The 128,492-nt window shown below is 48.1% G+C and overlaps 4 protein-coding genes and 2 long non-coding RNA genes across 10 annotated transcripts; 3 read left to right on the top strand and 3 right to left on the bottom strand.

Annotated features, from left to right (window-relative positions):
* Positions 1-7,722: 7,722 nt before the first annotated feature.
* LOC148645951 (uncharacterized) lies at positions 7,723-12,761 on the bottom strand. Its single transcript, XR_015927949.1, has 3 exons — positions 12,662-12,761; positions 10,432-11,201; positions 7,723-9,521 (listed from the first exon to the last, which is right to left on the bottom strand). It is a non-coding gene; the product is annotated as an uncharacterized LOC148645951 (long non-coding RNA).
* Positions 12,762-28,071: 15,310 nt separating this feature from the next.
* On the bottom strand, positions 28,072-57,205 carry xpo5 (exportin 5). The gene is made up of 32 exons (XM_088609737.1): positions 56,926-57,205; positions 55,127-55,248; positions 54,741-54,813; positions 54,358-54,495; positions 53,633-53,815; positions 52,419-52,445; positions 51,456-51,641; positions 50,908-50,984; positions 50,335-50,434; positions 49,703-49,786; positions 48,805-48,930; positions 48,463-48,553; positions 48,111-48,239; positions 46,681-46,796; positions 45,741-45,896; positions 44,240-44,281; positions 43,718-43,807; positions 43,150-43,349; positions 42,688-42,787; positions 41,327-41,508; positions 37,037-37,137; positions 36,383-36,479; positions 34,746-34,881; positions 34,360-34,458; positions 33,649-33,695; positions 33,285-33,388; positions 32,790-32,849; positions 32,587-32,687; positions 32,386-32,493; positions 31,735-31,872; positions 30,730-30,894; positions 28,072-29,721 (listed from the first exon to the last, which is right to left on the bottom strand). The coding sequence occupies exons 1-32, from the start codon at positions 57,028-57,030 to the stop codon at positions 29,569-29,571; spliced, it is 3,636 nt and encodes a 1,211-aa protein (XP_088465863.1). The 5' UTR covers positions 57,031-57,205; the 3' UTR covers positions 28,072-29,568.
* Positions 42,707-50,705, top strand: LOC148645950 (uncharacterized). The gene is made up of 4 exons (XR_015927888.1): positions 42,707-42,844; positions 49,608-49,711; positions 50,158-50,456; positions 50,620-50,705. It is a non-coding gene; the product is annotated as an uncharacterized LOC148645950 (long non-coding RNA).
* Positions 57,206-61,751: 4,546 nt separating the features above from the next.
* tp53bp2a (tumor protein p53 binding protein, 2a) lies at positions 61,752-100,983 on the top strand. 3 transcript variants are annotated; one of them, XM_088610191.1, is made up of 19 exons: positions 61,755-62,278; positions 76,182-76,329; positions 79,294-79,407; positions 79,988-80,049; positions 81,233-81,334; positions 81,841-82,012; positions 83,169-83,350; positions 83,861-84,025; positions 86,527-86,574; positions 87,933-88,140; positions 91,233-91,349; positions 91,640-91,785; positions 92,884-93,289; positions 94,971-95,791; positions 97,252-97,389; positions 97,782-97,915; positions 98,363-98,529; positions 98,893-99,092; positions 99,351-100,983. In XM_088610191.1, the coding sequence occupies exons 1-19, from the start codon at positions 62,252-62,254 to the stop codon at positions 99,390-99,392; spliced, it is 3,399 nt and encodes a 1,132-aa protein (XP_088466317.1). In that variant the 5' UTR covers positions 61,755-62,251; the 3' UTR covers positions 99,393-100,983. The 3 variants fall into 3 exon arrangements, with proteins under 3 accessions (XP_088466319.1, XP_088466317.1, XP_088466318.1); XM_088610192.1 differs by lacking the exon at positions 61,755-62,278 and adding an exon at positions 64,183-64,403; XM_088610193.1 differs by lacking the exon at positions 86,527-86,574 and having other exon boundaries at positions 61,752-62,278.
* Positions 100,984-103,926: 2,943 nt separating this feature from the next.
* On the top strand, positions 103,927-111,852 carry polh (polymerase (DNA directed), eta). 3 transcript variants are annotated; one of them, XM_088610195.1, is made up of 12 exons: positions 103,937-104,016; positions 104,386-104,513; positions 105,119-105,269; positions 105,416-105,550; positions 105,792-106,027; positions 106,243-106,415; positions 107,519-107,622; positions 107,921-108,040; positions 108,365-108,488; positions 108,689-108,754; positions 109,433-109,605; positions 110,313-111,852. In XM_088610195.1, exons 3-12 carry the CDS (start codon positions 105,133-105,135, stop codon positions 111,283-111,285), a joined length of 2,241 nt encoding a protein of 746 aa, XP_088466321.1. In that variant the 5' UTR covers positions 103,937-104,016; positions 104,386-104,513; positions 105,119-105,132; the 3' UTR covers positions 111,286-111,852. The 3 variants fall into 3 exon arrangements, with proteins under 3 accessions (XP_088466320.1, XP_088466321.1, XP_088466322.1); XM_088610196.1 differs by having other exon boundaries at positions 103,976-104,016; positions 104,428-104,513; XM_088610194.1 differs by lacking the exon at positions 104,386-104,513 and having other exon boundaries at positions 103,927-104,016.
* Positions 111,853-114,513: 2,661 nt separating this feature from the next.
* Positions 114,514-128,251, bottom strand: LOC148645946 (GTP-binding protein 2-like). Its single transcript, XM_088610197.1, has 12 exons — positions 127,860-128,251; positions 124,801-124,827; positions 124,130-124,314; positions 123,734-123,842; positions 123,270-123,467; positions 122,221-122,395; positions 120,237-120,456; positions 119,660-119,795; positions 119,086-119,144; positions 118,825-118,996; positions 117,942-118,106; positions 114,514-117,553 (listed from the first exon to the last, which is right to left on the bottom strand). The coding sequence occupies exons 1-12, from the start codon at positions 128,052-128,054 to the stop codon at positions 117,389-117,391; spliced, it is 1,806 nt and encodes a 601-aa protein (XP_088466323.1). The 5' UTR covers positions 128,055-128,251; the 3' UTR covers positions 114,514-117,388.
* Positions 128,252-128,492: the final 241 nt, after the last annotated feature.

Below are 128,492 nucleotides of genomic sequence, written 5' to 3'. Positions count from 1 at the left end.
ATATATACACACACAGGCACACACACCCCACACACTTATATACACACGCACATACCCCCCACAAACGTATATACACACATACATAGGCACACGCACCTCACACACATATATACACACACACAGCCACACACACTTATATACACACATACACAGGCACACACACCCCACACACTTATATACACACATACACAGGCACACACACCCCACACACTTATATATACACACACAGGCACACACACCCCACACACTTATATACACACGCACATACCCCCCACAAACGTATATACACACATACACAGGCACACACACATATATACACACATACACAGGCACACACCCCCCCACACACTTCTATACACAGATACACACACTTATATACAGATGCACAGGCACACACCCCTAACACACTTATATACACGCATACACACATACCCCCCACAAACTTATATACACACATACACAAGCACACAAACCCCACACACTTATATACACACATACACAGGCACACAAACCCCACACACACTTATATACACACATACACAGGCACACAAACCCCACACACTTATATACCCACATACACAGGCACACAAACCCCACACACACTTATATACACACATACACAGGCACACAAACCCCACACACTTCTATACACACATACACAGGCACACACACCCCACACACTTATACACACACATACACAGCCACACACACTTATATACCCTCATACACAGGCACACACACCCCTCACAATTATATACACAGGCACACATACCCCACACACTTATATACACACATACACAGGCACACACACCCCTCACAATTATATACACAGGCACACATACCCCACACACTTATATACACACATACACAGGCACACACCCCACACGTCGTATACATGCACCCTCCACATATCTGCATGCACACCAGTACAAATTCAAGCCACTGACTAACCCAGTCAGCATGTCCCAGGGAGGCGAGAGGAAATCTATATGGGCTCGAGGATTTAACCTGTTTTTCAGTAAGAAAAAGTTTGACGTTTGTGCCATAGAACAATTCACTGAAATGGCAAAAAAGAAAGTCGTAATTCAGTTCATAGTAGAGAAATATATGCTGAATTGTTATGTTTCACTAATAATGTAAAGGAGCATTAAAATTCTAAAGTTTGGCACAGTAAGTACAGTGTTATGTTTTTGCTGGTCTTGTAACAAAATTTCCTTCATAATACCTGAGATTAATGCAATCAGTTGAAGACAAGACCTGTTTCAGCTCTTGGGGCAGAGATCAGAGAGTGGGAGGTCATACACAAAGTTAAATACAGCTGTTTTGGGAGGTGTAAAAATAAAATGGTCTCTTCCTCTTTTTGATGGATATTTATAACATCAATTTCACCTTAAAAAACAAAAGGAAAGAAAAGCAATTGGAAGAAAAAGAAATTGTACAAATAATATGAATAATCTGGATGAACAAATGTAAACGTTTAACTATGCAATTTTCTAACTTTCTTGTTCTGTAATCTATGTTTACAATACACAGAAATAAAATGTCCATATACATAACCCTTAACTTAAATCATCTTATGTGTATTATTGCTATTAATACTGGATTATTAATGATTGTGCATTTCAAACTCTTTCTGATGAATAAGACAAAACTGTTGAGAAACAGTCACGGCCTTCCAGTCTGCATTACTTTCCAGTGCTGCCTAAATGATCAATATATTGGTATATCGTGACAAAGATAAACCGATCAGTTTATTTGTGCAGGGATATTGCACAAATAAACAAATAAATTATACTGCTGAATCAGAAATAGCTTAAGAACCAGAAATGATTTTATTTCTTCTATCTTGTTTCTTCTCATACCAAATAAAAATGTATTTTCTTTCCAGTACTGCATCTTTATTTTGGTGACACGCGCTAGACTTTGTGCTGAATAGTCCCAGCATGCTGTGGTGCTTCATTCGATGCTGAAGGCAATGCATCAAGAACTGATGGCCCCTCTACATCATCCAATCAGTTCCTGATGCAGTATCTGCCACATCAGAAAGCTCAGGGTTCCCCCAGCGCGCACGCTGGCTCAGCATCTGGTCCGCATCTGGAATCAGCAGAGGTGAGGCCAGCAACTGAGGAAGGCGCACTGGATTTAAATGAAAACATCAGAAAGGTGAGGATGAGGATGAGAAGGAAGGAAGAAAATGAAAAACAAAAGAAACAAAGGACATAAAAAGGCCAAGAGAAGAGGCAGCAGGCGGTACTTTCGACCGGGGCAGTTGAACTCGTTAAGACACGCTTGCTTAATTGCAGTGACATCCCTTTTCAGAGCCTCCTGCCCCCAGCCTCTGAGCGGTGGCCGTGGGGGCCGATCGATCCTGGGGCGCGGTAAAATCGCTGCGTTTAGCATAATCCCAGCGGCCACCATGAGAGGAGCTATTAACTGCTCACAGTTGCCAGCTGAGATTACGCCAGACCGCAGCCGCCACGGCGGGTGGCAGGAGGGCGCGCGTGGGCACACACCCGCAGGTCAGAGCTGGCGCATGGCGCCCCTGTGGCACAGCCTGTGGGGGCTGCGGAGCCAGATCCTCGCAGGCCAAGAGGCAGGAATATCCGGGATCACCCCTCAGTGCAGTCTGGAGACGCCCGAGCTGGGCTCTGTCGGCACAGACTGAGCCACAGCTACTTCCTTCCTCCGAACTCCAGGAGGGACAGACAGCGATGGGAGCTGGAGGAGAACGATCAAAGGATCTCTGACATATAGGAAGATGTTTGAAACATATTAAAGGTTCCGAAAGAGAGCGTTCAATCCGACTTGCTGGGGTTTGTCAGCTAGTAGCTTATTGATCTGAAATCTTATCCCAGAGAGAATCCGTCTCATCAGTATGTCAGGGTGGATACATTTGCCCAATGTGAAACAGACAGAGGACTTCTTTTAAAAAAAACAATCTAACCTTAACTTTTATTTGAATAACCCGTGATTTCATGTTCTGTATTTGTAGTTCCTAGGATCTGAGAGTTAAATTGATTTTATTCCATATTGCTCAGAAATAAAATCATATCTAACCAGCTGATGTAAAGTGGGTAACTGTGAACAGGCTAATCTGTTTTTTAAAGACTCGCTTGAGGAAATAGCACAGTGGGATAGTGGTTGGCTCTACTTGTCCCACAGTTCCAGGGTTATGGGTTTGATTCCAGATTGGGGTATCTGTGTGGAGTTTGCATGTTGTGTCTTACTTGAAGCTGTGTTCAAATAAGCTTTGCTAGGTGCTTCAGGATCCCAGCCGTGTGCAAGTTAGGAGCGGCTGCTTATTTTAAAGTCATTTTCTAAATGGTCCCTATCCAGGAGGGAGATCAAAGGGATTTGACACTTCATTCCCAGCACAACCAGTCCTGACAATGAGGCTCCAGAGAAACAGAACCAAACGAGCTTGATGGAGTGAGCGGCCTCGTCTCACCTGTGATCGTGTTCTGACACTGTGGGGGCGCGGGAGGTCCGCAGCAAAGGACCCAAGCAGGCCGGTCCCAGTCCCGGCACGGAGCGGACGGACTGCCGAATCTCTCCAGGTGATTGTGAGACACGGAAACACGTCACAGTTGCCTGCAGAGATTACACAGTCAGGCCCCAGGCCGGCTTCCCTTCCGCTCCGGGAGGAGGCCGCAGTCTGGACAAAAGTCAGAACATAATCGCTGAGAAACGAACTGGGCGAATTTACAGCCTTCAGGTTTAAGTATCCTACCTGTCAAATAACTGAACGTGTGTTAATGTTCCTGCTGTGCCTCTGGAGTGGCATGGTCTTTTCTGCTTCCAAAGTTCCCTGTGCATTAACCCACAGGGCTGGAGGGATACTGGAGCAATCAGCTCCACATTTACTGGCAAATAAATACCGCTTTCATGTTTTTAAGAGGGAAAAAATAAAAATCGCTCTGTCGGATGTGCCTCTTTTTTAAAAAAGACCCTTTAAAATAAAGGTCTGTTCTGGATTCAGCATGCTGATTTTCTCCCTGAACTTGTACGGCTGTTATACAGATGTTTTTAGCTGCAGCAACAACAGTCACATAAATGAAACCACAGCCGGAGGTTTATGTTTTACTCTTCAGCTCTGTTTGCTCCTGTAGAAATGAAACGGCAGTCACTTGCACATGCAGCTGGGCTTGTGAGCTCCAGTACTTCCCAGAGAGCTTCCTGGCCTGTCCCTGGAGCTGCAGCAAGGTCTCCTTTCGGGATGTGAATAAACGTGATGCAATGGTGTTCGGGGAGAAGTAAACAACAGCTTAACCTGCTGCCCAGCCTGGCGAGTGGCAGAGTGCCCGCTGACGGTTAATCCCCCGCTGGCGAGCAGCGCAACAGCTGCCACACGTCTTGTCCTCAGTGAGCCCCCCGCAGCTCGGACACCTCTGCCATTGGTAGAGTCCGGTGGTTACCGTGGCGACGGCGGAGGCCGCACGTGCCCCATTGTTGGCGCCCCCTCCTCCGGGGTGAGCCGCGGGCCCCGGGGACGAGGCGCCTTTAAAGTGAGGTCACGACCTTTTGACCCCCCTCCCAGATTCGGCAACAAATTGAGAGGCAGTAAAGGCAGGAGACGTGGGGGGAGAAAGATGGATGGGGGAGAAAAACAAACACTTCATTGCTGTTGCCTACAAAAACAAAATGCTGCACATGCTAAAGTGTTACATTGAATCTGATTTTTTAATGTGGTAAACTAATCTACGCATATGGTTACCAAGGATACTTCTCATTTTCCATTCCTAAACCTTCCACTCAGAGCAACACCAGACGTCTGGGAAGGATTCATACGGATACCGCTCGCAACCTCGTTTCAGCAAAAGGCACAAAATATCATACAAGTTTCTTTAAATTCTTTAAATCTAAATTAGAACTATTCAAATAGAACAGTTTTTTCTTACATTCACAAATGATTAAACGTTCGCGTTTTGTTTTACTCCACAACACGGAGAAAAGTAAATGTTTCTGAGTTGCAACTGGTATTCGTGCTGTTGCTTAAGCTGTGGGCTCCCTCTTCTGGTTTACTAATATGTCGGTACAGAGGAAACACTGCTTAAATGTCCTAAGGTGAGGAGTAATTTCTCACTTTGTAAACTTGGGTCCTGCGGCCGCTCCTTCACAAAAACAACGCAGAGTCTGACGTGATCCAGAAATCAGTGTCTGTGTTATTCGTGCCATTCTGTGCGAGTATTGTTTTTGCTATTCAGAATAACACCATTATGCCTTTAAATATCACATTTCAAGCTACAGTGAAATAATACGGGTTATGTATTTTTCAACTGAAACACCGGGCTGTAATGGTCATAAACCATAGGTTTCGGTAAAAAAAAATATCGCACAGAATTGAAACTAACAGAATGTGTAGTTTCCTATAAACCCAGAAAACAGAAATCGGAACACGACTGCTGCTTCTATCAAGATGATTCCAGCCTGCGGTAGCTGGGCTCCTGTGCAGTCTGACAGCAGAAGAGTCCTGCGATTCAGCTCCCAGGAAGTTGCTACTTGTAAGCTGTCAGACTGCCATTCAGAGAAGTACAATTATTAACATACCAAGAGAAGGGGCATGTTTAAAAATCTCCTAAAAGATAACAGAAATCGAAATCATAATTAAAAACGTACAAATAGTAATTTAAATTGCGAAAACCTAATGCAATGGTGATGACCTAACATGCCGTAATTTCAATCTCCTTTCTTAAACTCTGTCATTCTGTTCAGAGAACATCCGAACAGAATAAGACACGAGCATGTTTATTTTTTTATTTTAATATACTGTTTGCGAATCAGCATTAAAATAGCCAATATTTCCCGACCGATTAAACTGAACCATACCTAAATCACGTTAGCTAAAACGTGTATTAAAAATAGTATTGGAATTAAAACATATCGGTATAAAATATTTGATGACATTTCTGTAAAAAAATATCGAATAAAATATCTCAGTATACCCCAGTAGCAACATTTGTTAAGGAAAGCTCCGTTTCCAGACCTGAGAAATTCGGCTGGTTGCTTGTGTGACAGAACTAGTAACTCGCTAGTGAAGGGACTCAAAATATCTCTAACTTGATTCAGAATCCGTACTGTAACAGACGCCGTCGATATTATATCGGGCATATAGGCCAGATGAAAACAAATGACTGTCTGGTCCAAAACGTAAATAAATTGTGAAGAGAAACTAAATCTTAAAAATTAAAAGTGTTACGTTGAATCTGATTTTTTAATGTGGTAAACTAAACAGAACTAAGTTCGAAGTGTGCACCTAGTAAGAACTAAGACATAACCACATGCACCCTCTTGTTAAATCGTCAACTCTTTCATTCTTCTAATGAGCTTAAGTTTACACGGAGTATTTTCTCTACTGCATTACAGGTAACCGCGTTAGCAAGAAAAGGCTTCGAGAAACGGCCTACCTGATTCTAAGCTTGTGATAACTGCGCCTCCAAGATGAAAGGAAGAATAAAACGTGTACTAGTCATTCTTACAAAGCTGCGGGTCTCCCAGCCCTGACACAGGCCAGTGCTTAGTAACTCTGGAGTGCTCTTTTCTGTCCGACAACAGAGATATGTAAAGTTTATTGGACGGAGCAGGCTGGCGGTGCTGGCTGCGTTATTCAGTCAATGGGCAGAGTCTTTCTGACAGTCCTGACCCTCCGAGCCGCGGCCCCGCTGCGCGCAGCAGGGTCGATCGCTGGACGCCATCTGTCAGGGCACCGGTCTGCTGCAGCTTTACAGCTGAAAAAAGTGTACAAAAGCAGAACAATTTGTCCGACATAGCTAAACGACGATTCAGCCATTAGCCATTTAAAAAAAAAAAGACCAGAACAAAGGTCTTAAAAAACACTGGCGCATTTCAACAAACACGTGCCCAGTCGTATTTGTTCTACAAGCAGGCTACGCGACAGAGAAGTTGAGAAAGTCAGGGATCGGGCCGCTGTTGATACAGCTGAGACAGGACGAGCACCGTTAGTCCACCTGTCCAGGCGTCAGTTCCTTCTCAATAATGGTTTGCGCACCTAAAAAAACAAAACATTTCAGTACTTGTTGCCATTTTGCAAAGATAATGTTGTGAACTCATGGTCAATAAACGTAATCACTGATTACAATTATTAGTACAAGACAGTGTATACTAGCAGTGATTAAAAGGCTTTCGCAAACAGAAATATCTGACTGGGAAGAGTAGCAGCTCTCTAGCCTCACCGGACCGAGTGGTCCGCAGTGCCTTGTCTCAGCACCTGCTGCCTTTCTGCTGCCCTCTGCTACTCTTCTGGTGGGTATTGGTTATGTGTGTCGCACCAGCTGCCGGCCCGGCGTCGGAGCCCGCAGTGACGCAGGGCGGGGCGCGTCCTCGCCGTGGCCGTGGTCCGCGAGCCAGTTCACCGTCCCTCCGCCACACCGGAGCTGCTGAATTTGAGAAAATGCTCCCGGAACTTAACTGTCGCGAAAACGCCTGCTGTTACACAGTGTAGTTTTCCTATGTCATTACTTCAAAGCTAAACTAATTTTACAATACACATTCAACAGTAACATTATTTTTTCCTTTTACCTCAAACATATAATTAGGCTAAATTGATACAAAATAAGGACTTTAAAACAGGATGCACACCAGAACAGATCTCAACATCTTTTTTCTAACTCCAAACTAAATCAAATCTTATTTTTGTCAACCTTTTTAACTAGATGCAGGGGTAGTTTAACTATGTTGAGGTTCAATAAAAAAAAAACAGTAACCTTTGAGCGTAAATCCTTATTTATTACAACCACACTGGAAAGCATCCTCCTCACCATTCAAAACAACATGAAGAGCCCATGCAACAGCTCTCATTATCTGGTCCTCCTCCTTAGTGTTGTGATAACAGTTATACCACATTTTCCTAAAACTGCAGGTTTTAATCAATACGTTCCAAAATGTAACTTCTTACAGATAACACCGACTGGACAATTCTCACCAGCAACACGGGAAAAGCGTTAGATGTAGAATCCAGTGGGATCACACTAATGTAACCCCTGTGCGTAATATTATCTTATTTGGGATTCATCCTTAAAATCTTCACCACCTGTATGCTACTTCAAGAAATTCCAGCCCCTGGATTAGATTTCTCCAAACATAAAAGATTTAAAGTGACTGCAGAGGCCACTTAACAAAAAGCTCTGCTGCTTCCAGATCCCACTGAAACATGAAGTTATGTGACCAGTCCTACCACAGCATTTTGGAAAAGTACAGCAGCTGTCAAGTTTTGGAATAATCCTGGAGTTTTTTTTCCTCAACTAGCAGACTCTGTTTGGCAGCTACAGTTTTCTCCCAAGAAAAAACAAGATGGAATTTGTCAGTTGGAGGCAGTTTTCAAAGGCCCGCTGTACAATAGCCCTGCCGCCTGAAGTCTGAAGGAGTCGGGGCAGCGGTGACCTCCTGCAGAGGTTAATTGTACTGCAGGTCTTTAGGCCCGGAGGACACAGCACTGTGCAGAATGACACTGAGGGAGGGGCAAGGAGGCAGGCAAGCACTGCAGGAGAACCGGCCTCTTGCGGATTATCCCAGACCTGGTCCTGGAGGGCCACATTGCCTGTAAGCCTTCCGTCCGACCTCTTAACGAGCTGAACCACCTCGTTACTGGTTTAACTGGACCTGTTGAACAGCTACTGTGCTTTAAACAGAGCTGGAAAGCCTGCTGACAGCCCCCTGCCAGGAGCAGGACTGGACACCCCTGTGTGAATTATTAAGCAGTGGGTTACATTATAAAAGCAGACCTGGCTGCTTTTTCATCAACCAATTAATTTCATATAAGGGCATCACAGATTACAGGAACCTTTTCAAATTACCAATTCATCTACTACATTCCTCCTTGTCATTGCTGTTAGCAATGAAATAGGCTGGTGACACATCGTGCTCTGATTCCCATCTAACAATATTTATTTCAGGTCTTCTTTATTGGACACATAATTTCTCAACACCCCATTGTGTCAGATGACATAGAAAGCTGACAGAGGAGGAGTGCGATTACATTTTACAGGTTTGCATATATCACCCCGGCGATTTGCAGTGGTTTAAATTTGCATTTATGCTGCATGCAAATGAAAGGAAAGCAATTTAGAGCTTGTGAAATCAGTGACCTTTCTGTTGCGTTCTCTGTTTGGGTGATCACAGCGATCAATACAAAACACGCATATGAGGGGTTTATAGCTGGATTTTCATTATGCTTTTTGGCATTTCATTCTTTCCACTAATTCCACTGCCTTTTGCTGTAACACAGATCTTCGGGCAAGAAGAGTTCACAGAGGCCCTGCACTGGCATGTCTACCTCCAGTGCAGTAACTTGAGCAAACTGAGACCTGATAACAGGGTGTAGGCAGCAGTGTGGAGCAGGAGTCAGGGGCTACACACTCTGAACCAGATGGTTCAAATCCCATGCAGGGCTGTACAGTTGTGACCTTCACTAAGACTACTCAAGTAAAAGCCCAGCTGTATACAGTAAATGGGTCTCCAGGTTATCACTGTAAATGAGTGTGAATTGTACTCTGTTCATCCATGTGCTAAAGAAAAGAATACAAAAATTACTAAAACAATCAAAGCTCAGGAAGACCTGACACATTTTTAGCTACTCCTCAGGTTTATCAGTGTCAATCTTGTAAAGCCCTGATATAGTTTTCTGTTGTGAAAACCTGGCGGACCGTGACCAAAAACAATTCTCTCCTAATTTTTCGAATGAAAATGAAGCATCAAATATGGTCCAAATCATGTTCCTTTTACCTTAATATTGCCATTATAGACAATATTATTAATCACATTGTTCTGATTGGAATAGGTTTTTCAATCAACATTTATGATACTATTATAAATGGATCTTGCAGGAATATTCAGTATTCAGTCAGAAAAACTGACACCCAGCATCTTATCGTGTAATCATGAAGTTGCAGCAAATAAGTGAACAATGAAATACACGATGATTCCAATACTTATTTCTGCAATTCAAAAGACCTTTATAATGCACCGGAACCTTTACTCTTTCAAGGTACCAGATGACTTATTGGAATACCTTTCATACCTCTTGCAAGGATCAAGAGGTGTTCGGTACACTTGAAACTAGATCATTTTAAAATAAATGCCCCTTGACAAGCAATATGATCTAAACTGAATAATGTAAGAAAAACACATGTTTCAGATGCAGGTAAATACTCTGGCAAAACCAGACTCCAAAGGTTCAATGTTTGTTTATGCCACAACCTGTGCTTGTGCAGATCCTAGCTTTATTAAGGCCACACTTACAACAGCCACAAAAGCCACACATGCTGCCTTTGAAGGTCTTTTCCAGAGTTCTGCATTAAGACTGGTGGCATTGTATTGAGTAGATCCTTGGAGAGTCTGGTTTGGAGACAGCAGATCACCAGCATCTCTTCAAGGCAAAATGAAACGATGTGAAACACATGCCACACGTCTCCTTACCTTCCTCAGGAGAGGCTCCCAGCTGGCTCCCGGGGCTGGTCTTGCAGATGAAATGGCCGCGGGACTGGGGAACCTCGTGCCCCTGTGGCAGCGTGTGGGGGTCAGCAGTGAGACGCCCCTCTGTGCAGCCGGTCCAGCAGCCTCGCTCCTCGTGTGATGAACGGCCAGATTACATCGCCGTTGTACCGTTCCTCATCCAATTACCAGCTCGTTCAGATGAAGAACAGCCACAAAAGGTTGTGCATTCTAATAAGTGACCTTTTAAAATGATTTTATGACGGCACTACACGAAAGGAAGACACAAGCGTATCTCCGTATAAATCTGCACAATTCAGTCTCCGGAGCCAGACTGAGGGTAAGGCGTCTGTCACAGCAGGCAGGCTGTCTGTCCACCGAGGCCAAACTGCTGCTATCAGAAGGACCCCTCTGGCAGTTCTGTGGTGGAGGTTATTCATTAATGTGCTGATGAAGGACACTAGACTCCAGCTAGCTTCTCCAGTCTCAACAGACTGGCGCTGTAGTTCACTGTTAACATCACAGAATCGCAGAAAGTAGATGTTACAGGTTGACAGATGAAAAGTATCCCAATAATAGTAATATCGCCTTTATAAAATCTGTTCAGCTCTTGCAATGCAATGCCATCCTACATCCTACATCCTAGAGATTATTATCGAAGCTAAATTTAGGATGGACACTGCTCTTCAGATATTCTGAAGGGGGCTTTCTTCCACTCCCTGGTGAGATGGGCGATGACGTGCAGTTCTCCATCGCTGGAATGAAGAAATCAAGGGACGTCAACGCCAAGAAGTAAAAAAAAAGCTTTCTGAGGAGTCAGGAACTTTGCAGAACTGACCTGATTAGAAAAGGCTATTTTTATCAACACAACCGAAACTGCCCACTCTGAACAGGAGAGAGAGTTGGGTGCTATGCCTGTCCATAAGCACCCTCGCAGAGGAAGCAAGGCTGGGCCTCAGCGGGGCAGTGTCACTCAACAGCTGGGCCCAGGCGTCCTGCCTCACTTATCAGAACCTATGGACACCCGCTCAGTATGTGACCTGACACCATGACCTGCTCAGTATCAGTGCTCAAGGGGTTGAAATAATAATAACAATTTATAATTGCTTACACTTATATAGTGCTTTTCTGGACACTCCACTCAAAGCGTTTTACAGGTAATGGGGATCCCCTCCACCACCACCACCAATGTGCAGCCCCACCTGGATGATGCGATGGCAGCCATAGTGCGCCAGAACGCTCACCACACACCAGCTATCAGTGGGGAGGAGAGCAGAGTAATGAAGCCAGTTCAGAGATGGGGATTATTAGGAGGCCATGATTGGTAAGGGCCAATGGGAAATTTGGCCAGGAAGCCAGGGTTACACCCCTACTCTTTTCGAGAAACACGCTGGGATTTTTTAATGACCACAGAGAGTCAGGACCTCGGTTTTACATCTCATCCAAAGGACGGCACCTGTTTACAGTATAGTGTCCCCATCGCTATACTGGGGTATTAGGACCCACACAGACTGCAGGGTGAGCGCCCCCTACTGGCCCCCACTAACACCTCTTCCAGCAGCAACCTTAGTTTTTCCCAGGAGGTCTCTCATCCAGGTACTAGCCAGGCTCACACCTGCTGAGCTTCAGTGGGCTGCCAGTGGTGAGTTGCAGGGTGACATGGATATGGCTGCTGGCATATAAGTCACAGTTCCTGAAATGGCACACTGGTGTCCGGGGTATTAAAGTTAGGAGCGTTCTGCTGGGCCGCACTTTGCCCCCTCACTGCTGATGGGGTGTCTTATCGGTCCCCAGCGCCAGCTGGCTTCTTCTCGCTGTGCGCTCCCACCTGTCCGCGCGCCAGTATCGGCGGGGCTCAAGGCCTCCCGCGCGAGAGGGAAGCCCGCAGCGCGCGGGCACAGGTGAGCCTCCGTCCTGCTTTCCCAGCGCTGCAAGTCAGACCTCAGTACAGTCAGACACGTCTGTTTAAATATCATACGTTTAAAAATGATCACAATCTCTGCTGCCCCATATCCAGTTGCACCCAAAGCTTTCAGGGAGAAACGAAGCTCTTCCTCCGGTCTTGTCAGTTCGTGCTGGTTTTCGAGTTTGTGAAGCTTGAGCATACCCCTTAATCCCGGCTGCGGATTCCGGGACGGCCTTTCAGCCTCTCCGTGAGATGACTGATAGTTGTATTAGCAGCAACACTGTAAAAACAGCGAATGCCCAGACCCACCTGCCCGGTTTCTTGCCTTTTATCACCGCAATGAAAATCCACACCTGTGGGCAGCTGTTCCGCCTCCCTGCAGCAGCACCGCCCTGCTGGTCGGTCATCTGTGGGAATGACGAGTTCACATGATTCAAAAATAAAAATTCCACATCTGTAAAACTGAGACATACTGGTTATGCTTCCAGGCCATGCACAAATTCTGTGGCGGCTGTAAATTGTATGTGAGACCTGACAGTTTCTGTCACTGTGCGAAAGCTATACCCACTGCTCGGATTGTACTACTGAAGATCTGCTACAGTATATACAGTATGGCAAAATAAAATCGAGCCTCTTTTTTTCGCAGTAGTGCTTGTTAACATGTTAATTTTTAGTTAACCCAGAAGATATTGTAACGCATATGAGTGTAACGCATATGGCCATCAGAGCGGGGACGTCACCGCCGTTCCCTGTAATAGCAGGACCACAGCCCCTGGGCTCTCTCTTTGGCTCTTTGTGACGCGGGAGTCCCGGGTTCGAGGGGCCGACCTAACGCTGCAAGGGCGCCCACCTGAACTCCCGTTGCGTTACAATATGATTCTTTAAGGAAATTGCTTTCCCATCATGAAACTAAGACCTGCGATGATTTTATACACGTGGAATGCGGTAATTCTGCGAAACTCTATCAGTAATTTGAGTGAAACTCATTCTTTAGTTTTTCAAGACGGTATTTCAGCTGGCGGGATGTTCTGTAATGGACAGTGGACACAGCTCTCAAGACTGCGAGCGGCGCGTTTCCGGCCGTGTTTGTGTCGGAGCAAAGACCCAAGAGCCCGGGCGCCTGGGCAACAGCACGAGCCGGGAGCGAAACCGGTTCAGAAAGCGTTAACAAGTCGTGCGAGCGCCACGCGCCACGTTCCGACGCGCAAGTACTCGCGCGGACAACCACAAGAGACGTCAGGCTGCCTGGCTAGTAACAGAAAATAAATAACTGCACGTCAGTCTAAAACTTCTCTGTAGTCCTTCCCTGTGTGGGCAAGCATTTAGTGGATATCGCTGGAGGTTGTCAATATTCAAACATGTTCCCGTTCAAAAAGTCTAAATTTTAAAAGTAAGGAATTTCATCTTGCAGTTAGACATACAAGTAGCTTTCCTTCTAAACAGATACTGGACGTAAAAAATGCACAAAGTGTGAATATTTGGAAATCCCCAAAATTGAGATATATCTTTTTTGTTAGTTCGGGTTAGATTTTCATGTTTCGTACAGAATGTCCACTACCGTTGAGCCTCAGTCCTGTTTCCAGATCAATCACTCCCAGTGTGTTGTTCACCCTGACACACTGGTGCCACGGTGCTGTGGACACTGTGGACATTCCTGTTGGCTGAGGCTCACTTGCACTCATTTTGCAGAACTGTAATGATTATGACTTTCAGGAGAAGCAGCACACCTCCCTAGTTGGTGCAGGAGCCCTGATTCAGACAGCTCATACAGTGGTGCAGACAGGCCATCAGCACCAAAAGCATCTTATTTTCAACTCATCTGACTAGGGCCAGAGGGTCATCAGGTTGTCCTGCCAACTGAGCTTGTAATTGGTTAATTGAACTTAATTAATCCAATTGAACACCATTACCTGTCTAATAACCAGGAACTGATAAGCAGGATGCTGCTCCTGTGTTCTGAGAGGAGTATCTCTAAACTTTAGGAGCCCTGAGTTTGAAATGAAATCAGGGCAAAGATATTGGGCACAAAGACTTTTCCAATAACCCGACACAGGGATCCATTAAGGAGAGAGCAGTGTTGCTCACAGTCCGAGATCTCAATCCAGCTCACCCTTTGGCATTTCCATGGTAAAAGGAGGAAGAAGGCTGTCTGATAATACAAGGTTATCAGATGCCTGGTAAACAGAACTGCAGTGTGTGAAGACCATTGGCTCTCTGATGCTTTTACCCAAAGCAGCTCACATCTGCAGCCATTTCTGCAGCTGGGTGTTCCACTGCAACAGTGCAGGTGCAGACACACCTCCCCGAGCACCTCCCTGAGCAGCCCTGTCTCACCTGGCAGGTGGGAGGTGTGTTAATGAGCGCTGACGTCTTACGTTCCTGCACATTTGCAAATGTAACTTTCTTCTGTAAAATGTAGAGAAAGTTTTTTATAAATGAAAACATATACTGCATAAAAATCAACTACAATAAAGAGGGCATTAAATGCAGTAGCTTCTACATTCTATATTGATAACATACAAAAACACTTTTACTGTGATCTGTGCAAGGTACCAAATGCCTAAAATGTCTTGCAAACCAGGATTATGGCAGCTTCAAAATCTTTTACAACAATGTGTTTGTTTCTGCACATAAAAGACCAAAAATGACTCTCAAAAGCAAGTGAATTCTGAACACCTGGAGCAGGAAAGGAGATACAGTCTGGATGCCCTCCTGTGACCATCCCATAATATCCCATGACAGATGCTTATGTCACAGTCTTAAATTTCAAAACACTGCAAACATTTTGACAAGAGTTGTTTTAACAGGGCTGATTGTGGCTTTGCAGTGGTGATTCTATAATAGTGGCTGCTGTACCTTTTCCTCACATATCAAACTGTCGCTCCTTCACAAGGTTTTCCCTGCTGCTCGTCAGCAGGGTGGTGATTCACTGCGGGTGCCTCCTGTCCAGCAGTAATCTCACGGCACAAGCATGACTCACAGACAGGGCCTGTGCTTGCTGCTGCCTGTCCTGCCGGGGGTGGGAACAAGCAGTCTGCTCCACGCTGGCGCAGTGCGGGCCGGCTGCGGAGTGTTTCAAACCAGGACTCAGCGATCCGGACCCAGGCGGCCTGGTGTGTCTGCAGGCCCTCAGGCCAGCTGCGCGCAGCTGATCATGGACTCAATGGGACCAGTCTGATAGCTCCTCCCAGCTGCTCTGAGGAGACCGGGAATACCTGCAGTCACAGCGCCCCCCGCAGGACTGGGGCTGCCCTTCCCTGCTGGATCTGATTCATCGGGATCCTTCAACGAGGGCTTAGAATAGATTTGAGGCGTTATGTCCTTACGGTTATGAGACAGAGTTCTGAATTCAAATGTGCCTGAATTATTCAACTCCAAAATGATGTGCAATTTTTTAAAATTGTTTTCCTTTCCTTAGCCATCCCATTTTAAAAGTGAAAGAACCATGTTGCTTCAGGTTAAACTGAGACCAAAAAGGGAGAAACTTGCAGAAAGTCCAGCCCGGAGAGGGAGGAGACAGGGAGATAACGACCCAGAGACAGGAGCAGAGAGGCCCCGATGCTCTGGAGTGGGGTTTGCTGGGGCAGCAGATGGTGGCAATGTGCTGGTCAGATGATCAAAGCTTAAGCCACAGGTAAAGCCAGCTGTCCAGTTTAATTGGATGGTGACCCGCCCCCTTTTCCAGAGGCCCAAGATTATCCCAGGCAATCACAGGCAACATAAATTGGATTCAGCTATCTCTATAACATGTTATATACAGTATACTTCAACCACTTCAGTATAATCAACTGTTACTCTTGCATCTAATCACTGTTCCTTCTTATCAACACAGAGTGTTTTATTGAAACTACCAGTGAGTTCACCTGGCCTGCATCAGCCTTGATCACAATGTTTTGGTGTAGAATGGGAACAGACAAACTGATGATTTACTGTCATGAATTCAAGCTGTTTTATTTAGTGGGGTCAGGTCTTACAATTAGTCCAGATTTAAAAGTGTTTTTCTAAGACATAGGAAATAAGAACAGATTATCCCGCTCTTTCTGTACTCCCTATAGCTGCATTGTTTTGTAAACAAAATGTCCACTGGATATGAATTACAAGCCTTATTTGTGTCTCACAAATCCATAATCTTAAACTATTATATTTTCTAAAATTATTAGATATTGTAAATAATTTAAAAAGTCAAACATGAACCTTTAAGATGTACACTACGTCTACTGGTTATGTGCTTTCCTCACACCTCCCAGAGATGTGCTGGCAAGAGTGCTTGGTGTCTCTATAGTGTCCCTGTGTATTTGCAATGAGTGAGTGTGTGATGTAATGGGCTCTCTGTGATAGACTGTCCCATCACATGTCCAACCACAGACTCTGTGATGGACTGGTGTCCCACTTCATGCTCTGTGCTTCTGGGATGATCTCTGGGTTGCTGTGGCCTTTACCTGCAATAAGCATCTTTCTGACAATAGAAAGATGGATGTTTTTGCCATACAAACTGGATTAAAAGAATATTTTAACCCATCCCCCAGTCACCAAAGACAAACGCAGCACTCAGTAGTGACTTTGTTTGACAGGGTCTCCATCCTCCACAGTTTCCAATGTTTGCTATTGGAGTAAACAGGTTCTGTTTTTACAATGTGTGATAACTGTGACTTCTGAGCAGTGTGTTACAAACACATTAGTACTTGTCTTAAAATGAACTTTTTATTTAAAAGAATAGTATTTCAAGCTACTACAGGTCTAAAATCATTTTAGATGGCCTGCTGTTCAAATAATTGACCTGTCAAACAATAATTTATGAGCATTCAAATGAAAAATTGTTTACATGTGCAATCTTCAGCACACAATAATTTAAAAATGAGATCTTCAAAGGCTCTTGATTTAAAATTATCTTTATATTCTGCTAAAACAAAACCAACAACCCAATAAGAGAGGTGACTCACAAAATAACTTATGCAGAATTGTTACATGATTAAATCATATTGATTACGTAAAGGGGCCATAAATATTTACAATTTAGGAAATAAATTAGCTAAAGTGCAATATCCCTGGAAAAGAGTCTGGGTTGAGGGCTATTTTGTTTGGAATGGTATCTTATAAGCTGCAACCCATATCAATAAATATGGCTGGTGTATTCACCAGAGGGGGTGAAGAATTGAGCACTAAGGTGATTGATTGGGGACCCTATTCCAATAGCAATCTGGGTGACCTTGCCCTCTCTGGGGTTAAACTAATTAGCCTCTGCCTCAGAATGACCTCCGCTGACCCCTGCCAAGAAAGGAGTGAAATTGAAAGATGACCACAAGCCAGTCCTCACTGGCCTTCTGTTAACCTGCTTCCCGGCCTGAAGAAAGTGACCGTTAGGGCCACACAGGGAAGCTCCCCGGCTCAGCTGCATGCCCAGGGCTAATGCCATTAAGAGCGCAAAGCATGCAAATGGAACAGAAGAAAGGACTCATCCCTTTGTGTTCCGTTCCGGGAGATGACCTAGAGTGGCCTCTGTTCGCCTGCCTCGGCCACATGCAGGACCCATACTAACCAAGCAGTAATGAAAGCCAAGGCTCACGTTAATACGTACAGAGGAAAGGACAGAGAGCTGCCCTCAAGTTATGCTAGGAACACACGGGATACAAAAAAATAAAAGGGTGAAAAACATTTAGCTGAGATTTCATAAAAGAAAAAAATAATAACCATAAATATAATGATATTAAATATATATGAATAAATGAAAAGCTACATTTTGAGAAGCACAAACATTGTATCAGAGGAAGCAGAACTCTTCAGCAGTTTCAGTGCTCAGGTTGCCCTTAAAAGCCAGGGGACAGTCTAGCAAAATAAGTCACCCTCCCCGCCAAGTGCCAGCGATTCCTAAATGCCTTGTGTCACCTCTGGACGAGCCACATCGCTGACCACATCGTCCACATGCTTCGTCACGCCGGCAGCCCTGGCTGCAGCGGTCAGCCTGTACCCTGGCCATGTCTGGCTGGGGCCAGCACCGCCTGCACGGACGTTCCCACCTCCTTCCCAGATAACAAGTGCACGGGCTGAGAAAACTGTATTTGTGTGCTACAATGCAAAAAGCTGTCTATGTTATCTACTGTACTAATTCTGTTCTTAATTTTTTTTTAAATAGATTGGATTCTGTGTCGGCACACACACCTGTTTATTGTAAAATGCCGTGAGCTCAGGGCTAATTTCTCTTCTAAAGCGAGTGGAGGCTGAACGCTGAATGTGTGTTGAGGGCCTGGTGTTGCCAGTCTCTCTTCGTCCATCAATAGGTAGCTCTGTCGCAATGGAAATGGAGCTGCTCTTGTCGTGAAAGGGGAACATAGGGTTCACTGCTGTCCTGCTACAGGAAAGGACAATAATTCTATCTCATATTATTTAAACCTAAAATAACACCAAATATCTCTCCATGCACTTCAAAATGTTTATGTGCTACAGTATCACTGGCACACCTAACATGTCTCAAATTGTAACCTGCTTGTTTTATGCATACTAGAAGCATCAAATATATATACTCTTCAAAGTTTAGCACTATATCTGACAAGCATAGCTGTTCTCATTTAATGGTTTTCTAATCTGTATCAAGGCTTCAGATTTGTCTGACATATGCATACAAACATACAAACATACCAACACGAATACAAGTACAGTGCATCTATCTGTAAGAATTGAAATACTACTTGTACCAGGGATTTAATCATAGTTAAAAAGCACCATTTAATAAAATTAGGAAATGCCTGTAAATCTCACTGGCTTCATTAGTATAATTTAATACAGTATGTTCATGAAATGCAAATACAATCACCTTCCTTTAAACTGTGGAAACTGATGCCGTGCTACAACAAATCACTGAGCGTGTTATCAGCATGTATCAATAAGCATAGAGTCCCAGTCATGTTTAAGAACTGTCTGTATCTATTCTGTTGAATATGCCCTAGCGTTCATCTCTCTGCACACGATCATATCATAGACAAGAGGCTGGCGTCTCAAAAAGTCTAGTTTTGCAGAAAGTCTGTGCAGTTTGACAAACAAGGTGGGCACGAAAAGGACCATCACAACAAGAACTGCCAACTACTGTCTACAAGTGCAAAAACACTGCCAGCTGCTGCCAACTGCCAACTGATCAAGTCTGTTTTTGTGTCCTAATTCCACAAAGTTGTGAAAACTCAGCATTTGCAATTTTGATCACAGAAAAAGTACATTCGCCAGGAATGAAGAGCTTACCAGCAGGTACTACTTCAAGGCAATGTGTAAAAACCAGGAAAGAAATTACCTCTTGAAACTAGTCGCCTTTTGTCTTACAGGAGAGCCACAACTGTCAGCTGCACAGCAGGTGTGCCAGTCCGTGGCGAGGTGCTCGGTGAGAGCAGCCGGCTCCTGGGGCGTCTCGGCTCCGCGCGCTGCAGCCTGCGAGCTGTCCCTCGGACTGACCTGAACTGGGGCCGAGACGCTGGGGGAGGGAGGGTGAGTGACCGCAGCCCATAGATCAAGCTCCAGCTCTGTCCGCGCTTCAGCCCCAGCACCCTCCTTGTTAATATTAATACAGAGCCATTCATCTGTAGGAGACGCAGGCCGGGCCAGCTGATGGTCCACAAACTGCCGCTCTGCCCTTTGGTGTGCGTCGTTTTTCGTGGCCTCACTCAGTCTCATTATACTACAGCCGGGATTAAAGCTGAAGAATAAGGAAAATCTGGTCCCTGGAATAATCGCTGCAGTCCAGCTCTCGCGCCCTGCACACACACACACCTCTCCCTCTCTCGCTCTCTGCACGAAGCCCCAGCTGATTCAGGCTGTATCCATCCATACATAAATCATTCCCTTATTCCATTGGCTACATGCTACATGGCAAGTATTGATTTTTCTCCTCTCTCCTTATTGCTAGGGAACCCATGGTTTTAGCAAGACTGGAAGCGAAATACAAAGGAAAAGAAAGAGAGAAGGAAAGAAAAAAAATAGCTTGTGCACCAGGTTACATTTCTGAAAGACGTCACAGCGGCTGTAATATTTGAATCCCAGCAGCTCTGGGGTTCTCCTGTACTTGTTTCCTGCACTGCACTGAAAGCCAGAGGGGGTGAGTTTCACCTTCGGGAAGTGGGATGAAACACAGTGCACACCCAAGACACAGGTCCAAAAACGAGCAGGCTTGGATGAAAGCACATTTGTGCAAAGACCTGAACTTTAAAAGACCAGAGACCGGCAAGCACTGCAGCTCATCCAAAGGACAGAAGACCTGGTGCAAAAATAGACTTTTTCATCACATTACGCTGCAGTAGCAAGGAATAAAATGGATTAGCTGTGAAAGTGAATGAAAAGCTCTGCTCAAATCGAATTTATTCGCTGAATTCAAGGATCTTTAATTAGATTCGTACTCCTGCACAATTTATTCCAAAAATATGCATTAGCTAGAAAAACAGACGACCTGTTTATGCTGTAAATGGAATAATTCAGATTTCCCGTCTCATACCAATCACACTTCTGATCAGGCCAGTGGTGCTTGCTATGGAAGTGAAGATTAAATGCATCTTTACCAATGACTGTCCTAAGTAAAGAAGGAATAAGAGGAATTGAATGAACATAATTCGTATTTTAAGTCAGCGCTGAAAAACCAGTACTGCAGTTTGGGTCTTTTTGCTGAGAAGCCATGGTGGCGAGTATTACTCATTGTGTTTCCTGAACTGATCTACCTACGAGATACCACTGCTGTTAAAAACCACAAGAACAGCCAAGAGCAAATCCATTCAATGTAGCCTTTTCTCAGAGCTGGGAAGTGAGGAGTCCAGCTGTACTTTGCATCTTCTGAGAAACAGTTGTGCTGATGGACCTGAGATCACTTTGATACATCCTGCCTGTTCAGGTCGGAAGGTCTGGGCGCCTCTCTCGAGGTCCGATCTAGGGCTGTTGGTTTCTCTGCAGGTCAGCAGGACCCCTCGACATGTCTTGTTCAGTCTCCCGGAGTTTTACAGCGGGACACCATACGACAGCCACAAGCACTGACCCAGAAAGAAGACCGCTGCAGATGTATCCCTGTGGTTTGGGGTGAATGGGTGGCAGTGGCTGCTCAGGGTCTGGAGCTGAGCCCTGGGCTCAGGTAAACTGGAAGAGTAAAGCAGGAAGAGGCGGCAGAGACAGACACCTTCCGATGCCCCTCTGCTGCAGGGGAATGTGGACAGTGTCACTCGGAGAACTGCCAGCGGTGGGCCAGCACCCAGTCCCATGTGATACACTGGAACTGCACTTAAACTCTACACTGTCTGATTGAAAACTTTTCTAGCAAAAAAATGAAAAGAACACAAAGCATTTGTATAATTGCTGTACCTTTATCCAGGACAGACTTATTTATTTGTTTTTAATGGTTTAATTCTTCCTGTGTTCTTGAATGTGTGCCTCATGAGTGGTGCACCACAATTAAGCACTGACAGAAACCTTCCTTTCGCTAACAGACACAGCTGAGCTTGGTGAGAAGTGTACTGGCCTTCTGATGTCTGATTGCAGGTTTAAAGGCAGCTTCACTGTCTAGAAACAAACTCTAGACACACTGAGCACAATGATTAAGTCAAGTCAATGGCCCTGCAGAGGAAACACCTGGCTGCAGTATTAGGCATCAATCCATTTACTGACCCACTAGAGCAGCACAGCTCTGAGTCACTACCCATCCAGCTAGAGCAGAACCAAACACTGAAGATAACTGTCCACACAAGAGTTTTTTATAAAAATATTTCAAATATCTGCAAAATCATAGGAGTTTCTCTAGGATGCAGTTGGGTTACCAAATGGTTGCTTTAACAATATACAGTACCAAACAAATGTTTGCTAAATAATTAGTGTCCTGGAAGTTAATATATTATAAAATAGTAGTGCAGAGCCTGAAGATCTGAAACATTGATTTAGAACTTTCTTGTGAGGTGACAGTAAATATGTTTATAATGAATCAAGGCATTTTTGTGTGCAAAGCTCAGTAACTGACAAAGTCTGTGATTTTAATGGGAACAGTCATGGACTCAGGCTGTGGGGAACTCAGTCTCACTCCCTTGATGGAGATACGCCTTGGAAAACTCAGCTGGGATGACTGGGGGAATCACAGAGGAGCTCCAGAATCCCAGGAATACCAGACAGGATGAAAGGTCATCTACAAGAACAGCACGTGGGTCGTCTCTGGAGGAGTGACCCACTGTTGCTGCACAAGTGGTTCACAACAAAATCTTTTCTTTGGGTCCTCTAGAAAGCGGAATGCGGACTTTGTAGACGAATAAGAGATAGTGCTTCACTTGCCGCCAGAGGGAAGAAAGACAAGCGTGAGGCGGTTCAGGGGTCAAGCTGTCAGCAGCACTGACTGACACTGACCTCTGACCTCTGACCCGAGCTGTCATCGGGGGAGTTCACTGCGCAGGCTGCACGGGTGCGAGGGAGGGCGTTTCCCTCATCCGTTTTTTTTCTTTAGAATGGGCCTGTCAGAAAATCAAAGGAATAAAATTGTTTTGATTCTGAGGGTTTGCCAAAAAAACGTCATTTTCACACAAATAGTCTAGATGAACAAACGCACACGTGGGGACAAATCTCTCAGCAGGAGACAAACCCCACACCTGTTAGGACAGGTCACTGCACGGGCCGGGTGGCAGAGGGGAGCCTGGGCGTGGCACCTTACTGGGCACAGTAGAGGGGGGCACCAGCCTCGCCATCTGCTACAGAGCCGAGGGCTTGTGTACAGCTCAAGCTGAAATGTACTAATGGAAACGATTGTCTAAATCACTGAAATTAGACCAGACCCCTGCAGGCTAAGCTGTAGGAGCCGGCCAACTCTTTCTTATTTTCTCATGTTTGATTAGCGCCGCAGTAATTAGAGAAATTACTGTCTGGCTAAGATGAAGCAGCATATGTAGCATGCTTCTCTCTCTGGAGTCCACCCCTACACCCCTGCTTAGCGTTTAAAAAAACCTCTCTTATTCCATTGCTCAGACCCCCTCTCATTATCACAGCTCTTCGTCTTCAAAGTTGGGTTAACTGCAGATAAGCGTGGAATCATTTTCATATGCAACACCTGTCTATTAAGAAATTGTGGTGGTAAATACTCAGTATCGGGGTAACTCGGTGTTGGGGTGCCACCAGGAATTTACATTTGTTTTGATCCTTCTATACAAGATTGACAGCCACCACCTTGGGCCTGATGTCTTCAGGAGCTCCGCAGGACTGGGGCGGGGACACAGCCTGATGATGCATTCAGTGTTGAACCAGGAGGTGGCGCTCTTCCCCCAGAACCAGAATTTCCATTCCAACATCCCAGTATGATGGAAGGGGCACCGTGTTGGAAGAAAAGCCATCTTTCAAATGAGACATTATATAGAGGTTCTGACTAATTGGTCATTAAAGTTCCTTCAGAACTGTTGGTGAGAGTTGAGGTGACCAAGCATCCTGGTGAAATTCCTCTCTGGGCTGGTACAGTCCGGCCTCCCTGCAGTTGCCCTTTGACTCAGCTGGAGCAGCAGTTTCTCTCTCCTGGCTCTGGCCTGCAGTGCATGGGGTTGCACTTCAGTGGGGGATGAAGTGTATCTTCACTGTATTTGTATATATCCGGCTTTTAAAGCACTTTTGGACGAAGTGCCATATAAATGCAAAGAAATATGATGTATTATTATGTATTATGTATATAATATTATTGTTTTCTGACATGACTCTTAGTATTGGAATATTTGTCCATCTCACCCTGGAGCTGAGGAGGGGAGAGGCGCTACCTCAGCTGGAGCAGTGCTGCAGTGCACCCAGCAGGGGGTGAATGCTTCGGCTGGGACGCCCCTCGCCAGAGCAGCAGAAAGAACCTCATTCGAGGTTTTAATGAACAGCGTGACACTGCAGCTGAAGTAAGGGTGAAGTAAATTGATTTTTTCTCCCCTGCATTTGAGAAACTGTGTTTGAGTCCTTTACTTGTTCATCATCTGCTTTTACCTGACTGAACTAGGCAGAAGCAGGAGACCAAGAATTCAGCTGTGCCCTCTGAAAGCACGTCCTGGCAAGACAGCCGTGTTGAACTAGAAATCTTCAAACAAACAACAAGGATAGTAGATAAATTAACAACACAACCTGATACAGTCCGACTTTCAGAAAACTATTAATAAGGTTCCTCATATAAGGCTGATTCACAAATTAATGAGCAATAGGAATCCACACTAACAGGAGACTGCACCTTGTCTGACTGAGCAGACGTAAGCTGTGGTGTACCTATGGGATCCGTTTTACATCCATTGAGCTTCTGATCAACACCAACAAGTTGGATTTCAACAGTTAGTAAACAAAGTGTTCGCTCTAGGAATTGGCAAACAGGGCAACAAAGGTTTACAAAAGACTTCTTTGTAGAATGGGCAGACACGAGGCAGTGAAATTGAACATGGACAGGTCCGAAGTGATTCACACTGGGTATAGGAAAACATGCTGTACAGATCATGTGGGTGATTAACACTGCAGGGGGCATTTCGACACCTTGCAATGTAGCCGGATAGACGGCTCTGTGTGACATAACAACATTCAGTGACAGGCTCAGGGCAGGTAAGGACAGTGTATCAGGTAACAGAGACTGCCTATAGTGCCTCACACACAAGTTTGCGCTTCACAGATCTGTACTGCAGTTAACAATGTGATAACAGGAGACCATGTGGGCACAGAAAAGAGAACAAACTCCTGTTGGGAGAAAGCAACACTTTGGGGCCTCAGACCCCTCTGTTCCCTCCCCAGTCAATCCCTTAGTGGTGCATAAATGATCTGTTATCCTGATCAGTTTATGGAAAGAACAGGGCTGGTATTCTGCCCTCCTGGGTCTAATTTGAAGCCTACAGAAGTGGAGATGGACAGAATCACCGAGTGTCTCATTCAAGGTCTTCGATTTGCACTTAATGATTCACCAGCTGTGGAAGGAAGCAGATGCATTGAACTCCTGGGTCCTTCTGTCCCAGGAGATGAGCTACGGACAATGATGCAACAAAAATGCTCAGCATCCCTCCTAAGCTGAAGCAAATTCCCAGTTCCAAAGGCCACATCCAACAAAATCCGGCGCCCTCCCGCATTCAACAGACCCTACAGAGCCTGAACTATGAACAAAAAAGAAGCCAAGAGCCTCAGAGGAGCCAAATGCTGCGTGATTTCAAAAGATCCTCTATAATTTACCTGTCAGCATGATCACAGTCTTGTTTAACAATCAGCACACCAACAAAGGGACAGGATCCAGAGTTGGGCTCCATGTGATTCACAGCGCTGTTGGACGTTTGAGAAACCAGGCTGTCTTGTATATGCTGTTATCCACCAGCACAGTGTCACATTCCTTTCTGCAGCCCATCAGAAATTCTCTTTGAACATTTAAACTCTACCACTATTTATATTAACATTCTGCATCCTATTGATTACAATGACTATCAAAGACTGATTCTATATAAATCCAGACTACTAGTATTGCCACTGTATTTTCACGGTTGTTGCTCTGAGCTTGAGAAATGTGGACACAGAATAACTGAACAGATCAGTTTTGGTCTTAACCTGGAGACCAACGCACTCAAGTACTTGCGCTCTTTCCTGAGTGGAATTTCAGCAGCGGAGAGAGCAGGCTCAGCCTGGCCTGGCTCTGACGCAGCAGGCAGAGAGATGCACGGGACACAGGCACAGCAATGGGAAGCCAGGCTTTAGGAAGATCAGACTGGGCCTGCCATGCAAACAATGTGCTTGGAGGTCATTACTCTCATTCTGAGCATTTGTTGCCGGTAAATCTATTAGAGACGTAACCAAAGGGAGAAAAAGGGGGTCACAGACAACGACAGATATTAAGACATAATCTGAAAATGCCTGTAATCCTTGAGGAAAAGCTTGAGCAAAACAAGGCAGCTTACATTGGGGACAGAAGTAATTGAAAATCTGTCTCTTCAGCAATAATGAATTCACAGGGTACTAATTTATGGACAGCTATCACCCTCTCTAAGGTCCCACATTACAAAAATTCAGCACGTTTCTTACCAACTGCCTGCCATGTGGACAAGGAGATAATACTGTTAAGCCTCAGCAGAAACTGCAATATATTCCACATTCTTCAGGTCAAAGGGGAAATTAGTCCAGGCAAAGGAGTTGATCACTAGAAGGGATGCAGCTCTCCATCTTAATGGCTTGAAAAACAGATTTATATCAGCCACAACATCTCTCCCATGCACAGACAGTGGTGTCCCAAATCCCCTCATCTAATAGGATTGACTGTGGTTGGTTATTTTTCATCCAAACATACATAAAACATGATTATTGCAACTAAAATGTATGAATCACTTTGGAAAAAGTCCAGTCTTTAAAGGGACAGTCAATATGTAACCCACCTAGAAGAACATAATTTGAAAAAGAAAAATCGATTTCTAAGAAATATTGTAAATATGAATCATGGTTAATAAAGTGAAGATGTCTTTCAGTTATAATTCTTGACGTGCTTTTGCACATTTCCAAATCATTCTCAATTGTGCTCAAAAAGCACAGTATTTCCAGTATAAGCACAGGCCCAAAGTATAAGCACAAATTTCGTTCCGCTTCCCAGTTTAACTTCTCACCTGCTCGAGGGCATCTGCCACGGCAGTCCTCTCCCTGGGCTGTGGTCCCGAGAGAGGAGTGCCATCTGCTAGTACACCACCCCCTGACCCCGATCCTGACCAGACCCACTCAGCTCCTGGGGTCCTGACCACGCTTGCACAACCACATCAGTTCTCGTTCTCTGTGGACTGATCCTGAGTGGCACCAAACCTTCCTTTTCAAGATCCTGCCCACTAACCTTCACCACCTCGAGTTGAGTAGCGGTTCCCAATCCAGAGTACCCTGTGTCTTCTGGTTTTTGTTCCAGCTCATTTCTTAACTACAGGGTGACTATTTCAGTCGTCCATTTTGTAAAAAGCAGGGCAGTTTTTCTTATCCGTGACACAAACATCTGAGTGAGCAAACCCCAAAAATTAACTAACTGGACCGCTGCAGAAGGAAAAACCATTCTTTGTGGGGGTGTTTGAGACACTGTCTTTCTCCCTTGTGTCCATTCATCAGAAATTGTATTTAGACAAAAATTGAGCAAACCTGATACAGAGGTTGAGGAGAGACTGCATGAAGTTCTGTGGACTGCAGTGTCTTTTAAACAAGACTCTCGATTGAGACTGGGAGCTCAGGTACAAAATTCTACTGCACATCCCTATGATAAAACCTGACAGCCTGCTGTGTTTTCCACCTGGTAAAGCAGAACAAGGACCTGCTCAGCTGTAGCGAAGGATGTCCAGTAGGTGGCACAGTTTGCCATCGCTGAATACGATGAGGTCGGCCGGCACAGCTCACCATCTCCCCTGCCGAGAGCGATGCCAAGAACTCCCCCTGGCACCTTCCCCTGCTCCAGCCAGGGCTCAGACATGCTGCAAGGACAGGTGGTTTACTACCCCCTGCCCGTGTCCTGTCAGCATGACAGCAAGGGATAACTCCAGATAAAAACCACAGTGCTCCTCGTCTGGGAACTAAATCAAGTCTGAGACCGTTGATGTGACGAAGATCACTAGCTAGCTTTAACTAGTGGTTACAAGTTAGAACAAACTGCAATTCTCTGTGGCACAATGATGCCCTGCAAGCAGACCCATCCGAGTGGCTCAGTTTATCTGTTCTCCACTGCCGGCTGCTTGTTTCTCACAGGAGCTCCAAGAGTTTCTGCAGCAACTTCACAGAAGACAGGAGAAAGGACAGGACGTCGTCGTCTACATTTATTGAAAATGCTAAAATAATATCAACAGCACAACATACTTGCTGATACTGGTTTGATTCCTGTACAAATCTGTTTCAGTTAGTGTTCTACAACCAGTAAAAAATAAAACGAACAGAAGGCAACTCTGAAAAATGTACAGGAAAGGGGGGAAAAAATTGGAACTTTAGTGGAATGTAGTCCTTGCCAACCAAAATCCATCAATAAAAAGGAAAAACAGACTTTGGCAGAGATATTTCTCAAGAGTGGCTGGAGAAATGCATTCAATTTTAAAGGCCTTTAGCTGGCTGCACTTAAGATGTGAGGCTCCTGTGCAGAAAACTGGGAGCCCTGTCCACACCTAACACAGAACATCAAATCAGCCACTTTTTAACTGCACTCGCTTACTTAGAGTATCTACTACCAAGTGCAAGGTTTTTCTGAAGGGCTCATCATTTACTGCCAGGCTTATCCACAAACTATAGTGACCTAAGTGGCATTACTTGTCACACAAGCCTGATCATTAAAATTAACATTACTAACGAGTACCATCCGATGAGTGTAGTGCAAGATCACACATTTTGAAATGTGTTCAAAAACTGCTGCCAAACGAGGCTGAAAGGAGGAAGAAATGCAGTCAGGCAGCAGAGAGCTTCTGAAAGAGAGACTCTCTCAGCCACTCTCCTGTCTGTATTAGAACAGATGTCCAAGGACTGACACTGCATGAACAACTTGCACCTAAAATCTACCCCAGTCTCATCTGTATCACACATAAATAGTTTTAAAAAATATATAAAATACTGAACATCAAAATAAAGAGGTTTTGTATACTTAGGTTTCAAAGACCATACCAGACTGAAAAGAGAAAAGGATTTTAACTGTCCTGTTCTCTGCACTATTCAGATGTACTGTATGAGGTCCTTTAAATGTAAATACCCATCCCTACTGATGCCTTCTAGTTAGGTTGTTTTTACCTGCAACTTTTAACAAGACTGTCAGCTTAAACAGTCATCCTGTTTTAGTCATTACCTCATCCTCATCTTGGTGGGAGTAAAGGAATCTTTAAAAAAAGAACTGAACATTTAAAATTATTTGCTTTCACATAATGTCACGACTAAAACATTGCGGATTTTGTGAAGATGAACAGCACTAAATGATCTCAGGACATCTTGAGCTCCTGGAAATACCCCATTCAGCTCTTTTTAGGCAAATCTCCGTCGTGTACATGCTAACAATAAGAAAATACTCGCCCCTGGACAGAATTTACATAAACTGTAACAGTAACTGCTGAGGTGTGTGGACAGGGCCCAATTAACCAGCCATCGAGAAATCGCATTGTTCTCACTGCCGTGAAAGTACAGGTGCTGTCGTACAATGAAATATGTATTCTACATTTACTCTTTAAAAAAAGTCACGCGCCGTTCGGGTTGGGCTGGGGATTGGAAAGTCCAGTGGATGCAGGCTGATGGCCGCTGGGATCCTGGCAGGCGTTGGTCTCTTCCTAGAGGTCTTCGGGTTGGGGTGTGAAGAGAGATGAGAGATCCGAATTCTCACCGTCCACAACTTCCACACCGCTCTCCGGCTTCACCTTCTTGAAGAGTGAAGGGAGGTTGCGGATGTGAACCTCCTTCTTGAACTGCTGTCCCACTGGTTTCTGACAGGAAACAAGAAGCTGCTCATTCCCAGGTGACACTGAGGAGCCTAATCCAACTGTTACAGTGAGGTAGCAAACCATCTTCAAAGAGTACCATCTTAAAAACAGATTTGTATCCACAAATCAGGAAGACTTCCAAAACAACCCATCAGGGATTTTCTTTAACCTCAAGAACTATTTTCGATAACATGCTAAAAACGTTTTTGCATAATACTGTTACAGAGACGATTCATTTCCAAATAAACCTTCCCTTTAGTCAGGTGCCAGCAAGCCCCCTGCCTCAGTGTGGGGGTGTCTAAATCCACTCTGAACAACCTTCAGTATTTCAAAAACTCGGCTGCCAGAATCCTCACCAGGTCACGTGCAAGTGATCACATTACTCCTGTCCTATCCTTGCATTGGCTTCCTGTCGAAATCCTCATGCTCACCTGTAAAGCTTTATATGGCTTGGTATCACAGTACCTTTCTGAGCTACTATCATCCTACTCCCCACCTCGCAACCTTCATTCGTCTGACTCTGCTCTCCTGTCTCCCAAGCTTGTCTATATTCAATGGGTGACTGGAGCTTCTCCTGCTGTGCCCCATAGCCCTGGAATTCTATCCCCAAGGATATCAGAGAAAGAAATCTTACCTGAGTGCTTTGAAATCCAGATCTAAAACCTTTTTAAAAAAGTGTATTTAATCAGACTGCTCTGTGCATCACCTTTCACATTCTAAACCCTTGATTTTAATTGTGTAAATTGTTACCCCATTGGCCTTTATCAATCATGGCCTCATAATAATCCCCATCTATGAACTGGCTTCATTACTCTGTTCTCCTCCCCACTGAGAGCTGATGTGTGGTGCGAGTACTGGTGCACTATGGCTGCTGTCGCATCATACTGGTGGGGCTGCACACTGGTGGTGGTGGAGGGGATCCCCATGACCTGTAAAGCGCTTTGAGGCGAGTGTCCAGAAAAGGGCAATAATAATAATAAATCATGACCTTCAGGCTACGACTGTTCTTACCCCAACAATGCCAGTGATGAGCTTTTTGAACTGATCCTTCCTTTTCTTGTCCCCCTGCTTCTGAGGCACGGGGTTCAAGACCTTCTGCTCGAACAGGTCGAGGGCTTCGATCTGGAGTTTCGGGATCTGAACCATGACGGCCCGCAGCTCTGGATAGCGCGGCCTCTGTGAAGCACAAGAGTGGCTGAGCGGGGGGGCGTGCCTCACACCTGCACACAGAGTGCCCTCTGCAGCACTCAGACTGGTGCACAGTGGCATCCCAGGCAGGTGCGGGGCTTGACTGCCGTTTCAAAAAGAATATTCAGCTCTCTCTTCTACTGAAACATTCATCAACAAGAATTTAACAGCACCAAAGAACCCAGGAAAACACACGAGACCAGAAACAAGGAAAGTGAAGGAAATAAACCTTTTCCCCAAACCATTCCTGCTCTTCTAATTCATCTATATTAAAAACCTTCTCTTCAAAAAATGTTTAAAACAGTCCACTATTTGTCTTCCTGTATATCACTGTTCGGAATGACCTATTCATCCTGTTCAGGATGATCGTTTTTCAAAAGCAAATTCAAAAGCATTTTTCAACAAACGCATGAATTTTGGCATCAACCCATAAGTCTGGAGAAGAGTTTTCTACAGTTACTGCTGATTGCGGTAGAGGAAGTGTGGCCACAACAAATCTGTCCATTTTGTTCCTTACATCAGTACCATTTCAAACCTGAAGCCACTGCTGAGACCTGCATCGAGGTGCTAAAGGATAAGAAGAAGCTATATTGGAATGAGATGCCTTACAGCTCAGTGTCCTTTCCGCCAGTTTATCCGCTGCTGGAGAGAAGGTGCTGCCATGTGAACAGGGTAAGCGGAGGTCAGAGCAAGCAAGCAGTGATGACTGCTGAGCTTCGAGCCTCTGCTGGAGGCGAAGCAACTATGAGGAAGTGATGTTGAAAAGACACTTTCCAACACTGGGCCCGTCTGGGCCTGTGAGCGGGGCGCAGAGCCCCAAGGACTTACCAGGGCGTCGTAGATTTGGAAGGCCAGCTGGGTGAGCGCAGCATTGCAGCCCTCATGCTGCCCGTGCACCTGCAGGCCCTTCAGCACGCTCATGTAGAACCAGCTGACGGCGTCAGGCAGCAGAGTCCCGCCAACCACCTGCACACACAGACAGGAGAGACGCCACTCAGAGCAGAGCCTCCCACCGACAGGGGGAGACGCCTCTCAGAGCAGAGTCTCCCACCGACAGGGGGAGACGCCTCTCAGAGCAGAGCCTCCCACCGACAGGGGGAGACGCCTCTCAGAGCAGAGCCTCCCACCGACAGGGGGAGACGCCTCTCAGAGCAGAGCCTCCCACCGACAGGGGGAGACGCCTCTCAGAGCAGAGCCTCCCACCGACAGGGGGAGACGCCACTCAGAGCAGAGCCTCCCACCGACAGGGGGAGACGCCACTCAGAGCAGAGCCTCCCACTGACAGGGGGAGACGCCACTCAGAGCAGAACCTCCCACCGACGGGGGGAGACGCCACTCGGAGCAGAGTCTCACAGAGCCAGGAGACAGGGGATAGACGTCCCAATATGATCAGTGTTCGCAGCAGGTTCGGCAATTTCTTACTCCATTTAAGAACAATTCCGACCCAGTTGTACCGATCATCAGTAACGAGTGACCCACCTGTCTGAGAAGAGTCCAGCAGACGACGGACGCTGTCCTCTGGCAGTTACTGGTGTCCTTCCAGGACAGGCAGCTGAATGCAATGGTGAGGAGGGTGGAGTATATGTCCTGAAAGAGCAGAGGCAAACATCAAGCAGGAACATTCTTCACGCCAGACAGCTTCGTCCCAGCCTGATCCCGAGGGTGACCCTGCCAAGTTACCTCGTGTTTCAGCAGACACTTCCCCAGTTCCGTCAGCTCGTCACTGGGGTACGTCGGGGCGACTGGGGGCTGAGAGGAATCCGTGGCCATCATCTCCTCCTCTAGTAGACCAGAATTAAAAAGAATAGCAAAAAAATTAAACAGTGCTTTTTAGGGATCGGTTTTTAATTTTTAAGAACAGAAAGCGAAACAATCTGCCTTACCGTCCAATTCCTCTTTATTTCCTGAAGATTCAGGTGCCTTCTTCAATATGCAGGTGACCGCTGAAATACAGAAAATCACTGGTCAGCTGTTATTTCAGCTAAGTGGACATGCACAAGTGCAGAGTCCAGTTGTAAGTGCACCTGTGTAAGGGACTGCACCGAAACAGAACGAATGGCCAAGAGCACCTGTTGTCCTAGAGTAAAGCTTTTTAGAGATGTGCCAATTTTATCCCAGGGATTACAATAAGAGACTGACCAAGTGCATTCTGAATAACCTGCACACCAGTGGTTACCAAAGAAAACATCTACTGGGACACAACAACAATACAAAATTCAAACTGACTTAAGTGACTTCATTTTGTATTTCTGAAAACACCAAAGACAGACAAAAACACCACAAACATACAGCCCTAAGCAGAGGTTATGAAATCCAAAAGCGTTTCAGGTTTACCACAGCAGTGACAGAACCAGCCACTGCAACTGGCCAGAACTTACTGAGCAGATCCAGGATCTCCCGAATCACCAGGCGCACCAGCTGCTCCTCCAGCATCTCCTGAGTGACCGGCTTCTCCTCGCAGACCTCCTCTTCCTCAGCGCCACTGCAGACAGCAGCAAGAACCAGACTCAGGACAGTCACACAGTGCAGGAACCACCAGACTCGGGCACCTGCCCCTTTGACTTCATGACACAAATCAAAATTTCCATGCAACAGTGAAGAGTTAAATACAAGTCTCTCTCATGAATAACCGCTATTTTATCTATAAGTTTGTGACAACTTTCTGGGTCCTGTGCTCTTGAAGACATTACTCTGCCCAGTCTGTTGGGGAGTAAATGTCGGAGGCAAGAACACAAATCTTACCAAGCACTGCTCCTCTGATCGATAATCTGCCACCTTTGGTGAAACCTCTGTATTGGAGGGAAGAAAAAAAGAGATGATGTTCAGGGCCACAGTGATTCCAACAGTCTCTCTAAATCACCACGCCTTGGTTCAGGGAGGCAAAAAAAACCTTGCTGGCATCAAGGGTTTGAACAATTTGTTGAGATTTTCCATTTTGCCACAACCCTTAGCAGGAATAAGCCTCTCCCTGTGAATGGATGGCCATATCCGGCCTTTTAATAATGACAAAAGTAGATTCAGTTGAATTTATAGAAGAAAATTGAAAAACAACAGCATATGGACAGTATGCGTATGGTTAGCCACATCACATCAGAATATTTCAACCAGATAGCAGTATGTGAAATATGACCATTGCCCAGCCCTGTTTTTGTCCAAGTTTTTTGCTAGGCAGGTAGGTCAGGAAAACATCCAACATGCCAGCGCTTCTGTTCACTCGCCCTCCCACACCCTGTGCGGTTCTTCAGGGGATCTGCCCCAATAACCCCTCAAGCACGACACATATTTCGTCATTAACTACAGACACAGCTGTGTGGGGGGTTAAAACACGCAAGGCTGGGTAGGGAAGAGAACTGTCCAGGAGAGAGGTCCCCAGTGGCTCCCTGCAGAATGACACAGCACACTATTTCGAGGTCACAGACAGGCAACTGGGGAGCTAAGCAAGAAAGTCCTTACCTGCAACAGGTAGGTGAAGAGTGGTCCGAGCAGCGGGCAGAGCAAGCTGTCGTAGTACTCCGGCGGGCAGGACAGCACCAGCTGCTTCATGAAGACCCGTGGGCACAAGTCAACATTAAGGAAATGCAACACACGCTGAACTGCACATCTGCCTACACTGGCCTTGCGCTCTCTTTAAAACAGCTTTCGAGCGCAGCGCCAGACCAAAACGAGGAAGGCAAAGGAGCTCATAGCGCCTCAGAGCTAGGACAGGCCTCCCTTCACCCACCAGAGGAGGGGCGGAGCTCGACAGCCACCCCACCCTGCCCGTATCTCTTACCCCGCCCCACCTGTTCCGCCCCACCCCCCGGAATCGCAGAGTCGGGACACCTGCACACAAGGATATGAAGCATGGGCCGCAGGCGGTGGTCTGGGATGTGCACCAGGTTGACAAAGACGGAGCTGACGATCTGCTCTGCCAGGCCCTCCATGGCGTAGAAGTCCTGCTGCAGGGAGTTGCCAGCGTTGCCCAGGATGTGGTAACTGCACAAGACACACAGGTCACAGGGACCCAACCAGGAACCAGTAGCCTCAGCTCCTGCCTGCTAACAACCCTGACTGTTTCCCACAGTTCACCTCAGCACATGGATTTGTCTCAGGTTTGCTGGGCACTGCCTAGTGCAAGAACTCCCAGTGCCCTCAACACGCCCCCTCTCACTGCTGCTACAGAACTCATCCTGTATGGCAGCCTTGTGGTCTTGGAGTTGATGGATGCTTTCTCGTTTTGAGCAGTACAACTTCCCCATACAAATGCAAGTAGGTAGCTGCATCAGCATGCGTAGACTGCATTTCTTTTCTTCTCTTTTTAGCATAGAATTGTACTTTACTTGTTCCTTGACTTCCTCATAGGCATAGTTCCCAGTAGAGAAATGTCCAACATTTCCCTGAAGCTGCTAACAGGACACTGCCTGAACCATTCTAAACCAACTACCTGATGGATTCATCTGATTCATCAAGCTACTCCTGTCCCAATCCAGGAACCTGCTTGTCCTGGGATCAAGTGCTTCTGGGGTCTAATTAGAGCAGGGTTTTTTTTTTATGTTGGCACAGCAGCAACCTAGTTAAAGACCATATCACAGTCGAGAACAGCCATGTGGCTGGACCAGCCCTCAGACTAGAAATATGCAGAGATAACTAGTAGCCCACAAGGCCATGTGGAAAGAGAGACAGTATAAGAAAGTTACAGCTAGGGGACAGATGAGCAGGTGAACATCAGATCAGGAGAGCAGCAGAAGAGAAGGCAGTGTCCTCCCTCCTTAATTAACCAAAACAGGGAGCTGAGACATTAAGGGACCTCCACTATATTCAGGGAAAGTAACTCCATTCATATCTGTAGAGAGCTATCTACATTTCCATCAGTAAACCTGCCAGGAAGAGTAGGTCCCACTTGCTTATTTGGATGCATCTGTGTCCTCTGTACCACTGGTTCAGAGGGTGCTAATGTAGTTGACAACAGTTCTATTTTCCTTCTTACAGGTTTCAGCCCACTTCTGAGAGGATTAGGATGGTCTGGAATAGGGATCTCAGAGAGATGGCAATGGTGTACGCAGTTAAGCTGTTAGTTTCTAATGTATACATCTACATATATCTTTTTAAGTTAGCATCTGTTTTTTGCTCCATCTTAACCTCTCGTTACCCTGACTACAGTGGCCGTGTTGTTATTGAACTCTGAGAAACTGCTGGTACCTCCAGCACAATAGCTTGACAACCACTTCCCAGAACTCCAGACTCATGCAAGAGACATCCAGAAGGAAGGCAGGCAGCTCCACTGTCCTTGGAGCTGTACCCCCGTCACCGCAAAAGGGTTGCATTTCTTAATATAATCAAACTGTAGTCCTGTCTGTTCCTGTGTGGTGAATGAGATTCCTCTGCAATGCCAGCAGGCTCTGGGAGAGTGGCTTTTCACAGTTCACCCGCTGCTTGGGGAGCACAGGACAGAGACAGGTAGCGACAGAGAAGCTGCACGACCGAGAAGAGCCCTCACCAGTTGTCGTAGAGTGTGCAGAAGAAGCCCTGCATGCGCTCTAGCATGGTCTTGTACACCGGAGCATCGTAGATCTCCAGCACAGGCTGGGGCAGTCCTAGAACACAGCACCAGAGGACACATGACAGCACCCAGCACACCTCCAGCAAAGCCACTGTTCTGCTCAAGACAACTCTGCAGCAGCACAGAGAACCACACTTTGTTTAAAGAGAGGTGCAATATGTTTTATTCTTAAAGGAAGACTGCAGCATGATCCCTTTACAAGTGATTTACTCAATGCATTACTTTTAATCCAGATGAGGAGCTTTCAGCCTGTGAAAGCATAGAAAGATTCCTAAGAAATAAAGCCAGGTGGATAAAAATCCAAATTTACTCTCTCCAGCTGTTCAAGTTATTTAGGGCACAAAACTCAATCCTCAAGTGGATGACAACTGGGAGACCTTCACAGCAAACAGTTTTTGGAATAGCAGAAAACAGCATCAGATTAAAGGTCTCAGGTTCTGAATGAAAAAGGTGTCTCACTGGGCGTTTACATTTTAATCCCATATTTCGGCCACAACTGCATCAGGCAAGATAACGGACAGCACTGCAGTCCCAACAAGGGAAGCAGCTCCCACATTCGCATAACCTTCAGGACAAAGGGACACTCCTTACCCAAAACAACATTCTTCTCCACGTCCATCATGTCATAGGCCCGGGTGAAGGTCTCGCTCAGCCTGGCCACGTTTTCAGGCAGGAAGAGGTCGTTCTGGATCCTGCAAGCGACAGTTGGTCCAAGAGTCAAACCCTTATTCACAGAGCGCAGGGCAGAAGAGGAACCTTTGATAACCCCTGCCTTGAGAGTGGATGAAGAAGGAATGCCTGGATATTGAACATTATTCAAAAGAAACAAAGATACACACACACAGGTTAACCATGTCATTCACAAAACAAGCAGTGCAGCAGGTCCTGAACTAGGATGGTTAGGGGTTAAATTGCCAAAATCTGTAAATGAGATTCCCCTGCAATGCCAGCGGGCTCTGGGAGAGTGGCTTCTCACACTTCAAACATACCAACCCAATCAATTCTCCATTAGTGCTTAAGCAACATCACTTGCTGTGTGAAGAAGAGTAATGCTTTTATCAGATACTGTACTAGGAACAGCCCATCGGAACTGACATTTCTGAGCAGCTTCACCAGGTAGGTAGAAATGGCAATAAAGCACCTGTGTTCAAATAGCAAATCAATTGGACAGATTTCTGCAACTGCTAGCAAAGCTGAACAACACAGAGGGAAGCAGTAAAAAAACAAAATAAGGCAGTAATGATGAAAGGTACATGGATTTAAGTTTGATGGAATACTACAATGTGAGACAGAAAAGTTTTTTGAGCTCACAAATACAATGACGAGAGTTACAAGAGGTGAAGAAACGTGTCGAGCAGAAATGACGCCTCACCAGAAAGCACCCCGAGCGCAATGACCAATCCAGAGAATTCTTTAAGCTTAAGAAAGAGGGTTATTGTTGACAGGAGAGGCAGATAGACAGAAATCCAGTGCAAGCCCCGAAAATGACTTTCCTAACAGCTGTTTGGATTGCAAAGGCTGAGAAACTGCTCCTGGAGAGGAGTTAAGACTCCAGCAGCAGAGGACATGTGTGAGACCATGGCGGGGAGCAGAGATGGCAAAAAAAAAAACTCAAGGCTGTTTCCCTGTCCAACAACCACAAACGTCAAGATGAAAGAGTCAAAACCCGGAAAGGTTGCTGGAAAAGCGACACCATTGCTCGATTCTGTACTCTGCGTGGAAGTAGACAACCCTGAAGACCTTTTTATTTCACAAGGGTTCAACAGGAAGGATGACAGGGACAGAAATTCCCCAACTTACACAAGGGCTGCTGTCGAAAGGCTGGCCTGCAGGTTGGTTGTTTGGAATACGGAACGTGTTTATCCAAGGACACCGGCGCTGTCACTGTCGCTCAGCGCACTGCAGTGGGGAGTAACTCAGCACAAACCCCCTCACCACTTGTCAAGACAGACGGCCACCTGACTGGAAAAGCTGAGCTGGAATTGCTGGGGATTTTAGGCCACTCATCGAAAATCAAAATTCACAAACAAGCAAACACCAACCCAGTCTGGACCAGCAGCTGGGTTGACTGCTGAGAGACAGAGGACTGAGAGTAGCCTCCCTTCCCCATTCCTCTCTCAGCAGGGTCACCTGAGGGTCATTACTAAACTTAGGATTGGAAAAGAGGTCCATGAACTAAAACCTGAGAATCACTGCAGCCAATATGTCTGGACAAATGCCGAAATGTTGCGGAGGACTAGATGCTAATTATTTTTTTATGCTAAATAACGCAGCATGGAAACATAGAGGAAGCAGTGGAGTCACTACACAAACTCTCACACATTTGTATTCCTACAAAGTACAGTACTTCACAGTACTGCCCATCCCACTCCAAATGTTAATTTCATTTCTTCCCAATAACTCTGAAGAATCCATACTACAAAAGCTAATCTACAGCTGTGGCCCAATTTTTAATCTTCTCACTTTATTCCTCTCCCAGAAAAACAATAAAGAGCAATAACTGCTGTTACCTCTAGGTAGTACAGAGCCCTGCCACTTCATACACATCAGAGCAGTTCAGTGTTCCCCACATTTCCATGCCCAGAGTACACCGAGAACATCTTCAGGCCCTGCAAGATGCCCTCAACATGAGGTTCTGCGCACAGCTGCTCTGCTGGACGCTCTGTGCCTCACTTAGTGTTGTACGAGCCGCATATTCAACACCGAGGGACTCAACACCTGAGCAATCTCTCGCTGAGAAAAAAGCAATAAGAGACCTCGAGAGATTGCAATGTGAATGCAAGGTCCTTTCACTTACCTGTCATCCAAGACTGCAGACTCACAACCAGTGCACATGCCTTTACTTAGTTGTGGAGGCAGTGTTGGATCTGCTGGGCCTCTCTTTCTTCACACTGCATGGCCCAGAGATCAGGATGCTCTGACCTGAGCTACTGTCTCAGAGCAGCTGGACGCCCCCAGACCCCTTTCCTCACCATGGAGCATTAATGATCTCCCAAACACAGAGTGATGCCTTAGAACATGTCCTCCCGCTGTGTGCCTTCATCAGGACACAAGCTCACTAACTTCACCCTTCTAATTGAAACTCTCCAGACTGTTCTCTCGCCACCACAAACCAGCACGGTCACTGCTCGGTGATTCATACTCCACTTAATTGGCCAAAAATAGCACACTCATGTGTTTTGTCTTATTCTGTGAAAGCCTTAATCTTAATTATAACGGCAAAAGACACTATGCACGCCGCCACCTCCTGAAGGTCAGCATCACCTCAATTGCAAATGAAAGCCCAATGCCAAGGACCTACCACTGACTCTCACCGGTTCCATGTTAACCCTGAACTTGTTAACCCAGCTCCATCAACGCCAAGAGCAGTAACACAATGCAACAATACAGCACAATGCATCACCTTCCTAGATGTACCACTAGCCTGAACTCTTCGATGCCCTCAGCATTGCTCAAGACAGAATTATGCAAAATCCTAAAAACCATCAACAAAGTCACCTCACTGTGCAGTGAAATACACACCAGCGGACCCAAGTGGAAAAGAAGGGAAAGCACACTCAAAACTGAGAACTGGCACATCTTTTCTCCAGAAGTTACAGGAGTCTGGTATAAGGTACAGCCGTGTTGTTGAAACCATACTCTGGTTTCTTTTAGGAAGTATCTGGATAAGATCTTCAGATCAATTAGCTAACAGCAACCAAATACGCTACCGAGGTCAAATTGCTCCTCTTGTTTGTTAATTTATGCTTTCATGCAGGAAGTCATCAATACATACTGTAGGTAATCTTCTTGACTGGATAAGAGTAAAGGCTTCAGTAAATTAAGACCAGATACAACTCAGAAGGCACGGCTCAGATCCCAGTACAACGGTTTGCACTGAAGTACAACCCTTCTGGGCTTGGCTGATCAGGTTAGCATAAATAAACACATCGGGAGCATTCCGGAGCTGGTGAGTTTCCCAGCCTGTAGCGATCAGAAGACCAGGCTGAAGAAATGCATGTTTCTTCTCAGAAGTGAAGGGCAAGCCAGCCCCTGTGATCTAAACATTGACCCTGTTCTCAATCCAAATCAATGCGTTTCCTTGGCTGCCACGAACATGGCAGACACGCTCAGAGGTTCAGAAGGGCGCCTAGGACCTTGCGGATCCAGGCAGTTGAACGGGGGCATCTGGAGAGAGTAAACGTTCATATTTCTGACCTCAGGAACTCCCGATCCAGGTGCTGCAACACCAGAGCTGCTCCCCTGCACCCCCCTGCAGGGAGACCTCACAACCTGGAGGACTGTCGGTCAGCCAGCTACGGTCTGGCCCTGTCCAGCTGCGTCCACAGCACTGTGCTACACACACCTGTCTGACCACCGTAGGTTCCCTCTGGTAATTAGCAGGGGAAAATGCACCTGCTCTAGAAGACACAGAAAGCTTCTGCACTGGCAGTACTGCCTCCCACTGAAAGCAACAAGAGAAAACATTGACCTCCCTCAAGACCAAAAAAAAAGAAAGGGTCAAGGATTAGAGGGGGAAAAGAGGGGAAAAAAAAAAAGAGGCACGACTGTTTCCTCCCCTGCCCTGGCAGTACCAACTCCCGTTGGGAAAGCAATGAGAGGTGGTCCTGCGCGCATTGCTAAGGTGACGGCTCCCGGCACGCTCACTCCCATTGGCTGAGAACGGGAGCTGCGGTCCAGGAGACATCGAAATTCTCTGCAGTCTGAGCCCCAGTACTGCTGCCCACTCCCAGAAGTAGGCCTCAGTACTGAGCCAGGCGCCCCGGTGCCCCGCGCTCCCACGGTTTCCCAATGGGAGAGCGCGTGCGCAGCGCACTCCAGGACAAAGCAAAGCAAGAGGCCGCCAGGGCGGCTCGGTACTCACGTCCGACTCGAACCCACCTGATGAGCGTGAGCAGGCTGGGCAGCAGGGCTCGGACCTGCTCAGTGCAGGGGTTTCGGTAGACCGGACTGCCGCTGGGGGTGAACCCGACCACAAATCCTCCAGCCTTGGCCTCCTCCAGGTCAGCAGGCCAGCGGGCCCGCTTGACCACGCCCAGAATGGTGTACACACAAAAGCTGATCTACAGCAGAAGAGGTCAAGGGGGGGAAGGTGGGGGCAAAAAATAAATCATAAAAACAACGGGGAAATAAAAAAAGAGGAAAGCTGCTTTTAAGAGATAAATTCTTGTACACAGAAAAGCACATCTGAACAGACAGAGCAGGAATGGGGAAGGCGGTGTGCAGGACAGAGGGAAAGTGCCCGCTCAGAGACAGAAGGATCGCTTTGGGCTGCGCTGGCGCTGAGGCTGCCCTCCACTGCACACACAGCAGTGCCTCTGCCTGCTCGGCCTCCAGACCATCCCTGGCACCCAGACAGCTCTCCACAGGCTGACCCGACCCTCCCCCCATGCTGCTGGAGCCAAACCCCCCCCCAGCAGACACGTACACACTCATTTCATGGCAAAACGCATTTTGTCCCTATCAAAAGTTTCCAAGGGAAAAATCACTACAAAGTACATGAAAAAAATTGTACGACCTGCGGGATACCAACAGGACCGGAAACAACTATCTCTATTGAACTGCACCGCGCCTGGTTAAAAAGAGATTTCTTGATTACTCCTAGAGATATAGTGCAAATTCCCCCATACTGCCAAAGCTCATAATCAAAGGCAATGCACATTTCCCTAAGCACATTCCAATAGCTGAAACAAGAGAAAGAATTCCATGAGGAAGATATGAGAAACAACTCCTTCCCTCCAGTGGTGCAACCTGACAAACACTGAGCTGCATCCACCCGCTGTCCCTCTTCAGCAGCTTGAGCTCACGGGCAGCGTCTCATGGCCGAGCCCACAGCACAGCGCACAGGAGTGCGCTCTTAACCCCTAACCGCAGCTCCAGAAGACACCAGATCACAGCAAAAATAGAGAGGGGAACGCTACATGAACAAAACTAAACACAAATTAAGACTGATGTTAATCTGTATTCAACATTAAGAATGCACCCCAAGAAAGCATTCTAAGGTTCCCCTTCTAAGGTTGCATTTGTCCACCTAGATTTGATTTAGAGATGCATATCTAATAAATACCTCCCATCTGGAAGGAAACAGAGAAGGTATAAAGAACTGGAGCTCTGCACATGAGCAGCTCTGGGAGCGACTGCCGGGCCTGACTGGGTGGCCGCTGAAGCAGGCAGGAGCAGCTCTGGGAGCGGCTGTCAGGCCTGACTGGGCGGCCGCTGGGCTCCAAGGCCAGAATGCTCACCCTGGACCTGTTGATGCCACTCTGGTCATCGATGGTGGGGTCGTTCAGCTTCTGGTCGGCGCCGACGTACGACAGGAAGAACCCCGGATCACAGAGCACACTGAGTGAGAGAAGGAAGACGAGCCGTGTCACAGCTCTAGCGGGCAAAGAATTTAAGGTATGTATCTGGCTCTGCACTGTTGCCAGGATGAAAAAGTCACGCTCTCCGTTTTCTCCCAGTGGAATCATTGTAGTGACATCCTGCCTGGATTCTGACCCGTTTCACTCCTGGACTTTTCAGCACTCGCAGTACTGAAAGCCACAGCTCAGTGCACACAAGAGCACACGGGCAACTGCTGAGATTGTTCACACTGACAGCTCTTGCACACGTGTCTGCGCTCTTGTGAGAGGAGAGCAGCTGAATGAGGACCGGCAGCTGGCAATTCCACCAAAACAAGCAGGCAAGGACGAAAGCCGACTTACCGTCTCATTTCCTCAGACTGCCAGCGTGCAGACACGGGTGCCATGAGCTCCTCCAGGAAGGCCTTCTGCTTCTCGTAGTCCTTGAACTGGTTGCTGATGAGCACGAGGGCCTCCATCAGGGCGCACTTCTCCATCTGGGTGAGCAGCAGCTCGTTGGAGAAGAGCTTCTTGACGTGAGTGTAGAGCATGTCGAAACAGGGCTGCAGGGCAGGGGACACACTCTGGTTTTAGTTTGAATTCAGCACTTGTACCTGAAGATTCATGCATTTAGAGAGCACTGAATCAACCAACGTCTACTATGTAATGTGTAACGTGCAAAGCAGTGGGTGGGATTTTTTTAAAAACAGAACATGTATGGTAACCATCACAGCTTGGAAAGCAATTAGACTCTCTTTTTTTTTTAGATTTTGAAGGTCACGTATGATGCATGTGAATAACAACTCTTTCTTTTCCGATCTGCAAGACTGTACTGTGGCCAGCGGATCAGCGAGGTGCGAGGTCTGTGAAAATGAATCTGTGGTGCTAGAGCCACAGAAATCCCCCTCTGTGCACAAGCCCAGTTACGCACCAGAATGAAATATGGGTAGTCCCTGCACATCTTGATGATGGCGGAGCAGGCATGCCTTCTCACGTTCTTCACAGCCCGGGTCCTGGGTGCCTGGCGAGCAATTAATCACAACACCTTACAGCACCGCGCAAAATCACGCCTGCCCCCGAGCCAACAGCTGCAACACGCAGCACCACACATCTGTCCCAGGCTGCACACACCCAGAGCAAAGTCGAAACACGCATGAACAGAGGCAAACGTGTCAGGCAATGGGGGACAACTGACGTTCATTAAAATGGTAAAATACAAAAATCTTAGCAAGCATTTATATATACCTGAAACAACAGGCATGCCTGCAGGCAGCGTGAATAATTAATACTTAATCAGAGTGCTCTACACAAGCTACAGGTGCAGAAAACCCTTCAGAAGAACTGAACACAATTTACAATAACTACAAATAAAGATGTAAGCATCATTTTAGCCCAGTGAAAAATAAGGCAGGACTTTCTTGAAATGCGTTCATTAAACATGCAGTTTTCTTACCTTGCTTTCCTCGATCACTTCAAATACAATGGACGCAAACAGCTGAAAATGAAAGGAAAGGGTTTTCTTAAATTAAGCTCCACGACTCACACCATCATCCAGAGTGATGCACATTCTGATCCGGCGCTGGAGTGGTGCCCGACTTTCTGCCGACACCTCTCGACAGCTGCACACTGGCCAACGCCAGAGATCACTAGGGCAACAGCTGAGGACGCAACGTGTCCCGGGTTTGACACAGAACTTGAAAATGGACTCGCCTGTCTATCTCTTGCAGTCATGTGTGCATTACTGTGACGCTCCCTGCTAGCAGCCTGGAGGAGACCAAGTTCAGAGATCCTCTGAAAGTCAAGATTCAATGAAGGACAGTGTCCAGTCCAGTGCCTACGTGGTGGAAGAAGCCAGGCAGCTGAACACTCTGATTATTGCCCACACTGCCTCTTACTTCTGGCTTGTGAGGAAGCATTACACGGTGAAGCACATGTCACCTTAGGTGGACAAAGATGGGAAATCAAGGTGCCTTGATCTTATCGCAACCTTAATTCAAAACAGGGCCGCAGGATTCTAAAAGCCAGCAGGTGCCCTGTGGTTCAGAGAAGCTCTCTCCTGCCCAGAGTCTGGCCAAGAGCCATTGTATGGACCCTGATATGTCCTCCTGCTATTATTCCTTGGAGGAGTTCACTGCAGATAAGCACTTTGCCTTCACCGTATACCAGACCTTCTCTGTATCCCCTATGGACCCAGCTGCTGGTGCAGCCCGGTTATCTGTATCTCAGATTGGGCCATCTTCAAGTCGCCTATGACAGGCAGGGAGACCAATGTCATTGTGATGGGAGAGACCTTGACCTACCTGGCTGAGATGGAGACCCTGGTCAGACACAGCAGCCACAACTACAGAGTCCGGAACACCGGAACACTCCGGAACATCCAGCTATCTGGATGGTGCTCTTTGAGAGCCGCCCAAATCTTCTGGACTAAGGCCACACTTCCACTCTGCACATCCATGCCCACCAATCTCTACCCTACCCATGAACTACCATTGGCTTCTACAACCAGAACTTCCAGTTCCTGGACTGCACCTCCTATCAGCACCTGGACAGTGAGATTTACAGCATGTGCTTCAGGGTGGTATGCCTGCTTGCCTGCCCTCAGAGAGGTGCTGTGCAGAGGGCTGCTTCGACAGCCAGAAGACTCCAGAGACTAAGAACTCGAATGTTGACTGGCATTATGCCAGGATAATTTACCCAGGAAAGATGACCCGTCCTAGATCCTAAGGTTTGTTAATGTGTTTATGTGAATGAGCGTTATATGTTGTTTTTTGTAAATAAAAATTGAAAATGACATACTAAAAAAAAAGTATCACTTTCAGCACTGCAAAAACAGGAAATGGGGTCTAGAGTCAACACTAAGGTAGTGATTGGGCCTTGAGGAGTCTACTCCAAACCCCACAAGCACACAGGTCCGGCCTCGGGCTTAGAGGAGAGTGAAGGAAGACAGAGCTGACCTTGGAGAGGACCTGGGGCAGGTAGCGAGGTCTGTAGGTAACGAAGGGAAAGAGGGAGGACACGTTGGTCAGCACGCAAGACAGGATGAGAGGATCCCTGGTCTCGTAGTTCAGCACAGCCTGCAGCAGCTCGATGCCCTGATCAATGGGGAGTTTCTGGGAGAGAGGAACAACAACAGTCACTATGCTGTTAGGATTAACATTAATATGAATATTAGAAACAATACATGTTTTATTCATCTCTGCATATGTTGGCATTAATTAAAATGCATACATTCGATTACATTAAAACAAACTCATTCTTTTGTTTTCATCCGGAGATCTTCAGTGACTGTAGGTATTGGAAACATAAAGTCTACACTGCTTTAAAGTCCCAATATGTTTGGAGGGATAATGTATAAACCAATGCAGTTCAAAGTGGTGAGGCTGCACAAAGCCCTAGAGCAAAGTTCACACCTCAGATTACAGCTGCAGCAGGACAGACTGAGGAGCCCACACAAGGCTGGATCCTCGAGCGCCTGTCACTGCTGCTCCTGTAGAGGCCCAGCCTGTGGTCTAATGGTACCTCAACATATCCAAGGCCGAAGACCTGGAAACCATGGTTAACTGGGACAATTAAGATCTTGATCAAATCAACAAAGGCATTAAAGAGCTCAAAGTGGCATCAAGTCCATACTTGATGCTGAACTGCTGAGGCTCACTGTCCTAGAGATAAGGACAAGAATGGAAACACTGTAATCTACTGACAGTCACACTGCTGGTCTGAAATGTAACTAAAAATGACAGGATCCTCTAATACCACTCGCGCCAGTCCTGCATCTTTGACCGGCAGTGGTGTCTTACACTTGGCCGAGATTAAGATCTGAGAGAATATTGAGCCAGGCATGGCTGAAACACCAGGCAGCCTCTGTTCGGACTCATCACGGCCCTGAATGCCCACCTCCTCCTCCACGTTCTTGAAGAGCTGCCCCACCACGCTCTCCGTGAAGAAGGTCATGGCATCCCACTGCACCACCGAGGGGGAGAATATGGAGCACAAGCCCTCACCCGTCTTTGCTGGGGAGGGAACAGGAGGAGAAACGGACAGCGTTTCAACACACTGGTCTGTCTGTGAAGCCACAGCCCTACTAGGGATTGTGGCCAAGCTTCCTGTAAGCTTTTACATACTGTACAAATGCTTACAAATATGACATGCGTCAATACTGATCATTTAGCTTTTGTTTGCACTGTTACAAACACCCTGTGCCCTTCTGTGACCTGACCTAAAAGAGCTCTGAAAAGCTCTCAATTCTGCTGTTAATTCAATATTGCTGGTACGTAATGCACATTCTGAGCTGCACATTCCAGTATATCCTCTACCCCTGAAAATCAATAATACTTAAAAGGTTAAGTTAAAACAGGGAATATGACAGCAATTTAAATACAAATGCCAAGAGAGTAACAAATTCTTATTGTTGAGCTCTGCTGCTATGTTCGCAAGGGTTGGCAGCAGAAATAAAAACTAACACAAGAGAGTCTTGTCCATTTCAATGATGGCTCGGCTGTTCAAAGAATCTTGATGTTTAACTTCCCCTCTGTTCTGCCCCAGTGTTCCCTGACAATACTTTGATACTTCCCTCCTCTCTGTATCACTCCAGCAATTAAACTCCAGACTGAAGGCCTCCCTGTCTGGTATTTATTAACTCCTCAATAAGGACACAGGTGCTGTCCTGAATGCCTGAAAATTCACAAGTATCTGTCCATGTGAATTTTCTTCCTGCTCCTAAAAATCAAATGGGATTTGCGATTGGCATCAACCCTGCATAAATATTAGGTGCAGAAGTACTCAGGTGTTTCCCAAAAAGTCAGCAAATGGACCCGTGAAGAAGGATAAATGCTCATTGTGGGCGTGTCTGATACAGAGATATCCCACCCTGTGTCTGTTCATCATTAATGAATTGGCTATGAATTGGCTACATTATACTGCTCTCCTCCCCATTGATAGCTGGTGTGTGGTGAGCGTTCTGGCGCACTATGGCTGCTGTCGCATCATCCAGGTGGGGCTGCACACTGGTGGTGTTGGAGAGGAGTCCCCATTACCTGTAAAGTGCTTTGAGTGGAGTGTCCAGAAAAGCGCTATATAAGTGTAAGCAATTATTATTATTATTATTTTTATTATTATTATTAACTGATCACTAAGAGCTGTTACTCAGAAAGCGGCAGCTGCTGTCCGCTGTCCTGCTGCAGTCCCTATGCTAGATTGTTGATTGCACTGAATTTACAGGACTGTAAATTGTACATTTGGACCACACTACCTGATTTTTAAAGAGCTTTCTGTTGCTCAATTTAATATCTGTCCAGGTCAGTGGGGGCAATGGCGGCGCAGCTTACACATGGTGGTGCCGATGTCGATGGGCGTGTTGATCTGGTACTGGAGCCACTCTCCAGCGATCTGGAAGGCCTCCAGGGGGATGATCCTGCAGGCGTTCCGCACCACCTCACCTTGCTGAGCCCGGAAAGCTGCACACAACAAACACATGGGCTCGAACCCCTCTCTTAAACCCACCGGTTTAAACACGCGCTACCGGACACTCCCGGCACGAAGAAGATACATGGACACATGAACCGGAAGCAGTGGTAGATAGCGCAAAAACAAGCCAATCACAGCAGTCTGACACCCCAGACTTTCCTCTGCTTTATGTATAAACACATTCCAAGCAAGAGCGCAAGCAGAGGAACTCACAGTTAAAAAAGGAATTGAAGTCTTCGTCGCTGTCAAAGTCCATGCGGGAGTACTCGCAGCTCGGGCTGTCACTTTTTGAAGGGAAGCCAGTCTGGAAGGAAGAGGAGAGAATCCAGGAGCTTGGACAGGCAGTGCGATGTGAGGAGGTATAAAAACCTCTTAACACTATCCAACTCAACTTGCTTTAAACACTGCTAAACCATGCAATGGATTTCCAGAACATACGGAATACAACTAGAGGTCCCTCCAGTCCTGGGTTTAGAAGACTCAGAGGAAAACAGAGTTCGGCCTTCCCTTATTTCCAAGAGCCTTGAGGAGCACGAGGTATCCAGAGCTCCTTACCTTCACAAAGTTGGTCATGGTGGCCCTCATGTACTTGCTGGTCATTTCTATGATGACAGGTTCCTTCGACAAGACCTCGTGTCTGAAGAAGGAGCCCCATGTGACCTGGGTGGAAGACCTTAAAAACTGTGGGCAGAAATAATTCAATTCATTTTTATATAGAGCCTTTCGCAACAAGGTTGCCCCAAGGCGCTTAACAATACAATTGACGATACATTTTGTCAATACAGAACAGAAAACCAGAAGACAACGGTGGGGTGGAACCAAAAACTCCTTAATAAGGAGAGAAAAAACCTCTAGGCATCCAAGGTCAACTTGTTGCCCAACCCTTTGGACATATAAGACAAATATAAGGCAAATAAGACAGCAGAAATCTGATGCAGCAGCCTTCCCTGGACCCTGGCTCGAACCCGTGTCTCAGGAATACTTGATCCAAACAAGTGCTAAACTCATGACTCCACAGAGGGTCCCTGTTAGATCCCAGGCCGACAGTAAGCCCTTGCTGTTGAGTATCAGGGCTCTGAGGAGCCTGGCTGCATCACATCTCAAGGACCTGACTAGAGCACACAGCCTTTCTTTAGTGGGTCTGAGCTCATGTGCATTCCAAGATGAGACTTCCCTCTGTTAGTTACCTGACCTGCTACTGTTTAGCGCAGGACTGTCCCGGAGACAGGGCAGTAGCTGCACCAAGACTGTTAGGATTTTTAAATCTCTTGAAACATTCTTGGCGTTCATTCTATTGTATACCATGTCTCAGGGTCTGTTTCCCCACGTTCACCCTGACAGCTATGCTTTGCTGCCAGGGAGAAACTCCAGGAGATGAGCAGGGAGGAGCTGACAGAGACTGGGGGTACAAGGCTCTTCCTCCTCTGTCACCTCATGGCGGCTGCAGTCGTACCTGGCTGGGGTGAGTTGTGAAGGCGAGGAACGCTTCCATGTACTTTCCCAAATTGGCAGGGACATCCACCTTGACATCAGAGCCCTTAACAGGAAAGAAACGTCTATCACCAATCTGCAGAGCCGACAGTCAAAGGCCTACAGTACTGTTCAGGGACCTAGAATGCTGTTCAAACGCACTGCTGAGTCCTTGCGGTTTTGCAGTGATTTGTACCTGGGGGCTGTGACTTTCTCCTTTCTAACTGTGCTGTTAAAACCTGAGTATAAGTAGGGCTTTGAAGTTCTGATCAGCAACCACACAAGCCACACATATCATATGAAAGCCCTTCAAAGCCAGTAAAATAGTTTTAACAACCCATTAAAAATAAAGGCAAGATCTTTATATTTGTTCACAAAAGAGCCCAAGGTGTCTTGGTAAATGTAATGGTTTTTGACATTTATCTCTGCGATACACAGTGCTCCCCACTCCTGCTGCCCACAGCAGTCACGGACAGGCTCTCTACACCTTCTGTGTAGCGGATTCATGTGATTCCCGAGCCGGAGGAGACGCTGCCTGCCTCCAGAGGAGGAGGAAGGAGGACAACTCCCTGGCTCACACAGCAACAGGGACCAGCGTGCTGGCAGTTCACTTACCACCAGGGAACACAGCTGGCTGCCCAGAGCACACAGCACCTGGCACAGCCTCTTCAGGAAGACGTAGTGCCTCTCCAGCAGCCCCTCCCCGTCGGCGGTCCTGACACACAGCGAGACCAGAGGTATCAGCACAGGAACCCCCACAACTCAATCTGCAGCACTCAACCACAGACACACCTCATGTCTCTAAAAGGTCCATTATTCCACAAATGAGAGGTCTTGCACACTTGACTGGTTCAATTTCTTTGACCAAACGATCACATTTTACGCTTTCCACATCCTTAGTTATCGGCCATTTCAACACACCAATCCTGGCGGACTCTGGTCTTTTGGCACAGCGTCCAGCACAATGCAAGATCCACTGACTTCAATGGATACAAGGTATTTGTCAAGTGTCCAAAAAAATGTAAAAATAAATTTAGATCGCTGATAATCTGTCTTAATGTAATTGTTTTCAACGCAGCCAGAATCTTTCAGCGCAGCTCGTTCCACCCCACGCTGTGTCAACACGAGATGAGAGCGTGCACTGTGCGCTGCCTGAATGGGCCCAGACAGGTACGCCCCAGCCCTTACTGTGCAGCAGACAGGAAGTAGTGTATCGCCACGTCGTCAAAGAGGACCATCAGGGGCTTCCTGTCTTCCAGCTTCCCCTAGTGAGACAAACACAGGCTATAAGAGGACAACACTCAGGCCTGCCTCAGCTAGAAATCATGCTTTTATTTGAGCTCTTAGATGGAGCTGAACCTGCCTGCAGTTTCCACTCCACAGGGTCATGGAGACAGGAGACCCATGTCTCAGTGTGTAAAAACCACAGTGGCACAATTCACATCTTTTACTACCAGTAACCCAGAAATGATTCAGAGCAAAGATACACCCAACACACATTTGTGCCTTTACGGCTCTAACAAGAGCTCTAATCCCAAATCCAGCCTCTCTGAGGCAACTTCTCAGAATTTCCCAATTCTGAAAGTTCTTGTGCATATGCTAATTTTATAACAGGCTTTAATGTGTTTCCTCTGGTTTGTTCCCAGCTTTCCTTTTGAGATCACTCAGATCAATAATCGTATCCGTGGCCCTGGACACTGCACCTTGAGCTCTAAGTGTCTGGGGAGCCTGCTCACCTTCCGGCTGACGGCGATGAGCAGGCACTCCGCGGCCTCCACCTGCAGCTCCGGCTCGGACAGCAGCAGGCACAGCATCTCCAGCAGCCGGCAGTTGTCGTGGGTGATGTGGACGAGGGACACCCAGTCGATGTAGCCCGCCAGGGTGTTCAGAGTGGCCACTCCCACACGGCAGTGCGCCTTGGCCTGGGAGGACAGACGGGCTGGGACCTCAAGTGCTAACTACGTAATGCACCTCTGTACTCTGCACTCTCTACCTGACTTGTACTACCTGTTGTATGTGTTGTAGTCCTGTCATTACATTTTATTATCTACCGTCTTGTAAAGTACTGAGCACATTGTGTGAAAGTGCAGTCTGTTGTACTGTGCAAGTCCAGAGAGTACAGTGTGAATACTAATCCCAACGTACATGCACATATGGCCAATAAACTTCTCCCTCTTTCAGACTCTGCTCCTAAAGGATCTCCATCACTGCCTGTGTGTGGTCTGGTCACAAACTCTACAGTACAGACGACAACAGGTGCCTCCTGTCTTATCACATCACAGGACACTGATATTCACTCCTGCTCATGTCTTTCACTGCCCTCTGGACTGAGCATCTTTAATAAGCTGCTCGCTTCACTGGTCTGAATTCAATGCAAAGTGGTCTAAAAGACCACTGTCTCCAGGTCTTTATTCACAGGGGATTAATAGTTACCTGCAGCACTCAGTGGGATCTAAAATCTTTTAGGATAGAGGGCAGGTCTGTTACACAGACCATTTTCAAATCATAATGTTAGTATTTAAACAGAAACCTCAATAACTTCTCCAATGACGCTGTGAAAGACCACAGGCAGGCTGCCACACCACTGTCAAGCGTTCGAAGTTCGGATCACATTTTGGTCAAAGGACAAAGTACTCACAAGATATCTGATTTCACATGTTCTGCACAATATCGTAGTGCCTGAAGCAATTAGAGCTTACCTTCAGCTCTTGGGTGGGATCCAGCTTCTGAAAAATAAATATTGACATGAAAACTTTCTTTCAAACGGACAAGCACTGTTTATTTGCCATTAAACAAGTGTGGATGGTGGACTGCATGAGACAGAACAACTGAGCCCGACAGCTCGAGTGGCCCCCTCAGTGCTCTTGAGAAGCTGATCAAGCAAATAAGTTGCTAACCAATAACAGAAACATCAGAAAATGCTGAACATATAACAACAGGCTTTTGACCAATCGAGGTGAGAGTCAAACAGTCTCATCACAGTGGGTCTGAAAACGGAGATAAGCTTTTTAAATAGAAGATGAAAAAAGCAACTGACTTCACACTTTAACAGTGTTACAACACTGTTTCCCGGTTTGAAGTGCTAACTTTGTAAGTCACCTGAGATAAAGGTAAGAGGTAAAGTAATAGGTTTCTCAGCTTCTGCACACTGGTGCCCTAATCTAGTTCTCAAGTGCCAGAATCCAGCAGGATAGGTCACCTTAGAGCATCAGCAGCTGAAGACTGGACTGGAGCTCTACATCACTGGTGCCAGCTGACACACAGCACAACAACAGGACGACTGAATAGCAAACCCCAGGAGACTGATGACAGGGGACATCATCTGTTACAGTTACAGTCTGTGAGATGCCCCTTCACTGTAAATTTCAGAAACTAGATTAACCTTCTAAGCATCAGCCACATTCAGGATGAATTATAAAACACTCACATGGAAGAAATTAATTATTTCAACTATAATATCTAGGCTGTCTCTCCCAGACTTGGAAACTGGATGCCATGAGCAAAACACCCCCAACTGCAGCTGACAATTACAGCGACACTGACCACCTGGCAGGGCAGGAGTCTGCAGCACACCTGTGCACAAAATAACTCGGAAACCAATGGAGACAGGAGTGAGAAAGCACACGCAGGACATCAAATTTTTCATCCCAGACTCAGCTAAAGAAGCGGCTGAAACCTGGGCCGCAGGCTGGGGGGGGAAATCACCCAGTTCAAGCTCAGGAAACGAGTTTAAGTATTAGCGCTCAGTCTCTTCTCTCGACAGGCCAGCTCACCAGCACTTAGTTAATCTAAAGCCACAGGCCTGCCTGGACACATTCTGGTCACTCTAGACAGGAGCGAATAGGAGAATTTACATGAGATGCCAGTCGCTAGGCCACTCTGGCTCTGCTGCCCTGGCACGGCGAGGGCTCACCAGCTTGCGGTACTTGTTGACGTTGAGCTGCAGGATGGAGAGCAGGAAGGAGAAGATGCTGTCCATGCTCTGGGTCAGGGTGTGCTGGATGTCCCTGCGGCGCTGCGTGGGCAGGGTCTGGAATGTCACCACGTCCTCCGCCAGCCGCAGCAGGATCAGCATCACCAGCTCCGTCTGGGCCTCCTGGGAGGGAACAGAGCGAGGCGCACTGTCGGGTCAGGCGCCAGGGGCATCACGGGCACAGGAACATAGCTCACAGTGCACCCTAAACATCAGGGGCACAGGCCTACAGGATTCACAGGTTCAGACGAGAAGCCTTGACCAAACAGCAGTTTGCATTCCCTTGGCCAGCTTCCTCATATCTGCGAGAGCTGTTCTCACTCTGGTACGTGTCCTGATATGGCACTTCTTCGAGCCCTGCTTCCCCGGATGAGACACTGCCAGCTGCCACTTGCGATCAGTGGGCTAACCCGTCCCTGGCCACAGCCCAGGAAGTGACACAGCTGCTCGTGCTCAGAGTGCAGCTCCCGCAGAGGCTACAGATGAGTCAGATCCCGTCACAGGGGCTGCCACTGCGCAGACAGGAGGCGTCCGAGTGACAGATTAAAAGCCTGAGAGGAGAACAACTGGACAACAGGGCGCTTCTCTGCAGCTTGAGCTGCTCACGAGCCCTCTGTCCGACCCCACCCCAGCTCCACACAGGGAAGGTGAACGTCTGAGCCTACCCCCTGCTTGGTGAGCGCCTCCAGCTCCTTCAGCATGTCAGGCCAATGCTGGGGCCACTCTCTCTTGATCATTTCCACCACAATACGCGACAGGGCGTCCTTGATGTGGCTCTCCTCTTCCAAGATGGGGTATGTGCCCTGTCATTTGGGAACAAGACATCCCACAATAAAATTTAAACCAACTGAAGCAGATGAGCACAAAGGATCAGAAAACCATATACCTACTTTCCTTCTTCCCTATGCTCCTGTTTTTTTACTTTCATGCATCATACAGAGAAAACTCTGATCTCTGTTTTAAAGATATTGATTTAACGGTATTGTAACCGTACCAGACACAAGAGCTCAGCTGAGTTCAACGTTCAGATCTATAACGGGTAACTCACAGTGGAAAGCAATCCCATGGTGCAGTTTTTCAGATAGATCTTCTCTCGCTGTTGCATACTGTTCCAGCGAAACCTGAGGTATGAAAAACAAGGGACATCCACAGGCTGCATTACCCATTCCAACACTGTGCTCACGCAACGACAGTACATTATACTCACCACCCTCAGTTAAAGCACAGGCACCTTAACTGCTCCCTTAGGATTTTGTTAGAGCACATGAGTAGAAATCCTGTTTGTGCCAAGACAATTTCTTATCTAAAATGCATGTTTTTTACCTTTATTTCAAAACTTTTTAAGATTAGCCAGCAGATGCAGTGATTGAGCGCAGTTCCTTGCCCTCAGTCACTCTGCTGCTGTGGAAGAGGAGGAGGAAGAGTGAGTCTTACTTGATGACATGCTCCAGGATCTGCAGGCCGAAGTGCCTCACCAGCGCAGGCTGGGACTTCTCTGACAGCTTCAGCCCGCAGGGCACACAGAAGGGGCACTTCTCCTTGAACTCTTCGCAAAACTGAGGAAGGAGGCAAGGGGAGACAGTGTATACAACTATAAAGCATTTGTCTATTTAGTGACACAGTCAAATACAGTTCTCCACGTTCTGAAAACAATGCAGCTGGAACTACTCTTGGTTGGGTTCAGACAGCTGTGTGGCCACCTAGTAAGGCCGACTATGTCAGCTCTCTGGAGCTGAACAAGGCTGGGACTGACCAGTACCGAGATGGACAGTTTCTAAGGATCTTGGCCTTGATCCTGAAGCAGTCCCAGTCTTGTCAGGACTTAGTTCAAACTGAGCCCTTAACCTCTGAGGTCAACTGATCTTCAGTTAACTGCTAAAATTCTCAAAACGCTGTATGGTGTCAACATGTGGCGTTGGTAGCAACCTTTAACTAACCTTTGCATTGTAAGAATTCTCTTATATCCCACACATTCAGGGCTAACCTCTGCAGAACTCAGGAACTCTAATCAGTGGGATTCTAGTACAGCATGTGGAGCTGTGTAGGCAGAATTAATGCTGCTACCATGTAATAAGGAGGAGAGAATGCACAATGTTCACCTTGTTAAAACTTTTTTTAAAAAAACACCTGCAGCAATATTTCTGAAACGAAACTGTGCATGTTAAACAAATGAAACAAAAAATCTCACTAAGAACAAACAAGGGGGTCAATTAGCCATTAAGAGCTCTGTGAAACAAAACAGCAATACTCCAGGACTAGGGTTGAGATCCAACACTCTTAGGAAAAGCAGGTCACTGCGGTAAGTAGTGCTGGTGGACCAGTAGGGAGTGCTCTTCCGTCCTGACCAGAATTTCCACACCAATGCCCCAGTAGGGTGACTGAGGATACCGAACTGTAGGAGGTTCGGTCTTTTAGATTAGATGTAAACCAAGGTGCTGACTGCTTAGTTAACAGTCGTCTGATGGGCCTTTTGTAAAGGGCAAGTGTGTTCATTCTGGCGTCCTGATTAAACTCAACCCGGCCGCCCTAGAGCTCCCCCTTAATCCAACTGCCGAGAATTTCTCTCTCCTCTCCCGATCGACCACTCGTACGATAGGCTGCACACTCCTTCCTACACAGACATCGCTTGGGGATGAAAGGCTGCACGAAATGGATGGATGAATGAGCACACAAGGGCTGCCCCGTATCCCTAAACTTAAAGATTGGTAACAACTCCCGCAGGACAAAGCATGCATGTCTTTTCGCAGAAATGCACAGAAGAACTCCAAGGTTTTTATCGGTCGCCTCTGTATCTGATGTAGTAGTTAAATTCTACAGACATTCTGCTTTCGGCGAGTCGCTGCGACTTTCCTCGCCGCAGGTGTGTGTGGCTACACGACGGAGCGATGTCAGAGGACGGTATAAAGTTTGCCTCAGCCTTTCCAAATAATACCCACACACAGGACACAGGAACACGGTCTGCCTTTGACACAACACAATGAAAGACGCGACCACGGGCTCACTTTTCACAAATTACAAGACTAGTGTGCCTAATTCTTTGTGAACAAATTCACATTATTCGTTCAAGAGCAAAAATAAAGAAACAGCGCCACCCCCAGCCGTGTTCCTCCGGCAGTTTTATTAAAATTAAACAATGTGGGCACCCCTCTTCAGCAGTCTCCGCGGAGCGCCCGAAATGTGCATTCATATGAACCTGCAGACATGCAACACACGATCCCATCCCAAAAAATTACCTTCAGGGCCTCCAGGCGGTACCGTTGGCTGGAGTCCGCGTCCATCATCACATTCACCGCTTTAATTAGCTGCTCGCACATCGCTGCTACCGGCTCGGCCGCCATGGCTTCGACACTTGCTTTTAAAGAACAGCGAGAAATAAACCCCCGGTGCGATAGTACAGTGTTCAAATCCAACACGAACACCAGAACAGCAACCCAAACGCTCAATTCTATAGTCTGTACACACACACACACGCAACGTGCTAGGCCGGGAGACGGAAACGGCGCATGGGTTTCAGAAGGCTGTGGGGGATACTGGGAGTTGTAGTTTGTAGTGTGTGTACTGTATGTCGATAAATTCTTTAGTTTATTTATACTATACTCCACTACTGTGCAAATTTGTCTTTGGCTTTTCCCATAAAAGTACAAAACACACAAGCAAAACATAAAAGACACATAAGATCACATGAAGTGCATTAAATCACAACAACAATATGCGTACATATTTATATTAATTTAAATATGTATCTATTTACAATAGAAATACAGTATCTTTATTTATTTACAACAGAACAATAAATTTACAAACAGTAAATAAATGTTGTATTTATTACCATTTTTTATTTGTTATACAGTAAATAAATGGATAAATAAATAGATCTCTATCTCCACTGTGAAACAGAAAACAAGAAACAGGTAAAGGTTTATTCAACACTGAAAGGAAAAGAAACACAGGCTCAGGCTGTGGAGCCTCCTTAGGGTGGGGGAGAGCGGGAAACTAGCAGATAAATAAATCATAGAAGACAGAGTGGGTAAGAAGGGGTGGGGAGCAGGGGAGGACAGGTGTGGATCTGCAAATGAGTAGAGAATTTCTCCAGTGCTAGTTTCCCTCTCTCCCTCACACCTGAAGAAGTTCCTCAGCTGAACTATTGTCTTTTTTCTTTTCTTTTCAGCAGGGAATAAACGTTTATCTGTTCCTTTGCAACTTACGCATGCTGACACAGCTCCCTACTTGAACTTTATAAAACAATTCCTATGCATGAAAATATCTTCATCAAAACATATTAAGTAATATTTTTGACCTGAATATTGTACAAAATCCAATGTATTGTTAAAGATTCAGAGGGGTCTGAATAACATTTAAATTGACACACAAAATAACAAAGCTACACCCTAGACATTATCAGGAAATTGACCTGGTAACAACATAAGGCAGGACTACACTCCAGATCGGACGCCAGCCCATTGCTGGCCCACACACAGACAGGGACAATTTAATAATAATTTCTTACACTTATATAGCGCTTTTCTGGACACTCCACTCAAAGCGCTTTACAGGTAATGGGGACTCCCCTCCACCGTGCAATATCCACCTGGATGATGCGACAGCAGCCATAGTGCGCCAGAACGCTCACCACACCACACAGCTATCAGTGGGGAGGAGAGCAGAGTAATGTAGCCATTTCATAGAGGGGGATTCTTAGGAGGCCATGATTGGTAAGGGCCAATGGGAAATGTGGCCAGGACACCAGGGTTACACCCCTACTCTTTTCAAGAAACACTCTTTTTTTAATGACCACAGAGAGTCAGGACCTCAGTTTAAAATCTCATCCAAAGGACGGCGCCTTTTTACAGTATAGTGTCCCCGTCACTATACTGAGGCATTAGGACCCACATGGACCGCAGGGTGAGCGCCCCCTGCTGGCCCCACTAACACCTCTTCCAGCAGCAACCTTAGTTTTTCCCAGGAGGTCTCTCATCCAGGTACTGACCAGGCTCACACCTGCTTAGCTTCAGTGGGTTCCCAGTTGTGGGTTGCAGGGTGATATGGCTGCTGGTGTTTAGAGACATCAGTGAACCTGCACAGCACATCTTTGGGAGGTGGGGGAAACCCGAGACCAAAAATGCACTTGAACACAGGGGAACATGTAGACTCCACACAGATGGTGCCACGACACTGTGTCAGTCATTGGCTCTTCTACATTGCCATGCTGCCCAAGCAGAGCTACAGTATCCATGAATTTCAGTCTCCCCTCAAACATCTGCAGGAACTGCACTGAGGCCTTTCCTGATGCTGGAGTTCCTGAGCCCTGTCCTGAACAGACCAAGACACTCTGCTTGAAATCAAACTGGTGCAATGACTCGTCCGATACAAAAATAGGTCACCATACTGACCCCCATCCCACATCAGTGTCTACAGGGGGCAGGCTCCTCACAGCCCAGCTGTCTTTACAAACCACAGCAGTCAAAACTGATATTTGTGTTTTATAGAGAAGTAAACTGAATTTGTGAGACTTTTACATGGCGAAATTGACTTAAAGCAAATGTGTCCCAATACTTATGGTCCCTTGAAATATTGTGGTTAATTTCACATTTTCATTAATTTTCTAATTACACCCCTAAACACACAAAGTAAATCCACATGTCATAGAGGGACGAAATACATCATAATATCTTTAATTTTCAAGCCACCTTGACAATGCACTATTTAATTTACCAATTACAGATTTACTTGGCTGACACTGCTGTCTCCACAGCAACGCAGGTTTGCACCCATTCATACGGCTGGGTATTCTGCTGCAGCCAATCGGCCGAGGATACTACAGCACTGTCCCCCTTGGCCAGCCGTCCCACAGCCCTCCAGTTCCGAGTGCGGAACCCGAGCCGCTGCTGTCCGTGCTTAGCGGCAGTACAGTGCAACAGCGCTCGCGGACCAGACAAACAGAGGAAGCACGGAGACGTCAGCCCCGCGCGCAGCCCGGCGGCCACGCTGCCCTGCTCTGCACGCACCGTGCCGCGAGATGGCGCTGTCCTGAAGCTACACCGGAAGCCAGGCGCTGGCGAGGCTCCTGGGCGCGAGGGGTCTGGTGGAGGGCACAGCGACGCACTTAATTTCTTAATAGGGTGGTACAATATTAATCTTTATGTAGAATGCATGCTCTCTTATTTTCCATGTTTGAATAAAAGCATCCCCTCGTCAAAAAATGTTTTCACGAAAAAGAGGTTGCTGCTGGCCCGTTGCTAACCCTCCTTTTAAATCAATAATAATAATAATAATAATAATAATAATAATAATAATAATAATAATAATAATTATTATTATTATTATTATTGTTATTATTATTATTATTATTAATTGCTTACACTTATATCGCGGTTTTCTGGACACTCCCCTCAAAGTGCTTTACAGTTTTCTGAACACTCCCCTCAACCACCACCAACGTGCAGCACCACCTTGATTAGTCAATTAGTCTCGTTTCCCTCGTCTTCCAAATGTCCCGTTTTATTTCTGAATTATAGTAAGTGGTTATTTGTTTATATGCTTTCAAAGTTGTACAGTCATCGAGTAAGTGCTCACGGTGATAAACGTGGAATTTAAAGTAGTCTGGACATTATTAGAAATGAACATGGTGCTGGCCGGCTGCCCCTCTAGCAGACGGAGGGAAGCATCAGGAGATCCGCGTGCCACATTCCCCTTCTTCCTCACGAGCTTTTCAGCTCCCATCTTCGCGTGAGCCCATTCCCAGCGAACCCGGACTGGACTCAGGGGGTTGCATTTCATCAGCGTTAAGCAAAAACGAACCACGGGTATTTGATACTGTTGCTAGCGGCGTGCAAGTGTCTGATGCCAGCATTGATTTGGTGAGCTCAGGCAGTAAAAACTACAACTGGCATGTTTCTAAGAAAACTAATTTAATTTTACTCCTGGCTGATTGGGTTACAGATTAATAGTCGCTTATCTTTGTGCCAATTTTATTGTTTTTTCTGATAACCTTATTTTTCTTGTGTTAGAAGAAGTTTCCTCAGTTGTAAAACGCATCTGGTGTCTGTGAATAATAAAAATAAGGGCAACGACGCACACGAAATACTGTAGGTACATCTGTAACACTGAGTACACCTGTAATACTGTAGGTACTCCTTTAATCTTAAGTGTACACCTGTAATATTGCAGGTACATCTGCAATACTGAGTGTACTCCAGTAATACTGTAAGTACACCTGTACTACTGTAGGTAAACCTGTAACACTGAGTGTACACCTGTAATACTGCAGGTACACCTGTAACACTAAGTGTACACTTGTAGTACTATATGTAATACTATACTATATGTAATACTATGGGTACACCTGTAACACCGAGTGTACATTTGTAATACTGTAGGTACACCTGTCCTACTGCAGGTACACCTGTAACACTGGGTGTACTCCAGTAATACTGTAGGGACACCTGTAACACTGAGTGTACACCTGTAGTACTATAGGTACACTGGTAACACTGAAAGTACAACTGTACTACTGTAGGTACATGTGTAACACTAAGTGTACATCTGTACTTCTGTTATACTGCAGATACACTTATAACATAGGTACACTTGTAACATTAGGTGTACACCTGTAATACTGCAGGTACACCTGTAATGCTATAGGTACACCTGTATTGCTGTAGGTACACCTGTAACACTAAATGTACACATGTAATACTGCAGGTACATCTGTAACACTCGGGAACACCTGTGTAATACAGTTTCTGCGTGACTAATCCAATCGGAATAAAAGATCACCCTTATATTTATTGCTTATATTCACGGCTTTATAAAACTCATTTTTAAAATAGCCAGAAATAGTCAAAACACAAGAAGGACTTCACACGAAACTAATACCGTTGGTCTTATCTAGATCATTAGGTTTTTCGTAGCTTATCGCTCCGATGGGCAGCTCGTCCCCAGTTCGTTCCAGCCTGTTGGTTGCGACGAGGTGCATCAGGAGACACGGAGAGGCTCCTCCAGACTTCCCTGGATACGGAGGAGGAGGAGGAGTCGGAATTCCAGTGGGATGAGTTTCCTCCCGCTACGTCACTCCGGGCTGGGCTGCACTTTGTTGATCCAACCGGAGAGCCCGCAGAGCCAGTTCGCTAAGAAAGCCTTGACGACCGAGCGCTGGAAGCCTTTTCGTTGTTAAACGTGTTTCTGAGTTCGTGCGTAATTATATTTTTCGAAATGAGATTGAAATCTCCAGGGCGATGCTTCAGGCACGATTGAGAGTTCGGCATCCGCTTGAATTAGGTCTTCCTTTTTGATCTATTTTTTTCTTATCGGGGAAAAACTTTCCTTGTTGTGCGAGGAGGTCGAGAAGGCCTCGCCGTGCCTTTGCAACAGGTCTGTCGGGAGCAACAAAGCGCTCGACGGCTCCGCAGGTGCGATTTTAGTCTGAAATTGAGAAGGAGTGGCGAAGGATCGAGAGACTATAACTCCTCGTCTGCCATTGCTGCTGACTTCGGAATCACCCGGATCAAGCGAAACGTCTTTATTTCATCGGATCCACAAGATTTACAGACTGGAGTTTAAATGCGGTACGGAGCTAAAATGATGCCGGTAAGTTGTTTATAAACCACGTAAATAAATTCAGGGATTAAGATAAAACTGCGTTATGTTTTGTCACTATATTTTAAAAAGTGACTGAAGCAATTTTGGTCGAAATTTATTTAATCCAGTTCATACTTCTCTTTTTTTTTTCCTACGATTTGTGGTGCAGCAGAATTGCTAATGCCCCTGTCCGCCTGTTGCGCGCCCTGTACCTGTTGACGAGAGAATCGGCTAGATCCGTAGGTCACAGAGCAGGAGAACTGGCCCTTCAAGAACCGATTTAAAACGTTTTTGAATGTTAAGATTCAGATCAAGGCGCGGTGTACAACGTGGAGGTGTAGTTGGGACTCCGGGCTTGTAACTGGAAGGTTGTGGATGAGACACTGCTGTTATACCCTTAAACACTGCGCTAGTGAAGTACCCCAGCCCTCTAAAAGAGTGCAAACACGAGTAGAGTCGATTTGGATGAAAGCCTCGGCCACATAAACAGTAATCCATTCATTATACCCGGCCGTGTACTTTCTCCTCGTCATCGTCCTGGTAAAAGCGTAGCAGCGTTTTTTATCGCCCAGTCGAGTTTCACTGTTGTTCAGTGTGATATGTTTAGAGGTACCTGAAACATGGATACGTTTTCCTGACCGACTTTATCTTGCTTATGGACGAATATTTTAATCTACAAGCAAGAGCTCAAAGCGACGGTGCTAAAAGCGAGGCTCTTCAGCAAGTTGCGGTTGAGTTGCTCCCGGCGAGCGCAGGTTCTGCGGTTAACCCGAGAGCCTGGCGGGCGAGCTGGTGCGCCGTCTCCGGAGCACAGCCAGGTAGCGGCAGGGCGCTGCGCTGAAACTCGATCTGCATCCTTTGCAAAACTACAGCATGTGCGTAGGGTCTCATCTTCTACGCGAAATGTTGCCCTAAGGGAGGTTCGATTGCGGTAAGGCTCCAGCTCCCTCTCGACGGCCAGGGGCGCTCTGGCCCGGTGCTGGCAGGCGGCACGGCTGACCTGAACACAGGACCGGCCGGGAGGAGGTGGTGGCCCCGGGACACCGAGCTGCAGGGGCCCGCTGGGTGCGCTCGGGTACCGTCTCCGTTCAGTTGGCGTCCGGGAGAGGCGTTGCTCCTCGCCGCCCCGACACACGGCACGATACTGCCTTTCCGCTTTGAAAAGTTTATTCCGCGTTGGATTGTAAGGGCCGAGGAGGAATGAGACAAAAACAAAGGGGAGGACTTGTAAGTCGGAATGTGCTTGCCGCACAGGCGATGGCGTTTTGTCCAGGTGTTGCCAGCTGTGCTCTGTGGGGACACTGCGATGGAAGTCGGGGCGCTTCTGTGAGGACTCCAGCTCTGGGCTGGCTTGTGGTTAAATGTGGCGCCACTGGGTGAGCGTTGCTGTCAGTCTGTGTTGGCGATTGCGATTGATCGTTGGTGTGTCACTGTGACGTTACATGATTACAGTGGTGGGGTAGCTTCACACCGTCCTAGGTATTAAAACCCTGGTCCACACAGTTTCAGAACCGCTTCAGGGTCAGAACCTGTGTATTCAGAGATGCTCCCGGTTCAGGGCCTGTGGTACAGGAAACAGACGCCAGTGCACATGTGCTGAGAGGTTCAGCCCAGGCCAGATACCTGCAGACACTCTGAAGAGGTGACGTCCTCCAGCCTGGGGAACTCAGCTATGAGCCAATACTGTACTGACCCGCCTCCGGGTTATTCAGTACAACTCCTCTGTGTCTGTGACCTGTCTCTCCGTGGAGCTCGGTCCTGAGCGCAGACAGGTTCCTGGCTGCTGGCCCAGGCCGTGGGAGGGCTGCCCGGCACGAGCGCTGCTCCTGGGGACAGGAAGGGTGGTGGTGGTTATTTTTAGGTGCCAGTCACAAAGGTTTACCACACCACGCCCTTGTGTCTGTCGGTGTTTCCGGGGAGCAGCAGCTGCAGTCGCAGCCCGGCTGGACCTCAAGCTCGTGGGGGCGAGCTGTGTCTGCCCGGAGGAATTCAGATTGCTGCCTGTCCGAGTGGCCGTCTCGTCACCGCAGTCCGGGATTAGACCAGTCAGGGGCTTTCCAGTTCCGCAAGAGTGGCCCTTTTCCTTTTCCCTCTCTCCCACCAGTCTGAGCTTTCGTCTCTGCTGAAACAGCCGGTGAGTAAATCCGTCTTTCAGAGCCTGTGGTCAGCTGAATGAGATCGGCTCAGGCCCGCTCTGCCGGCGCCTCTGCTGTTCGTCGGGCTGTTATTCCCAGGGAGAGAGCCGTCGCGCTCCAGCTCAGGCTAATTAAGCCAGTCCTCTCCCCCGCGCGACTGGCGCCGTGCCAGCGGGCAGCAGGAGCCCCGCGGGGGTTCAGCGCTGCCCAGGTGGCCCGGAGTGACTCTCCTGGCCGGGGCCCAGTGTGTGGGCTCTGCGGAGCCCCTGCCCAGCCTGAGCCCGGCCGTCTGTCGTACCCTGAGCCCTGGGGTCCCCTGGCCTACATTCCTCCACATGAGCTGCGCGCTTGTTTGTGGAGCTGGTCTCTCTGTGGGGACGCACAAGATGTTTGGGAAAGAGTCCTATTTCTCCAAAAATGTCTCACCCCCCCCTGCTGGAAGGGAAGATGTGTGTTTCTAGCGAAGATAAAAGGAGGTGACTTTTCTGAGCTCAGCAGGATGTGTCAGTATCTAAGGTTTGTTCTAAAGGAGAAATCTGTAGCTGGATTCTTTTCCTTCAAATAAGGTTAGAATGAGATGCAATATTTTCAGCTGTTTGAGTAATTTATCGCCTTTGAAATACGATAGCTTCTTTTTTGAACAAGCTATGACTTTGATTGGAAAAGGTTTAAAGTTGTTTCGAGTTTTGCAATGGCTGTTTTTCTTTGGCGTTGCCCGCTGTTAATCCATGGAATCTGCCACTGCGACCCTTTGTGAGAATATGAGGACATTCTGCACAGGAGGTGCCATCATGCTGCCTTTCAATTCAATTCAGTTCAAGGTGCTTTATTAGCATGACCGATGGGTACAATCAGTGTTGCCAAAGCAAATAAAAATAATACAATTAACATGGAACAAAACATAAAATAAAAGTAAAATAAAATCTATAGACATTACAGACATTTACAACAGAGACATGTCAGAAAATATTGACATATACTGTAGGCGAGGTGGCCGAGTGGTTAAGGCGATGGACTGCTAATCCATTGTGCTTTGCACGCATTTCTTGGGCGGAGCGGTGGCTCTGTTGCTAAGGATCTGCGCCTGTGACTGGAAGGTTGCTGGTTCAAATCCCGCGGCCAGCAGAGGAATCCTACTCCGTTGGGCCCCTGAGCAAGGCCCTTAACCCCAACTGCTCCAGGGGCGCCGTACAATGGCAGACCCTGCGCTCTGACCCCAAGCTTCTCTCCTTGTCTGTGTCTCCTTGGAGAAAAGCTGGGGTATGCGAAAAGACGAATTCCTAATGCAAGAAATTGTATAGGGCTAATAAAAAAGAAATAAAGAAACATTGAAACATTAGGCGTATGGAGCATTATTGGGAGACAGGCTCACTGTTCCTCAGGCTGTGACAGGAGATCACATACTGGGCTGCCAGTTCAACTGAGTTCTCTCCTCTCCCAGTAGGATTCGGACCCATTGTGATTCTGGCAGGTGTGGGAACTGCCCAGAGTATCTGTCACAGTGCAGTAGGAAGTGCACCTCTGTCTCTACTTCTCCCCGCTGGCAGTGGGAGCACAGCCTGTCCTCTCTGAGCAGCCAGGTCTGCCCGTGTCTCCCAGTTTCTATGGCCAGGCTGTGGTCACTGAGCCTGTACTTGTCAGGGTCTGTTTCTTTTTGTTGTTTCTTATCTTGGTCAAATATTCGGCTAGTGTGTATTGTCTGTTTAGGGTTCTGTAGCATTCCAGTTTATGTTGTGTGTGTGTGTCCCAGTGTGTGAGATATTGCTGTGTGATCTGTGCTGTGATGTGGTTGAGTTTCACTGACAGTACTGCAGGTTTACAGGCACCTGCACCGCCACAGGGGGCGCTGTTGCTGGCAGTCAGTGTGACCCCGACTGATCCCCCAACAGTGAGGCGTTAATAGCAACGGATTGATTCTTGGAGAAAGCAGCATCTTTTTAATCGGAAGGATTTATAAAACAACGTTTTATTTTATTCTCTGTTGGTTTCGCATAACAATGGCTTCCTGCTGATTTTTGTTGAAGTTATGAGTCACTCTCGGTTATCTGATCCTCAAAAATGTCTGCGATAAGATTCCTCCCCGTGGGCCCAGAGAAGGAGAGAAGCAGGCAGTTTCCTGTTGTACAGCAGTTTCGGTGCACATCTGCCGCAGGCACTGAACACACCGTTCTCCTTGCGCTCATTTAGAGCACAGCGTCTTCTCCCAACAGGGTGGAGTGGTCTGGGGAAACAGTTGTCATGGTTTCGGTTATTCACGACACCAGTACGCAACGATTCATCTGCACCTCCAGACTCCGGAAAGTGGGACGCTGGGCCTTGAGCGGACCCTGTTGTGGCTCTTGGGTCCGTTCTGCAGGTACCAGTGAGAAGTGCTGCTTGCCCTGCAGGCAGGACAGTGAGGACAGCTGGTGTGGGACCGGCCCAGTGCAGCCCGTTGCCAGGTGCTGCTCCTGTCCGGCACGGCGCAGACCCGAGGCCTGGGTCTCGGCGCCCGCAGACGTGGGGAAGAGTGTCGTCCTCGTTCAGCAGCTGGGCTGTGTGGTGGCGCTCAGGGCCGTGTGGCCAGGAATCCTGGAGCGCTCAGTATGGATGCAGCAGGGAGAGTGGAGCTGCGTGTTGAGGATGTGCATCCTGGACGTTCCTGGCGCTGTGCCTTCACTGCAGTCACCAGCTGTCCAGTGAAACAGGTGGAGGGTGAGAATTGCTCGATGAACCCAAAAACGAGGCCAACAGAACCCAGATTTCTACATGCTTCTTCATATTTCTACATGTATATGCGTAGATATTTTCTTGTACTGCCACATAACGCACAACGTCATCAGTGGCTCTCTGTGTCCTGGAGGGGTACAGGCAGATTAACGATGAAAGTGGCAGAACAGCACCTAATGACTGGCACAATGGCAGCATATGGCGTGTGGTATTCTTTTGCTTGGCTTTCAAGATTTCTTGGCATGCAGGTCAGACTACTGGAAAGCTTTGGTATTACACCGTGAACATCTGTTACTTTTTTTTACTCTGACATCTGAGGGGCCATTTTTGTGTTTTGCTTTGCTCGGGTTAATTATTACCCCAGTTGTCCTCAGCCAAACCCCACCCACCTGATATGAATCTTTGTGTCCCAGCTGAGCTGAAGGCCAGGGCAGAGGCACAATGCTGGACTTCCGCCCTGCTGCTCGAGCCCATCCCTCCCTGACGAGGGCGCAGGCAGGGTGGTCTGGCGAGGCTGGAGAGCACAATGGGCTTTCTGAAATTAGCAAGTGCTCTATGTGAAGAGAACAGCCCACTGTAGCTCAGGTTTGGGCTTAGGCTGCTCAGCTGAAGCTATTGTTTTACAGAACAGAGCAGTAAGGTTAGTGCACACACCTCCTGCACAGTGGAGTGGGTGCATACCTGCCAACAGCTTAGGAGCAGAGTGTTTTGTTTAAGCTGATTTATTTGCACTGCTAACTGAACTGTAGCAAAAGCATGCTCTGCTGTCACAGGTTGCGCAATATGTAGGGAAACATCTGATCATTTTAGATTGGTTAGGATCAAATCAATCGGAGCTCTGAACCGCTGCAGTTTCTGCAACCTAGGAAAATGACTAACAGATGATCCAGGCATTGCTGTCACATTGGCTCATGTCCTGCAGTGGGTAATTGCATGTGTGTCCGGGGGGCAGGGCATGGATTGAGTCCTTGGCCCTGGTGTAAGCAGGCTCTCTGGTTGCGTGTCATTTTAACTGGGACGTTTGCTGAGCGATTATGTTCTACCACATAAACCCATGGTGGGATTCATTTTCCAGCTGTCCTGCCAAATAATGGCCGCATTATTTTTTAAGGAAGAATAAGAGCAGCCCTTGTTTCTGAGCTTTTTTTTTGCTACAGATTTTAGGGCAGAGCATTGTGTGAAAAACTCCTGAGCAGCCCTGATAAGAGTTTCCATTTTCACTGGCCAGTGACGAAAGAAACGCAGCATGTCTTTGTTTCTCTTGAGGAGTGTGAGAACCCAAGGCGCTTGCTTGGGTTTCTGTGTGCACAGTGTGAGCTCAAGGCCTGTGCGATCTCTGAGCTCTCCTGGGCTTCAATCCATTAATTCTTAAGTGGATTTGGGCTCCCCAGGGCTGGAAAGGTGTTGGGCTTTTAATGACTTCCCTGTCAGAATCTTATCAAGTCAGTGACTTATCTGTTCACATTGTCTGTCAGTCATTAGTCCCGTTTCCTGTAGCTCCTCAGTTGACTTTTATTCCAAATAAATCTTGGTGGATTTAAGACTGACCATAATACCCAATTGACCCTTTTAAACTGTTTAAAATTGAGCTGTATTTGTTATATGTTTATTTATTAGTTCAGGTGGGCAGCTGCGTCAGAATGCGTAGGCTGCAAAGGAACAAGTAATAGGTTTATTCCATGGTGGAAAAAGAAGAAAGAAAGCACAACGTTTCGGCAATGGAGCCTTCTTGCGTTTTCTTTCTTCTTTTTTCAGCATGGAATAAACCTGTTACTTACTTATTAGATGTGTTGTTCAGTGTCTTATTTTGTTAGGTTGTGGTTTGTCTGTATTTTGTGAGGTTTGTTAGGTTGTGTTCAGCTGGACTTATATTTGTAACCTTCCCTTGAAAGCTTTGTGTAATGCTTTTACTTGAAAGGGACTAGCGGCAGTTTCTTCCTTCCTGTTCGTCGCTGGCTTGCTGCCGGTGTGCAGGTGGAGGGTGTGGTGGAGTGAGGTTCTGGCCAGTCCCTCCTGCTCCCCTCTTTGCTGTCAGCCTGAGTACTGCAGCTCCTGGCTTCCAAACCGCTCAACAAACTCCCTACGGTTTCCCCAGCATGTGTACTAGTCTTTTCCAGGATATTTGTTCCCTGATAAGTCTTGTGATTGACGTTGTCATCCCAGGAAGCACCTTGTAGGAATTTCCGACGTCCTGTGCGCTCCGGCGGGGTGTGTGCCGCTATGGTTACGCGGTTGCTGTGGTGGTGTCAACAGAAACCGGAGCCTCCGGCTGGGCGGGCCTGGTTGCCCCAGGGGAGGGGTCGCCCGCGCTGCTGACGGAAGTGCTCAGGTGAAACCCAGACTGACGGCCAGGAGACACACCTGTCCCTCACGCACTGCGCTATTTGTTTTGATCCGGAACTGCTTTTACATCAGCGTTTACAACTCTTCTTCACGGGGAAAAACACAAGTTACTCCCGTTTCATTGCGGCTTGTGTGCGTTACCGTTGGTTTCAACACTAGTTTTTGACTGTAAGTTAGTTACAGACCCTGCTACCTCATTTTCTGTACATTTCCTCAGACATGCGTTTGAAGTACTATTACTGCCAAATATACCAGCCTTTGTCCTTAATTGGTACCTTCCATCTAAGAACTTGTATTTTGTACATGACCATGCAGTTCAGAAAACCGGACGGCTATGCAGTGGGAGTCTGGTTTTCCCCCTCTGGCAGTCAGTCCAAGCTTCGCTTTTCTTGGTCTAAGAGTTCAGGCAGCAGTGCAGATGCAGGCAATGTGAAGTTGGGAGCAGAGGGATTGGTTTCAGGACCTGTGTAATCCCGTGAGTCGCTCTCTTTCGTGACTCCAGCTGGTATTGTGTAATTTTCCAGAAGCAGACCGGTCTCTGGTCTGGAGTCCCTTGCGCTGGCTCAAGGACACTGACTCATGTGTCCTTAGTCATGAGTTACCCAGACTACTTTCCCACCACAGGGGGCGAGTGGCTTGAATCAGTTCAGTCCCCTGTCCTGGCTAATCACTTTCGGAAAGAGCAAACAGTGGGAAAAGGGCAGTTTGAGGGGAGACTGAGCAGTCATTCTTCTTCAAAGCTTTTCAAACCTTCTCTGGTCAGAAATGAAATGCAGTCCCATTCAGACAACTCCAGGACATCACTCCTCCACCACTAGACCAACAGCAGAGAGCTGATTGCAGCTGGTAGCTTGGAGAGTGGCCATGTGGTCACGCCACATCTACTGGACTGGCTGGACAATTGTTGGTCATCACATTACGTATCGATGCTGAACTCTTTCTTTGTCGATTCCACTGAAAAAGCACCAGGACACAAGTGTACCTTTGTTTTTTTTTACAATTAATCTTTAGGAAGTGTAAGCATACTGGCCATCGACCAATAAACTGTGTAGGGAGGTCTGGGAAGATCAACGTCACCACGAGTTGATGTGCAGTTCAAAAACAGTTAAGTAGTGTCAAGGGGTTCATAGGTCATCAGATTTTTAAAGGGTCTTGCAGGGCTCCAGACTGCGACTGAAATGGTTGCAAATGCGCCAAAAAATAAGAATTTGCGACAATTATTTAAAATCTAGTCGCCATTAGCGACAGACACCAAAACTTTATTTTGTGTCGATATGTGGTCGAATTTCATCTGGTGGTGAGGCGTTAATTCCATCTTTAGAGTGCACGCCTGTACGTCCCATCATCACAGCACATGTCAGTGACTGTTGGTTTAAAGGTAGCAAGCTAAGAAGCTACGCACTAGGACACAGGCTGCTACAGGTGTTCCACACGCTGGCTGATCTGCTAACAATGATGAAGCGTAAAATTGCAGACTTTTCTAAAGAGTTTGATGCATCTCCTGGCGGATTTTGGACCACTGCCGGGGATCCTCAGAATCCAGCCAGCGAAGTTTACGTGAGTATGGACGACACCTGAGCAGCCGTCTAAATCGAGCAATTTGAACAAATGCTGTATCGCGGCTTTTGTTCTAAAGCCGGCCAGGAAGTTGCAGGGAAAACTGAGTTTTTCAAAGGGACGAAGCATTTTAGAAAAGAAACGGTAAAAAAACATGGAGGCAGTCAGAAGCAATCAAAATGCTCGTGATTGTGTGAATGCGAAGTGTGCTCATTAGCCCGGGCTGTGTCTCGCGCCTGTCAAAAGACAGCCTCCACTTTGGAGGGTTTCATTGGGATCAGCTCAGCAGGCCCTTCACTTGAGCAGTGTGATCCCGAGCTCTGTGAGAGGCTCTGGCTCGGCTCAAACCGAGGAGAGGAGAGAGGAGGCTCAGAATCTGATGAGTAGACACTCCATTTGTGACTGTATATAGTTTTAAAGCTTGAGAAACAGACCAATCAGCCGTCAGAGGTCAGGCACAATGGAGTAGGGCAAGAATCAGGCAATAAAAGAGGAGGACAGACCTATGGGCACAGAAGCATGTGAACTATTTTGATTCTGTAATTTGGCGACTAAAAAAAGTCATTTGGCTCCAAAATGTTTCATTTTAGGACCCAGTTGCTCCCAAGTAATTTTTTTTGTCTGGAGCTCTGTCTTGCCGGGTTCTGGGTTCTGGTTTCTGGTTGTGCCACCATCACGGGGGAAGCATGTCTTGTGTTCTGGGTTCAAGGACATGAGCGAGTCACACATGGAACGTTTTGGAATAGTGGCCCAGCGGACAGGGAATATTCCTGCCGTTCTGGAGTTTCTTCCCATGCCTGAGGGTTTTTTTTTGTACCGGCATCTTCTGCTGCGTCGACATTATACAGGACCTTGGTGATCTGGAAAAGTGTCAAAACATCGCCATGTCCCTTCAGGGCTGCCGATGTCCTTCCTCCTGTCTTCGATAATTGAATTTGGAGGTTGCTGATTTGACAGAATGGGCTGCTTACCTGTGCAATATCGTTAATGGGAGAAGGAGTGTTTCTAAGCCGACCAGCTTGACTGCGACACGTAGAGCAGTTTTTTTAGTCGTTGCAAAGGACACAGCTGCAGTGCATTGTGAACTCTTCCAATGACCTCTGCAATCCCAGCGTCCCCATCTCTCTCTCGCTCGTGAGTGCGGGGGCCGGGGGCTGCTCTGCCAAGCCGCGCCTCCGTGTCTCTTCCCAGCCGGCTCTCTCTCCGGGTCGGCTGGGAGCGCGCATACGGGCTGGGGCCGTGCCGGAGAACGGAGTTCGCTCTCTGTGTAGTCAGGTCATTTGTTGAGGTAAGTCTGATTTTTCTAAATTCGTAGCTATTCAGGCTGAATTATTTTGATCCCGTTCAGACAAAAAGGCAGTTTTTTATGACTTGCATCTGCTTATGGTGCAATACGAGAGTTATGCCTTGGTTGGTGGTTTCATGGAAACTTCTGTGGAATGCTTTTTTTCTCCCACAGTAGAAGAAATTCCTCCAAAAATTGGATGGTTTTGTATTGTCTCCTTCTTTCATTGTACTTTTTCAGACTGTACTATGCTCAGAAAATATGGTGGTTGTTTTTGCGTTTTGTACTTTTTATAGCAAATAGAGGTTTCATTGCCACACAGTTGCATTCCCTAGACAGTGTTATTTTTGCACCACCCTTTAAAAACTGGTGAGCAAAGTGAGGGTGCAACAGGTCAACTGTGCGCTCGTGACGCACCTGGACTGAGCCCACCCTCTGCGCCCAGGCTCATTGTGCTCGGAGGCGCTTGTTTCGCTGTGTATCTTGCTTGTGATTTCTCATACGGCACGACGCAGGAGTTTCCGAATGTTTGGCTGCAAAAAGAAAGAAGGGACTGGGATCCTATAGGGCAGGGTGGAAACTCGCTGTGTGGAAAACAGAACTACAGCTGAGTATGTTCTGGTTTATAAATGAGCAGTCACCCACCGAGAGTCACGCCTCTTGGGTGCTAGCAGGCCAGAGCACAGGTTACATCAAGACTGTTGTTCTCCCAAGTCACGCAGCCTTGCATAGGAAAGGCAACAGATAGCTGCATTATCCAGGCAATCCTGAGATTTTCTGCTCCTCCTGTTCTGTAGCTGTGCAGAGAGCCCCAGTGGAAGAGACTGGGCCTGCGAGAGGCAGCAAGTCTGACTGATGGCTTGTGGGCGTGTCTGAAACCTCTTTGTGGTGTCGTGTGGTCTTGTGTTGAGCTTTAGCTGTTGTGCATTTCTGTATCTCCCGTTAAAGGTCTGTCAGTTCCCAAATAAAAACAAGAAAATGCTGATGGCACGCTTTCCTTGTGATCAGAGACTGTCACGCAGGTGAGAGCAGGTGGACAATGGCCCAGTGTCGGAAGACAGGTTTAGGGAACTACCAGTGAGTTCTGCCCAGGGCAGTAACCCTCAGTGAAACAGGAAGGCCTGGGTTCTGTTCTGCACCTGGCAGGAAGTGTGCAGGAGGTAATCAGACTGGTCCTACTAGCCTGATCCTGATGCGGATTGTAATGACGCAGGCACTGCGCCCAGGATTGTGGGCATCGTACCCTGTGCTGTAGCTTGTCTGATGCCATCTTTAGCAGAATCAGGAGAGAACTGTGTCTCTCATTCGTGCCCTAGAGCACCAGCAGACCCTCAGCTATAGATGCAAGATTATTCTGCTCACCCTGTCTGCACTGAGTGAGTGTGGAGGGGTTATGTGGCATTCTGTTTTTTTTCTATTAAATGTTTAACTTAAATAAATTATTCACGTGTTAACTGCTCAGGATGATTTTGTGGATCATATCTACAGATCTGCAATTGTCTGGGAATCCTGGGGTGTGTAGTTGGGGTTTTTAAACTGCTTTGATTTAACATTGCGTATCCAGAGATCTTTAAGCATGTTTTCCTGGAAAATATAAGTTGGTTTGCAAGCAAACGTCTGAGCCAAAAAACAAAACGGATGTTTTGTTGAGCGTAAAAGCACATTCAAAGTAGTGTGTGCTGCAAAGCACGCATGATCTTAAAAGACTAGTGAGTGACCTTTTTTGCCACCGGGACTTGGTAGCCGAATGCCGAATACCAGAAATGCTTGCTTGATTTCTGGATTCCGACAAGGGAACCCCTGCAGCTCCGAGTAGAGAACATCTCAGATTGTGAACTTCTGGTTTGAGCCAGTGCAGAGCAGCCAAGCGGTTTCGGTGATCTGGGGGCAGGAAGCCAGTCGAGACAGGTGTGCTGTAGCGCCCTCCCTGAGACGAGGCCGAGCCGGGGCTGCTGGGGCAGTACTCGGTCAGGGGAAGGAACCTGGAGTTTGTCTCTTAGGAGAGGGCTGATGACGCGATTTCATCTCCATCCTCCCCCCCCTTAGCGTGCACACTCTTGCACAGACTGCTCCTTCTCCCTGATCTGGACAAAGAGGGAATGCAAGCTGTTGGGAGAGAGGAAGACAGATAGTAGGAAAGCCTGTTTACATAGCGAGTACTCAACAGCCCTCAGCTTTTCCAGGTAGCCTGAGAAAAGCTCAGCAAAGCAGGGAGGACAGGGTGTTGGTGTTTGTTAGGGGATGTGGGGGCCCCTGCTCGTGATGTGACCTCCCCTTCCTGCCTGTGTGGTGTTGGTACAATAGCGTCTTGTGTACCTGTGGAGGACGCTGATGTCATCTCATGACGCAGGGTCATGGAAAGTGTGACCTCATCATAAACCAGAATGTCAGAACAAATTCCTCGTGTCCTCTGACATCCTCTGGCTTTCTGTTCCCCCCCTGCGTTCCCACTTACCAGACCAGATCCCAAACTGTGCCGAGTGCGGAGCTGTATCAGCTCAGCGCAAACAGGTTCATTGGCTGAGCACCTAAAGAAAAGGTTCCATGATGAAAGCAGCTCACAGAAGATACTCGGCAGATGGATTTCCTCACGTTATACAAAGCCAGTGCAAATGGTTCTGCAATATTAAAGCCTGATCACGCACGAATCTGCTTTCCTCGCCCAAAAAACAGCCTTTGTTTTGGATAAACGGGAGCACTGTGTCTTTATCTGATTTCAGAGTTCTTGCAACCTTCTTAATTTGATTTATCAGAGACCTCTCAAAAAACACAGGCCCAGGTCCCACCTTTCCAAGAAATCGGTCCCACAGCTGTGATTAAATGCATCCGTCTTCTTGGAAGTGTAAAGGAAGGTGGACATGTTTCTCGCCTGTGAGCGAGTCTGTGACACAGATGTTCTGGTCCTGCCCCTTGGAGACGAGACTGCAGATCCCCATTGGATCAGCGCAGCTGCTGCTGAACACCACAGTGTAAGAGTGCAGCAGGGAAGGGGGTGCCAGCCCCTGAGGCGGAGCTCGTGAGGAAGTGAAGATGGCATCCGTCTTAGGTGCTGCAGTCTTAGTCTGTATTGCATCACTGCTCAAGACTGTCCAGCAGTGAGGAAAAGCTTATGATGAAGCCTAAAGGGGAACAGAAAAAGTTACCAGGTTAGGACTACAGGAATAGGAAGCAATAACAGGATAATATGCAAAATGTTTGTTTTTTCTGTAAAGAAACTCCAGCTAACGTGTTATAGCTGTGTTTAAGGCAGTGGGGAATCCTCTCTCTCCCCTAACTGCATCCTGACCTTTTGTAGTTTCTGTGAATAAGAAATTAGATCAGGAGCAGTTTGTGCACTGGAGCTCAACTGGGGTATAAACAACTAGCTTCTGGTCGAATGTCAGAGTCTTTTTAAAAGTGTGTACCTAGATTCTCCAAGTACCCTTAAGGTTTTAATTAAGGTCACATTGCACAAAGCTAAAAAATCTGTCAAGGCTGGGATAGGAGAGTGTATTGTGAGTAGAAAAGTAAGTTACAGGGTTGTTAAACAGTCATACCACCTATAGTAGTTGTGGGTGTGTGTGGCAAGCTTGTTAGCCCACCTGTGTGAAGGTGTGAGGAGGCCTGGAGTGATGAGCAATCGTCCTGGCAGCCACATGGTCTGTTTCAACCCTGTACTGCATATCTTATGAAAAGCACTGTAATAATAATCATCATCAAATCTGTCTCCTCTGAAAACTGCAGTATTTCCTGGTAAAGGTTATGATCCTGTTGTGTTTAGGATCTAAACTGCCTTTTCACAGGCACTCTTGCCTTGAGGATCCCGGAAGCACGGCTGTGCAGAGATCTCGGAGCTGTCGTCGGGAGTTTAACAGTGCTAACGAGCCGTCCTCTCTGCCCCCAGATGTTCCTGACCGTGTACCTCAGCAACAACGACCAGCACTTCACAGAGGTGCCCATCACCCCTGACACCTGCTGCCGCGATGTGGTGGAGCTGTGCAAGGAGCCGGGGGAGACCGACTGTTACCTGGCGGAAATGTGGAGAGGCTCTGGTGAGACTGGGAGTGGGGTACCTCTGTAGGCTCCGGGCTTCGGCTCGCCAGAGATGTGTCCAGTTCAGGCTTTTTAATTCTGGATGCAAGTGAAAATCTCTGGCTCTGTCCACAGGGACTGGTGGAAATGGGAATTTTCATTCTGTAAAGTATAATAATAATAATAATAATAATTGCTTACACTTATATAGCGCTTTTCTGGACACTCCACTCAAAGCGCTTTACAGGTAATGGGGACTCCCTTCCACTACCACCAATGTGCAGCATCCACCTGGATGATGCAACGGCAGCCATAGTGCGCCAGAACGCTCACCACACATAAGCTATCAGTGGGGAGGAGAGCAGAGTAATGTAGCCAATTCATAGAGGGGGATTATTAGGAGGCCATGATTGGTAAGGACCAGTGGGAAATTTGGCCAGGACGCCAGGGTTACACCCCTACTCTTTTCCAAAAACTCCCTGGGAATTTTAATGACCACAGAGAGTCAGGACCTCGGTTTTATGTCTCATCCGAAGGACGGCACCTGTTTACAGTATAGTGTCCCGTCACTATACTGGGGCATTAGGACCCACATGGACCGCAGGGTGAGCGCCCCCTGCTGGCCCAACTTAAACCTCTTCCAGCAGCAACCTTAGTTTTTCCCAGGAGGTCTCTCATCCAGGTACTGACCAGGCTCACACCTGCTGAGCTTCAATGGGTTACCAGCTGTGAGTTGCAGGGTGATATGGCTGCTGGCTGTCTAGTGCTCTTGTGTTTTTGTCTTATTTCTGGGATGTCGTACTGCGGTATCTCATACCTCTCATGTTGGATCAGCAGCCTGTCTGCTGGATGGCGTGATGGGTGGGTTCTGGGCTGCTGTGGGACAGAGGTGCGGACCTGCCGCGCAGTATGAACATGCTCAGCTGTGACACGGCAGCCTTGTCAGAGCCGTGTAGAATCCAGGATCCTGGTGGCATGGCTCTCATGCAGACGGTCTCCAGGACTACCTTGCCAAGAGAAAGGGTGTCCGGTCAATGTGTCTGAAGGGCTGATGTCTTCTAGTTCATAGCGTTGCTCGCCCTGACAGCTGTGGGTTGTGCAGTGTGACAGACTGGTGTGAATAGAGGTTATTGTTCCTCCGCTGTCTTGTCTCAGAAAAAGATGTGTGACACTCAGAGATACTGGGCGACACAGACAGACCTGGCTGCCCAGAGAGGACAGGCTGTGCTCCCACTGCCAGCGGGGAGAAATAGAGACAGAGGTGCACTTCCTACTGCACTGTGACAGATACTAGAGAAATAGAGAAACATTCTTCCCTAAATTGAGAAATCTAGTCCCAGAGTTCCCACACCTACCAGAATCACTGGTCCCAGAAACCAGGGTCCCAATCCTACTGGGAGAGGGAGGAAAGAACTCAGTTGAACTGGCAGCCCAGTATGTGATCTCCTGTCACAGCCTGACGAACAGTGAGTCTGTCTCCCAATAATGCTCAATATGTTTACGGTATATGTAAATACTTTATGACATGTATCTGTTGTAAATATCTGTAATAGGTCTGTAGATTTTATTTTACTTTTATTTTGTGTTTTGTTCCATGTTAATTTTATTATTTTTATTTGCTTTTGCAACACTGATTGTACCCATCGGTCATGCTAATAAAGCACCTTGAATTGAATTGATACCCATAAATCACAACTGTACAGCCCAGAGTAGTGCAGGACTAAATTAAAAAACTGTACCCAAACTTGGCAAATGATAGGTCTCCTACTTCAAGGCTGCCCTCCTGGCTTGGTCTCGCCTGCAGTCAGGCTGGGTTGGGGTTCGGGGTTCGGGCTGCCGTGTTCAGCCCGTGAAGGTCACTGTGTGCAGCCCGTGAGCTCTGGCCAGCGTCTCAGTGTTTGGCTGCTCAAGGACGCTGAAATGTGCCTGCCAGAAGCGTTCAGCCCGTGTCAGCACTGTAAAATGTGGATTAGACGAGCTGGAGTTGTTCGACCGGTCACATTTCTGACATTCTCTTGAGAACCTGTTCCTTTGTGTTGCCTTTTGGTGTCTGTACTTGGCAAACTTGACTGTTTCTCATTCGCATTGGCTTCTGCCATGAGGCTAGTTTTGCTCTGAAAACTTGCTGTGGAGTTTTGTGTTCAAGAGCCAGGAACAGTCCATCATAGCAATTGACACAGCCCCCCATATTCAGGAATCCTGAAGCATGGTCAGCCCTTTTTTAAAGCTTTTGTAAATATGTGGATTCATGGTGGGTTAGTCTTCAGAAGCACACCAATGGTGTATTTAATTGCAGCTGAGTCCTGACCAGAGTGATGCATCCTGCAGCTCCTTCAGTCTCCCCTCTATCTCGTCACCCTGTCCGTCTGCCAGCGAATCCTTCTGCCTCTCTACCTCTAGTCTCACCTTGGCTCTGGCTCATGCCTCAAGTCCACAGTAACCTTCCTTCCCACTGGCCTCTGTGTCCATTACCTCATGGGTGTCTGTTCTGACAGTGACGTGATCTGTCTCGGCAACTCCACGGCATTGCCAGCAAGGTCACATTAAGTTGTAGTTCATCACAGCTGTTTTAAAAGAGATGCAGAGCAAACGATCTTTCCCTCATTGGACTTTGAGCCTGCTGTGTAACATGAAAGCATCAAAGACAATTTTGGTTAAGTAAAACGATCAGTTCAGTTAGGGCTTCAATTAAGTAATGAGAGCACAGCTGTCCCAGTGTCCAAGGTAGATGCTCTGCAGTCTCGTGTCTCTATTGGTCTGATGTGTCAGAATTCAGACCTTTCTTCCAAACGGGCACAGTGTTATTGACCTCTGTCGCGTGTGTCTTCTGGAATTGGGGTCCACACTCAGTCTGCTGGCCCGGGGTGTCCTGGAATCGGGCCAGGCTGTCCCGGAATTGGGCCGCAGGCTCAGTGTGCTGGCCCGGGGTGTCCTGGAGTGGAACCAGTGGCTCAGTCTGCTGACTCGCTGTGCCTGCCCTGCAGAGAGAGCGGTCGGCGAGGGCGAGAGGATGCTGGATGTGCTGCAGCGCTGGGGCCAGCAGAGGGCGGAAGTGCGGTTCTTCCTGCGGCACGAGAGAGCGCCCAGCAGGGAGCCGGGTGAGTGCAGCATGCTGGGAGAGCCGAGCGGGGGGGGCGCCTCAACATCACCATGAAACAAGCTGCGCAATGCTCAACACTAGTGGACTGTAACAGCTAGGGTGAGCACTTTGTCTTGTATAAGTTACTAAAGCTCTTGATCCTGATTATATAAGAACTAAGTTGTCTCCGTGCACCGTACTGAGCCATAGAAGGACTAACTAGGCCCTGCTTTCCTGCATGAACAAGGCCACTGCAGAGCTGCAGAGTTTCTGAGAGGAGACTCTGGCATGAGAAAGTGCTTGCCGGACAAATCCCAGTCTTGGCCTTCATGGCAGTCCTTGCATCAGAGTTTCCTGTCCCCCTCCCTTCCTGGGTGAAAGTCTTTTCCATCCTCTGTTACAATTCAGCTGTCAGAAAAAAAAAACAGAAAGCAGTCTCAAAAAAACAACCATATGTCTCCCTGAAACAGACAGCCTGGTAATTTAGATCATTTGAATGATTGCCTGTGTTAACAGTTTGGAAATATTTCAGGATTCATGTTTTTTTGTCATTTGTGTGTGCAAACAATATGCTAACAGTGTGCTGTGATCGCTATCAGGTGGATCGAGGGCTCAAAGCAACGGTCTGAAGACTCCCATGAACAGGCAGAGTGAAAATGGGGTAAGTACAGGACTGGCACTGCTACTGCAAGTCTCTACCATTCCACACATCCCAGATCTACAACCTGGGAGGGCTGCGCTGCTGTCCTCTATGAGCGTACCTCCCAGGACCCCCTCCCACGACACGACAGATTGGCTCTGAGCATACCAGACACCAAATCCCAGAAACTCTGACTACACTGCTAACCAAGCCTCATCATGGCACTACGGGGGCTGTAGGATTGATGGGTGAACAAATAGCACTTCACCATTGATAAGACGCTGGTGTTAAACCTTTTCATCTCCAGAGGCTTAGTGACGATTCTCTGTAAAGATATTTCATGACCTGAGAATCTAGAACCAAAGACTGACAAGTTGTGTAGGGTTAGTTTCTGCTGTATCCTAACTTTAGGACATCCTTTTGTTTCTGGGAAGCTTAGTTTCAAGTACCACTGTACTCGGTACGTTAATCCTTCTAACAGTGTTCTCCATGGGGTGTTTTCATGAGAACCTGTGACTCATTTGGAAACAGGGTGCAAAGAAATGCCTCAGGCTACCTGCTAGTGAATATACAGAGCTGGAGGGGAGAATACTCAACTTTTCCGCTGTTGAAAAACAAAACCAGTCTGTCTGCTGTGTTTCTGATGAGTCAGGCGCATGCTGGCAGGTGTGGAGATCAGCAAAGGCTGGTTTACAGTCACCTTCAGGTCACCAGTCTGTCTGCTTTCTATTGTTCAAAAAGTGTTTGCACACTAAATCTGAAACACCTGTGTTCACCTGTACAAGGACTTAAAATTTATTGAACTGCTCTATGTTTGCAGTCTTAATCTATTTCCTTGTAGGCACTTAAACCAGGATCAGTGCTCTAGTCATGGAAAGAGGCCTGAGTTGTAGCCTATATTTCTCTGATCTTTAAAAACTGAATCCCCTGTCCAAACATGTCTGGAGTCATCCAGCCACTGGAGGTTGTTCTTTCATGTGGCAGGTGCAACTGGTGTCCATTCCAGCTTCAGGTGTTAGTTAATTATTGAATATGTTTGGATGTGTTTTAAGATAACTTTGATGGTGATTCCAGTTTCAGTTTACAGTCAGATCTGACCAACTAAAATTGGTTTGAGAGGGCTGGAGCAGCAACAGGAAGACTCTCAAGGAGGACTGGAGAGCACTCTTGAAGGAAGGTTGTCCTTGCTGTCCTCTCCCTGTAGGTGGCAGTCCCACGCACGGACATGACTCTCGCGGAGCTCCAGGAGATGGCAGCCCGGCAGCAGCAGCAGATCGACGCCCAGCAGCAGCTGCTGGCTTCCAAGGTAGAGATCTGGGGCTCGGAGGGGGCTGGGGAAACGCGCAAAAGTCAGTGTCAGATCCTCGCCTCCGTCCTGCTGATCCAGCACGTCTCCTCTCTGTTCACAAGGGGATTGTGGTCTCTCGCGCATGGTCACGTGAGTGACCGATGTGGATGCAAAGGTACTGCAGTCCAGTGAGCTGCAGGAGAGATGGAGGAGGAGACTGGGGGGTGTGCGGATCTTCACAGGGCCTGAGGGGTCATGTTCCTCGGTCAGTTGACAGCTGAGTGCTGCAATGGCCAAGCAGCTGTTTTCCTACGGAGAGAAACTTATTGTATTTCTTATTTCTTTAAAATGACAACTAGAGCTGTTGTAACGCAGTGACGTTTAACATTTACTAATGACTTATACAAAAGTAGTGCGAGCTTGCGGACCTGGCGGCTGTGTCTGCCGGCCGCTGAGGGAATGTGGCCGGAGAGCCCGCGCCAGGAGAGTTGCAGCCCCACAGCTGAGCGTGTCGCCCCCTGCAGGAGCAGCGGCTGCGCTACCTGAAGCAGCAGGACCACCGGCAGCAGCAGGCCTCGGAGCAGGAGAAGCTGCAGCGGCTGCGCGAGAACGCCGAGAGCCAGGAGGCCAAGCTGAAGAAGGTGCGGGCCTTGAAGGGCCAGGTGGAGCAGAAGCGCCTCAGCAACGGCAGGCTAGGTGAGCTCGGGCGGGGCGCAGACTGGCGCACAGGTCCCCCGACCCCACTTCTCTCTCGGGCATCAGGGCCCCGCGGAGGCAGACTTCGGTCATTCGGGGCTGCGGGGAGTCAGATTTGCATTCTGTCTGCGGACGAGCAGCTGTCCCCCAGGGCCAGCTGCGCACATATGGCTGAAAGGTCACAGAGTCTAATGTATTTACCTCATTCAGGTCATTAATGCTGACTGAGATGCTAAACGCCTCTAGTCAAAGTGCCACAGAATAAGTGTCAGCTGCTAGGTGTTCCTCTGAGGCTTCTTGAATATGCTGGGGTCACCGTCCTTGGGAGTCATTTACCCCAAGTGATGTCATCGCCTCCGGGGATCTGGCGTCCAAAGAGACGACCATGTGGAGATTCTGGAAGTGCTGGGGTTTGAATTCGGGAGCTCCTGAAAACGAGATGGACTTGTTTACTTTAGCAGCTCGACCACCTCGCCTCCAAGAGGCAGAAGTGTAAAGCATTGATTTATAAAATTTCATTTGAGGATAAAAATTGCATGAAATCTTTTTGGATAAAAAAATTGGGTCTAAACATCCTGAGGAGAACCTGTCCCTGTCTTAAACACAAGATGGTCTAAGGTGTCAGTCCTGCAGTTTGCCAATACAGTGGCAAATACCAGTCTTAACAGACACCTGTAGGAGAGAAACAGACAGAATATCATCATCATCATCATCATCCATCTGCATACAGATGTCATTTTATTTCTGTCTTTGAACCTGCGTGATAAGTGGGGAAATGTGCCTGAATTTGAATAGGTGGATTGTTAGTGTAGTTCTGATGACGGGAAGGAAGTTGTTGAAACGTGTCATTTGTGAGGCAATCAAGAATTCAGAGAAGAGCTCAGTGCTACATGTTATCACACTGCCAAGATGAGCAGGGGGGAAATGGTGGAGACTCTGCCTGCCTCGACTCCCTCTCCCTCTGCCTGCCTGCCTACCTCGCTCTCCCTCTCCCTGCCTCGCCTCACCTCCCTCTCTCCCTCTGGCTGCCTCGCCTGCCTCTGCCTGCCTGCCTGCCTCCCTCTCCCTCTCCCTCTGCCTCTGCCTCGCCTCCCTCTGCCTCTGCCTCGCCTACCTCACCCTGCCCCCGTCTTGACCCCCGTGCCTCTCCCCGCAGTGGAGGAGATTGAGCAGATGAACAGCCTGTTCCAGCAGAAGCAGAGGGAGCTGGTGACAGCCGTGTCCAGAGTGGAGGAGCTGAGCCGCCAGCTGGAGATTCTGAAGAACGGCAAGATGGACACTTTCCACAACAGCCAGAGCTCTGTAGCAGAGCTGGACCGGCTGTACAAGGAGCTGCAGGTGAGGCAGGAGGGGTCAGGGCTCTGGTGGTACTGAACAAGGGGCTCCACTCCAGGTCAGTAAGACCTCCATCTGCATAAAGGAGTACAAATGTTAGTCACTTTGGACAGAAGAGGCAGACACATTAGCACTAGGAACAGGCGAGTGAAGACAAGAGTTTCGCTAATTTCAGGACTGCAGCTCCATCTAGACTAGTCTCTTAGCTTTGCCTGGCTGACAAACCTCTAAGCCAAAATAAAACCATCAATGTCTGAACCTGGGTTGCCACTTTCAGACACTTCATTCCAGCTGAGCCCTCATTACTTCAGTCTGACAAACAGGGTTACTGGTCTGAGATCAGTATGATCCTTTGCCACTGGTCCCAGATCGCTGCGATGAAACCTGAGTGCCAGGGGATCCAGTGGGGGGCAGGGGCAACTGTTTGAACAGTAAAAACACGTGGGATGGGACTGTTGGCTCCAGTGCCCCCCCAGGCAACTGGGCTCATCCCTGCCCTCTGCCTTCTGCCAGCTGAGGAACAAGCTGAACCAGGACCAGAACGCCAAGCTACAGCAGCAGAGGGAGTGTCTGAACAAGCGCAATGCGGAGGTGGTGGCCATGGACAAACGCGTCAGTGAGCTGCGCGACCGGCTGTGGAAGAAGAAGGTGGCGCTGCAGCAGAAAGAGAACCTGCCCGTGAGTATGGCCTGGCACTGACGCGGGAGGGACACATGGGCAGCCTGTTGGCCTGGCACCGAAGGGCTCGCATGTGGGTCACATGGCGGCCTGGCGCTGAAGGGGGGTGCATGCAGGAGCAACATTCCATGATGTGGGACAACATTGGCCCTGGAGAACCACAGTCCAGCGGGTCTCACCCTGACTCAGCAGCTTGTCAAGACTTGGGACACGTATGAGTTCTGATAACTCACACGTGTGCCCCAGCCATATCACCAGTAACTCACAACTGGCAGCCCACTGAAGCTCAGCAGGTGTGAGCCTGGTCAGTACCTGGATGGGAGACCTCCTGGGGAAAAACTAAGGTTGCTGCTGGAAGAGGTGTTAGTAGGGCCAGCAGGGGGTGCTCACCTTGCGGTCTATGTGGATCCTAATGCCCCAGTATAGTGACGGGGATACTATACTGTAAACAGGCGCCGTCCTTCGGATGAAACGTAAGACTGAGGTCCAGACTCTCTGTGGTCATTAAAAATCCCAGGGCGTTTCTCGAAAAGAGTAGGGGTGTAACCCCAGCGTTCTGGCCAAATTTCCCATTGGCCCTTACCAATCATGGCCTCCTAATAATCCCCATCTATGAATTGGCTTCATTACTCTGCTCTCCTCCCCACTGATAGCTGGTGTGTGGTGAGCGTTCTGGCGCACTATGGCTGCCGTCGCATCATCCAGGTGGGGCTGCACATTGGTGGTGGTGGTGGTGGAGGGGAGACCCATTACCTGTAAAGTGCTTTGAGTGGAGTGTCCAGAAAAGCGCTATATAAGTGTAAGCAATTATTATTAATTATTATAACATTTGTGTGCAGAACAAACAAAAATGATCAAGGCCATCTGTGGACCTTGAGGGTGCTAAGAGTCTCATTTCAGATGATCTCTACACATAATTTGACAAATCACCTTGTTCAGATCAAATCAATATTGTTCAGTTGTTTTAAGCTTTAGAAACTCAGCTGGAAGAGTGACCACTGTGGCTCTGTGGGATTAGGACTGTCCACCCTGGTGTTGGGTTGGGAAGTGTGAGAAAATTTGGATCCTCTTTACTGTCTCAGGCCCTGATAGAAACAGAGACCACTGTTGTGTTACATTAGCTTCTTTAATGTGTAACTTCATTAGGCTTGTTCAGCTGTATTTTTAATACTATTTGAATACTCTGCAGTTGTCTTGTTCTCAGCCCTGTAGGTTTAGATCATTGTCTGCATAATTCTACTGAAGTGTTGTCTTTAGTTCTTTTCCTGTCTGGATGAGGTCTCTCTTAAGTATGTCAGGTTCCTTAAGTCTTCCCCCCAGTCGGAAGAAACAAGGGCAGGGCTTTTAAGTGCTCATAAATTAGCATCACACATCCGAAGCTGAGGAATCTGAGCCCCAGTTTGTAAGCTGCCAGCCTCTTGTTGGTTAGTCTGGTGTTCTGAATGAGTCAAGGCTGCTTGAGTGCAGTTTACCACCAGTGTAAGGTGTTAAAAGTAGTTTTAGAATCACAGGAGTCTGTATGTTCTGGATCAATGTGACACAAGCTTTCATTGCAGCAAAGCTCTGGAATGTCATGTCTGGTGATAGAGGTTTCTGAATATTTCTGTCTAGAATTTGTGTTGTATTTGTTGGTATTCTATGTGTGGCACAACAATCTGGGAGGATTAAGTCCACATATCCTCAAATTTTACCATTAAACTGCTTTGGACATTGTGAGAATGAAACCCTCCAGGCAGCTCATGTGCTGTTCAGATTTTGCAGCAGATGTGTAAGACCCTCAGTAATGAAGAGCAGCTGTAACTGTTTCATAGCCATAGTGTTTAAAGCAAAGCTCTACATCTACATTGTATGTCACAGGAACAGTAATAACTCAGTAATGTGGTGGTATTATTATTGTTGTTGTAATAATACAAGGTTGTCCCATAAATAAACAAGAGTAGAGAAATAAAGGATCCCGGAAAATAGATATTTTCCAGCTTTGTTAGAGGTGTTTGTGCAGCAGCTGTGTGGGGCAGCTCTTTTCTGCTGCTGTGAGACACAATTGATCAATTGATTGATTGAGCATTTAAGGTCTTGGATCGTACCAGGAGTGCCCTGGGACTGAGCCCACAGAGCCGAGCTTTTAAAGCACTCCCCAGTGCAATCGGACCGCAGGGCTGACTCGCGGGCACTGAGCGTGGCAGCCTGCTGCAGCTGTCCTCTGGAAAACACAGGCTGACGGAGGAGGCCGATTCCGGTTGAGGCCCGGTTCTGAAAGGTGCAGAGGCCCGGTTCTGAAAGGCGTGGTGTGACGGCTGCCGAGAGAGCTCCAGTCAGCTCAATGGGCTCTTGTCGCAGTGCTGCAGTGCCTGTTCTGACTGGAATCTCAATCAGCAGGCTGGGGCTCGGGCAGAGCGGCACTCGCGCCACCCTCTCGGGCAGGGCTTGGGCAGCCAGACAGGCTGGCCTTTTTAAAACAAACAGGCCAGTTTTATTGAATTTCTTCCTTTTCTTCCCTCAAGAATGGCTCTCCTGGTAAAGACAAGGCTTCAAAAGAGACGCCGTACAAGGTAAACGACCAATGACCTCAATGTTTTAGATCAGGGTGGTGATGATGCAAGAAAAGTTGTTCCAGACTTTTTTCTTTGTATTTTGTTGTATTGTGTGACTTTTTATTACGTTTTGCTTTTCATTCTGGTTTGTTCATGCTGATTTGTTAATATCTTCTCTCGGGCTTTTTAGCAACGTCGGTAACAGGGCTGGCAGTCAGTATTTAAAGTTGATTTAGCAGCTGGCAGCCCAGCCTGCTTCTGCTGTAGTAATTTGCGAAGTTCCTGCTGGGGCAATAAGATGTGAAGGAGCTGTTCGGTAAAAATTGCACATCCAGTGTGGAAAGTTCCGGCTCTCGTCTGTGTGCCAGTCAGTTTTAATATCGGGCTTTCGTGCTGACTGGAGCAGCGGGGGTTTCAGGAGAAATGTGCTAGCCTGTGCTCTTGTCCCCGCTTCAGTGTTAACCATGTGGTTTCAGCAGTGTCAGGCGTGGGAACGACGGTTTATTAACACAACCGTGTCCATTTTATAAAACAGTTCTACATGAGAAGAGTTTCTCTCCGTTAAAACATGCTGCTGGTTATTTGTTAAGGTCAGTTACTGTCAGGGGAAAGGCGAGCGTAAAGTGCTAATATATCTGAAAACCATGCGACGGCAGAATTTAATTTGATCTCAGTTCTGTTAGCTGATGAATATCAGAAGGAGTCCAGACACCCAGCAAACCTCAAGACTTTTTCGAACATATCTGAAAGTCCTGAGACACAGGCTCCTGAACTGCTGGCTTCAACTGTGTTCATCTTGGATAGCCGTGTCTGCGAACATGTTTTTGATCCCTTGTCATTTTAAATGTTAAGCAAATTAGCTGAGATTAGATGCCTGACAATTTTATGTGAAGGAATCTAAACTATTAAGGAATACAGGAGTGTCTTGAATACTACACTTTAAAAGTATTGCTATGAATTTAGCGGGAAAATCAGTTTTCTCTGTACCAGCAGTGCCCTGTGAGCACACAGTGTTACCTGTTTGCCAGTCTGGAGAGGGTTTCAGAGGTTGTCACAGAGTGCTGCTGCTGAGACAGCTCTGAAGCTCAGCAGCGCCCCTTGTGGCCGACCTGCGAACGAGAAAGGGGCTGAATGGCCTCCTCACATTTGCCACTGTTCTCATATTCTCATGTACCAGGCCTTCGGCGGTGAAGCCGAATTGATTCTCTGCTGGCAGATTCAAATTAGAGTGAAGAAAAATAATTGATCCTGTTTTTCGTTGAAGAAAAGGAAATGCATCAGCATCCTGGTCTTTGCTTCCAGACCTGTTTTTTTCATGCTTCCTCTCGCCCTATTTTCTCTGTGGTTGATTTATTCTTCTGTCCCTGTGTGTCCAGACCCCTCCGGACGGCCCTCCGCAGACCTCCTCCTCCCAGAGCCGGGTGGCCGCTGTGGAGCCCTATGTCCAGTCGTCCACCATGCCCCGTGGGCCTGTGAGGCACGAGCTCCTGAAGCCAGCCTACCCAGGGGGCACCCTCCCTCTGCCCATGCAGGACAACGCGCTGAAGGCCCCGGCCAGGGCGCCCGCTAGCAGGCCCCCCTCAGGTACGGCGCCGCTCTGCACAAGAACTCCAGCGTAGCCCGCTGCTGGGCCTCTCCCACTGACCGCTGCTGGGCCTCTCCCACTGACCGCTGCTGGGCCTCTCCCACTGACCGCTGCTGGGCCTGACATGTGCTGGGCCTCCCCCACTGACCGCTGCTGGGCCTGACATGTGCTGGGCCTCCCCCACTGACCGCTGCTGGGCCTCCCCCACTGACCGCTGCTGGGCCTGACATGTGCTGGGCCTCTCCCACTGACCGCTGCTGGGCCTCTCCCACTGACCGCTGCTGGGCCTGACATGTGCTGGGCCTCCCCCACTGACCGCTGCTGGGCCTGACATGTGCTGGGCCTCTCCCACTGACCGCTGCTGGGCCTCTCCCACTGACCGCTGCTGGGCCTGACATGTGCTGGGCCTCTCCCACTGACCGCTGCTGGGCCTGACATGTGCTGGGCCTCTCCCACTGACCGCTGCTGGGCCTCTCCCACTGACCGCTGCTGGGCCTGACATGTGCTGGGCCTCCCCCACTGACCGCTGCTGGGCCTGACATGTGCTGGGCCTCCCCCACTGACCGCTGCTGGGCCTGACATGTGCTGGGCCTCTCCCACTGACCGCTGCTGGGCCTCTCCCACTGACCGCTGCTGGGCCTGACATGTGCTGGGCCTCCCCCACTGACCGCTGCTGGGCCTGACATGTGCTGGGCCTCTCCCACTGACCGCTGCTGGGCCTCTCTCACTGACCGCTGCTGGGCCTGACATGTGCTGGGCCTCTCCCACTGACCGCTGCTGGGCCTCTCTCACTGACCGCTGCTGGGCCTCTCCCACTGACCGCTGCTGGGCCTGACATGTGCTGGGCCTCCCCCACTGACCGCTGCTGGGCCTGACATGTGCTGGGCCTCCCCCACTGACCGCTGCTGGGCTCTGGGACTTGAAACGCGAGGCTGGGACCTGCCTCTGCAGTCTGTCCTGGGGGGGCGCGAGTAGGACTGTGTGTCCACTGGATTGCAGACGTGGTGCTGTGACCTCTTGGTTGCCCCTCAGCTCTCCCTCTTTTCCTGTTTTCCTCATCTAAGGTCATGAATGCCCTTTTGTCTTCTGTTGATTTACATAACGGATAGATGAAAAGAGTCTTGGGATCGAGTCGTGCTGTGAATAGCCGCAGGTTCAGCTGTATTTTTTAAGAGAACAGAAGATCACTTTATTAGCCATATACAATTTCTTGCATTAGGAATTTATCTTTTTGCATACCCCAGCTTGCTCTCCATGAGACACACAGACGAGGAGAGAGAAGTTGGGGGTCAGAGCGCAGGGTCAACCGTTTATACGGCACCCCTGGAGCAGTTGGGGTTAAGGGCCTTGCTCAGGGGCCCGACGGAGGAGGATTCCTCTGCTGGCTGTGGGATTTGAATCTCCAACCTTCCAGCCACAGGCGCAGATCCTTAGCCACAGAGCAATATAGCTCTGCCGCATGTTCCTCCCGCTGTTTTTCTGCTCACAATGTTCGCAGTCCTATTGAAGCCACCTGAGCTGGGCGCCGTTTCGGTGAGCTACATGGCAGCTGAACAGGAAGAACTGAAGCCTGAGTGTCCGATTAGACAGGAGAGCGAAAGGGAGTTGTGATAGGCTGCTGGGAGCTGGAAACTGTGACTGGTGCAGGAATGTGATTGGAATTGTGTCCCTGTCCCTGCACAGGGGTAGACCGGGCCAGGGCGCCCCTGACCTTGGGCAGAGTCCTCCTCTGCGTGCATTAGAGCTGGAGAGGGAGAGGACCCCCGATTCCTGTAGCTTTGCAGTTCCCTGTCGCAGTTCTCTTGCGCCTGGGTGGCTGTGCTTTCTGCTTGCCTTCCCCTCTTGACTGTCTCCACCTACTGGCCATGTGTGCTACTACAACTGCACATAAGAAACATAAGGTGCAGACAGCTGTGTGCCCTGCTCGGAGAAGGAGTTGTGTTCAGATCACAGCAGAAGGGGTCAGGGCATTGCCCGACAGGATCCGTGCTTGAGCACCTGAGGGTTGTCCTTGACCCAATCCCATTCATCCTGCAGTATTCCTCCTGAGGCAGCTCGGGGGGGTGACTTGTTTCCTGGTATTGTGTGCACAGTGGCTGAAAGCATTGCCTTTTCATCCCTCCTGCCTCTGCACTTGTCAGCCAAAGAAATCTTCCCCAACTAATGGGGAGGATATTAATGGTCCCTGAGAGGAAATTTGCATGCCTACAGACTTGTTGTGCATGTTTGAAAAGTAAATGGGAGATATGGCATGTAAGCACATGATGTTCCGTGATGTAAAGCAGCGCTTATAATGAGGACGGGAAGAAACCTGCCTGAGAGTGGACATTTCTCAGATATGAGTCAGCTCTGATCATTCTTTAAAGAGATCTCCCAGGGATGAGATCACCGGTCAATCAATAAAGATGGGGGTTCTCTGATATGCCTCCAGTATGTCTTTGATTTAAGAGGCATGTGCACAGAGAGGCAGGAGTTAAAAGTAACAGGTTTTCACAAGCCTGCCGTGATGTTGGATGCAATTGTTTCTGCATGGTGAGCGAAAAGGCAGTGAGAGGAAAGAGCAGGCGGGAGTTTTCACGGCGCACAGCCCTGCTTTCCTCATCCTGGCCTCTTGAGAAGCCGTGGTTGAGAGACTTCAGGTTCTCCTGTGGATTCTGAGCTTGTCTGCTCAGTGTTTAAGAGGGGTTGTTTTATTTTCATTTTATTTTTGTTTGCCTTTCTTCCAAACTGTGCAATTTTAGAAGCTATGTTCGTGCTCAAATCTCTGAAAGAGCTGTGGGATAAGAGAAAAGGTACATACTGAGCTTGTTCTGCTCAGCTAGCTTTTGTTTTCTACCATGAAGCGATGTTTCAGTGCAGTGCCTGGGCTCTGGACCTTGAGTTCCTGTTGTGTGTGGATGTGTAGCGATGGGTGTACGTGGCCACTGTTGTTACTAGGTTTAATGTATCTTTAGTTGTTAAAGCAGGGGTCTCAAGGTTATTCCAGTCTGACGTGTCGCTTGAAGCAAAGTGGCTGTGGGGGTCTGGAGCTGGGACTGGAGGTGTCTGCAGAGAGCTGGTCGGTAGCATCATGTTGTCTTGTGACTTGCAGGCGTGGGGTCAGCCAAGACCGGCCAGTCCCTGTCGGAGTGGAGCTCGGAGTCCAGCGGCAGCCACGGCTCGTCCTCCACGCTGCCCAGGATGGGCCCCCACAGCAGTGCGGAGCAAGGTGACCCCCTGTCCCGCTGCACCCCTGGGGCCCCCCTGTGGCTCCCTGTCCTGTTACTCTGCTGACTGCAGTGCGTGGCCAGGCTCGAATAAGTAACAAACAGATCCGAGGCTCGGATTCAGTACTGTTACTCAGGAGTGATAGTTGGCATCATTTCTGGACTATAGGAGGCTGCGGGTATAATGGCCACAGGTGTTTCCTCCTGTCTGTATGAACTGCAGCTCCAGGATAGCTGTGGTTCATTTCTGACTCGGTCTGACTCCTGATTCCTCTTTCCCTTGTGGCTGCAGAGGACACAGAGGTGCTGAAGAGGGAAAAGGACAAGAAGGTCCGGCCCTTCTCCATGCTGGAGTCCAGCGAGCCGACACCAGGGCCGCCCTCCGCCGCGTCTCTCCGCAAGAACCAGAGCAGCGAGGACCTCGTGAGGGACGCCCAGGTACTGGCCGCGCCCGTCTCGCCGCCCGCTTCCTGCTTTCTGGCGGCGAAAGCACACGGCCGAAACCGCTGTCGGTGTAACCGGTGAAATGTTTTCAGTGCAGCTGTCTTCCTGGTGATCTCGTTTAGGCAAAAGCGTGCTCGGGTCTTCGGGTATTCGGTTTCAGTCGATTGAACTGACTTGCATTCAGCTTCGTAAAGGTCTTGGCTAAAAGTGTCTCAGACAGCCACGGATCTGGCTCTTTGTCAGTGATTCGCAAGCTGCTCTCGGCAGCCAGTCGGCTCAGAAAGAGTCTTGGGCCTTGATGGGTAATCATTTACAATGTTTTAGAAGTAATTAAAGGGGAACTGCGACGCTAGTTTTATATTTCTGGGTTAGAAAGAATCAGCATTGCTGAGGGCATTTCAAACAGCGACAACAGGAAAAAGGAAAACAATAACCTCCATTTTACATCACAAAATGGATTAAATTTCCAGGTTTGCGCAGCACAGTAGTCTGCAATTCAGAACAAGGCAACAAGACTTCCGGTGATGTATTGTGGCCTTATTCCACTGTAACCAAGCCGGCTCATGAATCCATCTCTTTTAATCCAGCAGAAATATTGCTCTAGACTTCTTAGATGGTTTTGCTTACAAATACTACTTGTTAACTCTGCATTCAGATCACGTTGGAACATTTCTGCAGTGAAATATCTGCTGCACAACCTGTACTTATTCGCTCTCCATCACAGTTCCTCAGTCATTACAGAGACTAGTGAGCAGGAAGGGCCGCTTCACATCCCAAATTCGTGGGAACTCGAAGGCGAGTTGCGTTACCATGGCGACTTTCACAAAGTTCATGACCTTGTGCTTCATTCGAAGTTTGTCATTTCTTTCTATAAAGTCAGTTCATTTATTTTGTTACCGAGAGTTAATAATCCGTCTAAAAAATTGGGACCGCAGTTCCCCCATTTTAAGTTTTAGTTTTAAATGATCCCTGGAGAGTGACTCCGCTTCTGGAGGAGCTGGACAGCAGCCGCTGGCTGTGGGCTGTGTGTGATTGTGGGGATCTGTGCTGACAGTGTGGAGAGTAACAGCTGTTTCTCCTCTGGCTCCCCAGAACGTCGCCAAGGCCCCCGCGAAGGTGCCGCCGCCCGTGCCCAGCAAGCCCAAGCAGGTCAGCCTGCCCGGCCAGGCTGCAGTCGGCAGGCCGGCCTCCAGCACAGGGACCTTCCCTGGCAAATCCAAGCCGGCCGGGCAGGGCCAGCCGGCGGCGCAGCAGTCCGCCCACACCCTGCCTCTGCCCTCCAAGCAGGAGGCGCCGCCGGCGGCCACCGTGCGGCCCTTCACCCCCGAGGTGGCGGCCCGGGACCCGGCGCCCCAGCCCTTCTGCAAGCCGCCCACGGTGGCGGCCAGCTCCATCTACTCCATGTACACCCAGCAGCCCACACTGGGCAAGAACTTCCAGCAGGCCGTGCAGAGCGCGCTGACCCGGGCCCAGAGCCGCACCAACCCCTTCGTCAGCGGTGAGTCCCGGACACCCCTCCCTGGCGCCAGGCCGAGGGCAGCGGGTTCACATCCCTCCTGGGGTGGCACAGTGCCCGCCCTGTGCTAAAACAGCACTCATGTCGAACTGGCTTTTAAGGGAGTTAGTTCCCCGTAAGGACGAAAGAAAGATTCCACACGAGAAGAAGCAGTTCAGTCCATTTGGCTCGTTTAATAGTTAGAAATTGATGGATCCCAGGGTCTCATCCAGCTGTTTGTTGAAATAAACCAGGGTATCGGCTTTAGCACCGTCACGGAACGGCATGTTCCAAGCTCCCATCACCCACCTGTTCTCGGTTTTTAGATAGATCGCTTTACTAGCCATATACAATTTTTTGCATAGGAATTTATCTTATCGCATACCCCAGCTTGCTCTCCATGAGACGCACAGACAGGGAGAGAAGCTTGGGGTCAGAGCGCGGGGTCAGCCATTGTACGGCGCCCCTGGAGCAGCTGGGGTTTAGGGCCTTGCTCAGGGGCCCAACAGAGTAGGATTCCTCTGCCGGGCACGGGATTTGAACTGGCAACCTTCCAGCCACAGGCGCAGATCCGTAGCCACAGATCCACCACTCCACCCAATTCATTAGGAGAATCATTTGTTAACCAGCATAGACCTTTGAGAGAAAATGGGGTGGAAGGCAGAAATCAATCTTAAACCTCCCTCAGATGATCCTGTTTTTTTATAGAATTGTCTGCTGATGATGGGGTTTTGGTGTGCTGCCACCAGATCTGGAGAGGATGATTAAAGGTGCATTGGAAGCTGGAAGCTGGCAGCTGCAGTGGGAGTGTCCGCAGCTCTGGCTTGACCTGCCCTGGCAGCCAGCTGTTAGAGTCCAGACGGGTGACTGCTGGGCACTTGAATGGCACCTCGTCCAGGGACAGGGCTGCTGTTACAGCCTTCAGGGGCAGAGTGATCTGTACTGAAGAAGCACGACGGCATGTAATCTCGCACTGGAAGAATTTAAATGTTCTTCCAGATAAGCTACTGTCAGTGTTAGACCTGTTGAAAGCGATGTGTTACAGAGAAACATCCTGCAGACTCAGAACGAGCTGAATCTGGCCAGCAGTGAAGGAGGGTGAAGGGAGACTGCTGTGACCCCCCCTGCAGGGAGTACAAAGCCCTGACTTTATTTGCACAGTCAGATGTATAAAATCTGAGAAAAGCCCATTGAAGCAGTCATGCGTGGCACATCTGTCAGGCCAGCATTCCTGTGCAGAGCAGAAACGTGCAAGCCTGCTCCCGAGACCACTCGTGAGCTCCTTCCACTGACGGGCTGTGTGGCTGAAGCAGTGTCTGTTTCCAGCGTTCAGTGGGATGCAGCCAGAACCCACCCTTACACAGCCCAACCCCAGGCCGGATAGGAAAGAGACTTATTTGTCCTGAATCCCACAGCAGATCTCACAGGCTTTTCTGGATAATCTGCCGTAGTGGGAAATCCTTCTCGTGTTGTGTGGCAAGCTGAAAAATGCTCAGGTTTATTAAAGTATGGATGAATATGTAGAAATTCAGCATTTTTGGTTATCCATGACATGCATTTGCTTTGTAGCCTCAGCCTTTTCTGGGCATGACCCTGCACAGCAGACTGAATGTCTGGCAGATCAGCCGTGTGGCAGTTTCTCTGCCGTTTCCTCGCCTTATCCCTGGTGTTTCTCTTTTGGCAGTTTACGGAAAGCCTGTCATCAGTGGCAACGGATCCGGGCAGCAGCCAGTTCCGGCCATGCATCCGGAGAATCCCTATCAGGACCGGCCCGGTGGCCTGGACACGGAGACGGATCATAGTGGGAGAGCCCCTCCGCCCGAGCCCCAGGAGACTGAGCGCATCCCCCGGCCGCTGAGCCCCACCAAGCTGCTGCCTTTCATCTCCAACCCCTACCGCAACCAGAGCGACGTGGACCTGGAGGCCCTGCGCAAGAAGCTGCACAACGCGCCGCGGCCCCTGAAGAAGCGCAGCTCCATCACCGAGCCCGAGGGCCCCAGCGGCCCCAACATCCAGAAGCTGCTGTACCAGAAGACGACGCTGGCCGCCATGGAGACCATCGGCTCCATCACTGCTCCCTTCTTCCAGCCGGAGTCCGGGGCCGAGCAGGAGCGCGCGGGTGCCCAGAGCGCGGACGCGGGCCCCGCGGAAGGAGAGGCGCCTCCGCCCGCGGCCCCGACGGACGTCCCGGCCGCTGCCAAAGCGCCGCCCGCCCAGGAGCCCACAGAGCATTTCGTCCTTCCGCCGCCCCCCTCCCACCCGCCTCCCGCTCATCCCCAGGGGCTCCTGGACGCTCACGGCCTCCCTCTGCCGCCGCCGCCGCCCCCTGCTGGCGAGGAGGAGGAGCAGGAGCCCGGCCTGCCCCCGCCCCCCGAGAGCTTCGCGGAGGAGTACCCCCCCTACCCACCCCCCCCGTACCCCGCTGTCGGCGAGCAGGACGGCCTCGGGGAGGACACCTTCAGCATGCGGCCCCCCGAAATCACCGGCCAGCTCACCCTGCCGCCGGTGAGCCCCGCTCTTTACTCTCTCCAGTCAGGCGATTCCTGACTCTCTAGTTTGGTTCACTGTTGGGTGCATTTCTAGACAAGAGAGAGAGAACGCCAAGTCTGCAGTCCTCAAGGAGTACCCTTCTCTAGATGATTTGAGAATTGGGAATGAAACCTGAGCTGGGCTGCAGTAGGGCAAGTGTTCCCTTCAGTGTGCCTAGCATTGTAAATGGATAAAATCCCAGTTTATCCATATTTTAGGATACTGTGTTTGACATACTAAGTAATATCAGCAGCCATATCACCCTGCAACTCACAACTGGCAGCCCACTGAAGCTCAGCAGGTGTGAGCCTGGTCAGTACCTGGAAGGAGACCTCCTGGGAAAAACTAAGATTGTTGCTGGAAGAGGTGTTACTGGGGACAGCAGGGGGTGCTCACCCTGTGGTCCATGTGGGTCCTAATGCCCCAGTATAGTGACGGGGACACTATACTGTAAACAGGCGCCGTCCTTCGGATGAGACGTAAAACCGAGGTTCTGACTCTCTGTGGTCATTAAAAATCCCAGGGCGTTTCTCGAAAACAGTAGGGGTGTAACCCCGGCGTCCTGGCCAAATTTCCCATTGGCCCTTACCAATCATGGCCTCCTAATAATCCCCATCTATGAACTGGCTTCATTACTCTGCTCTCCTCCCCACTGAGAGCTGATGTGTGGTGAGCGTTCTGGCGCACTATGGCTGCTGTCGCATCATCCAGGTGGGGCTGCACACTGGTGGTGGTGGAGGGGAGACCCCATTGCCTGTAAAGCACTTTGAGTGGAGTGTCCAGAAAAGCGCTATATAAGTGTAAATTATTAAGATTTACGTGCATATAATAAGAAAAGATTATAGGCACGTTTAGTCTATATTGTATCTGAATACTGACAGGATCTCAGAGGTGTAACCTGATGTTGTGTGTGGGCATAGTCTATTGGAACGGGTCTGGCCTGGTGCAGCTGGTGCGCCTTAGTTGTCGGTAGAAGGACAGCAGTAGAATTAAGACAGTTTTCTAGTCTTTTCTTTTTCCTCTGCCGCCAAAGAGCCTTGAGAAGGAGCCCAGAGCCTGAGCTCTGAGAAAGTGCTTTGTCGGCTCGTTTCTGCAGGCTCCTTTGTCAGTTAAGGAGCCCACTGGCATGTTAAACCATAGAAATTCGCTTATTTTCATCCTGCTTGACCTGCTTGTGCAATTTGACAGGTCAGGCAAAATGGCACTTCCTCCATCTTAATCCTACCCCTGTCAGTGGTAGAGGAATGGATCTGTGTGGCACAGATAATGATCGATTTATTTATTTTTTGTTATTTGTTGGACACCCTGCCTTGACTCTGTCTTGACTGTGCTGCTGAACAGTGGCGTCGTCCAGAGCTGATTGAGAAGAGGAGCAGGTTGGAGGTGGCAGGTGTGTTCCTAACTCGCAGTGACTGTGTTTTTAAACTGTGCTGCAGGGCAAGAGGACCAACCTGCGCAAGACGGACTCGGAGCGCATTGCCCACAGCATGAGGGTGAAGTTCAACCCCCTGGCCCTGCTGCTGGACTCCTCCCTGGAGGGCGAGTTCGACCTGGTGCAGAGGATCATCTACGAGGTGCGTCTCCTCCTCCCCGCCGGCCAGCCATGTCGGGTGCTGAGGCGGCTGAGGCCTCTTACTCAGCTCGTGCTCCTGGGGAGCCCTGTATGAGCAGGACCTCTGTGCCTTGTGGGGTCACAAACACATCGGGGGCCTTTTTCACACAACCAGAGCTCCTGGATTAGCTGCGGAATCGTGTAGGCGCAGAGTGGAATACTTCAGGGCTACCACTGACTGATGGTAAGTTTAATGTTCGACAGCTTAATTTAAAAAGCTGCTGGAACGTGGTTCAGTGATACAGGAGCAGTTCTGCCTCACAGCCTCAATGTCCCTGGTGGGTGCTGAGATTACAGAGGGATGGTGGGAGGGCCCATACTGACAGCAGGCCCCTCTGTCTCCTGTCTTGGCAGGTGGAGGACCCCAGCCAGCCCAATGACGAGGGCATCACAGCGCTGCACAACGCCGTCTGTGCTGGACACACGGAGATCGTCAAGTTCCTCGTGCAGTTCGGCGTCAACGTCAACGCAGCCGACAGCGATGGCTGGTGAGCATCTCCCCTCGTGAAGCCAAGAACTTTGCTTCAGCGCGGTTAAAAGTGGTTCAGGTCACTTAGCCGGTCTGGTATGGACCTTGTTATCTGTGAACGGCATCATTCGTGCCAGGGAAGGGTTTTTGAGCTATTTCTGGATATCCAGAGTCCGCCAGTCAAGGACATTGGAACTGAGATGCCAGCAGTGTGGCTTCGGCCCTTGTGAGCTTTAATGCAGCTCTCGAGAGATACTTCTGTATATTGATGAATCCTTCAGACTGAGAGGAACTCGGTGCTTCGCAGAAGCACAGGGTTTATCCTCACTGTGCGGAAACTGCTCGTCCATATTCATGCCTCAGGTTTGGTCCATGGAGTAACCGTTTAACCTTTTAAGAGCTGCTGGGCAGGCTGGTAGGAAATAAGTGGGCGTCCCTCTGATGAAGCATTGTCCCCTGCTCTCAGGACGCCTCTGCACTGCGCCGCCTCCTGTAATAACGTGCAGGTGTGCAAGTTCCTGGTGGAGTCGGGGGCGGCTGTGTTTGCCATGACCTACAGCGACATGCAGACGGCAGCAGACAAGTGCGAGGAGATGGAGGAAGGCTACAGCCAGTGCTCCCAGTTCCTGTATGGTGAGTGAGGCGGTTCTTCTCCACTCTTCCTTCTCTTTCTGAAGAGACGAGACAGCTGATCTCTCCAGCACGGCCTCAGCAGCCTGGCTACGTGGTGCGTCTGAGCCCTGGCAGCTCCTCTGGAGAAGACAACACATGTGCCGATTTTACTCTTTCTTAATTTTATTGTTGTTGATTTCTTAGTGTCGTCTAAAGTAAGAGGTTTGACCAGTCACTGCTTTCCCTCACTCAGGCACTCTCTGGAGTCTTCTGAGTTGTTTGGTGTCCCTTTGCAGCTGACCAGCTGTGTGTGTGTGTGTGTGTCCCTCAGGTGTGCAGGAGCTCTGCATGGCCTGATGACCTCTGTGTGTGTGTGTCCCTCAGGTGTGCAGGAGAAGATGGGGATCATGAACCGGGGGGTGGTGTACGGCCTGTGGGATTACGAGTCGGAGAACGAGGACGAGCTGGAGTTCAAGGAGGGCGACTGCATGACTATCATCCGCCGGGAGGACGAGGATGAGATCGAGTGGTGGTGGGCGCGCCTGGGAGAGAAGGAGGGCTACATTCCCCGAAACCTGCTGGGGGTGAGTCAGTGACTAGATATGTAGTCCCACTTCAACCTCTGGGGGGCGCTCTTCCTCCCCAGAGCACGGAGCTGTAGAACCTGCTGCCAGTAACTGCGTGTAGAAATGCCTAGAACACCTCTTCAGTTGTTAAGGGAAAGATAGATTTTTCAGTGATTTTTTTTTTCTTGTTCCTGGAAAGGTTCACAGTATTTCTCTGTTGCATTGTAATGCTGTGATTGTTAAGTCACTGACCAATGTTTTTCTTCTGCTTGACAGCTGTATCCAAGGATCAAGCCCAGACAGAGAAGCCTGGCTTGACGATGCTGGTCTGCACTTCATCACAGATTAAACTTCGACTCCTCTCTTTTGGGGAAAGAAGGAATCTCATGCCGGGAATGAAGAACACTAATACATGAAGGAATAATCTTTTCCTGTCTATCATTCGGGAACAACCAAAACTGAGTCTCACACCGCACTGGTGTTGACAGGCTGGACCTCAGGCTGTCTGTAGAAGCACACGCCACTATTTTCATCTTGGAGGATTTTAAAAAGGAGATATTTTTTCAGTGAACAAGAGATGGGAATTTATCTGAATACAATCTGCATCATACTGGCAGAAGAAAGTTTGTAATTAATTTTTGTATTGAACGAACTATATAACATTCCCTCTAAATGTTAGATGAGAATTTCTAAATTAAAAACAGTATTTTCCATAGTTTCTTTTTCCACAAATGCATTTATGAGCCGATTCTTTATATTAGTTTTAAACGGAAGCAGGGTTGAAGTGCTGTTTAAGACTTAAAACTTTCTCTATCAGAGAGGTGCAGAGCTTTTTAGTACAGATTGAAATAAAACTGGATATTTCATAATATACTCGTGCACATGGACACAGAGCCTCACTATTAAAATGAACAGCTTTGGCACAGGGAGAATGTGCCTGGTGCAGAACACTAAGCATGAAAGGGAGCAGACTCAAGCACGTTTGTATCAGCGTGGCCTTGGGTCCTTCACAGCAGGCTGTGACCAACAATATGGCACAAAAGTACAATGGGAAAAGGGGAGAAACTTTAGTGCTGTTGGGGTGTTCATTTTAATATAGACAGCTTCTGTATGTATCTCAGCCTACAGGAATATTAGTTTTAGTAAAGTAAGAGAAATAAAACTCAGCATATATGCTATGTATTCATTAAGCTATGATTAATGCACTAGCACTGTAGGTTACTCATAAGGCCTCTGCCATCAGAATACTAGTGTAACATCTTTCTGTTTCTTTATCTATGTTAATGAGCACACAACAGAATGTTGCCTGTATTCAGATAAAAGCATATTACACTTAGTATATCTATATGTCTCAAGGATCTGTCCAATTCAATGCCTTGGAATAGCGTCCGATGGAGACCAGGCTGTGGGCAGCACTGAGTGGTCAGATATGTAGCGACTTCATTTACGTGAAGGACCAGTAAGACCAGTGCTGCAGTGGTTCTGTGGTCGAGATCGTAGCTGGTGCACTGCGGACGCGGCGAGGGAGCCCAGTACGAGGGTGTGATTGCATCACTGCCATGGAGCTCAGTGTAAATACCTGCAGTAGTGCATTCCCATCTGACTAACGTAGCCTCGTGCAGTGTGCACTTGTCAGCCCTGATAGCAGCGCAGCTCACTCCATCCTGGGGTTGGTGGGGGGGTCGGTTGGCGGTATTCATTTTAATTGTCCCCCTCCCCCCACCCCCTGGTGCACTAGTGCGATTTGTCACAGTATCGTCCCCAGGTGGCTGTTCCCCTGCACTAGCGGAGAGAGAGGGGTACTGATGCTTTTCTTTTTTTCCCACAAATGTATTTATTTTCCTTGTGTTGATATTGACTAGAAGTAATAACATCACATGTAGAATTTACAATAAAATGCTTTTGTCAAGAGGTGTGTTGTGTGTCTCTGTGAACGGAGGAGAAGCCGTTCTGTCTCTAGTGGCACTGGCACATTCTTGCCATCAGATCATCCTGCTGTTGGTAAAGCAGCCTAATCCAGCTCAGCTTTTATAAACTGCAAGTTGCATTTGTTTGGTATTCAAGCTTGTTGACCTCTTTTGGAGTGAACTTGATCAGAAGAGTTAAAAACTGTGATGCCATATACATTTTTTCTGTCCTGGCTTCTAGCAGGGAACCAGGGTGGTGAAACTGGCAGTAGGAGCAACTTCCTCCCTAAATTGGCAAAACTGTATCTTTAACAAGTTGCTGAGCCAAATTGTTGAATCGGATACCATGGGATATTTCAGGAAGGTGCATCCAAAGCTCGGGTCTGTGAGTTACTAGCAACTAAACCACTGGTCTGTTTCTCTCCTGTGTACTTTCATCCTTCCCTGCAGTAACACCTCACAGGACTGAACAGTTCCTACCCTATAGGTCTTCTCTGACCAAGCAGTTGGTTTGAGGAAAGATGAGTTATATAAAAAACTTTTCATATCGCACCTTTAAATGTGGCTTCTCAAAGCACTTTACAAAATGACAACAAAAAAAAATACACAAGATGTGCATGATGAAAATACACAATGAGACGAGATAGTAGATGAATACAGTAGGAGTAAAGGGGTATATAACAGAACCAGTTAAGTAAAGGTTCTTCTCAAGAAGAAAGATTTGAGTCTAGATTTGAAGGAGTTTCGAGAAGGTGACTCTCCAAGATCCTTAGGGATAGAGTTCCAGAGTTTTGGGGCAGAACGGGAGAAGGCCCTGTCACCCACAGAGTGTAGACGGGCTTGGGGGACAGATAGGAGACCAGAATTAGAAGAGTAAAGATTGTGAGATGGGGAGTAGGATGATAGCTCAGGTAGGTACTGAGGTACCAAGCCGTGTAGAGCTTTATAGGTGATCATGAGGATTTTGAAGTCAACACGAAACTTGACAGGAAGCCAGTGCAAGGACTCTAGGATAGGAGTCATGTGATCACTTGCGCCAGACCTGGTCAAGATTCTGGCTGCTGAAATATGGATATATTTGAGTTTGTTCAATGTGGATCTAGAAACCTCAGTGTGTAGAGCAGTAGTGTTACAGTAGTCAATTCGGGAGAAGAAAGTGTATTTATCAGCTTTTCATCAAAAGTTAGTGGTAACATAGGATGTAGGAGATATTGTCAAAACATCATTTTCTCCTCAGAAATATGTTGCACATGTGGGTGGAATGTCAAGCCTGAATCAAATATCACCCCCAGGTTTTTACATTTTGACTGAAGCTCGAGTACAGTACCATCCACAGATAGGGTTGCAGCATTGGCTTTACAGAGTTTAAAGGGGGGGAGCCAATAAGCATGACTTCGGTCTTATCACAGTTTAGATTAAGGAAATTTTGAGTCATCCATGTTTTGTCAAAGAAGCCATTAGAATAGAGACTACATCAGGTGTCAGCTTTGGTATGTACAGTATGTAGATTTGAGTCAGTATCATCAGCATAGAAATCGTAGTTGAGGCCATGTGATCTTAAAGGCTGACCAAGTGGAAACATGTAAATGCTGAAAAATAGAGGGCCCGGTATCAAGCACTGAGGAACACCAGACTTATCGAGTCCAATTTCAGACCTAAATCTGCCAAGACAAACAAAGTGACAGCGATCAGTGAGGTAAGATTTGAACCATTTAAGAGCAGTGTCAGAATCTCCAGACAGTCTCAAGATGAGTAAGTAAGATATCATGGTTTACAGTGTCGAAAGCAGCACTGAGATCAAGAACAATAAGGACAGAAAGAGAATCAGAAGCTATTAGAAGATCATTAGTGACTTTGATCAGGGCAGTTTCTGTACTGTGAAGTTGTCAGAAAACTAGATTGGAGGGGTGTGAAAAGGTTATTTGCAATGAGATGGTAATTTAATTGAATTGCAACAGCATGTTCTTGAATTTTTGAAAGAAAGGGTAAGTTGGAAAAGGGGCAAAAATTATGATACAGGGGTAATTGCAGTAGTTTTGAGGACCACTAGTACAACACCAGTGCTCAAGGATTAATTTATTATGTTGAAGACAATGGGGCAGAAAGGACTCTGAAATAGGACTGAAAGTGGGAATGGGATCTAATAGGCAGGTGGTGGTAAACCATTTTACTGATGATTCCAGAGTTAAGAAGAGAGAATTTAGAGAGAAGGGAACCAGTAAAGTTAGGCAAACAGAAGTTAGGCAAACTATGGCTGCTGTCGCATCATCCAGGTGGGGCTGCACATTGGAGATGGTGGAGGGGAGTCCCCATTACCTGTAAAGTGCTTTGAGTGGAGTGTCCAGAAAAGCGCTATTTAAGTGTAAGCAATTATTATTATCTAGTATAATGTGATATATATGATATAATGTGTAACCTGCTTTGAACAGCACGAAGTACAGTACTGTACTTAGTTGACCTGTTCTGTTTAATAGAGGAGTCTGATCACTTGCATTGAGTAACTGTTTTAGTTGTGAATTTAGACAGTTGAAACAGTCTCTTAATGGTGTGATTCTGAGACCGTCTAGTGAAAACAGGAGACCTTTCTACAACAATTGTGCTTCTCTTTGAGGCTTTCGAAACGTTCTCCAGCGCTTACCCATGTATTTCTCTAACCCCAATGCATTCTCAATTCCCAGAAACATTTTACTCTAACGAGGTGTTCAATAAACGGATTTTCTGAGAGGTACCCATGACAAGTGGCAAGAGTATATCCTACTTTGCATTTTAAACCGAATGAATTAAGAAATACCACCCATCATTTTACATCTAGAAGTTGATAAGATTATCCCTTCAAATAAAGTAATACTTGACACCTTTCACTCTTTTCTCAATGCCATCCCAGCTAGTGCTGTATGCTGTATTGATGACGTTGTCACCGGCTCGTTTTGATGACGTGTTACCGCTGCCTGTGATGTTGGAGGGAAGTCCGAAATAAGGAGACTGTTTTGGTTGTGGATTCAGGGTTTCGTAACAGTTCTGTGGGGACCGCTGTAGTAAGTTTATCGTTTCTGTGTGAAATATTCTTCTTTTTTAACAGAATAACTTGTAGGCGTTTGAGTGTTTTATTTGACATTTATAATGCCACTTTAACATTTATGTTGTATTTAAAATTTATTTCGATGGTTCTTAATGATGCAGGCGGAGGTCTGTGATAACATCGGAAGGTAAAGACTACAGTTAACATAAACATAACCACTACACATTTACACCTCGAGTTGTAACTGTAACTGTGTACTGTTGAGAATGCCGCCGTTTGTAATTCTCTTCCTTCTTTAGCGTTGTAAAGCCTGTGTCTTGGATGGTAGTTTTAGTTACAGTCAGTCGCTGTCAGGATACAATACCTGGGTGTGCTCGTCTCCTAGGCTGTTAGCCGTCTGGATCTGGGAGTCTCATTCTAACTCCAGTTTCCAGAATCAGCCACACGGCCGACACCGAGCACCCGTGAGACCGTGTTCCTGCTTGGACTGTGGACTGAGTGCCACTGCCGCCGGTCAGTGTTTCCTGACCCGCTGGGGGTATCAGGGAAAATAAGTAAACACGCTACTGTCCTTCGGCAGCGTACTTTAAAACACCTAAATATGGCCACAGCACGTATAGATTACTTTTGTTCTGTGATTTAAATTAAGTACATATAGCCGCAGCAGGTACAGATCAATGTCCTTCTGCACTGTAATTTTAAATAAATATAGCCACACAACACATATAGATAACTGACCTACTGCACAGTAACTTAAAATAAGTAAATATAGCCACATTATATGTAGATGAAAACGAATATTTAATTCCCATGCCCAGTAAAAGTGTAGAACTGATCTTCTGTTCACTATGAAACCTGAAATGGCGCTTTGGAACAAATCGGTAACCTCATTCCCCAGTGTGTGTTGTTGGATCATGAGCAGGGGTAATAAATGCTGATTCCCCTTCTTGGACAGCTGTTATACCTTAAAAGTCCTCGTAGACGGATAGGTTATTAAAAATAAGTCAATAACTGCTTCAGCGCAGTGCCACTGATCGAGATCTAGAGGTGTCACTGTTCCCCCGATACCGAACGTTTCTGACGTGACTCATGGGAATGTCGTGTGTGCCGCCCCTCAGGAGCCGCGCCCGCGATGCAGTATGGGAAGGAGCGCGTGGTGGCACTGGTGGACATGGACTGTTTCTACGTGCAGGTGGAGCAGCGCCTCAATCCCGAGCTGAAGGACAAGCCCTGCGTGGTGGCGCAGTACAAGACCTGGAAGGGCGGAGGGTGAGGGGCGCGGGGGCGCGGGGGCGCGGGGGAGGGAGCCGGGGCGACAGCGGGCAAGCCTCCGCCGCAGCGTCCACCAGTATCGCCGGTTCTTTCTCGTCCTGACGTCCTGTCCCGTCCTTCTCCTTCTCCTTCTCCTTCTCCAGCATCATTGCCGTGAGCTATGAAGCCCGGGCGCACGGAGTCACCAGGAACATGTGGGCTGACGAGGCCAAGAAACTCTGCCCTGAGCTGCAGGTGGCCCGGGTTCGAGAGGCCCATGGCAAAGCTGACCTCACCCTGTGAGTGAGCAGCTCGCTTTGAACTAGCATAACAACAACACGAGGAAATAATCTTATAGTTTGTGCCAGACCCAGAATAGTCTGTTTAGAATCAGATTTTTTTTTGCTTACCTTTCTTCTGTGATGCAGATATATAGAGTTTATAGACTCCCCATGTAACGTGATGCTACCAGAACTCTATTGTAATGTGTGGCAGTCCTGAGTGGTTGCGCTCTGAATGTCTGTCTGTGTCCCTGTCCAGTTACCGGGAGGCCAGTGTGGAGGTGATTGAGGTGATGTCTCGCTTTGCCGTGATCGAGAGGGCCAGCATTGACGAGGCCTATATGGACCTGACCAGCACTGTGCGGCAGAGACTCCGGGAGGCAGCTGAGCTGTGTCCTGATCCCAGTCTGCTGAGGAGCACTTATGTCGAGGGGTTTCCCCTGACAGCCTCTGGCCAGCAGGGGGAGCCAGAGGAGCAGACTCTGCAGGATAAAGGTGTGTTTGCAGCTGGGAAAAATGATAAAACATGCACTGAAAAAAATCCAAAACAGGAAGTGTTGAGAGCTGTCTGCAACTCAAATGTAGTTGATGTAAGTGCTTCTGTAGAGTGAGGTTCATCCCCTTCCCTGACGGTCTCATAGCTCATAGCTGTGTGTGTGGTGCCATCCTGGCTGGTGTCAGCTAGCTGTGCTCTGCTGTGTGTCTCGCAGAGGAGAGACGCTGTCAGGGCCTCCAGGAGTGGCTGGCCACCCTGCCCTCCCCGCTGACTGTGGCCTGCCCCGAAGTCCAGCTGGCGGTGGGCGCTATGATTGTGGAGGAGATGAGGGCTGCCGTGGAGAAGGAGACTGGTTTCCGCTGCTCGGCAGGAATCTCGCACAACAAGGTGAGGCCCCTCAAACCCCTGTTCACAGAAAATCCCAGAAAATCACGCACACACTCACATACACATATAATAAATATTATAATAATAAACTTAATTTGATATAGCGCCTTTAAAGGTGGCTTTTCAACGCACTTCACAGAATGACAATAGGAACAACAACAATTAAAAATAAACAATAAAAAAGCACCATTTCAGTGAGAGGGGTGAGCCTGTTTAGTTGAGCAAAGGAGATGGGAATTCATTGGTCGAGGCTTGATACAATTCACAACAGAGTCTAACAGATTTTAAATCCTCAGGCATTTTCTTGACGGCCAAGGCCTTGCGGTGGATGCTGCAGTTAATATCTGGAGCAACCTCTCTAATTCGTGCAACTACATCACTGTTTCGGCTTGTCATTGCTCTAGCACCGTCTGTACAAACTCCGACGCATTTGATCCAGTCGATGCCATTCTCTTCGATAAATTCAATCAGAAGTTGAAATATGTGCTCTCCTGTAGTTCCTGTTGGTAGCGGTTTACAGAAGAGAAAGTCCTCATGGGATATGCTCTTAAACTCGTATCGAACGTAAACGAGCAAATTGGCCAAATCAACGACATTTATAGACTCATCTAATTGCAGTGAAAAGCATCTGCTCATCTTAACACACTCTATCAGTGTACTTTTGACATCATCTGCTATATCAATAATTCTATGAGAGACTGTGTCTTTCGGAGGGGGCAACAGGTCGAGCTGTTCAGCAGCTTTTTCTCCACACATAATACGTGTCATCTCTTTTGCCAACAGTAAACAAAGTTCTTCAGAAATAGTGTGGGGCTTACCTGCTTAAGCAATCCGTAAGCTTGCATTTTTCCCTGTTTCCATTTCAGGAGTTTGTCTCAGAAGTTAAAAGAAGTTTATATTTCATGCGCATGGGAGCAAAACACAGAGACGCTCTGTGTATTTTTCTCAAATTAACCTAGAACAGTTCATAAATATATTTCTGTTATCTATCACGCTTTCCTGTGCTCACGAGATTGCCATCGTTTGTAGTATGCATTTCTATGCTTTCCTGTGCTTACAACATTGGCATTGTTCCAAAATCACATACATCCTCTCTCTTGCAGGTGTTGTCGAAACTTGCCTGTGGCCTGAACAAGCCGAACAGACAGACCATCCTGCCCCTGGGGTCTGTGCCTCAGCTGTTCAGCACTCTGCCCATCAGGAAAGTGTGAGTATTGTCTGTGCTCACACCCACGTTCCCAGTTTCGGTTTTCTGCACTGCCTTCACAGACATCTCTTAAACCACTGGAGCCAGGCTCCCTGTACCGGCCTTGCAGACTCTTGTAATGTAAACATTTCCTTGTTTACGAGACACACGTAAGCAAAACTTGCTGAATGTGCAGTAACAAGACACATCGCAGCCCATACAGACGTGAGCGCGGGGAGTCCGCGGAGTGAGTAGGTGACAGCTCTGTGCTCCCTCACTGTGTATTGAAGCTGCGGTCTCTTCTGTTCATGTGGTGAAGACGTCACCTGGGGGGGAAGCTGGGAGCCGCTGTTGCCGAGAGCCTGGAGGTGGAGAACATGGGAGAGCTCACCCGGTTCACACAGGGGCACCTGGCCGAGCGCTTTGGGGAGAAGACGGGGTGAGTCCACCCAGCGGGAGACAGACTCTGTAATTCTAGCTCCTTGGGAAGCCTGATGAAGGTGCTTCAGGTTCACCGGCACGTAGGAAAGATCATATGAAGTTCCACCAGCCGAGCAGTGATTGAATGTACCAGGCCTGCAGGTGTATTTGACACAAGTGGCTTCAGGTGCTTGTTAATGGAGAATTTGCATCAATTGTATTGTTAAAGCACTGCTCTTATCAGTTAAGAGAAATTAAATGGCTGTGTCAGAAAGTCTTATTGGGTGAGGAATAAAAAAAATCCAGATTCCATGTTGGAGTGTCTGTTCTGCTCTCCTCCCAGGCAGTGGCTTTACGACCTGTGCCGAGGGATCGAGATTGAGCCAGTGAAGCCCCGACAGCTGCCCAAATCCATTGGCTGCAGCAAGAACTTCCCAGGGAAGACTGCCCTGGTCACCCGAGAGCAGGTATCCCAGCATCCTCGCGCAGCTACTATGGACTCCATTTTCAAATCTTTGATATAAGCTTCTTTCAATGGTTTGTCTCTTGACAGTTTTGCAGATTCTCACTGCTGAATGTCGTGTTTCAGTGTAGTATCTGTGAAAATGTATTAATGTTGTATGTGTGTGCTCCCATGAAGGGTCTTAGTCTCTGTCTGTGCCCTCAGGTGCAGCATTGGTTTCTGCAGCTGGCTTTTGAACTCGAGGAGCGACTGACCAAGGACAGAGAGATGGTGAGAATTGGCTGTCCCGCAGACAGTGTCACATTCTTGCAGTTTTAAAGTAAAATTTGTGAGCAACTCTGGGACAAAAACATGCAAATGAATGCATGTTTTTATTCTACTACAGTTGAAAAGTGTAAAAGATTAATCTTAACAGTTATCACCAGCAACACCGTAAAACCAGATTCTGATTGTAAGTACTCTACGTGCTGTATGTCTGTTAAAACCCCTGAACACAACGAGTGATAATTATGGACTGACAGGGGCTGTTAAACATTACTTCTGCTTTGTCTTTGTGTTTTCTGGCTGCTGAAACAGAGCCACATCATGGCTCAATAAAGTGACAGTCAGCAGGTGTTTCCTGTTCCGTTTTGATTATTGATAAGTTTGTATCTAACACTGTCAGCCACCATGGGTAGATCTGTGCCTTTGAAGTTTGTGCTTCAGGCAGCAGTCTGGCGTAAAGGTCAGGGGTTGTGGGTCCCGATCCCAAATGGGACCCCACTGTCAGGCACACACACTGCCTCCGTGTTAACAGGTCTGCAGGTCATTATTGTGAATGAGAATGTGTTCTTGCCAGACCGATCTGAAGGAGTAAAAAAGAGAAGAGAGTGCAGATTGCCAGATCCCTAAGGGCAGGCCAGGAGTGCAGACTGTTCTGAACTCCTGACCCCTCCTCTCGCTGTGCAGAACAACAGGGTTGCTCGGCTGCTGACAGTGGGAGTTCGCGTGATGGGGGACCGCCGGGCCAGCAGCTTCTCCCGCTGCTGCGCGCTTGCGCGGTACGAGGCCGCAAAGATCTCCAGCGACAGCTATGCCCTCATCAAGAGCCTCAACACAGCTGGCCCCCACCAGGCTGCATGGCAAGTGACCCCCCCTCCCCCCCCGGGCTGCTGCTGTCCTGCTTGTGCAGTCAGTGCAGTTAGCGCAGTTAGTGCAGTACACAGAGCAGATCAGTGGAGGTTTGAAGGGAGAGGTGCTCTGAATCCAAGCAGTTTTTCAGAAAGATTTTACAGCCTGAGTACAGTTCTGGTCACTTTCTATTGCTATCATGAATGGGTTACCAGAAGTGATCATTGTGTACATTAGAACTATACAAAATATGTCCACATGGCACAGTGGCTATTCCTGATCGGGTTATCCCTGCCTTTCAGTTATTGCTGAAATGTCACGTGCAACAGCTGTCTGTGAATTTAAGATGCACCTCAAACCCAGCTCACCTCAGGTCAGGTCCAGCGTGCTCCTCTGCTGCTCTGATCCCCATTGCTCCCCAAGCAGATACAGGCACACCTGCCCCTCTGGTGCTACAGCTGTCCAACTGGTATGTGCCATCTTAAAATCCTTAAACAACACTCATTGCTTAGGATCTTCTTTAAGTGCAGTGTGGCAGGTTTTTATTTGAGGTCTCCTTTTTGATATATAAGAAAGGTTTGATTCCCAAGATCTTCAGGTTTCTTAGTTTGTTGTTAGCAGTAAACCTGAGTGTTGGAGGATGAGCTGTATGAGCAGGTGGTGAACAGTGGTGTGGGGTGAGCTCTTGGCTTATGTCGGCCTGTGCTCTGTGCTGCAGGAGTCCGGCTCTCACTCTGCTGCACCTGTCTGCCAGCAAGTTCTCCGAGCCGCCTGCAGCCTCGGCCGGGGGAATCACCAGCTTCCTGAGCAGCGGTGCCGCAGCGACACGGACGCCCCCCAGCCCAAAGAGAGAGGCAGGACCCAAGCAGCCTGGTGCCATCCAGTCCTTTTTTCAGAGGGCCTCTGTCAAGAAGAAGGAGGGCTGTGAAATGTCAGCGCTGTCTTCCTCCTCAGACCTGACATCTCTTCCTCCTTCTGAAAACCATCCCCCCACTCCCTCACCGGCCAGGCCATCGGTTGGCATCTCTTTCTTTCACAGGAAGGCTCTAGAGGACGGAGGAATGCGTCTCTCTGAAGACTTGCTGGATCCGGCCAGACCAGTAGCCTGGGCACAGGCAGGGGTGGGTCTGAGGGAGGAGCAGAGTTCTGGGGCAGAAAGCGCAGCAGGAACTGATAGCATAGCAAGCAGTGCAGAAACCCAAGAGAAAGCCGTGGAGCACATTGGCCCTGGGGTCTCCCCTGACAGCGCCACTGCCCCTGGGGTCTCCCCTGACAGTACTGCTGCCCCAGGGGTCTCCCCTGACAGTACTGAAGCCCCCGGGGTCACCCCTGACAGTACTGAAGCCCCTGGGGTCTCCCCTGATAGTACTGAAGCCCCTGGGGTCTCCCCTGACAGTACTGAAGCCCCTGCCCTGCTGAGCGATGTGGACCTGATGAGGTGTGAGAAGTGCAGGGAGCAGGTGTTGGCCTGGGAGATGCCAGAGCACATGGACTACCACTTCGCCCTCGACCTCCAGGAGGCGCTCTCCTCCAGCCCTCAGATCTCCCCTCGGCCGCAGCACCCCCTCGGTAACCCTGGCCCCTCCTGCAGGGGCAAGAGCAGACCCCGGAGCCAGCCTGCTCCTCGCCCCAAGAGGCCGAAGTCTCAGGGCTCCAGCCACACCCTGGACTCCTTCTTCAAGAGGAGCTAGGCCGGCCAGCCCGCGGACGCGGATGACCTCAGGCCGTGGGAGTCAGTGCTGAGAGTGCAGGTTCCATTCCAGGGCACTCCAGGAGCTGGAGCATTTTCAAGCAAAAAAGCACAGAGAAGCAGTGACCAACAGAAGGCCGACTCGCTTCCTTTTCTTGTTTGAATCAAAGGATCATGATTGGATAAATCCATAATGGTCTGCCTTCAGCCATGCTGAGTCAGTGTTCAATTGTAACACTGTCAAATGGCCCTGTATAGTGTTTTGTACCTGTTTTGCCTTCTGATTCTGAAGTTTAAAACATGATTTTCCTCAAGGGGGCAGTGTGGCCTCACTGGAGCTGACATGACATGAGTGTTGACTTCCCATCTGCTTTTTGCAATTAAGTACATTTTTGCTTTTATCAAGTGTTGCACAAATGTAATTTACCTTTCAAAATGGCAAAAACTGCTTTTTAACAATGGACACATTTATTTTTAAGTAGTATGTAAATTGAGGAATATACAAGAAGTGAGGATCGAATGATCGATTTTTAAGCATGTTTACCCTATTAAAATCTATTATGCAGCTGCTCTCTGTACCGTTCATTCTGTAACATTTTAGAAAGTACAAAGCATCATGTCAGGTGTTTCTGCTATAGTGTTATTGCAGTTGAACGCAAAATCATTTCTGACACTGTGGAGAAGCTCTGTCCAGGTAAAGGGCTTGACTCTCTTTGATGCTTTGTGCTCCTGCTTTGGAATAAGAAGTTGTTGCAGTAGTGTTTATGTATCAAACTGAACCCTCCCATACAAAAAGACAACTCCTGAAGCATCATGCTTGGGTAAAAGGGGTATTCCTAAAGTCTCACTCTTGCATCTCAAGAATTTAAAGAAGCTTAAAGTGAACACTGACTTTTCAATGGAGTATTTAAAATGACCAATGGAGAGAATACTACAGGATAAGATGTCTGTTGGCCACCCATGCAGAGATACGGTTTTATATTCCATGATACAGATCATAGGACACGGGCAAGGCAAAGTGAGACATGATATATGCCTGGAGCAGCTAAAAATACCTTACATAGAACATTTTCTCAAGAGCCCTTCCTGAATTGCTTGTTGTGAAAGCAATGTAGGCAGCCTGTATTTGGGGCTGTTGTCCTGGAGAGCTGAGCTCCCTAGGGCAGTGGGACTGACCAGGTCTCCCACATGGTGCAGCAAAGCCTATTATATGGCAGTGTGCTGCTTTCAGTCATGGCCCTTTGACCCTGATTTCCACCTGCTTTGTTTTAGTTTCATTTTCCTGAAATGATTGCCCTTGCTGATAGTGTTGAACAAAGACTTGCCTGCTGAGTGCTGGCTTCAGAGTACCACAATGCACGCTGAAAATATTGCTGTTCTAGAATGTTTTTTGCCATTATACTAATAAGGCAACATTTATGCATAACAGTTCTGCCTGCTGTACAGTTCTCAGACGAGACCACTTGTGCACAACAGCTGCATAGCTGTAAATAATTGCTGAAGTGAAATGGTTTTATTTCCTGTCAAGAGCAGATGAAAATCTGAAATTGTGTCCATTTTATTAAAGAAAGTTAGGTAACATTCAAGACTATTTAATGTTTGGACAATACCATTTATTCCTTTTTTTTCAAACATTTCATGGCCTACATGTTCATTGAGCCCCAACTGAGAAGGTGTGATTAAGGGCAATACAATTAAGTTTGATTCAGACAGAGGCCTTAGTATTCAGGGTTCCGTTTTGGCAATGAATTTGTTTCTTGTTGTTTGCGGAGGGGCAAAGTTGGCGCCCTCTGGTACTTGACTGTTGTGTCTGGACTGTGAGGCCTGTGGTTCCTCTCTCTCGCTTATCTCCCTGTGCAGGCCCAGGGTTGAGGGCTGAGGATTATCAAGCCTGTGGACGCAGTTTATCATCAGAGCAGACTCTTGCAAAACAGCTCTCCAGCTTCATCAGGGCTTCTGTTTCAACACCCTCAAGCCTGTTTGTGTCAGTATTTACAATAGTTTTCACAACCAAGTCTCATAGCGAGTGCCTGCTGAATTTAATTTAATTTCATCTCATTCCTGGAACAGTTTAAAGCTCTTTGTTCTTGATTGAACTCTTCACCTGTGTTTCATCATATACAGGGCACCCCAGGTCAAATTGCATGTTTCACAATGCATGAAAAGAGGCTAACAGCCTCTGCAGAGTACAAACTTAAACATGACAGATTTCTGCACATTTAATAAACAATTACTATTTGCTGAATTTAACAGATTGAAAAAAAAAATGAATGTCACATGTGCAAATGTTTCTGCAGGTCCTCTACAGTCCCATGTGGATTCTGCTTTGCATACCTTACCAATGTATCGTCAGTTCTATCAGACATTTTTCTGAGGCTTCCAGATCTTGCCTTGACTTCAAGTTCCCCTTTACTTCCATTTCTTAATGATCAATAATAACAGTGAAAATTCCAGCTAGAAGCATTAAGATATCTTTTATAGTCTTCCCTTGCTTTGTAATAGTCAATTATTTTTATTTTCAAGTCCTGAGTCAGCTGCTTAGAGGAGCCCATGGTTGTTGAGACCAGGCACAACATCCTGAAAGGTCAGAAGGGTTAGAGTATTTATTCAACACCGGAATTGTCTTTATCCGTCTTAAATTAAGATCTAACAAGTCGATCAAAGAGGCCTTAAAAAGTATTAACCAACTGGAAGGGTGCCCAAACGTTTGCAAATGCCACATACACTTTTTTTATTTTTTCAATCGGTTAAATTCAGCAAATCAATCGTAATTGTGCAAAATATGCAGAAATATATCAGGTTTAAGTTTGTACCTTAAGGAGGTTGAGGCTACTTATTTTCCCTTAGAGATTCAGTTAAACATGCAATTTGACCAGGGGTGCCCAAACTTTTGGATACAACTGTAAATATGTGAGAATGTATAAAACGTGTTTATAAAGACAGACACGTTGTAAGATTTGAAGAAGAAGAGGTAAATTGATTTTTACCATTAATCTTTTTAAGTGTAAAATAAAAATTGTGTAAGTAGAATGCACTGTATGGAAAACATTAATTTGTGATTATCTCACTGAGAAAAGGAAACCACCTCCTTTCATAATGATCCATTCCAGCTTGTTAACGGTGATCTGAGGTTTCAACACTCAAACTCCTGGTCCCTTCACTCACACCAGTGGCAATTTTCATTCAGCTCTTTAAAATTCACAATACAGAAGAACACAGTACACAGAAGTCAATAAAAAATCTATTTATGTCATTATATACAAACTGCATTTTGTACATACATTTCCGTAACTTCACTCAAAAGAAGATTAAAATAACAGAGAACTTGTGCAGACTCATATTTGTGAAATGGGAGACTGCTGTAAAAAGTCTTCTGGAAAACGTGGGTGGAGATCAAAAATCTTACCAAAGAAACATTTTCTCAATGCAAGAATAAAAGTATTTTTCTGCAAACAAGTTTACATGAGCAATTCATTCAACATTTTGAAAGTGTGTTTTTTTGGTTTGCATACCTTCATTGCACGAGAACACAGAAAAGAACAGAACAGTAAGAACAGAAACAGGATGTAGGAGCTCCTGCAGCAGTCCTGTTGGTGTTCCCTGTGTGTTCCAGTGAGGTGGGAGGCACGGCTTAGCAATGCTCCACATGGAGAGGCCACAGCAGCAGTCACAGACCTGACACACACACAGAGCTCAAAGGGGTCCTGTTCACCCACCCAAGCACCCTACACAATGTCGAGTTAAAGAATAGCACCACATGAACGTTACAAAAATTAATCCAACACCACAGAGCTCTAAAATAATTCCTTCTTTTATAGGCACTGTAATTTCAATCCCCTTTATAACAATCCACTGGTGGAAAATACAAAGATAACTGCAGTACCGCTACTGTATAGGAACTTTCAGTCAGTTTGTCCTTTCTGAAATCCAATGCTGAAATTGTACCTTCACAACTCAAGTTCCCCACCATGACTAAGCTGGTAACCATGTTAACGACATTCTCAGGACATCATGCTGGACAGCAGACCGACACTGTAGCATGAAGGAAAGTTGGCTTTCAGAGTGTGGCAGACAGCATATTCACCAATTCAAGTGTTCTCCATTACTCAGCACATTTTGACCTGCAGTACTTAAGAGGGAAACTTTTTTCCACAGCAAGCAAGCTGTCAAGGTAGATTTTACTTCTGTTCCCAGCTCCAGGTGTGTAAAATAGGTCTCTACCAAGATGCAGTGCCTGAAGAGCTTGGAGAATCTTTTAGACTACTCAAATTAAGCCTATAATTAGTTCGATCAGCCCCTTGAGAGCTGGGCTGGACTAAAAACCTGCACAACTGGTTTTTCTCACGAACCCTGCTTCAGAAGCTGCAGAATCCTGAACGAGTGGCAGATGCTCTGTCCAGCACAAGCACAATGCTCCACATTGGAAAGCAACGACTGCAGCAAAGCACCTGACAGGCCCCTGCAGAGGCCGCAGGACCAGGGAGCTCTGTGGCCTTAGAGCACTGGACACTGGGCCAAAGGCAGCCTCTCCTTCACTGAAACACAAGGTTCTTTATTGCGTACGTAATTAGAGACAACAAAAAACCCAAAGTCACTTGTGAATATGGAAATAAAGAACTGCGCCTAGTCAGTACAACAGCCCAGTTCTGTAGATAACCTCAGTTGGCAGGCTGCATCACAGTATTGGGCATATAAAACAGCACCTTCAGCCTTTCTGCACAGCCTGCATCATGCTGCTGTCACAACAGCTTCATGTGGGTCTGTTTCAGGCACTGAAGGCAATAATTCACCCATTCTTGTATAACGCAACCTCTCCAGAAGCACAAAGCCCCACTCAGTTCTGAAGAGTGCAAGAATCCCAAAGTAGTCGGGGGCAGACTCTAGCGCACAGAACCACCCCACATCGACAAGTCAAAGCTGCCTCTACAGTGCCCACAGAGCAATTTCGTTAGGTCACTGTTTTCTACTGCAGACAGATTTGCTCAGGATTAAACAGGAATATGACTATTAAAGAAGGGTTATGTTAGAGAAGAACAGATTGCTTCTCTGTATGAAAACACAACAATCCAGAGCAAATAATGCACTTGGACACTTTCCCCACTGTGGTTAAAGGTACTTACAGAAAAAAACACTTCAATCAACACCCAGCAGGCGGAGGATCAGCCAAGCAAAGCCCATAAGGAGAGGAAAGGTAAATAATCTGTATGAGGACACCAGCTGCCACGTGTTCCTGTAACACTGAACTCAGGACTCCACACACAGTCCGACAGAACACACAGTCACACAAATTTCCCCGTGGGGACAATAAAGCCTGAACTGAATCAAACAGTCACAGCTGCTGGAAGGAATCATCTTCAAAATTATGTTACCATGATGATCACATGCATAACATAAAGATGCTGCTGAACCTCCCAAACAATATTTCTCAGTGGCTCACTGATCCATTTCTCCACAGGCTCAATTTTCCTTTCATGGGAAGCCTGACTGAAGATGTTTTAGTGGTCAGAGACTGTTTTAAAACCATCTTGCTACATCACTTCTGGTTTGGTACTGTAAATATCGCTGGGCAAGTTATCAAAGTTTTTGGAGCAGAAAGGTTCAGTTCTTCAACAAAACTTTGTGCACAAACCACAGTACGCGCTATGCTAAAACTCATTCACTTCCACTCATGACGCCACTCCTGCATTGTGAGGGACTGATGGTGGTTCAAATGGTGCTTTTCATTAAATTAAAGTCAGAAATTAAAGACCTTTTGAATCTGAGATTCTGGAGCCATTTAAAGATTTGGCTAATCTCTGTGGACATAATCCCAGGCACACGGGATTTCGAGAGAGTCTCTACAAGAATCTGCACCTTAAAAAAAACAGCAAAATGAAAGGAGACCCAAGTGTAAAACGTAAAGTTCGGCTGGCTGAAATTAAAAGTAGCTGGCCAAGCTACAGACAAGTAAAAAAAGGCTGTGGGCCAGGCATACGTGTGAAGAACAATCGCTTCTGTAATGATAGCTGTCAGATTAAAGGCGAGCAAATGCAGGTCAAACGAAACGTAGGTCCCTCTGCTCAGACTGGCTGGTGATGAGGTGTCCTAGGAGTCTCGTCCGTCTCCTAAGGGTGGTGCTGGTAGAGGGAGACGGGCTGCAGGTAGGTCACATGGCCAATGCCCTTGGTCACCCCCTCCCGGAACAGCAGCTTGGCTCCCACTTTCAAGTACTCAGGGTGCTTGATGAACTTGAAGCGCACTACCGCCTTCTCCCCAGTCCGCAGCTCGTCCTGAGATGGGAGCAGAGAGCGCCTTTACCGCCACAGCGAAGCATTCGAAACAAGACCAACCCAACAGCGCCAAGATCATTTAGAAGCAGTTGGGGTCACTGTAGTATGCACAGCTGGAAGAGAAAAACACCATTCCCCAAACCACACTGGCCACCATCAGTGCTGGCAGGTGCAGGCGAAAACCCTCGCATTCTTCTATATTAAATCAGCAGACTGGAATGTGGGGTGTTGGCACTGTTGCACTGAGAAAGGTGCTATGGAAATACACATGGATGGACTCAGCACAGGAGAGGTGGACACATGGAGGACAAGCTTAATAGACAAGGGGGGTGAAATGGAAACTGTGACACCCTGGACTGCACCCGACCCGAACTCCGGCCTCACCCACCTTCCCGCGCAGGCACTCCACGGTTGCAGTCTGCCGGACGTTCCCCACGTGGACGGTGACCTGGAAGCCTTTCCGGAAGGTCTTGGCATGGAACAGCAGCACAATCTCGGCTTCGAACAGCCAGCAGATGGTGGGATTCATCTCTGGACTGACCATCACCATTCCCTGCAGCCAAAATCAACAGTGAGGTGCTCTCGCGTATGTCACTGTTACCAGACTTAAAAAGACAACTTCGCAGAAACTCTCCAGATACAATGCTAGTGTTTGAGGAGCATTTCCAGTGTAAATAGTTAATTCTTGAAATTATATCCTGTAGCTCTTTTCATCCCAATAGCATTTCATACATATAAAGGGCCCACTTCAACCCCCCTGAAAAGCAGCTCCACCTGAGTGACAGCCAGCTGCTCATGCCACGAAACAACTTCACCAGCTGCACTGAAATTGACCAAGCCAGGAGTCAGGACACCAGGCTGCTCTCTAGTCTAGTCTATAAAAATCCCCTTAGAGTTTTATTAACCATGTAGCTGGGACCTAGGTTTAACATCTGGAACCTCTGGTCCACAGGGAACAGCGCTACCTACTGGTCCACCCGCACCCCTTACACCAGCGACCTGGTACTGGTCCTCCGGCACATAAGCACATGGAGCCATTCGGCCCATCTGATCCGTTTGGTAGTTAATCGCTTATCGACCCCAAGATCACACCCAACCATTTCTTGAAGGAGGTCGAAGTATCAACTTCAACCACTTGGTCTGCCACCCACCCCAGACCCGCCCCATGCATGCCCAGATCCACACCAGACACGCCCCAGGTCCGCCCCATGCGTACCCAGCCCCACCCCAGCCCCAGCGCTGAGCTCCTGAGACCAGGGCCGGCGCCTCACCTTGCGGAGCAGCGAGCGGTCGAAGTCCCCGAGCGCCAGCGTGGCGGCCTGGCCAGCCCGCAGCACCCTGCAGGCGGAGCGGTTCCTCTGGATGCTGCACACCTTCAGCCCCAGGAACTTCCCCTCGTCGGTGGGACCCACCACCAGCCGCTCGCCCTCCCGGCAGATCCCGCTGGGGAGAGAGGGGGAGGGAGGCGGCGGCTCAGTCGCTGCAGGGAGCGGGGAGCCACACGGACTGCAGGGACACCGCAGAGCCCTCACCTGTACAGGGTTCCCCCAACCACTGTGCCCACGTCTGGAACGGTGTAGATCTCATCAACCTGGGGAGAGAGCAGTGTTTTTCACAAAGACAAACACACACCTCTTGTACAAAGAGGCAAAAACACTTGACCGCCACACTACAGCAGACAATGTGTATGAGTGTCCAGTGTGATACAGAGCCCAGGCCTGACCGGACCTGCAGTGTCCAGCGTGGTGCAGAGCCCAGGCCTGACCAGACCTGCAGTGTCCAGTGTGATACAGAGCCCAGGCCTGACCGGACCTGCAGTGTCCAGCGTGGTGCAGAGCCCAGGCCTGACCAGACCTGCAGTGTCCAGCGTGGTGCAGAGCCCAGGCCTGACCGGACCTGCAGTGTCCAGTGTGATACAGAGCCCAGGCCTGACCGGACCTGCAGTGTCCAGCGTGGTGCAGAGCCCAGGCCTGACCGGACCTGCAGTGTCCAGCGTGGTGCAGAGCCCAGGCCTGACCGGACCTGCAGTGTCCAGTGTGATACAGAGCCCAGGCCTGACCGGACCTGCAGTGTCCAGCGTGGTGCAGAGCCCAGGCCTGACCGTACCTGAAACTCCGTGAGCTGCTGCATGAGCTCCTCCTGCTCTTTGCTGTTGCTGAGCGGGGGCAAGATGTTGAAGAAGACCTTGAGGAGGTCCAGGCTCTCCCCGGACACGCTGGAAAGGGTGAAGATTGGCGTGATGCTGTGAGGAGAAGACAACACAACAAAACGAACACTAGAATAAAAAAACTCAGTCATTCAGTGCAATAAATAATAAATAATGCTTCTGAGATGAATAATACTTCTAAAGTGTATTCCCAAATGGCTTTCATTGCACAAGCCTCGCTCCATGTTGCGGAGAATTCGAATATGTGCTGCGTCACCAGCCAGCTGGGACCACGATTAGCCAAACAGTGGCACTCAGGTGCCAAGCGTGTGAACCTGAGGTCTGGTATCCTCAGCTTGCCAAGTAACAGCAGCCCCTGAGGCCTGCCAAGTGCCCACGGGCTGGCCGGTCTGTCTGCCGAAGCTGTGGGCTTACAGAGGGAGAGAATCGAACCTGGGGGCATTCCAGAGGCTACATGTGGCTCCATCTCTCCCTTGACAGCAGCAAGCCATGTGGAAATGAAAGAGAGTGACTTACCTCGGAGACTGCGCGAACTGCTGGGCGGCGGTGACGGCGTCGTCAGCGTTGGACACCACCATGGGCACTTTGTTGCAACCGGGCTGCTTGAGGATGCGCTCCAGCTGGCGCACAGTCCTCTCGATGGTGCCCTTGGTGCACAGGTCCACCTTGCTGACCACGATGAAGATGGGCACCTTCAGAGCCATGGCCAGGCCCAAGTGCTCCCGAGTGGTGCCCGCTGCAGACACGATAAACACACGTTTCCCTGATGAGTCACACAGACGCAGCGCTCAACTCCATCATCTGTGAGCATGTTACACTGTGCAATGCAAACTAGAATAATAAGAACGATAAATAAGTTCAAAGAATACGAAATGGTCCTTAGTAGAGCTCTACTCACAAAAGTCCGGATTAAAGAAATAAAGCCAAAGAAACATGAGCATGTTACACAAAACTGTTACCAGGCAGGCCCCTTTTCAACTTGTAAAGGGAAAGTTACACAGAACTGATAAGACATAAAGGAGAAGGACATTGGAAAAACAAGCAGCACTGAACTCAAGCTTCAGAATGATAATTTCAAAGTCAGAAATACAAATACTGCATGAAATACAAATACTGTGAGCTTGCGTCCATTGTTTCATCTCTTCACCCTGGTTTTACACTGTGATTTTTAAAGTGAAGAATGGAAAGGAAGTCATGTACAGTTCTCCTGATCCCATTGATCAAAAGCCCTGATCACTGCCACCTTTTCCATTGGTTGGGTATGAATCCCAACCTCTGAACTTCAGAGACAGGATCTTGTCCTCATACTGTATGGACAGTAAATGGCTACAATCTCTGTCCGACACTGAAAGAGGACTCATTCATCTTCCTGTTTCACTGCCTGAACTCCTGAACACCCCCAGGTGCACTCAGGAATGCCGAAGGCGGTGGGGCTGAGCTGGACGCCGCGCGCTCTGCTGGGCCACTGAGACCGAGAGCCATCAGCAGGTTTAATAGCGAGGCAGGAGGGAAGCAGAATTTCACAGAGCCGCTCCAGCCCCCCCGGCGTCACGTGTCCAGCATTGCACACGTACAGCCGTCAGCCGACCCAGCACAGCTTCCCTAAAAATAACACCTCTTACACAGCGTCAGGAGGTACTGCAGCAGCTCAGGTGTGCAAAGCCTGACCTCTGGTTCTGTTCACTACTAGCTCAGTGCTGGTGACACACAGCCGGGCTTCACTGATCCTGTGAATGAACATGGTGTCGCTTGGCTGCATGGGGCTTCGCTCCTACACCAGCTTGACTACCCTGTTCGTGAGAGCACCTCCACATCCTGCTCCTGCACCCCTGAGCTCATGTCAAGAGCAGGCTCGTCTGAACTGACGGCCAAGTCACAGAGCTCCCTTCTGTATTTCCAGGACAGGGTTAATCTTCCCTGGAAAGACGCATACACCGGAAATCACACTAATAACTGATTGTGGAAGACAGCCATTTTAAAACACTGCTCGGTCTTCATTTATTGAATGTCAGCATATATAGGTTGTGCCAGCTGCAATCGTGACTGCTGACTGCTTTTAAAAACATATCTAGAAGTTAGGACAACCTCACAGTCGCTTCTGTAAATTTATATTTTAGCTCACCAACAATAAAAGTTAGATACAGTTTTGCAGATGTAGGTCATGTTGGCACGAGTAGGCTCTCTACTCACTCTGCCCCCACTTCTGTCACTCACTGAAACCCAAGAACCCCGGAGAACAGGCAGCTAAAAACAGCCCCAGCATTGCAGATCTCCTCTGCTGTGAGAAACTTGCTGTAGTTCCCGCCACTCCAGGGCAAGGTAGCCTGGGTTTCAAAACCTGATCACAGGTCATAGGTCACAGGTCACAGTATTGTCCACAAAGCAAGTCAGGGTATTTGCACAACAGAAGAGGGAGAAACAATGCACCCTGACCTGAAAACACAGTCAATGACTCAGACCTGTCCAGCCCTGTTTCCGTCAGTCCTCTAGGAGGGATTACCTATGCCTGTGTTTGCACCGACCACCAGCATGGCGAAGTCCGGGCAGTAGCTGGTCAGGCCGAAGATGGTGGTCTTCAGGTACTTGTGGTGGCCAGCCAGGTCGATGAAGGTGATCATTTTGGAGGCGCTCTCACAAATCTCCTCTGCTGTGCGAGACTCGCTGTAGTTCACCACCTGCAAGGGGTGGCGGGGTTAGGGATTCAGATAGCAAACCTGCAGCGTGCAGCCCTGCTGCCCTCCACCACTGACTGCACTGGGCATGATCACCCTGAAACAACCCTAAGAGGAGGGGTCACGCGCTGGGCACACTGACAGAGAACAGACTCTCATCAAAGCGGCCCAGCTGCTGTGCAACTTTCTTTTTTGCGTGCAAGAAAGCAAACACCTTTTCTCTTTCTACCTGCCTATGCATGCAGATTTACTCAAAACTAATGTAAATTACTAAGCAACAAGTGCAGAGTTGCTTCAATCCAACTAAAACCCTAGACTGGGTGAAAAACACTTTGTAATTGCTTATTTGCACCTGTGCACTAGGTAACAATCAGGAGTTTGCAGTGGTTCTTCAGGTCCAAAAACAGCAGTGCACGTACACACGACAGCCTCATCTTGAAAAACTTATATTTCTGTCTTCAGAATGGATTCAAAGGAGACTACAGCCAGTGTGACAAAAAAAAAAGGTATATACGTGAATTCAGCTACACAAAGAAGTGCCACCACTACAAAGATCAGAACTTGCAAAAGACTGCCAGTGTCTCTTCTGTGCTGTTAATGCTTGGTCAGAATATCTTTGCAGGCTACTGATCCAGAATTGACAAGCAATATCTTGTAAAACAAGCCAATCAATCCATGCTCAGAACAAGGCAATTCATCTTATACGGTCCTTATCCTGAGTCAGAAATAGCCTTCAGTATGGGCTCTGACTCCTGAATCGAATACCACTTCCTTTAAAGGAAGTCTGTGCTCCCGGCAGATCCACCTGAAGGTCAGGATTACTAATCTACGGATAGTAAGGAGCTCCTGACACTGCAGCCCTACAGGGCTTCCTTACCTCTCCCTTGCTGTTGAAGCCCAGGATCTCAAAACTGATGCTGGACGTGCGGCCCGACTGGATCTCGTGGAGGTGTCTGAAGAGGTTGAGGCGCGCACGCCCTCGCCCGTTGTCCAGCTCGCCCTGTGTCAGCACCCCCAGCAGGGTCGACTTCCCCGAGTCCACGTTGCCCAGGACAGCCACGCGCAGGTCCAGGAACTGAAGAGCACAGGCACAGCGCAGGGCGCTCAGAGGTGAACGCTGGCTGACACGACTGCATCGCCAGAAACATGTGCTACACAGCGACCGCAAGTCAGTACCGTCGCCACTCCTTTCGGTCTTTGACTGCTGTGCTGTTCTGTTCGGGACTCCCCTGAAGCCCTCTCTTTTAGTGAAGCATCTGCCAATGACATGTTTCCACTCCACTGTCTCATCAAACCTCTTCTAACGCTCGTGAGGAGCAGTGCTCCTTCAAAACAGCTCACCTGCTGGTCATCCGGCACTTTCCTGACCAGGACTTCGGCGATTTTTCGGGGCACATCAGAGTCGTAGTCCACCTCTCTCTCCCTGAGAACTGTGATGTCAGCACCAACCCTGGACACAGACCCAGGCAGAGGTCAAGGGTCATATAAACTCCACAAACATTTTGATCCTAATGGTTTACTTGAGCAAAGTGTGTAATTGCATCATCATTTCTAACTTGTGACTACTTATATCATTCTAACTCATGTCACACTTGCCAATTATGAACTTACTTATTTGTCTGGATGCTTAAAAAACATCACATATACATAATTCATGCATTTCCAGTCTACAGCCTGGCAGCAAAGCTCCGAGGCAGGTCTTTGCTCCCAGGCTGCTCCTTGGTGAGGTCCACCTACTTCTCGGCCATGCGGCGCAGGGTCTTCAGCGAGGCCCTCATGTCCTCCTCCGACAGCCCCACCAGCAGCCCGTTGTCCTCCACCCCGATCTGGTAGACCGCCTCGCCGCGCCCCTCCTGCAGCCTCCACTTCATCTGCGTCACGAGGTGCTCGAAGCGGTACTGCGTGGGGCTCACCAGCTTCAGCTGCACACACACACAGCTCGGCTGAGTGCACCAGGACTCGCGGCGGCCAGCTCCCCTGGCCCCAGTATCCCCGATCCCTGTCCGACTGCTCCTCCCCGTCACACACTCCAGTCCTACTGCTCTCATGATCAATCACCAGAAGACTCGGCTACGCTTCGGGCAGGAGGAGCCCACAGGCCCAAACACAGAGGAAACCCTGCCCACCCGCTGGCAGCACACGCCAAGGTTTGCGCTGATGCTCAACGAGTCCTGGTCGCAGGCGTGTCTAAGACGAGCCCAGATTTAAACCCACAGTCCCAGAACGAGTGTACCCAGCCAAGCTCGGGCCTCTACCAGCTGAGCCCCTGCCGGGCCAGAAGGAGACTCTCAACGTTGAGCCCCGCTATTCCTGACCAGCCCCATCCTGACCCGGCAGTGTCTGTCTGAGGCCTGTGGAACAGGAAAGGGGGCCATGAGGGAGAATCCCTCAGCAGGACAGGCGCTTACCTTGTACTCTATGTTTCCTTCCTCAGCCTACAAGAGAGAAAGAGAGAGCATTAGCACGCAGGGCTGGAAGAACAAGGCTGCTGCCGCACACGGGACTCAACAATATGGCAACAGAGGTGGACAGGCAAAGCACCACAGGGCAGGATAAAACCTACCAGGTGTTCCCTTCAGTGTGCCTGGCATTGTAAATGGATAAATTCCCAGTTTATCCAATATTTTAGGATACTGTGTTTGACATACTAAGTAATATCAGCAGCCATATCACCCTGCAACTCACAACTGGCAACCCACTGAAGCTGAGCAGGTGTGAGCCTGGCCAGTACCTGGATGGGAGAACTCCTGGGAAAAACTAAGGTTGCTGCTGGAAGAGGTGTTAGTGGGGCCAGTAGGGGGCGCTCACCCTGCGGTCAATGTGGCTCCTAATACCCCAGTATAGTGACGGGGACACTATACTGTAAACAGGCACCGTCCTTCGGATGAGACGTAAAACCGAGGTCCTGACTCTCTGTGGTCATTAAAAATCCCAGGGTGTTTCTCGGAAAGAGTTGGGGTGTAACCCTGGCGCCCTGCCCAAATTTCCCATTGGCCCTTACCAATCATGGCCTCCTAATAATCCCCATCTACAGTATGAATTGGCTTCATTACTCTGCTCTCCTCCCCACTGATAGCTGGTGTGTGGGGAGCGTTCTGGTGCACTATGGCTGCCGTTGCATCATCCAGGTGGATGCTGCACATTGGTGGTGGTTGAGGGGATCCCCATTACCTGTAAAGCGCTTTGAGTGGAATGTCCATATAAGTAAGCAATATATATCATCTAGAAGAGACTGTGTGTTCTGTTTTCGGAATCTATAAGTGGACTCTACTCTCTTCAGTTTAGGATATTGGGTAATAAGGCTTATTATTTCACATTCCCCGATCCATCCATTTCCCAATACAGTGTATTGACAGAAAAGTAAGTAGATGAGGAATCTAACACCTGAATTTCAGGTTCCTCTTCAAACAGAATAGGTCAGTCTGTGAGTTGTTACCAGTCCATAGTATTTCAAACTCCTCTGACACCGCGGCCTCCTCTTCACTCCTGGCAGGCCACTATCCTGGCTTATTTTTAGTGCACCCTGGCTGCCTCTGTGGAAACGCTGGGATCAGGTTACATTCCAGCACGGCACAGCCTGCAGAGTGGCACGCTTACTCGGCGCCACCCACAGCAAGAAAAGAAAATGTTCAATTCCCAGATGTCTTCACATCCGCTCTGAAGACAGCAGGGCACACATTCCAGATACACTATTCTGTTTACAGTAACTCCGAACATTTTTGTTCAAGATCTTGTGCTGCACGATGGTATGCCCAACAGCTCCAGGATCCCGAGTTTGGAAATAAGTAAAATCTGCCCGCATTTTTCCCCCGCTGTTATTTCCACTCCTGTGATGCTGCTCAGATTAATTCATCTGACACAAGTGCAGTTCCTTAAAACTGCAGCAGCTCTGAATATGCTAGAAATGATATTAGCTAACATGACTTCTTCCTGTTTTCAGCTCTGATGGGCTATTTGCTTCCCAGTTATACTGTAACACAGATGAAGTCAGCAGGCAGAGAGGGACTGGGGCCTGTGGAGACAGAGCTCAGTTCCCTCCACTGTGTGATCTGACATACCTGAGGCATCAATGCTGATAGTGTTTCATAGATTAAGTTTCTAAAACTGTACCGAGGCCCAGAAGCTGTTTTGCACTGACGCTCCTCTCTCTCTCTCTCTCTTACTGACTTTATTAGCCTGAGGAGCAGTGAACCTGTCTCTCAGTAATGTTCTATATGTTGTATGTAAATGTCTTATGTCTTTCAACTTCAATATACAGAACTTTATGCACGGGGACACTATACTGTAAACAGGCGCCGTCCTTCGGATGAGACGTAAAACCGAGGTCCTGACTCTCTGTGGTCATTAAAAATCCCAGGGCGTTGCTCGAAAAGACAAGGGGTGTAACCATGGCGTCCTGGCCAAATTTCCCCTTGGCCTTTACCAATCATGGCCTCCTAATAATCCCCATCTATAAATTGACTTCATTACTCTGCTCTCCTCCCCACTGATAGCTGGTGTGTGGGGAGTGTTCTGGCGCACTATGTCTGCCGTCGCATCATCCAGGTGGGACTGCACAGTGGTGGTGGAGGGGATCCCCATTACCTGTAAAGCGCTTTGAGTGGAGTGTCCAGAAAAGCGCTATATAAGTGTAAGCAATTATTATTATTATTATGCAGTCTTATATCAGCTAGGTCATTAAGAGTTTGCTTCATACTGCCTAAACATGACTGACTAAACTGACTAAACTGCTCTTAACATGTGACCGACTGAAGATGAACACACACAGGTGAGAGTGACACTGTTTCAGATTCTCCTTGTATCACTGTGTCAGTGTCTTTTCTACTGCCTCAGTCCAGATGAATATCAGAAATCAAAATAAATTTGCTAGTGATTAAGAACCCAGCTGGAAAAAAAACAGCAGACACACAGGAGTAATCCGGGACCAGGGCTAAGAACCACAACATTACCATAACGCCAAAGCACAACAACAGACAACTAACAAACTACAAAACGTGATAAACAGCTATACTACAACAGAAAAAAACAACTATATAACACAACAACAACAAGGACACTGAGAAAACATCTGTCAGCTGACTGTCCACAATCAGACAATCAAACAACCTTCTCTCTTCCGTCCTGTGCCCTGACAGCACTCTCTCCCTCTATTGGTTCACTTAGCGAAAAAAAAAAAATAGTAGTTGATACTATGACTACTGTCGTCTTAATGTTCGTTCCTAACCACATCTCAGGGCTGTTATTCTGAGTTAACCCCAACCTCACGGGTTTAAAACGCTCAAGCCCAGCCAGCTGCCTTCCTGTTCGTAAATTACATGCATTTGTAACATCGCGGGAGCTCGTATCTGCTCATCCGAAACAGAAAGCAAGTCTGGAACACGAACTGCGGCTCAGCACAAACATGCTGCAGTCCGGACGGGTTCTGACTGGGTCCGAGACCCGGTCTCCGCTCGCTCCGCGGTCTCACCTCCGGGGGCAGGTACGGCGGGTTGTTGCTGGGCTTCGTGCTTCTGCTCGCCCGGTTCTTCGCTTTCTTGCCGTTTTTCGAGGTCGACTTTTTGGACATCATCCCGAACCCGTTCCCCGAACCGGCAGCCAGTCCCTGCGAGCCCGGCTTCAAGCCGGAGCCGGTACCGAAGAGCTCCGCCATCCGCGAGTCCATCGTGCGGCCGCGGCCTCTCTCCTCCCCCTCAGATGCGTCGCGGCTCTTTCGACTTCCGAAAACCGGGACAGCGCCGGTAACGCATCTGCTGGGCTACAGAGAGGGAATAAAAACAAAAACACTGCACCCCCTCTGCACCCGAAAACGATACCTCAGCACTGAGCTCACTGAAGCGGATATACGTCAAGGCTGATGACAGAGAGGGAAATATTTTCGATGACGTCCACTGAATATTCATGAGGAACCAAAAGTGGGCTGGGATTTCAATCCAGTCTCTCCTCCTATTGGCTATGACTCACATCAGAATCCCCGCCCACGGAAGAGGGCATGTCTGCGCTCGACTCTTGCCTGTCTTTGCATCAGCGACGGGTGAGGTTAGAGGTGAAGAATGTCAAATGAAGCCACCAATATTGTTGTCCTCATTGTGAAACTACTCCT

Source organism: Lepisosteus platostomus, chromosome 17 (assembly GCF_059453375.1).
Source record: "Lepisosteus platostomus isolate fLepPlt1 chromosome 17, fLepPlt1.hap1, whole genome shotgun sequence".
NCBI lineage: Eukaryota > Metazoa > Chordata > Actinopteri > Semionotiformes > Lepisosteidae > Lepisosteus > Lepisosteus platostomus.
Note: the sequence above shows the minus strand (reverse complement) of the source record. Positions and strands in the feature narration are given on the sequence as shown.

What these genes read in the sequence shown, in the direction of transcription:
- polh (XM_088610194.1), top strand. Translation starts at nt 105,133, where the DNA reads ATGCAGTATGGGAAGGAGCGCGTGGTGGCACTGGTGGACATGGACTGT. An exon ending in GCAGACTCTGCAGGATAAAG is followed by an intron (nt 106,028 to 106,242) that starts GTGTGTTTGCAG and finishes TGTGTCTCGCAG; the next exon opens with AGGAGAGACGCTGTCAGGGC. An exon ending in CAGGAATCTCGCACAACAAG is followed by an intron (nt 106,416 to 107,518) that starts GTGAGGCCCCTC and finishes TCTCTCTTGCAG; the next exon opens with GTGTTGTCGAAACTTGCCTG.
- LOC148645946 (XM_088610197.1), bottom strand. Translation starts at nt 128,054, where the DNA reads ATGGACTCGCGGATGGCGGAGCTCTTCGGTACCGGCTCCGGCTTGAAG. An exon ending in CTGCGCCGCATGGCCGAGAA is followed by an intron (nt 123,843 to 124,129) that starts GTAGGTGGACCT and finishes GTCTGTGTCCAG; the next exon opens with GGTTGGTGCTGACATCACAG. An exon ending in AGCAGCTCACGGAGTTTCAG is followed by an intron (nt 119,145 to 119,659) that starts GTACGGTCAGGC and finishes CTCTCTCCCCAG; the next exon opens with GTTGATGAGATCTACACCGT.
- xpo5 (XM_088609737.1), bottom strand. Translation starts at nt 57,030, where the DNA reads ATGGCGGCCGAGCCGGTAGCAGCGATGTGCGAGCAGCTAATTAAAGCG. An exon ending in CAGTCTGAGGAAATGAGACG is followed by an intron (nt 42,788 to 43,149) that starts GTAAGTCGGCTT and finishes TCTCTCACTCAG; the next exon opens with TGTGCTCTGTGATCCGGGGT. An exon ending in AGCCTGCTCACGCTCATCAG is followed by an intron (nt 37,138 to 41,326) that starts GTGGGTTCGAGT and finishes TGTCGCTTGCAG; the next exon opens with GATCCAGAACGACCTCTTCC.
- tp53bp2a (XM_088610191.1), top strand. Translation starts at nt 62,252, where the DNA reads ATGCGGTACGGAGCTAAAATGATGCCG. An exon ending in AGCGCCCAGCAGGGAGCCGG is followed by an intron (nt 79,408 to 79,987) that starts GTGAGTGCAGCA and finishes GATCGCTATCAG; the next exon opens with GTGGATCGAGGGCTCAAAGC. An exon ending in CACCAACCCCTTCGTCAGCG is followed by an intron (nt 93,290 to 94,970) that starts GTGAGTCCCGGA and finishes CTCTTTTGGCAG; the next exon opens with TTTACGGAAAGCCTGTCATC.